This window comes from Talpa occidentalis, unplaced genomic scaffold, assembly GCF_014898055.3.
Source record: "Talpa occidentalis isolate TD23 unplaced genomic scaffold, MPIMG_talOcc4v2.1 talOcc4.5, whole genome shotgun sequence".
Taxonomy (NCBI): Eukaryota; Metazoa; Chordata; class Mammalia; order Eulipotyphla; family Talpidae; genus Talpa; species Talpa occidentalis.
In genome coordinates this window covers 75630964-75752646 of record NW_023604861.1, presented here as the reverse complement: position 1 = coordinate 75752646, position 121683 = coordinate 75630964, and the positions used below count along the sequence as shown (strand labels likewise).

The 121683-nt window shown below is 38.2% G+C and overlaps 1 protein-coding gene across 4 annotated transcripts; it reads right to left on the bottom strand.

Moving 5' to 3' along the window:
• Positions 1-19046: 19046 nt before the first annotated feature.
• Positions 19047-110562, bottom strand: LOC119258990 (EH domain-binding protein 1). Of its 4 annotated transcripts, XM_054701613.1 has the most exons (6): positions 78824-78980; positions 39821-39878; positions 28891-28986; positions 25409-25462; positions 24804-24857; positions 19047-19117 (listed from the first exon to the last, which is right to left on the bottom strand). In XM_054701613.1, the coding sequence occupies exons 1-5, from the start codon at positions 78853-78855 to the stop codon at positions 24834-24836; spliced, it is 264 nt and encodes an 87-aa protein (XP_054557588.1). In that variant the 5' UTR covers positions 78856-78980; the 3' UTR covers positions 19047-19117; positions 24804-24833. The 4 variants fall into 4 exon arrangements, 1 of the variants encoding a protein (XP_054557588.1); XR_008554306.1 differs by lacking the exons at positions 19047-19117; positions 24804-24857; positions 25409-25462; positions 28891-28986; positions 78824-78980 and adding exons at positions 76058-76116; positions 78987-79390; positions 110318-110562 and having other exon boundaries at positions 39849-39878; XR_008554304.1 differs by lacking the exons at positions 19047-19117; positions 24804-24857; positions 25409-25462; ... (1 more) ...; positions 39821-39878; positions 78824-78980 and adding exons at positions 72907-74686; positions 76058-76116; positions 78987-79390; positions 110318-110562.
• Positions 110563-121683: the final 11121 nt, after the last annotated feature.

Sequence of the window (121683 nt, the reverse complement as noted above, 5' to 3'; positions counted from 1 at the left end):
CCCAAAACCTGCCCTCATCAATCCGTCTCCTGTGTTCTCCATATTACTTAAGAGCAACACAAGTATCCAATAATCAAAGTAAAAAGCTGGAAATCAGATTCCCTTACCTCCCTCAACCTTTAGAAAGAACCAGTCACTGAGAACTGATTCCACATCTTGAATTTTTCTCCCATCTTTTCTGCACCTGCTAATGCCACTGTCCTAGTTCAAGTCTACATAATCCAGCACCAGGGTAAAGGAATTTATTGTCCATCAGAGCTTCAGCCTTTCAGTTTTACACAACTCGATTCACTCACCACACCACAGCAATATTTTTTCAAACTGCAGGTTATGACTCATCAGCAGATCATGAAACCAATTTAATGAGTTGAAAAATCAATTCAGTGGCTTAGAACCAGCATTCTAAAATATCTAGCTGGAACAATAAATACCAGTCAGATGTTTCATGTTACTCGATTCATGTTTCATGAATCTTTCATAGGTGTCTAGTAAGTGCACTGAATCGTAATGTAAGATGTATTAATGACAAGCACAATGTCAAAAGTTTGAAAGTTAAAAATTGACCTTTCAAAATGTAAATCTGATCATTTTACTTCTCTGCTTAAAACTTTCCCAGGGTTGGGCCTCCCCGGTGGCGCAGCGGTTGAGCGCCGGGTTGCGGAGCTGCCTGCGGCCTCTGCAGCGCCGGTTCAATCCCAGGCTGCTCCCCGGCACCAGAGGAGGGTCCCGCATGGCGCACAGACCTCTCCTGCCGCCCGCTGCTCCCCTCAGCAGTGTACTTCGGTCCTTCTGCCTGCTCTGCTCCCCGCTCTGGCTCTGGTGAGTTTTCTCACCCTCCTGCGCTTCTGACTGCACCCAGTGCTTGTATAAATAAATAAATAAATCTTAAAAAAAAAAAAAAAACAACTTTCCCAGGGTTCCCGGGTTCCCGATGTTTTATAAGATTATCAATCAGAATTATAGAAGGTCTAGACAAATCTGTGTTTTACTAGACCATAGATGGTTTTAAGCGGCAGTCAGGATTTGGACTCACTGACCTCTAGGATAAAGTTTAAATTCTCTCATATATATTATGCAAGAACAGTCACAGTGTAACACTTGCTCAATTCACTATTTTAACCTCTTCTGACTTCTGTACTTTGGGTATGCAACTATAATAATTTTATATCTGAGTTTTTACCAAAGCTGTTCCCTCTTTCATTAACCCATCCCCATCCTTCTCACATAATTCCATGTGGTGGGTAAATTTTTGAAAGTTTTCAAGTCTTAATCCATACGTCAACTGCTCTCTAAAGTCTGCTCCATGCTTCTGATACTGCAACCATACCTTGACAACCTCAATAGAATTTCTACCTACCTCTTTTCTAGCATCATAACTGTATTTCCATCCCTTGTTCACAGATCTTCCTTCCTGAAACTGAGAACTACTTGAGGGACAAAACTGTCTTATTTATATCCCCCCAATCTAAGAATTAAATGCATAATCAATTTTAGAGTACTCAGTATGATAAAGTCCAAAAAAACATTCTATGACCAATTAAGTAGTATAATAATGATCTCTCTTACAAAGAGTTTAATCCTGCTCTTCATTTTTGTAATAATTGAGATACAGTTCACATATAGCATTAATATTAAATTTACATATACAATATGATGATTTATGTATTATGAAATGCTTTAGTTAACATCCATCATCACACATAGCTACATTTTCTTTCTTTTTTTTTTAAAGATTTATTTATTTATACAAGAACCGGGGTACAGGCCAGATGCGTGGGAGGGTGAGAGGACTCACCAGAGCCAGAGCGGGGAACAGAACAGGCAGACTGACAAAATACACTGCTGAGGGGAGCAATGGGTGAGACAGGAGAGATCTGCCACGCCATGTGAGATTCTCGCCGGCCGGCCGGGATTGAGGCTGCGGACAGCTTCACAGTGCGGCACTCAACCATCTGCGCCACCCTACATTTTTTTTTTTCTTCTTGTGATGAGAACTTTTAAGATCTACTCTCTAAGCAACTTTCAAATTTACAGTATAGTAGTGTTCACTATTGTCACCAAGTTGTGTATGGTGTGAAAAGGTCAAAAATCAATAGAAGAGTAAAAAATATCTAAAGTAAAAGAGGAAGGAAAGCATGTAATTTTGATTGTGTTGGCTGAAAGGCTTAACAAGCACAAATATACTATAAATAAAACCTATCAATTCTACTGATTTAATTATTTTATAGCCATTTCATGTCATGGCTTCCAAATTTTCCCTTAAGTTGAATGAGAAAGAAAATTTTTTCAAATTTATTTTACTGCTTATTTCCAAGTCAATATTATTTTCAAAAGAATGTAATAATTTAATCATTATAAAATGAAAGCCATTAGGGCCTCCCCGGTGGCGCAGCGGTTGAGCGCTGGGTTGCGAAGCTGCCCGTGGTCTCTGTGGTGCTGGTTCGATCCCCGGCTGCTCCCCGGCCACCGGAGGAGGGTCCCACATGGCGTGCAGACCTCTCCTGCCGCCCGCTGCTCCCCTCAGCAGTGTACTTCGGTCCTTCTGCCTGCTCTGCTCCCCGCTCTGGCTCTGGTGAATTCTCTTACCCTCCTGTGCTTCTGACTGTACCCAGTGCTTGTATGTATAAATCAATCAATCAATCAATCAATCAATCACTAAATCTTTAAAAAAATAAAATAAAATGAAAGCCATTAATATAGGACAATAACAGAAGATTAAAGGAGAATCAAGAAGAAAGTTAAAACAACAAAAAAAAACAATGGGTCCAACCACTATGGAAAGCTGTCTGTAGGTCCCACAGTCTACCAAAAATGGAGCTACCATAAGACCCGGCAATTCCACTACTGGGGATCTAACCAAAGGACACAAAAACATTGATTCGAAAGAATATCTGTACACCTGTGTTTACTGCAGCACTATTTACAATAGGCAAAACCTGGAAACAACCCAAATGCCCAAAAATAGATGACTGGATCAAGAAGATGTGGTATAGGGCCTCCCCGGTGGCGCAGCGGTTGAGCGCTGGGTTGCGAAGCTGCCCGCGGCCTCTGCGGCGCCGGTTCGATCCCCGGCTGCTCCCCGGCCACCGGAGGAGGGTCCCACATGGCGTGCAGACCTCTCCTGCCGCCCGCTGCTCCCCTCAGCAGTGTACTTCGGTCCTTCTGCCTGCTCTGCTCCCCGCTCTGGCTCTGGTGAATTCTCTCACCCTCCCGCGCTTCTGACTGTACCCAGTGCATGTATAAACAAAACAAACAAACCAGCAAACAAATAAATAAAGCATGCCTCTATAAAAAAAAAAAAAAGATGTGGTATATATACACAATGGGCTATAATTCAGCAATCAAAAAAGATAAACTCATGCCATTCGCAGCAACATGGATGGAGCTAGAAGGAATATGCTCAATGAAATAAACCAAAAGGAAAAAGAAAAATATCAGATGGTTTCACTTATAACAGGAATATAGGGGAACCAAACAAGATATCAGTGTAAAAAAAAATAATAACAGTACAAAACACAACAAAGCAAAAACAGACAACTATAAATCAGAGACATACTGCAGGGGAGGATGAGGGAGAGTAATCAGAGGGAGGGAGGGAACAGGAGACTGTGGTGATGTTGCATGGGTGCCTTGGGGAAGGAAATTCTATGGGGACTCAACCTGAGGGGGTGTGGGGAAGCAAACATTGTTTAAAATAAATAAATAATTTAAAAAAATGCAACAGGGTATTCTCTCTCTCACACCCTTCTGCCTCTCCAAAGTACAGTTCCATACTTCTTAGCTGGCAGGACTTATAGTTAAGTTACATATTGACAGAGAGGACTAAAAAGAGAGAACTGTTTTACTATTAAGTCATTCAATAAACATATTTAACATATTCAACCCATGCTTTTCCTTTCAGCATTTTCTTAAATGTTCTAGTCTAGTTTGAGCTAATGATTTGCTTGAATTAACAACTACCACAAGATAAAGACCCCCAGAATCTGAAAGGCAAATAATTATAGGAAAAGGGTTATTCAGAGAAATATAAGAAACTGCTCCTTTGATATGGCTACAAACTACAAATTGTCTGAGAATATACTATTCATAATAGCTTTTTTGTTTAAAGTACATAAGAAGCAACCTGGGGAGATAATAAAATACAAATATCGTCATTATAGTTGTCTATAGTGCTTATGATCTGAAAAGTATGTAATATAGTCAGATCCCATAAGATTTAGAAGACAAGGAATTTCTACCCTTGGTCCTGTTATTATTATACAACTTAAGAAATACCTTGCTTTTACCTCTGCTTCCTACTAATGAAATATTAACTATTTATCAGAACATTTGTTTTATCAAGTTACTGAGCAAAAGATTATTATAAGACACTGTATTCTATCAGTTTCAAGTTGTCATAATGCTGATAAAAATCAACTGTTACACCCAATATATGTAAGAGCACAGAGACTAGGAAAAGAGAAAGAAATCAGTTATTAAAATAGAAAAAAAAAACCAGGTAGGATAACAAATTATTCAAAAGAGTTGTGAAAATTCTTATTTATAATCTGGAGTGGTAAGGCATTGGGTATAAGACAATTTGCTAACTTCAGGATGGTAACTTTTTGTGATGGCTCTAAAGTATAAATGCAAATTTAGTTTTTCTAACTAAATTAGACATCTCTTACAAAGTCAATTTTAATAGGATATAATTCATGAAAATATTCCATTTGCTTTTCAGTTAGTACAGTACAGTCCACCCGTATTCAATTATAAAATGCAAAGTTCAAATGCCGTATAAAAAAATAATTTAATTCAGATTTTTAAGAATTTTGTTTGCATAACTCAACTCATGGTAGCCTTTGAGCAAAGAATTATGAAGGAGCTTCACATTAACTGGTTTTTCAAGATGGCTAGTGTCACAGAGAACCATAATACCAAACAAAATCCTTTCCATTTTAAAACTAAAGGTTTTATTTACATATTGCTGAGAGACAAGTGACAGTAGCAAATTGAAAAAATTTTAAACTAATACTTTTCTATTAAAAGTCTGGAGTGTCATTAGAACCCTACTGTAAAAACAATACCAAGTATCTGTTGTAATGCTTTCTGTCAGGGGTGAAAAAGGCCTCACGTAGCTTCGTACCATTTTTATATGCACTAGTATCATTCACTGATGAATTTCTATGAATAAACATATAAAAATTGCCCAAATGCACTGCTGGCTTTAAATATTTCTAATATAGAATTAGAGCTTTGTTTGGATACCTGTCTTGTTTATCAGCTTCTTCCCTCCAGATGGCAAAAATAAAATGGAAAGTAACTTTGGTTGCCTTTCTCGTTCACTCATCTATATGGAAGAGATTTGGAGGTAGCTAGCAGGAAGTAGAATAAACTAAATGGCTCTAGCAACTTAGTAGAAAGACCGCAGTATACTACTGTTACTCAATAATAACTACACAAGTTAAGTGACATCAAGTTCATTCAATATAAAGTTCAGAGTATCTTTTAGTTGACAGAAACTAGAATGTACAAGGTTCTGGTATTTTCTTTGACATAATGTTAAAGGAAACTGAAGTCTCCTTTTAGTAAACTTATGTTCATTTCCAAAGATATAGTTGTTGGAAACCCAAATGTCCAAAAATAGATGACTGGATCAGGAAGATGTGGTATATATACACAATGGAATATTATTCAGCAATCAAAAAGATAAACTCATGCCATTCGTAGCAACATGGATGGAGCTAGAAGGAATTACACTCAGTGAAATAAGCCAGAAGGAAAAAGTAAAATGTCGGATGGTCACTTATAGCAAGAATATAGGGGACCCAAATAAGACATCAGTGTGAAAAAAAAATAGTAACAGTACAAAACACAACAAAGCAAAAACAGACAATTATAAATCAGAGACATACTGCAGGGTAGGAAAGAGAGGGATCAGAGGGTGGGAGGGAGGAGCACAGGGGACTGTGGTGATGGTACACAGGTACCATCGGGGGAAGCAAATAGTTTAAAAATGAACAATGATGTAAAAAATAAAAATAAATAAATAAATAACCAAAGATATAGTCGTTGAAGATATAGTAATCATCCACTAAAATTAATTCTACTACCAATTTTAAACATAAATGTTTACTACAAAGCAAAAATATTATACTTCTACTTTCTTTAGTTTCAAGGTGTTTTTGAAATGTATAGATTAACTAGTAACACATTTCAACTTTTAAATATCACTAAAAAATGTTACTCGGAGCTGTATACTAGAGCCTTCCATTTTCTGTTACAAAGAACAAGGTAGATTAAAGAAAGATAAAAGGGTGACTGTGACCTAAAGTCACAAAGTAACAAAATAGGTTATCTACATGAGAAATGGTTTTCCTGACACTGACCTGTTTTTCAAAAATTGTAGCAATATCCAATGATTCTTAAAGGCTTGTGTGCAAAGATTTCACTGAAAATACCATTTTTTATAAAAGGGACCTTTGCCTTCAGACACAAACTTTTGCCTACATATTAAAGAAATCCTGGTCCTCTGGAGTCCATCCATTCAAAAACCTCTAAGGATGCCAAGATTCAAAGTTAAGAATCCTTAAGAGATGTCATAGAGAGCTGACTGAATTATCAGTCATCAGTGCAGGTATTGCCTGCTTATTGAGGTATAGAGAGAATTCTCTCCCTCCCATCCCCTACCCACTATATCTTTTGATTGGCCCAAAAATCTACTGAGAGAGACTCAAGAGAAAAGTCAAATTTAATCAGGCATACAGAGGTCTATAAGATATGGACCAAAATAGCCAGTTTATATAGTTTGGAGACAGAGATGCAATAAATCTTTGAAACATAGACAGGACCAAGAAATTCTTCAGTTTTTGTTTGGGTTAAAGTTCACTGTGCTAAGCATAGCTTCCTGTCCCTGTCTCTGCCATAATTAAGTCTTTCTATCTCTGTTTAGGGAGGGTACCTTTTACACTGATTTATTTCCTGCTTTTAGGGAGAATACAGAAGAGGAAAATTAGAGAAAACGTCTGCTCTTAGGAGAAAGGGAGATGTCATTTATTATTTCTTTAATTCAAAATAATCAATTTTCTACTTTGGCACAACTCGGGGCAGCCTGGAACACAACAGAGGGAAGGATAATTTCAAAGATCCAAATGTTTGGGGAGGTGATTCCATACTCTAAAATGCATTCTTTTTAAGACCTTATGTTTCACCTATTCTTTGGTCAAGCATATTCAAATGCAAATGTGGAATTCAAGAATTTCTGTGACCTGGTCCTTTTTAAAAATATACAACTGATTTCCTAATTTCCTCAAGTTTTTGCTCCAAGTTTATCATTTTCCCCTCACTTGTAAGGTCTCTGCCAGCCATTTATTATTAGTATGTACTAAATTCTTACCATATAGCAAGCACTATGCTAGATGCTTTTTGTGCCTTTAATCTCTAATCTCAGCAACATTTTGTAGGACATCTGTTTTATAGATAAGAAAGTTCTAAAAGGATAAAGAAGGATAAAGTTCAAATTTATACTGCTAATAAGTCTAATTCAACTCCAGATCTAACTGAGCCCAGAACCTTGCTTTGCCGACTACCTGATGCTTCTCCAACTTTTCCTCTCTATTAAAAATATTATCTTTCAGGTTTCATTTTATATACCACTTCTTTTTTTTTAAGATATTTATTTATTTATGCATACAAGAACTGGGGTACTGGCCAGAGGTGTGAGGTGTGAGAGAATTCACCAGAGACAGAGTGGGAAACAGAACAGGTGGATTGACCGAAATACACTGCTGAGGAGAACAGCAGGTGAGACAGAAGAGGTCTGCTGCACCATGTGGGTCACCTCCCTAGCCAGGGATCAAACTCGTGCTGCAGTGGCTTTGGATAACTTCACAGTGTTGGTCTTAAACCCTTGCACCACCAGGGAGGCCCCTTATATATCACTTCTATCAGAAAGTCTCCCCTAATCCATCAAGACTGGGTTAGGTGCTCTTTATAATATGCACATTTAATGCCCTGTACTTACTCCTATCTTAGTGATTTATTTTCTATTTTCTCCCAGACTGTAAGATACCTGGAATTAGAGCCAACATATGCTCTACCTTTGCACTTGCAGTAACTAGCAAATATTTACCATGTGGCATTTAATAAATATTTAGTAAATGACTGTTGGTGGGAATGTAGACTGGTGTAGTCTCTATGGAAAGCAACATGGAGGTTTCTCAGAAGACTAAAAATGGATGTAACATATAACCCAGCAATTCCACTCCTAGGTATCTACCTGAAGAACACAAAAACACTAATTCAAGGGGAGACTTGCACTCCCATGTTCACTGTAGCACTGTTAATAATAGCCAAACAATGGAAATAATCTAAGTGGCCCAAAACAGGTGATGGATCTGGAAGCTGTGGTATATATACACAATATATACACTGACATATTACTCAGTGTTCAAAAAGATCACTCATGCCATTAGCAGAAACTTGGATGGAGCTGGAAGGTGAAATAAGTCAGAAGGAGAAAGAAAAATACTGGATGGTGTTACTTACATGTGCAATACAGAAAAACTAAAGGGCCAGGTAAAGTCAACTCAAAACTGTACTCTTGCAAGTTTACTATAGAGGCATGGGGTGGGGGTGGGAGGGTAAGGAGTGGGGGGGGAGGGGGAAGAGTAAGAACAAAGTGGGGAGGGAGTACACTAGACTCTGGGGATGGACCTGAAGGGGGAAGCCCATGCTAACAAAATACAAACAATGATGTGAGCCAATAAAAGTTTAAAAAATATTTAGTGAATGAACAAGCTTTTATGAATAATAAGACTTTAATCTGTTGAAGTTTTATATTATTGCTCTCCTTGCTTGATCTACAGGGCATGATTAACATTGATAAAGATAAATCTCCACATAATGAACTGGAACAAAAATCAGAAGATCCAACCAAAAAGACTACCAATAACACACACACTGTTTTTGTATAAAAATAGTGCTTTGATACTGCAAAATCAAACCCTTCCTTACATTTGCTAGCAAGGACATCTCACAAAGCAAACTACTATATGAAATAAATTATCTAATATATGCAGTAATTTTCTATTTAAACACAGGGTTTCTTACATTACACATAAATACAGCTCAGTTGACTTTAGATGTTAATCCATGTAAGATCCCTTCCTGTGGCATGAATTTTAGAATGTAGAGTCTGAAAATGGAAAGTTGCTTTTTTTCCAATTAATGTGCTCTAATAAAACTGACAAATGAATAAAAAAATGACAGACATTAGGCAAGATAAAAATGGAAAGCTAAAGTATTAAAGCAAATATGCAAAGTTACCTATCTTAGGATTTTGAGGATTCTGATGGGCTCAAAGCAAGTATGATCATTCTGGGCAAGGTTTTCTTTTCCTTTTTTAGTGCAATAAAAGATTTTCCATTACTTTCCTTAAAGTCAAGGGTCACTTAAGAATAAAGGGGATGAAATTTTCCTACACAAGTATAACCTGAAAGAGTTTTGACCTAGAACAACACACTAAATATCTACATAAGAAAACTGGGGGCGGGGGGGGGGGTGGAATGTACATATACTTTCTGAAATTTAACCCAAATCAGAGTGAGCTAGTTGATAAAGCTTCATTAAATTACTGCCATATTTAGAACACCCAACCCTAACACATAGCCAGTCATCATTTAAACAATCATATGCAACAAAAAGTTGACAGGATAATTGAAAAAATGAGAAAAGCATGTCTGAACCAAGAGCTTCCTATTCTATTTTTTTTTCCAACGTGTACCTTGATTTTTCTTTTTTTTATAATATTTTATTTTACATAATTCTTACATCGTTTTTCATTTTTGCACAATGTATGCATTATCATTTTGGTTATATTCCCCATACAATTGCACCCCCCCATTATTTTGCCCCTAGTCCTTCTTTTCCCCTTCCCTCCCCCCCCATAGTGTGTCTCTGGATTATAGTTGCTTGTTGATTTTTACTTTGCATTAATTAGTCTTTTTCCTGGCCCCTTATTTAGGTTTTCTAAATTCCTGCTATGAGTGAGACCATCCTGTATTTTTCTTTTTCTTTCTCACTTATTTCGCTGAGCACGATCCCTTCTAGCTCCATCCATGTTGCTGCTACTGCATGTGTTTATCTTTTTTGATTGCTGAGTAATATTCCATTGTGTATATGTACCACATCTTGATCCAGTCATCTATTTTTGGGCATTTGGGTTGTTCCCATAGCTTAGCTATTGTAAATAGTGCTGCTATAAACATAGGAATGCAGGTGCCCTTTGGAATTAATGTTTCTGTGTCATTTGGGTAAATATCTATGAGTGAAGAGCTTCCTATTCTAAATGCAGGAATTTCTGATAGAGGCAGTGGGGGGTAGAAGGAGGTATCTTTTTCACTTCTAATATTAAAAGTTTTCTTTGGGAAAATAAGAACAAATAATACCACTTTTCAAGAAATAAAAAGTTAATTTTGAACTTCTGGCCTACCAGGTCAGAAACCATTTAAAAGGAAGTTTAAGGGAAAATTTATTTGTAGGAAGAATACCTTTTCTGAAATGTATCTTTTAGCAAATCCCTAAGTTATTGGTGTTTAAGAGTGGCCTACATTAATTACAGAAAAAATGATACCATATCTGAGATGCAATTTAAATAATACAATTTTAAAGGGGAGAGGGTGATGAAACAAGTATGGGAAATATCGGGGACTGTTGAAGCTGGGAGATGGGTACACAGAAATGTATTATATCATTCCTTCTTTTATTTCCTTCTTTCCTGTATTTGAAATAAGTTTTAAATTTAGGTTGAGTTTTTTTTTTTTTAATTTTGTCTTGATTATATTTACCCAAATTGCCAAATTTGTATGAAGGAAAAAAAACTAGATGAGGTCCTCTATATACTGCTTTCAATTTTATGAATTATTTACAAAACCAAAAGGATCTAAGAGATGTTGGGGCTGTAAGAACATGTTTGATAAATTTTATCAAGAATGGCCTAAAAGAGAATACAGATGTTTTCAATTTATCATCCTCCTTCATGTATAAACTGATCAGTGGTGGGTAGGAAAATACTCAACTACTCAACTCTCTCAGCTAGTAATCATTATGGTTAAGAATATTAATTTTTCTTGGGCCTCCCTGGTGGCGCAAGGGGTCGAGAACAGCGCTGTAAAGCTGTCCGCAGACTCTGCAGCGCAGAGTTCGATCCCCGGCCAGCCAGGGAGTTGCGGAGATGGCGCAGCAGACCTCTCCCGTCTCACCTGCTGCTCCCCTCAGCAGTGTATTTCAGTCATTCTGCCTGTTCTTTCCCCATTCTGTCTCTGGTGAATCTTCTCACCGCCACCCCCCCCCAAAGCCTCTGGCCTGTGCCCCAGTTCTTGCATGCATGCATAAATAAATCTTTAAAAAAAAGAACATTAATTTCCTCGCCATCTAGCAGGAGTGAGAGAATTCCACAATGTCACTTCCTCCTTGATCAACTGCAGGGAACAGAATAGGGAATGGACAAGCTTCCTAAAAACAAAGTTGAATGAACAACAGGGAAAAAGATTAGTATATATTACATAATACTAACAAACACAGATATATGGGTCTCATTGACTAAACCACTCTTTAGTTACTGGTTTAACAGAAGAACAAAAAGTAAAGTGACTCCTAGTAGAAGTCTGAACCTCCCCTCCATCAAATATGCCTTTGACATAGAAGGAATACCAACAAGGATTGATCAAATTCAAGAAAGTTAACTGACTCACATTTTCTAAGGTATGGAACATTAATAGATAGACTATTAACAGGATTATATTAGGTCAAATGCTGTCCTATACTAAAAGAGCTGGGGCCATCCCTGTTTAGTAGATTATAAACTGTTGTTTGATAACATGGGGGAAAGGATACTTCTAATTTTTTGCAATGTGGGTTGTGGTATTATTCTACGTAGTATTTACCTTTGGAACTTTAAAAAAGTGTTATTATGAGTGTTTCGGAATTGAAAAGGTAATCCCGGTTTGGATCTACTGCAGAAGCTGCATCAGTTTAAATGGCAGAAATTGTAAGTTCTAGTTTCCTGAAAAAGATATCCAGGCTTTACCTTTTCATCAAAGTGAGATCTCTTGATTGAGATGAAACAGAAGAAAAATAGAAAAAAGAAGCAATTACACACACACACACTTTTCATAGAAAAATCAGAGGTACGTGCACACCTCAGAGATATTATGTGTTTGGTTCCTGACTACTACAATAAAAAGGGTATCACAATAAAGCTAACAACACAAATTTTGGGTTTTCCAGTGAAAAGTTATGTTTACATTTTACTGAAGTCTGTTAAGTGTGCAACAGTATCATGCCTATAAATTTGCACATCTTAATTTTAAAATACTGATTAAAAAATACTAGCCCTTGGGGCGTCCCCGGTGGCACAGCAGTTGAGCGCTGGGTTGCGAAGCTGCCCGCATCCTCTGCAGCGCCGGATCGATCCCCGGCTGCCCCCCGGCCACTGGAGGAGGGTCCCACATGGCGCGCAGACCTCTCCTGCCGCCCGCTGCTCCCCTCAGCAGTGTACTTTGGTCCTTCTGCCTGCTCTGCTCCCCGCTCTGGCTCTGGTGAATTCTCTCACCCTCCCGCACTTCTGACTGTACCCAGTGCTTGTATGTATAAATAAATAAATAAAATCTTTAAAAAAAAAAATAAAAATAGAGACCAGCACCAGCACACAGCCCCGGCCGCCCGGTAAGCTTGCGCGAAAGCGGCGCTCGGATTGCAGCTGCCCAGGGCCCTGCGCCTGCGACCTAGGCTTGCGGGGAGACGGCGGAGGCCCTCCCTGAGTGAGCAGGAACAAGGTGCCCAGGCAGGGGAGCGGGATTCAAAAGGCGCCATTCCCACGCCACTGATCTGGGCTATAGCCCGCTTCCTGGAACTGAGGGCTTTGGAACTGAGACCCAGGCGGAGGCCCTCCCTTAGTGAGCAGGAACAAGGCGCCCAGGCAGGGGAGCGGGATTCAAAAGGCGCCATTCCCGCGCCACTGATCTGGGCTACAGCCCGCGTCCTGGAACTGAGGGCTTTGGAACTGAGACCCGGGCGGAGGCCCTCCCTGAGTGAGCAGGAACAAGGCGCCCAGGCAGGGGAGCGGGATTCAAAAGGCGCCATTCCCACGCCACTGATCTGGGCTACAGCCCGCGTCCTGGAACTGAGGGCTTTGGAACTGAGACCCGGGGCACGAAATTAGGGGCGTGGGTTCCCCACGACGGTGGGGCACAAGGCAGACACAGCACCCCAAAGCCGTTGAGGTGTACCCTACCATCCCCGCTCTGCTCCCTGTCCCACGGGGTGGAAAATCAGCTCCCCAAGGGCTCTAGGAGAGATCTCTGGTGCCACCTAGCGACTTGACCCCAGCACAGGCTACTGAAGGAGCTAGTGGCCAGCTGGGGAGTTAGCCCACACCGGGCCCCTTCTGAACAAGTAGTCTGAGCCCACAGGGAGAGCGAGCACCCACAGCCGGGGCAGACCAGGCGCGCAGAATAGTGTGCCTGAGACCAGAAGCGCAGGGAGTGTGTCCCACATCACCATTTTAGAACAGGGACATTTCTTCAGTAAAGACTACCTGCAGAAGGCTTCCTCAGGAGCCAGAGGTGAGCGGGGGAAGTTCGCCCACGCCAGACCCCCTCTGGCCTGCAGTCCAAGCCCAGAGGGGAGCAGGAACCCACCGCCGGGGCAGACCAGGCGCACAGGGGAGTGTGTCCCCACATCGGCATTTTAGAACAGGGACCTTTCTCCAGTAAAGGCTGCTTGAAACTGACAGATGACTCCTGGAAGAACCAGAGGGGAACAGAGAAGCCCACCCAAGATGCCGGCAAGTCCCAACAACACAGTGTCCCAACGCATACGGCAAATTAGAAAACAGACAGTAGGGAGGAGAAGAACCACACGCAACCTAGCAACTCTCCAGAGAAAAAGCACACCACAAAAAGAAAGCCAGCCCCCAGATTGCAACGACAATAACTTGGAAGAATTTCTGAGCCTTCCAGAAAGAGAATTTAAAATTGCCGTGATTAAAAAACTGACAGAAGTCATAAAGGAAAACAATGATAAGGGAAAAATAATCAACGATCAGAAGAATGCAATTGAGTCCCTAGAGAGGGAAAACAATGGTCAGAAGAAAGAAATTGAGTCCCTAAAGAGGGAAGTAAAAGAAATGCAGGAGATCAAAGAATTAATGGAAGAACTAAAGAATTCTGGGAAAAGCAATGAAAGCAGAATAGATGAAATGGAAGAACGAATAAGTAATCTTGAAGACACAGAAATAAAAAGAACCAAAACAGAGAAGGAAAGAGAAGTACGAAGGAAAAAGAACGAAGAAAGACTTCGGGAACTATCGGACTCCATGAGGAAAGGAAATATAAGAGTTATAGGAATACCAGAAGGAGAGGAGAGAGATGTAGGAACAGAGAAAATATTCAAAGAGATAATTGAAGAGAACTTCCCAAATGTGAAGAAGGAGCTGAAAATTGATATACAAGAAGCAAGAAGAACACCAAACTTCCACGACGAAAGGAAAAATACAGCAAGACACATAATAGTAAAGCTCCCAAGAATCCAGGACAAGGAAAAAATAATGAAGCTGGCAAGAGGGAAGAAACAGATAACATTCAAAGGAAAACCAATCAGGCTGACATCAGACTTCTCCGAAGAAACACTACGGGCAAGGAGAGAGTGGAGGGACATAGTCAACAGACTCCAAGAAAACAGATGCCAACCAAGAATACTCTATCCCGCAAAGCTCTCCTTCCTCTTTGAAGAAAGAATATGGACCTTCCCAGACAAACAGAAACTCCGGAATTTCATTGCAACTAAACCCCCACTCCAAAAAATACTACAAGGAGTTCTAAAGCCAGAACCTCAGAGCGATGAATAACAATGAAAGAAGGCCAAAAAAAAAAAAAAAGTTATTAAAAGAATAAATAAATAAAATCAAAGGAAAGACAAACACAATGGCAAATACAGATGTTAACATATCAATATTAACTCTAAATGTAAATGGACTAAACTCTTCAATAAAAAGACACAGAGTTGCAGCCTGGATTAAGAAACAAAACCCAACCTTTTGCTGTCTCCAGGAAACACATTTAGCTACAAAAGATAAAAATAGGCTCAAAGTTAAAGGATGGAAAACAATCCTACAAGCAAATGGACCAAAAAAGAAAGCAGGAACAGCTATACTTATATCAGATAAAACAGATTTCAAACTCAAAAAGATAAAAAGAGACCCCAATGGTCACTACATTATGATCAAGGGGACAATACTTCAAGAAGAAATAACACTCATTAACATATAGTCACCAAACGAAGGAGCACCAAAATATATCAGACAACTGTTGTCCTCTCTGAAAACAGACATCAGAGAAAACACATACGTAGTGGGAGACTTCAACACACCACTATCAACAATGGATAGATCAACAAGACAAAAAATAAGTAAAGAAACCAAAGCTCTAAATAAAGACCTAGAGCAATTGGGCTTAACAGACATCTATAGAACACTAAACCCCAAAAAAACGGAGTACACATTTTTCTCAAGCGCACACGGATCATTCTCCAGGATCGATCACATACTGGGGCACAAGACAAACATCAACAGATACACCAAGATTGAAATCATATCAACCATCTTTTCTGACCATGAAGGCATCAAACTAGAAATAAACCATAAAAAGAAGGCAAGGAACTTTCCTACCTCATGGAGATTAAAAACCACACTACTGGAAGACCATTGGACTAATGAGGAGATCAAAGAAGAAATTAAAAAATTTTTTGAATTGAACGACAAGGAGGACACCAATATCCTAAATGTATGGGATGCAGCAAAAGCAGTAATAAGAGGAAAATATATAGCAATAGAAGCTCACATCAAGAAACAAGAAAGAACGCAAAGAAACAACCTAATCTCGAAGCTCAAAGATCTAGAAAAAGAACAACAAGAAAACCCCAAAACCAGTAGAAGAAAAGAAATAATAAAAACCAAAGCAGAAATAAATGAAATTGAAACTAAAAAAACAATCCAAAAGATCAATGAAACCAAGAGCTGGTTCTTTGAAAAAATCAATAAAATAGACAAACCCTAGCCAGGCTCACAAAGGAAAAAAGGGAGAAAGCACAAATAAACAGGATCATCAATGAAAGAGGAGAAATCACAACGGACACAGCAGAAATCAAAAGAATAATCAGTAACTACTATGAACAGTTATATGGAAACAAGTTTAACAATCTAGAGGAGATGGACAAATTCCTACAACTCTACAATCACCCAAAGCTAGATAAAGAAGAAATAGAACACCTAAACAGACCAATTACAATTAGCGAAATTGAAATGGTAATCAAAAACCTCCCCAAAAACAAAAGCCCAGGACCTGATGGATTTACAAATGAATTCTACCAAACATTCAGAGATGAATTAGTGCCTATCCTTCACAAACTCTTCCAAAAAATTGAGAAGGAAGGGACAATACCAAACACGTTCTATGAAGCCAACATTACACTAATACCAAAACCGAACAAGGACAACACAAAAAAGGAAAACTACAGGCCAATCTCCCTAATGAACACTGATGCAAAAATCCTCAATAAAATTTTAGCTATCAGAATCCAACAATGTATCCATAAGATAATTCACCACGACCAAGTTGGATTCATTCCAGGGGCACAAGGATGGTTTAACATCCGAAAATCAATCAACGTTATCCAACACATCAACAAAAAGAAATATAAAAACCATATGATAATATCAATAGATGCTGAGAAAGCTTTCGACAAAGTGCAACACCCATTCATGATAAAAGCCCTTGAAGTTCTTGGGATACAAGGAACATACCTCAACATCATAAAGGCCATCTATGACAAGCCAACAGCCAGTATCATTCTCAATGGTGAAAAGCTGAAAGCAATTCCATTAAGATCTGGAACAAGACAAGGATGTCCACTCTCACCATTGCTTTTCAATATAATACTGGAAGTCCTAGCCAGGGCAATAAGACAAGAGAAAGACATCCAAGGAATCCAAATAGGAAAAGAAGAAGTCAAACTATCACTATTTGCAGACGATATGATATTATACATAGAGAACCCCAAAAACTCCACAGAAAAGCTAATTCAACTCATCAATCAGTTCAGTAAAGTGGCAGGATACAAAATCAACACGCAAAAGTCAGTAGCCTTCCTATACACAAACAATAAATCTGAAGAAGAAGAAATCAAAAAGACCATCCCTTTTGTTATTGAAACAAAAAAAATCAAATATTTGGGAATAAATCTAACAAAAGAGGTAAAGGACCTATACAAAGAAAACTATAAAACACTGTTAAAAGAAATAGAAGAAGACACAAAGAAATGGAGAGACATCCCCTGCTCATGGATTGGAAGAATAAACATTATTAAAATGGCCATCCTTCCAAAAGCAATATACAGATTCAATGCTATTCCAATCAAAATTTCAATGTCATTCTTCAAAGAAATAGAAAAATTATTGATGAAATTCATATGGAATCACAAAAAACCCCGAATAGCCAAAGCTCTCCTGAAAAAAAAAGAAGGGAATGGAGGCATCAGACTCCCAGACTTCAAACTATACTACAAAGCCATAATCATCAAAACTGCATGGTATTGGAACAAGAACAGACATACAGACCAATGGAATCGAATAGAAAATCCAGAAATAAACCCACAGATTTATGGTCAACTAATCTTTGACAAAGGAGCAAAGACTATGCATTGGAGCAAAGAAAGTTTGTTCAATAAATGGTGCTGGGAAAACTGGGTCGCTACATGCAAAAGAATGAAGCTTGACCACCACCTCACACCATACACAAAAATCAACTCAAAATGGATTAAAGAACTAGACATAAGACCTGAAACCATAAAATATATAGAAGGAAATATAGGCGAAACACTACGTGATTTGCACATCAAAGACATCTTTACAGACACATCACCCAAAGCAGTGAGTGAAGGCAAAGATAAACAGCTGGGACTATATCAAATTAAAGAGCTTTTGCACAGCAAAAGAGACAATAACAAAAACAAAGAGAAACCCCACCAACTGGGAGAACATTTTTGCACCCAACACTAATGATAAAGGACTGATCACAAAAATCTGCAAAGAGCTGATGAGACTCAACAACAACAAAGAAAATAATCCAGTCAAAAAATGGGCAGAAGAGCTTAAAAGAAACTTCTCTGAAGAGGAAATGCAAATGGCCAACAGGCATATGAAAAAATGTTCAACATCACTTGTCATCAGGGAAATGCAAATCAAAACTACCATGAGATACCATCTTACACCAGTGAGAATGGCACATATTAAAAAAACTAGCAACAACAAATGTTGGCGAGGGTGTGGAGAAAAAGGAACTCTTCTGCACTGTTGGTGGGAGTGCAAACTGGTCCAACCACTGTGGAAAGCTGTGTGGAGATTTCTGGACCTACTAAACATAGAGCTTCCATATGACCCAGCAATTCCACTCCTAGGTATTTACCCAAAGGACACAGAAACATCAATTCCAAAGAACACCTGCACCCCTATGTTTATAGCAGCACTGTTTACAATAGCTAAGCTTTGGAAACAACCCAAATGCCCAAAAATAGATGACTGGATCAAGAAGATGTGGTACATATATACCATGGAATATTACTCAGCATTCAAAAAAGATAAACACATGCAATTTGCTGCAACATGGATGGCGCTGGAAGGGATCATGCTCAGCGAAATAAGCCAAAAAGAAAAAGAAAAATACCGGATGGTCTCACTCATAGCAGGAATCTAGAAAACTTAAATAAGGGACCAGGAAAATGAAAAACTATAAGAAAGTGAAAATCAAAATCAACAAAAAACTATGAACCAGAGACACTTTTAGGGGGGCGGGGGCGGGAGGGGAGGGATTGGGGTCAGAATGGGGGGCTGCAATTGTATGGGGAATATAACAATAAAATTTATAAAAAAAAAATAAAAAATAAAAAAAAATAAAAATACTAGCCTTCATCTGGATCCTTCAGCATTTTTTTTTTTTTTTTTTTTTTGATGGGGGAGGTCTTGTGTTAACTGCTGACTGATCAGGGTGGTGCTTGTTAAAGGTTGTAGTGTTCAGGCCAATTTCTTAAAATAAAAAAAGAAGCTTGCCACATTGATTCACTCTTTCATAAAGTTACTTTTTATAGCATATGACACTGTTAGTGTTTTGCCTACAGTAGAACAAATTTCAAAATTGGAGTAAAAAACTACATCCCTGAAACTCCATGGTAAAGATCAGAGTGAACAGTTTTGGTTGGATTGGGTGTCTAGTCACCAGGACTGCTTTCAATTCTGGTAAAATGGGTATTGTCATCAATGATCCCTTCACTGGCCTCAACTACATAGCTGACATGTTCCAGTATGACTGCATCTATGGCAAATTCATTGGCAGAGTCAGGCAGAGAATGGGAAGCTTGTCATCAATAGAAAGTCCATCTCCATCTCCCATGAGCAATATTCTGCCAACATCAAATAGGGCAATACTGGTGCCCTAGGGCAATACTGGCAATATGTTGTGGAGTCCACTGGTGCCTTCACTCCATTGGAGAAGGCTGGCTCACTTGAAGGGTGGAGCCAAAAGGGTCATCATCTCTGCCCCTTCTGCTAATGCCCTCATATTTGTGATGGGCATGAGTCATGAAAAGTATGACAACTCTCTGTCCCTTGAATAAACTTATTCCTAGGCATTTTATTCTTTTTTTATGTAATCATACCAGTATTGTTTTCATTATTTTTTAACTGCTAGTTCATTGTTTGCATTGAGTAACACAACCAACTTTTGAATATTGATTTCATAACCTACAAATTTACTATATTTATTATTTCTAACTTTTTTTGGTGGTGACTTTAGGGTTTTCATGTCACATGGCATAAAGTGACATTCTTTCTTATTTCAATCACAATATGTTTTACTTCCTTTTCTTAGCTAATTATTCTGACCAAAACTTCTATACTAAGTTAAATAATAACAGCAGTAAGAGTAGACATCCAAGTCTTGTTCTGCATTTACTGAAATGATTATGATTTTTATCTCTCATTTGGCTGATTTCACAAATCACAACTCTGCCCTCCTTTAATGGTCTTCTAGTACCAGTATCCTAGGGATTTTTTTTTTCTTATAGTTCTTTCTTTACTTACATGACACTCTTACTAGTTTATAAGTACCAGAAGGATAGGCTACTTGATGACATCAAATTTAAGTCTCCATTGGTTTTTTTAATGATGCACCATTATTTTATGTAGCATTAAGAAAGAAAAAAAAACCACCACCTATAATTGTCAGACACAATAGATGTCAGATGATTCCAATGATAGAGAACTTAAAATATTGGAAGAAAGCATGCATGCATGAAATTCTTCATGTCTTAACTGACTTTATAACTTCAATACTAACAAAATGTCTGGGCATAAAGAAAATGCACATTAAATGTTTGAAGAAAGAGTGAATGAATGAAATCAGCTTAGGTTGGTGCTTTTCATCAATATGCATTTTTTTTTGATTCATCTAAAAAGCAAAAGAATCTAAAGGACGGAAGCTTTAAGATATCTAAAAGATAAGATATATGGATATAAATTCACAAACATACTGGTTATAATTTTAGCTGGATTACGGAAAACAAATTTATTTTCTAAATATAACTGTCATGACTTCACATTAAAAAAGAACCCAAAATGTCAATTGCCTGGGTAAACAAATGTTACATTATTGCAGATAAAAAAAGAAATATACTACTTGTAGTATCCATTCTTGATGATCTACACTAATAACAGGGAACAGATTGCAAGTAATTCTAAATGACAGATAATCTAACAATTATATTTGTTCACTAAGTATATTCATTTATTCATATTGTGAATAAACAAAGACTGTCAGGCCCAGAGATAAGCATTAATAAATTATACCATTTCTTCAACAGGGGAAAAAAATGCTTCTTAATCTTGGAGTAAATCAAAATGTGAAAACTTCAGAAAGATAAAAATATTGTTACAAGTTATTTACAAGTTGCCTTATCATTTGAGATAATTGTGAGGTTCAGATACTACAGAGAACCGTAAGTGGTATAAGGAGTGGAAAAATTAAAATTCTCCAACACTGAATTTATAAATCTGGCTTCCTTTCCTCTATATTTTTGTATGTCCTCTAGAAGGGAACATTATAAAAATAGCTACCCCTCACTGAGCTAGATGCTTTACATGCATTATTTCTAATCTTCAATAACAAATGGAGTAGATATTAATATACCATTATTTTATACCTAAGTACACTGAAGTACCCTCAAGTAATTTGTCCAAGGTCACTAAGCTAGCAGTGGTAAAATCACCTTTAAAATTGTGACTTATGTATAAGTAGCTTTCTGGTCCAAAGAGAAAGTTCAGAAAAAAATGGAAAATCATCTCTGTGACCAGAAACAAAAGAAACAATAAAATGAAGATAACATTATCTCAATTTTCACAAAGAGTCAGGAAGGTTGCTTCGTGAAAAAAAGTATTCAGAATCCTGGTGACTGATAAATTCTGGAATTCCATTTTGTAATGTCTAGCTGCAATCAAGTTATTAATCCCAGTAACTTTTAGACTGAGTATGTCCAATACTTAAGACTATCTTTACTAACTAATACATATAAACCTCATAGTTTTATCACTAAAGAAGGCAGATTAAAATGCTTCTCTATGATTCTACAATTTTAAATTATTTCTTTTCATCTTTGTCACTAAAGGAGGTTAATTGCAAAGGGGTAAAGGGCAAAGGCCATGAAGAAAAACAAGCCTGGATAAAATCCTCACTTCTTAACTATATAACCATGGGCAACTTATTTAACCTCTTTAAGGCTCAGTTTCTTCATCTGTAAAATAAGGTTACTAATATCTGACTCACAACATTAATATAATAAGTGAGATAATGTGTACAAAGCATTCCACAAAGAACCCGGTACACAATAAGTACCCAATAAATTTGTGTGGGTAATATATTATGCAGATTTCCTTGTTTATTGAATTGTATTTAGCGAAATCTTCAAACTATTGACCATGGGGTTGTGACAGAAAATACAAAGGTAAGTATTAAAATTATATTCAAAGAGCATGCCTTTTCAGTGTCACAAGTATTTACCAACAAGTTTTCAATCCAGATCTTACATGGAAAAGAGACACACTTTAGTCCCTTGAAATACACTGGCTCTTTTGTATATAATGTTAAAATAGAACTCTTTCTCTAGACAAGAGTCAATTTCATCATTCACCACTGAGTGGCACTGTAGCCTAGGAAAAAGTTTATCTAGAACCCCAAGGTTACTTTTAAACATTTTTCATAACTCACAATATTCATCTAATAAACTCTTGTATTAAAAATCTTTTAAATTAATTTGACAAGCATACACAAATTCTCTTTTGAAATCTCTCATTCTATTCATGTAATCATAAAGATGAGGGATCCCTATTCTCCTTAGCACTTCCCCTACATTCTATGTATTATACATATAACATAGTACATTATATATATAAAATGCACTTAAAATACATTATAAATTTATATCATCTAACATAGCATATACGCCACACATCAATTTTACCACCTGTCACATACATACACAAACAAGTTCTGTGAGGAAGCGATTTTCTGGGGTGTTTTATACACCATTCTGTTTCTAGTTCCTAGAACAGTGCTGAACATAAAATACATGGTTAGTGAAATGCTACTGAATGAATGAATGAATGAATGCTGGTTCATTTATTTGAAAAGTTAAAAGTACATTATTAGATAATGTCTGGAAAGAGCTACTATCTGGAAAATGTAATGGCTACTTATATTGAGGTTTGGTTTAGTATACAGACTGATCTCATAAGAAAAACTTGTTTAGTACCATTATAGTAGAATCACTTTTTAACAATCTGAATGGAACAGGGAATCAGTTAATTAAAAGAAGAATTATAAATACTGATCCATAAATATTATAATTCCATTTAACACATTTTAATGTATTTCATTCACCAGTCTTTATGGCCTCTTTGAGTATAACTTTGTTTATTGTTGATTTTCTCATATCATAGTCAATACCTAAAATGTATCACTAGGTTCATTTCAGTGTCTTTTAAATGAAATTAATATTTAAGGATTGTAGAGACACCATCTGAATGCAAAATTCTTTGCCATTTTCATACATATTTCTCAATTTTTATAGTTATATTTCCATACCAGATTTGACAGCAGTTTTTAACAACTTTCTTTTATCGACTATTTCTAAGCATTTATGTTTACATGAATTAATTTTTCAAATTGGTATTCCATTGACCTAAGGAATAATTAATTGAATTGAATGATTACAATGATAGATCAAGAGCACTACAAGAGGTCTTATATGGGCCAAAGCAAATTTAGAACTCACAGTGAAAGAAGAAGTGTATAGGAGTGTGTGAGAAAATAGCCTACCAACCATACTAACACATAAGGGCTTAAAGCCAAGGTTTTTACAGAGAGAATAGAAAGCATGAGGTAATCCATGTAAGTTGAGGTTGATCAGAAGAATTTCTGTGATGGCATAGAAATCCTTTACATACTATTTTCCTGCTATTAGCATCTATTTCTTGAATTTTTCTTCAAAATAGTTGATAGATGCTTATGTAACTCCGCTCTTAAAAAGAGTAATTCTTACAGGATTTCTAACAGTTACTCAGAGTTTAACTATCTATAATCATTTATTTACTCATTCCTTCAACAAATACTATTGAGTGCCTACTACACATAAAGGCACTATGTAAAAAAAAAATGTGTGGAAGACACATAGACAAGTGGGAACAGATCTTTTATCCTGTTAAATTTAATTATCCAAGTAGGGGTTCTATTAGCATCTCAGAAAATTGACTATTTTCCAGAGCAGGTAAAAAGAGTTAATATACCTGGATTAAAAAAAAAAATTCAAAATTTATCTATTCCTCATACTATACAGGAGTTGATTCATTGATTCCAACAGAAAGAAATTAATATCCCCCTGAAAACAAAAGTGGGAGACCTGCCCAATTCTAGTCTATCTCAGGTAAGAAAATGTGACTTTTTTCTTTTGTTTTATGTTTAATTAAACATTCTTTAACATTAGATAGTTCACAATTATGATAGTTTCCAATTTAAAGTATGTAAATAAGCCTATTCTCTTTTAGGTTAATATATTTTATATGCCTTACAACATATGCATTCATACTCAATTTCAAATACTTCTGAAATCCATTAACTTTATAAACAAGGTAAATAAATATGAATAGATTGCTGGATTTAATACTTGCCTTTTTCTCTTTAACCTCTTTTTAAAAATAAACAGATTAAATTCCATACTTGCCACTGAAAAGTAAAATCCTGCTATAAAAATAGGCATAAGTCAACAATGATAAAATCGTAAGAAATTAACCTGTTTTTTTTAATTGAGTTCCCAACAAGCATTACGGATTGATCATTAATAACAAATTGAATGCTCCTTCCCTTTTCTGATGAACCATACTTTTCTTCAAATTAGCTTTTCAATACCTAGATTCCCCAAGTTTTCACCATCTCTTAAAAGATAGGTATATCTTTTGATAGCTATGGCTAATCATTAGGTTTCTGCTGTAAGATATAGAAAGGAAGAAAAAGCGGCAAAGCATGTATAAATCTGCTATAACTGTATTTGAGAACTTTAATGATGGCTGTAATAATGATGATGACAATGGTAAATTTAACATTCACTAAAATCATGTAATCCTAACAACTCTACAGATTTATGACTGAGAAGTTAAAAAAACTTACTGTGATCACAGAACTTGTAACGTGAAAGAGCTAAGGGCTTGAAATCAGGTTTATCTGACAACAAAAACAACACTTGTAACCTCTATATTTTCACTGCCTATCTTTCCTAAACACTGTTTGATAGACATTTATTGAAGACCTACTATGTGCACACTAGCCATTTGGAAATCTACAATATATTAATTGAAAATAATTATTAAAGCACAAATCTAGAATCTCTCAACACAAAGAAAGTGTATGCTTTCAAATATTTCAAAGGTTATTCCTGGTTTCCATCAACAAATGTTTAAATGAGCACTTGCTATGTGAGAAGCATCAAACTAGATGCTAAACAGATAAAAAGATCAATAAGACATTATCTTTTTCTCAAGCCCCAAAAAGAATACACGAAGTATATAATCTCACATTGAAGAGCATTTTTAATTTCAGTTTTACAAAGCACTTCTTACAAGTAATTCTGCTATTGGTTATCACTTCAACAATTCTAAAAGCTACAAACCACTAATTTTCATAAGGCTACATTACTCCTACCAACAAAATGGTAATGTAGTTCAGTAATGTATACAGACAAAAAATGTAAAAAGTGATGAAAATGGTTATCTTACATTTTCGATGACAAATGTCCACTCTTTATCTTCAAATTCCTCTGCATGAGGATCCTGTAACAAAAGAAAAATTGAAAGTTGAAATATCTTTTTTTAGTTTAACTAATCCAATAAAGAAATACAAACAACCTTCCTTTTAGCCTTTACCAATTTTTTAAAAGGGAGAATGACCTACTCTTATGAAATTTCCATAATTTCTCTAAATTTATTTGAAAGAAATTACTTATGTTGGAGTATATCACTATCTTCCATCACTGCATCTATGACAAGATAGAAAGAAAATCAATTAGAAACATATAACCTAGGGCCTCCCCAGTGGCGCAGCAGTTGAGCGCTGGGTTGCTAAGCGGCCCGCAGCCTCTGCAGCACCAGTTCGATCCCCAGCCGCCGGACGAGGGTCCCACATGGCACGCAGATCTCTCCTGCCGCCCACTGCTCCCCTCAGCAGTGTATCATCAGTCTGTCTGCCTGTTCTGTTTCCCGCTCTGGTGAATTCTCTCACCTTCCTGTGCTTCTGACTGTACCCAGTGCTTGTATAAATAAATAAATAAATCTTAGAGCACTCATCCTTTAAAAAAAAAAAAAAAAAATATATATATATATATATATATATATATATATATATATATGACCTAGTGAGTAAACTATTAAGATATTGAATGCTCACACAAAGTCCTGCCCTTACTTTTATACGTGTATTTTAAACTTGATGCAAGATTTTCTTTGATGCAGGGGTTATGTAAATATCTGGACTCTGCAAAGGATTTCATAGTGTACACGAAATGGCAAATTAGCATAGCTGTTGACACCTTCATCCCTTTCCAAGCCTATTAGCCCTAGAAATGCATTTGAAATCTGAGAAGAGTAATGGACACTACAACCAAATGCAACACGTTTTTTAAATGAGGCACACTTTTGAAAGTATTTATTTGGTAAATATTTATTGGGTACTTATTATACAAGGGGTAGGGGAAGTGTTATATGGATTCAAACAGTGGTCCTTACCTTCAAAGACAAACACAACTAATCTAAATAAATTTGAATGAAAATAAATAATTTTATCAGAGATTAGAAAACAACACATCACTTACTGAAGAAATGAACAGGAAAATCTTTATGAGAGAAAAAGTATTTGGGTTAAGGTGGAACTGTATAGGATTTCCCAAGATTCTGAATAAGTGAAGGCAAAGGCAAGTAGAGTTTAGGATGTAAAAAGGGAAAGATTCCATCATGTGTGCATTTAACTTACTCAAATTCAGTTCTTTGTGTAACAGAAGTAAGAGGAATGGAGATATGTTTCTCATGGGGAATCATCTTATTAATAACTGATTCTACTTTAGTCTACTATTAACCTTCTATTTAGACTGTCACAGCTGAGTTTCAAAATAAAAGGTTATAGCATTCTCTCAGTCTCTTTGCCCTCCAATCAATCTTGTACACAGATTAGTTCTCCCAAACTATACTTCAACCATATAAGTGCTCGCTCAGGTTTCTTTAATGACCCCTACAATCTATGGAATAAATTCCAAACTCCTTAGTTTTTATTTTTGTTTACTTATTTTTCACCTAATAAAAGAAATAGCTATTTTCAATGGAAGTCAAATCTCGAAATCAAGCATACAGGCAAAAGAAATTAAGTTCTGTCTAAATCACAGAAAAATGAAACATTGATATCTTTTTCAAAGAGCACTTTGTCTATAAGTAAACCTCTGTAATACTACAGCTTGATCATTCTCTGTGTGTATGTAAATATATGCATGTATATGCGATCTTTCCCTACTTGGAAATTTCAAGATTAAGTAAATTGTAAGAATCTGCCTCTATCACCTTCTGGAGCAGGTATAGAGTTAGGAAAGTGAATATGCTAGTGTATAATTACCATATGTGTGAGGACTACTTTACAATGTTTTAAGAAATAGGAAAAACTTTCAAGAAAAAAATACACATGTAAAACAGGCAGAAGCCTCCCTGGTGGCATAGGTGTTAAAAACTAAGCACTGTCACCGCTAAGGCCTGAGTTTGATATCCCAGACAGGGAGCTAACCCACAAATGTTGCAGCAGACTTCTCCTATCTTGCCTGCTGCTCTCCTTAGCATTTCAGTAAATCCGCGTGTTCTACTCCCGATTCTGTTTCTGTCTTCTCATCCCCCCACACCTCTGGCCGACACCCCAGTTCTTACACACACACACACACACACACACACACACACACACTTGTTAAAAATAAATAAACCTGACAAGAACATTATTAATATTGCCAAGAGCTAGAAACAACTTAAGTGCCCCTTAATAGACAAAAGGGTAAAGAATTGGGTACATTTACACAATGGAATACTATTTAGCTATTCATCCTGCCATTTGCAATAATATGGATGAACCTAGAGGGTATTATGCTTGGTGAAATAAATCATTCAGGGAAAGAAAGATACCATATGATTTTACTCTTATGTGGTTATATAGGTAAAAGAAATAAATGAACTAAGTAAAACAAAAGTAAACTTTTGGACTGTAAGATCAAATAATGATCACCAAAAGGGAAGGGTGTAAGAGAGGCAGCTCAATAAGGACAATGGTATAGAGGACTAATGCACACCTGAATCTTATATAATGCTATAATTCAATGTTACTATAGTAAAATAAATACATAAACCAAAAACAAACCAAAAAAGACCCAGGAAGGTAGGTCTACAAACAGTTGTGTTTCTGGATCTGTACTTGAAGTTACAATTATAGTTTTGCATTTAGGTTACTGTATTTATAAAACATTAAAATCAATAAAATATCAAATGTCAATGTAAAACTTATCTTCTTAAACAAAATATTTATCAAATACTTATTTTAAAATACTTTGTCAGTATTTAAATAAGACTAACAAAATGAGACTCAGAATCGAGACATAAACAAAAATAAACTTCAACAGTAAAAGTACTTTAAAATTTTCTGTGGGTAAAATGTAGGACATAGATTTAAAAAGCATCCCCCCCTCATTTTTTTTTTAAGATTTATTTATTTATTTATACAAGAACCAGGGCTTAGGCCAGATGCGCAGGAGGGCGAGAGAACTCACCAGAGCCAGAGCAGGGAACAGAACAGGCAGACTGATGAAACATACTGCTGAGGGGAGCAGTGAGCGCTGCAGGAGAGGTCTGAGCGCCACGTGGGACCCTCGCTGGAGGCCAGGGATCGAACCAGAGCTGCAGAGGCCGCAGGCAGCCCTGTAGCCCAGCGCTCAACCACTGCGCCACCAGGGGAGGCCCTCCCCCCTCATCTTAATTATATCAAGTTCAAAGGATTCCCAAATTACTTGGACTTTATAGACAATGAACTATCCTTGCTAATATTATTATAAATTGCTATTTCCCCTAAAAATAAAGCACATTAAAATACCAGGTTGGACCCAAATGTACAGAACAACAAATACCACAATATTCTGTGATTGAGAAGCATGATTATGTCCATAATTTACAAAATTGAAACCTACCTTAAAAAGTGTCACAGTGATTTCAATGTTTTCAGGAACAGGCCACACTACAACACCACGGTATGGGTTTTTTATTCCAGGTTGCCAGCTATGAGCCTACCAGAATAAAAGTAATGGTTTCAATATGAAGTACAGGAAATGCAATGTTATTACAAAAATATATTAATCCTATTTAACTCTACATTCAGTCTCTCTGAAACAAAAATGATTAGTCAAATGAAACTTTTCAAGTATTTAACTTGGGTATGACAATTACAGCACATGAAAGGCCATATTACCATCTGTAAATAACCGTTCACCATCACTACCACTCCAACACATACACACACAAAAGAAAATGCAAAAATAAGGTGTCTCATATTTTTAAATGCTATTTTTGATTGGATAAAATTTTAATTGGGAGAAATACTTTTAAATAATATTTGTGATCTAGGAGCTTAAAGGCAAATTGTTTCCTTAAAAAAGAAAATTAGGGGCCTGGTGGTGCAAGGGGTTAAGTCTCAGCACTATGAAGCAATCTGCAGCCCCTAAAGCATGAGTTCAATCCCTGGCCAGGGAGCTGACCCACATTGAGCAGCAGACCTCCCCTGTCTCACCCGCTGCTCCCCTCAGCAGTGTATTTCAGTCAGTCTGCCTGTTCTGTTCCCCACTCTGTCTCTGGTGAATCCTCACACCTCTCCATAAGTCCTGCCCACACCCTTACTCTTGTATGCATAAATAAATACATCCTTAAAAAAAAGGGAGAGAAAACTGTATACTTTTCACTTAAGTTCATTTCCCACTAAATTGTAATGTAATCCCACTCTAATGCAACTCCACTTTACGTATTTAAAGACATTACAAATCTCAACTTTCATGTACTCTGATGGCAGATCAAGCTTTTCTCTGGTCTCTTCAAACTTCCCATTATTATATTTTCATAGCCTATCCATGCAATAGAAACATGGGGACTGAACTTTTCTTACTAGCCACAGCAGAAAAAAACAGAATATTTGTAAAATTCTTAATGAAAAATTGACTATTAAAAAAGAAATGCCATTTAAAGTGGTTTGAAGATATCCTCAGGAGATCTAATCTAGTCCCACATAAGGAAACTGAAGCAAACAAAGAGTATGGCCTGCCTGAACCCATTCAAGTAGGAAAACCAGCTCCATGATTTCCAAGTTCAGAGTTCTTTACCCAACCAACATAATTCCCTGATTGACACAATAGTGAAGAAAATAGTCTTTTATGCCTAACGTCTTAACATTGATGTGTGTAACACAGAGATCAAAAGTGGAATAAGCACAGAATTTGGAGACTACCTAACAAACTGAGCAGTTAGGAGATGATGCTTTCAGGTAATAACCTCAAGTCTTAGTGCTGGTCTTTTAAATCCTCTCTTTCATTCCTTAGTCTTGGATGAGGGAGTGGTAATTAGATTCCCGAATGAACAAAAATACAATCTGCTTCACAAACTAAAAATTGAAAAGAAAAAAAAAAAAAAGAGCAATGGAAGGGTGCTAATTCCCAAGCTGCTATTTTCTTAAAATTTTATCCACTATCTTTCCCTAGCAGGTAGAAAAAGAAATGGGCAGGGGATTGCAACTAAGTTAAAGCCCTACTTTTCTGTTACCCTTATAGGGACTGAACAACCTAGCTAAGTTAGGATACTCATTACTCAGTAACAATATCAATAGTTTGTTTGAGCCTCATCAAAATGTCAGCAAAATGTTATATACTAAGCAAAGAACAGGACCAGTAAATTTTAGTGAAGAGCAAACGGAATTTACAATGTGGCAAACATGAAAAAAAAAAAAAAAAGTATTTCTATTTTTAAAAAGCCCGCTGCCTGCTACAACTTTTACCTCAAACAGAATTCAAGAATATGAAGCTGAAAAAAGAATGGAAAGTCTAATATAGGTACCTTAAAAAAGAGCCTTGAGATTAAACATCTAATTATACACATTCAGGGAGATAGTATTTTAGGTTCTTAAAAACGTCACTCTGATCAGTTTTCTTTCAGCCTAATGGGAAGGATTTCCCTAGAAAATATTAACCCCAGAAACACAGGTACAGCTACAGCTATATAGTAAGCAGATTATTTAATCATTTGCTAGCAATCTAGTATAGATAAAGGTATAAAGAATTAGGTTGCATTATCCGGTCTCCTTACATATTATTTTCAACTTTTCAGTCACTTCACAGATCCTCTGCATGGGCCAAAGGCAGACATAGTTAAAAGGCAACATTTCTCAATTTGGGGTATTAGTGGTATAAAATGCCTATTTTCTAATTATGTCACATTATACTTACCTAAAAGTCTTGTAACTAGGATGGGACTAAACATAGAATTAGTGTTCACTTGACCTTTCTGATCATACAAAATGAAAATATTTCACTGAAAATTTATAATTGTCATGTAATTGTTAAGTTGATCATTTGCAGTTCATAAAACTGTACATACTCATATGTTTAAGATGTTACACAAAAAGTTATTTTAGAGTTGTCAACATAAATGCCGTAAGGCAAAGCACTCAACTATATTCTCTCTTGATATGGCAGTACAATGCAAAGGCATTTTCATAACCACAGAAGAATGAAGTAAATGTAACAATCCATCAAAAAGTTGTCAAGGGCCTTCAAATTTTCATTTCCCATAGGAAATCTCCCTTCTGTCAGCAAGCTTAAATTTCTAGTCCAAAAACATGATCTAGCACAACAGACTACTCTGCCACAATTTTTCCAGTCTATCATAATTGCCTCTTTCCATATCATCACACACAGAAGTAAAAAATAATTTAAGTGTGTGCAAACCAAATACAGTCTGACAAAATCTTTATCATCTCATGACTTGAGAAGGAATATATACAATATATAAGGAAGTTACATATTGAGTTAATTATCCAGACCAATTATTTCCTCAATAAAAAAATATTTCAGGGCCTCCCTGGTGACACAGTGGTTGAGCGCTGGGTTGCAAAGCTGCCCGCAGCCTGTGCAGCGCCGGTTCGATCCCGGCCACAGGGCGAGGGTCCCACATGGCGTGACACACCTCTCCTGCAGCCCACTGCTCCCCTCAGCAGTGTACTTCATCAGTCTGCCTGTTCTGCTCTCCGCTCTGGCTCTGGTGAATTCTCTCACCCTCCCACGCTTCTGACTGTACCCCAGTGCTTGTATAAATAAATAAATCTTTAAAAAAAAAAGTTTCAGCAATGAGTTTTTTGTATATATAAATATAAAAATAGACATGTACGCAAAGAAAGGGAACAATGAACTGCAAATCAAACCTTAAATATGACAACGTGCCTTATTTTACTACCAAACCTAACACTGATCAGTGCCACTTACAAATTTTAATCTGCCAAAAAAAGTAGATATATTCAGAATCAGAAAGATAAATAGTAATACAGAGTTTTAAAAAAGAAAGAAAACTGCATGGCACAAATTCCAAATGGTTAAAAGTAAAAACTAGACTATTTTCTGGTCAAAATTTACCAAGATTTTGTTTTCCTAAATGATTTTAGTTGAATTTAACAGCAAATAATAAATATTTTAAAGGAAAAATGTCAGCAAACAGGTAAGTCCTTCAGAAGAGAAAATGGTTCTTTTCTAATTAAATGATGGTTAATTTTAAAAAACTAATAGGAAAAAACAAGCACTTCTAAGTTCATAGTAGCATTAGTCACAATAGTCAAGACATGAAATCAACCTAAATATCTGGCAGACAAATAGAGAAATTGTGGAACAGATGCTCAACTATTAAAAATACTACTCCACTATTAAAAAAAGATGAAATGGTGAGTTTGGGGATAAAATGGTTAGATCTTGAGGTGATTATGCTAAGTGAAGTAAGTCAAAAAGTAAAAGACAATTATCAGATGGTTTCACTCATCTTTGGAATACAAGTAACCAAAGAAAACAAACTGGCAAAACACAACAAAAATAAGTCCAAGATTCTGAAAAATATTATGGTTACCAGAGGGGAAAGGAGGAGGGAAGAAAGTATGGGGGAATAAATGAAAGTATACAGGCACTAGGAATTTGATGGAAGGTAAGTGAAGCATGTTGCACATGTTGAAATGTGAAGTTGTACCCCTAAAATTATATAATTATATAAACAAAAGGCAAATTTACAAAATTTGAGTTTAAAATTACAATTAAATAAAATATAATGAAAAGTAACATTAAAAAATAGCTGGAAACTAAGCTTTCGTTTTTAAGATACAATCTCAACCAAAATTTCAATGGTATTCTTTAAAGAAATAGAGCAAACAATACAGAAGATCCTGAACAAAAAGGGCAATCTTCACAAAAAGAGAACAATGGAATTATCAACTTTTAGGCCTCTAAACATACTATAAAGTTATAGTATCAAAGTAGTATGATATTGGAATAAAAATAGACACAAAGATCAATGAAGTAGAATCAAGAGCTCAAAAATAGATCCAAACTTACATAGACAGTTAATTTATGACAGAGGAGTCAAGAGTATACAATGGAGAAAGGAAAGTTTCTTTTTTTTTTTTTTTTTTAAAATAGAGGCATGTTTTATTTATTTATTTATTTATTTATTCATTTGTTTGTTTTGTTTATACATGCACTGGGTACAGTCAGAAGCGCGGGAGGGTGAGAGAATTCACCAGAGCCAGAGCGGGGAGCAGAGCAGGCAGAAGGACCGAAGTACACTGCTGAGGGGAGCAGCGGGCGGCAGGAGAGGTTTGCGCACCATGTGGGACCCTCCTCCGGTGGCTGGGGAGCAGCCGGGGATCGAACCGGCGCTGCAGAGGCTGCTGGCAGCTTCGCAACCCAGCGCTCAACCGCTGCGCCACCGGGGAGGCCCAGGAAAGTTTCTTAAACAAATAATAATGGGAAACTGGCTAGTCAGTAAAGGAATTAAACTAGATTACTACCTCATAACAAACACAAAAATCAAAATGGATTAAAAACTTGGATATAAGACTTGAAACCATAAAATAAACTGAAGAAAATTTAGGCAAAACAATGACTTCCAGTGATATCTTTAGAGACTCAACTACAATGGCAAGGAAACAAAAGCAAAAATAAATAAATGGGACTGTATCATTTAAAAAGCTGAAGGGAAGGGAAGGGGAGGGGAGGGGAGGGGAGGGGAGGGGAGGGGAGGGGAGGGGAGGGGAGGGGAGGGGAGGGGAGGGGAGAGAAGGGAAGCCTATCATTAAATGACAAGATACCCCACTGAGAGAAAATATTTGTCCATCATTCATTTGACAAGGGACTGGTTACCAACACCTACAAAAAAAATTATACAATTCAAGGAAAAAACCCAATCAAAAAAAAGGGGGGGGGCAGAAAAAATAAATAGGCACGTAGGCACTTCTCCAGAGAAGACAAACAGATGGCCAATAAGCACATAAAAAAATGCTCATCACTTATCATCAAGGAAATGCAAATCAAAAACCAAAATGAGATACCACCTCACATCTGTGAGAATGGACCATATGAAAAGATTAGAAACAAAAGTGTTGGTGAAGGCATGAAGAAAAAGGAACCCTAAAATTCCTTCGATGGGGATGTATACTGGTCCATCCCCTATAGAAAACAGTATGGAGGTTTCTTAAAAGATTAAAAATAGATGATATAAACCAATAATTCCACTCCTAGATATCTATACAAAAACACTAATTTGAGGGGATAAATGCACTCCTATGTCCACTGTAGCACTACTTACGATAGCCAAGTTATTGAAACAATCAAATAGATGCAGCAATAAACACAATGGAATACTACTCAGCTATTTAAAAAACAAGAAATCTTGTCATTTGCCATAATATGGATGGAACTGGAGGGAATTATGCTAAGTGAATTAAGTCAAAAATTGAAAGACCAGATGATTTCACTTATATGTGAATATAAAGAAACACAACAGGGAGCAATGGTGGGTGGAGGCCCAATGAACTATTATGGAAAATTATCAATGCTTTGGTGGTGGGTGTGTATGGTAACAGATTTTTGAAGAGATGTGAACCTATAACTTTAATCATATACAGAGCTGTAAACCAACATTACCTCAATGAAAAGTCCCCCCTCACACACAAAATAAATTTAGAAAGCTAAAATATTAAAATTTAAAAAAAAAAAAACCAAAGGAATAGACAAAACTAAACCAAAATCCTTGAAATCTGACTGCAGAATTGAGGCTAATAAAGGGGAGGAGGAAACCAATGGACTATGGTAGAAGATTATGGGTGTTTTGATGGTGGATGTGGTGTGGTTAACATGCATCTGCAGAGGTGTGAACCTATACAAAGCATTGTAAACCAATGTAACCTCTTCGAAAAATGACACAAATCAAAAAAGAATTCCAAAATGAACAAAGTTCCTCAAGATTCTTTTAAAAAAAATTTGTTTACCTTTTACAATAATATTACAATCATTAAAATCTCATAGGGTCTGGAGCTGGTTTTTACATCCTTATTGGCTGTTACATACTATTTTATAAAATAGCATTTCATATATACATGAACACACTATGAATATGCTGTAATTAGCTTAACACATTTAGATTCTTATGAACTTTTCAAAAGAAGTACATCTATATTTCAAGAAAAAACACAATGATTTGAAAGTAGCCAGAAGGGATCTGAAATATTAAGAGCATCACACTGGAAAATTAGCAATAAGAATGCCTTTTTAGATTAAGATTTAGTAGTTATTTGACTGACTTTAAAAATGTAATTAAATAATTGTATTTAACTTCAAATATGGACGTTCTGCATACCTAAGGGGAGAAATCCTTAAATTATTTTTAAAATTAAAAACAATCTAAGGAAAAGATATTTCATTTAAAAATTAATTTAAAAAATATGGGTAGTCTGAATAGGCTTATAATCTAAAATATTTCATTATATTTTATCTTTTTTGGGAAAAATTGGTTTCTAATTAAGAGGGGGAAATCACTTTCTGTTGATAGTATAGAACATTTAGGATCTACTTCAATGGTTATAGTTATGGTTATATTCATCTACTACAGTGGGTGGGCCTACATTGCTCCTTTCCACAACAGTTTAAAAACCAATCAGGAAAATGACAGAAGTCCCTAAATCTATACAGAAGTCCCTAAATCTATTATATTTTCACAACTCTCTCTCATATGTAAATGGATAAGAAAATGTTCTGGGTCCAAAATATAATGTCAAAAAATGGGCAGAAGAGCTAAAAAGACACTTCTCCAAAGGAGAAATGCAAATGGCCAACAGGTATGTGAAAAAAAGGTTCAAAATCACTTATATTCAGGGAAATGCAAATCAAAACCACAATGAGATACCACCTTACACCAGTGAGAATGGCACATACTAAAAAAACTACAAACAACAAATATTGGTGAAGATGTGGAGAAAAAGGAACCAACTAGTCCAACAACTATGGAAAACTGTATGGAAGTTCCTCAAACTACTAAAAATGGAGCTTCCATATGACCGAGCAATTCCACTCCAGCAATCTACCCAAAGGACATAGAAACAGTAATTCAAAAGGATACCTGCACCTCTATGTTTACTGCAGCACTAATCACAACAGGTAAGATACGGAAACAACCCAAATACCCAAAAATAGATGATGGGATCCAGAGGTGGTATATATATATATATATATATATATATATATATATATATATACACACAATGAAATAGTACTCAGCTATCAAAAAAGATAAAGTCATGCCATTTGCAGCAACATGGATGGAGCTGGAAGGGATTATGCTCAGTGAAATAAGCCAGAAGGAAAAAGAAAAATATCAGATGGTTTCACTTATAGGAGGAATATAGGGGAACCAAATAAGGGATTGGGGAAAAAAAACAATTATAATAAATAAAAAAAAATAACAGGCAACTATAAATCAGAGACACACTGCAGCGGAGGGGGAGGGAGAGGGATCAAAACAGGGAGGGAAGCACACAAGGGACTTTTATGGAGGCTTCACCTGAGAGGAGAAAGCATACACTACACAAAAATGAAGAATGGTGTAAAATATACATACAATTTTTTTTAAATTTGAGTTTCAGATGAACAAGTTTTTTTGTATGGAACATATATTAAAACATTTATATTTATTTTTCCCCCCTGAAATTCAGGGGGGAAAAAAGAGTTAAAGGAATTTCAGGGTTGTCAGATTCTAACTTCCTAGGCATGTAGGCAGGGGGTGGGGGTGGGGGTATATTGGAATTCAGTGAGAATCCAAAAGGATGTGCTTAAAGGGAAACCCAGGAAGAAGCACCTCTTTACTTGAAAAATGCTCACTTATCCTACATTGTAAATTCTTTCATAGAGAATCGCCATTATGTCACCACATTAATGAAAGGTGAGATGGGCATGACTCATGACTCAGAACCCAAAATGGAGCTACTGATAAAAAAGAAAGTTAGGAATGAGTTCCTTAGGAAGAATTTCTTACACTGAAACAGCCTGAGCAGTAAGTTGTTTAAAGGAACAAGGCTATGATCTATTTAAAGAAGATTTGAATCACCTGGGAGAATACAAAGGAATCATCTGTAGGTGAAAAAAAAAAGACAAAATAAAATCTAGTTAGAGAATGAAAACCACCTTCTTTCAAAACAACTCCATTTCATCTAAAAAGTTGAATATGAGTGCCAATTTATTTGCAATCTCCTAGTATAACCACTACCACTATTTAGTCAGAACTTGTGAAAAGTTTTCTGGAATTATGTCATGAATTGTATTTTAGACACAAAGAATGTGATAAATGGTGGTACAGTGATTAATCTTTGTTCTACATTTCTCCATGGTATTTATTGCACAGTGTAATTACCAGATTTCATGGAGTAGAGGGAGCAGAATTTGCCTTAGTAGAGACCCTAATTCAAATGCTAATATAGTAGGCCTGTTGTAGAATTTATCACGTTTACTGATTTTCTTTTTTTAGTTTATCTAAAGCAAATTATTTTATATAAAGCAAATTATTTAATCTAAAGCAATTTTTTTTAGTAATCTACTGTGACAGTCCTTACAATTAGAGGAAACAAGACCAGTCATTAGGGCTTATTTCCCAGGTTTCTGATTAAGAATTTTAAACCAAGAGAAATAAAACAAACCATCTAGGATCTATATCCTAACATTAATAGCCCATATAATTTTGGATTTCTCACTTAATCTCTGTGAGACACAGAGCCCTTTGATGTAAAATAAGGAAATTAGACTAGGGCAGTGATTCTCAAAGTTTGGTCTGGGGGTTCCTTGAGATCCTTTCTAGGGCACTCAAGGTCAAAACTGTTTTTGTAATAGTAAGATAATACTTGCCCTTTTCACTTTCATGAGTCTAGTTTTTCAGAAACTGACAGTGTTACAAACTGAAAACAGAGTTACAAGCTAGTGTGATTTTAGCTCTCTTCTATTAAGCCAGACATGAAAGAAATTTGCAAAAATATGAAACAATGCTACTCTTTTCACTTTTTGTTTTAGAAAAAGTTATTTTTCATAGAAGTGATTTATGCTAACATGTAATAGTTTTGTTATTTGTAAATGAGTTTTCAAATTTTTAAATTAAAAAAAATTAGCAAGTTAAAAATGTACACAATCCTATTATCCAGTGATTCCTACATATTTTCCCAAGGTAAATGAGAATATTTGTTCCACAAAATACTTACAAAGTTTAGAGCAGATTTAATTATAGTTATGAATAAAAAACAATATTCATTGAAAATAAGCTAAATGTTCATCAACAGGGTTATACTCAAACTGCAATATAGCAACATGATAGAATACTACTCTAAAAAAACACTATCAATCTACACAATAGCATAAATAAATCTCAAAAACATTGCACTGAGCAAAAGAAACCAGACATGAAAAGCTCCATTTACATAATTCAAGACAGGTTAAAACAGTTTATGATAATAAAAAATCAGAATAGTGATTAGCTCTAAAAGTATATACTAATCAAAACTCATGAGATTATATCATTAAGATATGTTACATAGTACAAACTGTAGTTCAATAAAAATTTGGAGAAAAGCCCTTAATACAAAAATATTAATTTCTGAAATTAAACCAAATTTCATTTAATTTTAATTAAAATGAATAAATTTTCTTCACATAAGTCTATCTCTGGGAAAAAATCAACATCCAATAATCGTTTTTGCAATTATCATGTGCTTATAAAAATATACTTGTACTTACATAGAATGGAATTTTGAAAATGTCTGAGGAATTGTTATCAATTTTTTAAATTCTGTTCTACTCACAAATAAAGCTACAAAAATTATGAAAATTGCAATTCCTCTCTTTTGTAATTCAGCACTGCAAAATAATGGACATAGATAATTCATTGTTCCTTAGGTTAGTCCTAACTTCACCTTCTTGGAACCTGAATAAAGTAATCTTAGGTGCAATTTTATAAGTGGTATTTATTTAATCATTACTTTATAATACCTTAGTACAGAGAAGTTAAAATTCTATTATTCAAGGCTACCACATTCAAAAACAAAACTCAAGTATATGGTTCCCATTGTAAGAGCTTCAGCAACAAGATTATAGTGACTGATCATATTTTTTTTTAAAGATTTATTTATTTATGCATACAAGAGCTGGGGTACAGGGCAGAGGTGCAGGGGGGTGAGAGGATTCACCAGAGACAAAGTGGGGAACAGAACAGGCAGATTGACTGAAGTACACTGCTGAAGCGAGTCAGGAGAGGTCTGCTGCACCATGTGGGTTGCTCCCTGGTTGGCCGGGGATCAAACTCATGCTGCAGAGGATGCAGATTGCTTCATAGTGCTGTGCTTAACGCCTTGCGCCACCAGGCAGGCCCTGACTGATCATTTTAGATCAGATAATCAGAAATAACCCAAAACATCAAATATTACTTTCAAACTATAATAGGAACATATCTGTTTAAAAATGTGACTAAAAATTAAACTTAACATTTAGGTAAAAAGACATTGTAAGATATACTAACCTTAGAAGACTTTCTTCGGCTTCTTCTTGTCCAAACTACCACCAGTTTATCTGGTTGCCTGCCAAAGAGGAAAAGATTAAATACAATTTATCTTAAATCAAATTCATAAAATTTAGTTCCAGTACTTTTAAAAAGGACAAAAATATCATCTGCTTTACATTACGGAGAACAGTTACTCTTACAATAAAGCTCTGTAAATTAACCAATATAGTAGATGTGATCTAAGTTAAATTATTAATATTCCATCCATGTTTTCCTAAAAATACTTTATAAGTCAATCACTAGGAAAGTGGTATGTTTTTTTAAAAAAAATCACACATTTATCTTCTCCAAAAAATCAGTACTATGCTTCTAACATATTATCCACTTTAATTCAGAGAAAAGAAGCATTAGGATGACACTTCTGAAATAATTTAAATCTAGGAGTTAAACTACTTCTACATCTCTATATATTATGAACAGTGTTTATAGTTTTCAAAACACAATCAATAATTTCAATGATCTTTATAAAAACAATACAACACTGAAAAACAGGCCAGATACATACTTATTCCTTCTAAGATGTGATAAAAACCTGGCAAAATTAAGTAATTAATGAAAAGTTATGGCAGAACCAAGGTGACATATAGGTCTTCTAAAACTCAGACTTCTTTAGACTCCAGGCGCGTTCAGGGTGGTATGGCCATAGACAAACTCAGACTTCTTTATCTTCTCTTAATTGAGATTAAAAACAAACAGAAACCAATACAAACAAAATAAACCAACCTTACATTTTCAGCTAATAAAGCTAAGATCTCTTTAACGCTTAGGGAAAACATTATGACTATAATTATCAGTTACTTTACTTAAAGTTTCATCTTTAAAAATTGTTGATACAAATATTTTAACCAAGAAATGAAATATATAGTTATCTCAGTGCTCTTCACTACTTTGTATGTCACCATTTTAATCTGGAATCCCTCACCATCAACAAATGACCTGTCCTCCTGTTTATTTCAACATATAAACATATATATACATATACATATATACACATACATATACATATATACACATACATACACATGTTGTAGAGCAACCCCGATACAAAACGGGGTGCCTGACTGTGGGTCCTCACCCGCGTGCTTAAAAGGACTTATCAATGCTCTACTGCAGGCATACGTGAAAGGTTAATAAAAGGTTTATTTACAAGGGAAGGGGAAATGAGGAAATGTACAGCTCTGAGAGAAAAGTGGGAGACAAAGTTTTAAATGAGTCCTACCCGATCCACCGATCAGGAATCCCAAAATGGCGCTCTCAGAGTTGGCTGCCAGCCAGGAGCGGTGAAGCCAGGAGGCGAGCGATCGCGAGCCAGAGAGAGCCCAAGGCCCACGTGTTTGGTTTTTTATATCCAACCTGGCTGCCCAACTCCACCCTCAGGTCCCAGCCACCCTCCCTTGGTGGTAATGGAATTTGTCTTTCCCAAAGTCTTGATGGCTTTAGTCTGGAGTGGGGGTGGGGTCCAAAAAGCCTGTATGGGATTAACTCAGGACATCATTTCCCCCTAACACACACATAATTTTCATTTCCTGCATGCAGTTTGTTCATTTATTGAACAAACTGTCCATGTTCCATTGTATATTCTTTGCTCCTTTGTCAAAGATTAGTTGTTCATGTAAGTGTGGCTTTATTTCTGGGCTCTCTATTAGGTTCCATTGGTCTGTATCTGTTTATGTTCCAATACCAAATTGTTTTAATTATTATGGCTTTGTAGTATAGCTTGAAGTGTGGAAGTGTGATACCTCCTTTCTCCTTTGTTTTCATCAGTAGGGCTTTGGCTATTGGTGTTTTTTTATGGTTCCATATGCATTTCATCAGTATTTGTTCTATTTCTTTGAAGAATGTCATTGAGATATTTACTGGAATAGCATTGAATCTGTATATTGCTTTTGGGAGGATGGCCATTTAAATAATGTTAATTCTTCCAATCCATGAGCAGGGGATGTCGTTCCATTTCTTTGTTTGACAAGGATTTGGTGAAAAAGGAACTCTCCTACAGTGCAAACTGGTCCAACCACTATGGAGAGCTGTCTGGAGGTTCCTCAGTCTACTAAAAATGGAGCTACCATACAACCTGGCAATTCCACTCCTAGGGATCTACCCAAAGGGCACAAAAACATTGATTCAAAAGAACACCTATACACCTATGTTTATTGCAGCACTATTTACAATATGTAAAACCTGGAAACACCCCAAATGCCCAAAAATAGATGACTGGATCAAGAAGATGTGGTATATATACACAATGGAATATTATTTAGCAATCAAAAAAAGAGAAACTCATGCCATTTGTAGCAGTATGGATGGATCTAGAAGGAATTATGCTCAGTGAAATAAGCCAGAAGGAGAGAGAAAAATATCAGATGGTTTCACTTATAACAGGAATATAGGGGAACAAAATAAGACATCAGTGTAAAAAAAATAATAACAGTACAAAACACAACAAAGCAAAAACAGACAACTATAAATCAGAGACATACTGCAGGGGGGGAGGAGGGAGAGGAATCAGAGAGAGGGAGGGAGGGAGAACAGGAGACTGGTGACGGTGCACGGGTGCCTTGGGGAAGGAAATTCTATGGGGACTCAACCTGAGGGGGTGGGAGGAAGCAAATATTGTTTAAATATATATATATAAAATTAAAAATAAATAAAACCAAAAAAATAAACTGATGAAAAACAGACTGAGAAAGAAACATTCAATTTCATGCAGATGGAGCTCCCATTGAATATGGGATGCACCAAAGAACAAAGCAGTACATACAAATATCTTTTGGACAATGAAACAATAAATGTGAAGAACTGATAAGACCAAACAAAAACAAAAACAAAACTTTAAGCTTCTTTACTAACTGCAAAAAAAATAAGAAAAGTTTGTTTACACAACTTTCTAGGTCCTGAATTTCCTATTTCTAGTGATAAGGATGTCTTTACCACTAGCTACAGGGAGGGTACCTTTCATAATGGAGATATATTTCCTGCTTTCAGGACAAAAAGAAGGGTCATAATGTTCCACTTACATCAGTGATTTTTTTTTTTTTTTGATTATTACCTGCTTAATTCATTTCCCTTCTATTTTTGTATGTCTTTTTTTTAAAAAAAAAAAAGATTTATTTATTTATTAATACAACCACTGGGTACGGTCAGAAGCGCAGGAAGGTGAGAGAATTCACCAGAGCCAGAGCGGGGAACAGAACAGGCAGAGGGACCGAAGTACACTGCTGAGGGGAGCAGCGGGCAGCAGGAGAGGTCTGCGCACCATGTGGGACCCTTGCCCAGCGGCCGGGGATGGAACCGGTGCTGCAGAGGCTGTGGGCAGCTTCGCAAACCAGCACTCAACCACTGCGCCAACGGGGAGGCCCACATCAGTGATTTTTTAAGTCACTTAATTCAAAAAAATCATCGTGCTATTTTCGCAGATTTTGGAGATTTTATTCTCCATCCCAGAATAAACTTGGTTCCCAAGTGTCAGACTTTAAAGACAATTATAATCTACACTAAATAAATGCTCTGGTGAGTCTTCCCAAAGTGAGGTGTGAGGAGCAGTAGCCAGATGCAGGCATGAAAAATTACATATGAAATAGAAGAAAATTTCTATGACTCATCAGTGTTAGCTAAAGCATATGTGCAAATGGAGAAACAAACAAATAAACCCTTGTTCCACATACAGAGAATAGAACAAATGACAGTGAAGATGGGAAGTATTATGACAATGGGATGGACGGGGCTGGGAAGAAGGTATGATCAAATGATGGCAGCCTAACAGTAGAAAAAGTGAGCAGTCTATAAATGTAGGCCACATTGTTTGAAAGCACTGGTGACTTGCTGGAACCTTTAACCTAAACTACTGCACTAAACTTCTCACTATGTTCTCATCGTCACATCTCCAGCCGAATTTCAATGTTAACTGTATTTCTGCCAGACTTCTTTAAAAACACTGTAAAATCTTACCCCTTTTCCATGTTATGTCCCATACTGGGCTTTTACTACAGTAAGAGCCACACTCACAGTACTACGAACTGGCACTGCAATTAAACTTGATAGACGCACCAATGAACAGTGTTCATTTTATTCCTAAACAGCATTCCATTTTATTTTAGCTCTAATTTAAACTTTATAAAACATTTCTTTCTTAACTGCCTTTAAACAATATCCACACTGTACAAATTACTAGAGTCTAACACTACCAACTATTTCACATCTGACCAGCTTCACTATTTAAGATGAATTATCTAGAACTTGTATGCATTTGACCCTATGATATCTGGGCATGCAAGATAACTTCCATATTCGTGAATGTGGTTTATAAAGGCATTTCAACACCTAATTTTGATCTACCTTTCCAGCTGTATAATCTGCAAATATCTCATAGGCATCTTGCTTTCCAACTAATCCCTAAACACTTATTCCTTCAATTTCTTCATATCTTTACATGTTATAACCTATTTGTTAAGACTTCCTCTGTCCTCTCCTTTTTTCTACCAGAAAACTCTTAACTCATCACTTTTGCTATGAAAACTTGACCACTTCAAATTTCCTTCCTACAACATCCCTTATCCCAAACTTCAGGCAGAATTAACTGTTCCTTCTATTATGTTTCCAGTTATATACTTGACATGCCTCTATTTTAATATTCCATACGCCCATATTATATTATTTGTTATCATTTCTGTTGCCTCCACTAGACCACATTCCTTACTAGCCATAGCTAGCCTTTGCATTTCTAACAACTAATTAAGAATCTTGTACAAGGATGAGGCCCAATAAACATTTGCTACTGAATGAACCATAAATTTCACCCAGGAATACCCAATTGATTAATTATAATTGATGAGGTCTAACTAAATCTAACAGTTCTAATAAATATATTCTCTCGGCAGCTTGAGTTTTGCAGGAATCCTCACCTTGGCTACACATTGAAACCTCCTGGTTTCCGTCCACTAAAAAATATTGATGCCTAGGTTCTAACCCCAGAGACTGTGATTCTCTGGTGGACACTTATTTTTTAATCCAAAGGTGAGTCTAATGTCAGCCAAGGTTGAAAATCAATGTTTTACAGGGACAGCAGTATTAACATTCCCTCGTAATCCCTACGAGGCATTAGTTTTGATGGTAGCACGAATATCTCCCCTCTTCAACATCATCCTTTACCATCTGCACTGTTGTCTCCTTCTAACTCAGCCTCTCAGCACCTCCCTCCCCCAAACCCATACTGATCTCAGCACTTTAGAATTGGGAAGCATTTTACTACAAAAAAATCAGAAAGGATGGTCTACTAACCTATCTGGCTGAAGTTCCAAGAAAATTTCAAGAACATAAATGACTAGAGAATGATCCCAGACAAGGTAAAACTTTTTCTGGTTGTAAATCATATCCCATTTTTTAAACATCTTCACTAGAAATCAGTACACCTTTACATTATAAGGGTCAAAATGTGGAAAAGTTGTAAAATAAAGAACTGTGGTGAGGTATTGTTCTCAATAGACGAGTACCAGTAATCATGCAATTAGTTGACCACAATTAATATTTTAAGTATCCATGCTGAACTAGAAAAGAAACATTAAATATTTACTTATGTGCTCCCAAGAGGCCAGGGACAGAACAACTGTGAGAGTTCTATCAAACTACTAAAGTACCTATACTAACACAACTTTATGTCTGTCAAAAATGTCCAAGCAACCTGATCTATCAAGTTTTAGAGGGAATTTAATACTCATATATTTAATATTTCTGTCCTATTATCTAAGTTAGTAACCAGGTAGCCCTAAACATAAAACATACACAGAAATATAAGCATACACACATACACACTTATAGATATGCACATTTATAAACATGTCATACACACCCACAAAGATGTACATACAGACACGCTTCCTGTGAAATCTAAGATTTCACTAGAAAATCTGTAGCCTTTTAGTTGAGCTAATTCAACCAATTCATTTATTTAATTCATTTAAAACTAAAAATTCAATACTTTCTATCCTACCTTCAAGATTCCTTAAAATAGGAGTAAGTTGAATCTAAAGTAACAAGAAGTAACAAGATATGTCTCTAACTATAGTCCTGACCTTAAAATCTGGAGATTAGGAAGAAGGGGAGGAAAAAGGAAAAGATAACAGAGCTACAATGAACCAGATTATAAAGCACTAAGTTTTTATATTTCTTTGATCTGCTGCTAAATTTTGTGCTTTCCTCTTTGCCACTAGTAAGTGCTGTATATCAACTTAAGTTTCTTTTTTTAATTATTTTTTAAAGATTGATTTATTTATGCATACAAGAGCAGGGGTGTAGGCCAGAGGTGCAGGGGATGAGAGAATTCACCAGAGACAGAGTGGGGAGTGGAACAGGCAGATCCACTGAAATACACTGCTGAGGGGAGCAGCGGGTAAAACAGCAGAGGTCTGCTGCGCCATGTGGGTCACCTCCCTGGCTGGGGATTGAACTCATACTGCAGTAGCTGCAGATTGCTTCACAGTACTGATGCTTAACCCCTTGTACCACCAGTGAGGCCCTTCAACTTAGGTTTAAAGAAAAACATTTCTGGTTTAAATCTGACTCTTTTCCATTCACATGTTATGCCACATGTGACATGAGACTAAAATGTCATGAGAAAAAAATTCAAAACTGTCACATGAAAACTGGTCTCATTACTTGCCAGAGTCAAAAGATAAGAGTTCAACAAACATTTTACTGAATGCCCATTATGTTCCTGGCAATGTACTGCACAGTGGTGATACAAAGATGAAAGAAGGCAAGTCTTAATTCTTTGGACATTTACAATCTAGTGGGGAAATAACCAAACCAATTACCCCCAGGCCAGGTATAACATGCGGGGGGGTTGGAGAACCACAGAGAAGATGAAAGACCTCATTCAGAGAAGGATATACTTCTACATATCTCTGGAAACATGCACACTGACAAAAAAAAAAAAAAAATACAGTCAACCACTGAGATTACCTACTCCAGTATTTATAAAAAAAACTGTAAGTTAGTGCACTTTACACATGCAGTCCAAAAAAAAAATAAAATAATTATAGTACATCTGTCTATAAGAAAATTACACAGCCTTTAAAAATATCTTCTTACAACATTTATTTATAAGCATGGGGGCAATGCTTGGGATATCATGGTGAGTTTATTTAACAGATTTCAATTTTTTCTGTATTATGCAATAAAAGAAGACACCAAGAGGGAAATACCTCAAAGTACTAGCTGTGATTACTATTAGGAAATAAAATTACATGTCATTTTAAATATGTACCTTTCTGAATATTCTGCAAATGAATTTACATTTCTTTATGATGGACAACTATTTAAAAGTGGGGGAGAGTATAAACTAAAATAACACTCAAGTTTGTAATTAAGTAAAACAGAGTTAAACAATCCATTTTTTTTAATTTTCTTAAATTTAAAGAGCTCTTAGAGAGCTCAATTGTTTTCTAAGTCAGTGGAAGTGGAGTGGGTGTGCTCTTTGTTTTAAGTTAACAGAAATGTTCCCCAAGAGCTGAGTTGGCCCTAGGCAAAATTCTGAAATAGAGCCCACTTGATTCTCTCATACCCCTCTACTTTATTTGTACCCCTCCAATTCCTGGGCCATTCTCCTTTAGGCATGCAAAGTTAATATGGCATTCCATTATAGCCCAAACAGTAGCGATATGATAAATCTATCTCAAATCACTCATTCTCTTTTTCGTTAATTAAAATTTCCCTTTTTCTGGGATAAGCATCTTCAGAAGGTATTAAAGGGCAATTAATCTGGAGAAACAATCTATATCAATTTAAAAGATATGAATTTGGAAAAGAAGACTTTTCAAAGACATTGGAGTACACAGGAGAGAATACTAGACTGGAGGTTAGGAAAAAGGTTTTTCCTAGTTCTAGCACTAAGTGGCCCTAGGAAAGTCTCTCTGAGCCTACTGTCTAACTTATCAAATGCACTTAGACCTTAGCTAATTTCTCAAGCACTGTGACTATGGTTCAGTGATTAGAAGATTAAAGGATTCTAGTTGGTTAAATATTTGTTGATTTAAAATGAAATGAAAATTCAGGATTAAGATTAAAAAAAAATTGTGGCAGGGAGTCACTTGAGTTCTGTCTAATTTGAACAATATAATGAAAATGGAAGTATTTTTTAGCAGAGCAGTACACTGACCACCAAAGATAAATGCTCCTTGTCTAAAGCGCAGTGTTAGCCTAGGAGATGTTGCAAGAAGCCCCTCATTCCTACCCTGCCCAACCACCACTACCCACAATGGCATTAAGATGGAGCCAATGATACTTAACCACTGGAATGTGAGAAGTGACTGGTATCACTTCTGGAATAAAATGGGTAATGACCAAGTATGCCTTCTCTACATCAGCTGAAAAAAAGGATTCTAGAACCAGAGGGAGAACAGAATCATAAAATAAAAGATATCTGGGTTCCTAAATGACCACACAAAAGGTCAGTCAACCTGAAATACCATCTCCAGACTTAGATGTGAAGAAGAAATAAACTTTTATTTGGTTAAGCCACTTAGATTTCTTGGTGTGTCTGCTATAGAAACTCCTCAGTGTTCTGGAAAATACAATAAATTAAACACACAAATACATAACAATAAAAAGTTTCTGTCTTGTAGAAGTTTACAGTACAAAGTGCTAAGAGCAAATTTAAACTTTTAGGTCCTAATGGCTTTCATTTATATGAAATCAATGATTCCAAATATAAAAGATCATTATATTTCAAAACTTAGTAAGCCAGTGAGCTTTTCCTAAACTGAAAATAAGGAACCATACGTAAGTCTTCAGAACACAAAATATACAACATAATTCTCTAACCACAGAATCTAAGACAGGAGAAAAACAGAACTCAAAATATTGTATAGTAACAATACCTAGATGGGAGGTTAAAACACAATCAACACTGTGAACTAATGTTACTTCAGTAAAAAAAAAAAAAATTGAAATAGGGCTTCCCCTGGTGGCGCAGCCGTTGAGTGCTGGGCTACGAAGCTGCCAGCAGCCTCTAAAGCGCCTGTTCGATTCCCGGACGCCTGCGAGGGTCCCACATGGTGTGCAGACCTCTCCTGCAGCCCACTGCTCCCCTCAGCAGTGTGGTTTGTCAGTCTGCCTGTTCTGTTCCCCACTCTGGCTCTGGTGAATTCTCTCACCCTCCTGCGCTTCTGACTTACCCAGTGCTTGTACAAATAAATAAATCTTTTAAAAAAAATTTGAAATATATGCATATTTCAAATAACGTGAATAAGCACTTTCCTATATAACACGGTTATTCCTTTTAGGGGAATGGGCTGCTAGCCAAAACTAAACATTTCATGGTAGGATGCTATGAATATTGAAACAAAAGGGGGAAAATTGTCTTATCACAGAAATACTCTAAATTTACTATTTCTCAAGTAATTATTCTTATCCTTCAGTAGGTACATCTGCCTCCTATTGTGTTATCACTACTGTAGCTCCAGTTAATTATACTCCTTTATGCTTACTTCACAAGAGTTATTTAGCAAGCTGTAATAATTCAGCAGGAAAAAAATTATGCAGAACAAAATACACATAAATAGGAGACAGTTTTCTATAAAAATGAACAGACAGTTCTAATAATGAGATGTAAATCTGTCACTTAAAAATACTTTGCTTTTTTGCTAAAATTATATTTTGCATCTTCTTGCCATCTTTAAAATATTTTCACAAAGAGATTGTTTTTGATAAAAATATTTAACTGATAAGAACTTCCGCTGACAGGTACAGAAATACCTATATACTATTATTCATGGACAACATCATTCAAACTGAGTAATTGCTACCTGAACAGAGGGTGTTTGATAGGTTTAACAAAAAATACCTATAACATATGCATAAACTTACATATACACATGTATTTGCTGTCCCATTCAACAGTATAGTTTGCCATACTTTGATAAAAATATTTCTGAGAAAATAGCATTTTAATCAATTACTGCTGCATCATATATGCACTACTGGTCTTTCCAAATAATACTATATTCTTCATTGCTTTATGGACTTACCCATAATGCATCCTTCTATTTTGTATATTATTTACTTCTTTTTTCTAGTAATGTTGACAGAACTCTCACACATCATTCATAAATATTAGTATACCCAAATATCTGGACTCCTTGGGAGCTGAGATTAGTAGAAAAAAAGATTATTATCACTATGACCATTCCTAAGCCCTTCTAAACAATCACGTTCACCATTTTCTCTCAACATACTTCTGCAATTACTGCAACTGTGCTTGTCTTGTTTCTAGAACAGCCAACTTTAAAGTTTTTTAAAGCAATTTTCTGGATATTCTCAAAGCATTTACTGGGAGGGAGGCATGAAAACAGAATTTGATGGATAAAAGAATCATATGAAGACAGAAAGATAAAGGTTTAAATTCAGGCTCCCCTTCTGATTGTATCATCTAAGCCTCAAGAGTTTCCATACGAAGATCAGTTAAGATAATGCAAGTAAGTTATTTACTCAGGGCCTGTCTTTCAGCAAACTCTCAAATAATGTTAGCAAACACTCCACATACATGCACAGAAACCCAAAGAGCTTTGTTCAATCTTCTTAAAATGTGAGCAGACAACTAAGGATCATCTGAAGAAAACCTCTAAAAGGTAAATTACTGAAGAAAAAAAAAAGAAAGGAGCTTAAAGGAAACCAAGAATAATCACTAATACCCTTAGAAATATAAAAAATACTATAACCATGAAAAATACAAAAAGAGGGCCTCCCGGTGGCGCAGCGGGTTGAGTGCCATGCTGTGAAGCTGTCCGCAGCCTCTGCAGTGTGGTTTCGATCCAGGCCAGCAGGCGAGAATCCACATGGCACAGCAGACCTCTGCTGTCTCCCCTGCTGCTTCCCTCGGCAGTGTGTTTCTGTCGTCTGCCTGTCTGCTCCCTGCTCTGTGTCTGGTGAATGCTCTCACCCTCCCGCGCCTCTGGCCTGAACCCCAGCTCTTGTATAAAAATAAGTAAAAAAGAAAAATACAAAAGGAATATTCTAAAAATAAAAAAACATTCTGGAAAGTACGTTAGATTTCATTTAGGAAAGCAAAAATGAAGACTTGAAAGATAAAGTTGAGGCAGTCTTCTAGAACTAGAATAAAGTTAACAAAAATATTAAAGGAAAGATAAGGAATTTATTAATTAGATAGCATTACATTTGCAACGTTCATAACTTTCATATGTCTAAAATTATAAAACCCAATTTTAAAAAATCAACAAAAAATAGTATCTTAAGAAAACTGTCGTAAGAAATTTGGTGTATTATATATGTATATATAATTTTAGTTTCTGCACTGTATTTTTTTTTTACTGAGGTAACATTGGTTTGCAACATTGTATATAATGTAGAGGTATAGGATCATACCCTCAGATGTATGTTACCACACCCACCACCAAGGCACCGGTAATCCTCCACTATAGTCCCTCTTAACTTCTGTCTCCTTCATTCCCCCTCGAGGGCCCTAAAATCTACAGTTAGATTTCTGGGGTTTGTTATTGGTTTGGTTTTATCAAACCCTTTGTTTCCCTGTATTCCACAAATAGGTAATACCATCCATTATTTGTCTTCTCTCTTCTGATTCATGTAGCTTAATATGATCCTTTCTAGTTCTATCTATCACAAAATGTATGAGTTCATCTTTTTTTCAGCTGAGTAATATTCCCTTGTGTATCTATACCACATCTTCCTGATTCACTCATCTATCTTTGGGCACTAGGCTGTTTACACAGTTTGGCTACTGTAAAGAATGCTGTGATGAACACAGGAGTGCATATATCCCTTCATATTATTGTTTTTGCATTCTTTGGGTAGGTAACTATGAATGGAATTACTGAACCAAATGGTAAACCTATTTTTAAGATTTTGAGAAAACTCCATACTGTCTTCCATAAGGACTAAGTCAGTCTACATTTCCACCAACAGTGCATGAGGGTTCCTTCCTTCTTCTCCACATCCTCACCAATATTTCTTGCTCCTAGTCTTTTTGATATGAGTCATTCTCACAGTTGTGAGAAGGTATCTCATTATGGTTTTGATATGCATTTCACTGTTAAGTGGTAAAGAATATTTTTTCCCATGCCTGTTGGACAAAACATCCTCATGTCCTCTGGAAGTGCCTATTTAGCTCTTGTGCCCATTTATTGATTGGGTTGCTTGTATTCTTCTTATACAAGTTCTGTATAGATCTCAGAATATTAGCCCTCATCTGATGTATGGTATGAAAATATTTTCTCCCATTCAGTAGGGTGTCTTTTTGTTTTAGTGATAGCTTCTGTTCCTGTGCAGTAACTCTATAGTTTGATGAGTCCCAATTGTTTATATTTCCTTTTTTTCTCTTGCTATTGGTGATGAGTCCATAAAGTCATCAGTGAATTCTATGCTACAGGGTTTTGCAATGTTTTCTTCAATCTATATATGGTTTCAGGTCTTACATCCAAGTCTTTCATACATTCTAATTTCTGTGTATGATATGAGACAGTGGTCTGTTTCACTCTTTTGCATGTGGCGATCCAGTTTTCCCAACACCATTTATTGAAGAGAGTTTCCTTTCTCCAGTATATATTCTTGGCTCGTTTGTCATAAAATAACTGCCCATATTAATGTGGGTTTAGTTCTGGGTTCTCAGTTCGAGTCCACTGGACGGTGTGTTTTTGTCCCAGTACCATACTGCTTCGACTACTATAGCTTGGTGGTATGGTCTGAAATCTGGGAGAATGTCACCAGCATTTTTTCTCTTTTTTTTGTCAGAATTGCTTTGGCTATTCAGGATCTTTTGTGGTTCCACATGAATTTCAGTAATGTCTGCTCTATTTTCTTGAAAAATGCCTTTGAAATTTTGATACATTGAATCTGGATACTGCTTTGGGTAAGATGGCCATTTTAAATGTTAATTCTTCCAATTCATGAACAGGGAATATTTACATTTCTTTGTGTCTTCTATTTCATTTAATAATGTCTTATAGTTTTCACTGTACAGGTCCTTCATCTCCTTGTTAAGTTTACTCCAAGATATTTAATTATCTTGGTGCAATTGTAAATGGTATTGTTTTCTTGATTACTTCTTCTTCTAGCTCAATTAGTTTTTAGAGCTTTCTGTGACCTTAAATACGTTTGGCTAAATTACATTAAGCTAAAAACAAGCACACATTTGACTATTGCACCTCTATCTATATAGGTAAGCAAAAAAATTTTTTTATTTGGATTGCCTAATTGAGAAATTCTGGGGATGGAGGATAGGGAAAGGAGAAAGCTTAATCTTATTTTCAGAATCCCCTTATACTTAGACATACAAAGTAACCAAGATTCCAGATAAACAACCCAAGGCTGAAGAAAACAAGTAGAACTAATTTCTGCACAATAAAATATACAATAATAGCACTTCAGGATTTTCAGGGACACATGTAACATCTATCAATCAGTAGTCTGGCCCACAGTTTAAAATAACCCAGTTCAATACGACCTAGTCATGGCCAAGAAAAAGAGGGATGAGCTATTTTCAGCTATAACCCCAGCAAGAATGAGTACTTTATATACATATATACACACACACACACACACACACACCAGTTAAGAGAAGTGTTTCTACTTCTAAGGCTTAAAATTAGTACCAAACAGGAAGCACTATTTCCCCTAGCACTGACCTACCTTTTAAATTCACTTACCAGGAAGGACACTCCATTTTTCAAACACAAAGGTAATATCAGACTCTGGTACATAATACTCTCCCCATGAAAAAAATTACTTCATAAACTTTTTATGCCTATTACTGCCTAGAGAATAAAATTCCAAATCAAAGTCCTTCTCAATTTGACCTTTACCTATCTGCTAACCTAATTTTATACATTGTATGGTACATACAAAATAGACCAGTCATTGACCTCTGATTTTCCTTCTGCATCCCCCAAGCTGTTAAATAGAAAGAAAAGCCATTTTGGGGGGTCCTCTTCTTTCTTCATTTCTTATCAACATCGACACTTATTCATTTCTTCCTCTTTGTAGGTTCATTTCTCTCTCTTCTTGGACAGGCACTACAGCAAAGTGCTCAGAAATGAGTCCTGGTACCTTATACCATATATGGATCCCTCAAAATGGATCAAAGACTTACATATAAAAGCTAACTATGAGCCTCAGAAGAGAAAATTGGGCAAAAGTCACTGGATGTGGCAGTGATTTCTTATGACAAAAACAGAGGGAACCAAAGAAAAACAGATAAATTGAACTTCATTAAAACTTTTTGTGTATCAAAGGACACTATAAATAAAGTGAAAAAGCAAACCAAAAATGAGAAAAATATTTGTAAATCATATACCTGATAAGGGATTGATACCCAGAATATATAAACTCAAGAACAATAAAAAAAAAGTTAATGGACGAAGGACATGAATAGACAGATATTTTTCCAAAAGATATATAGAATGTCAATGAGCTCAGGGAGACTTTCATTGTAACTAATAATTAAAGAAATAAAAGTCAAAACCAAAATGAGATACCACTTTAACCCACAAAGATGGCTATTATGAAAAAGAGAAAAAAAATTAGTGTTAGCATGGATATGGAGAAATTGAAACCTTTGCGTATTGGTGATGTGAATGTAAAATGGTATAGCTACTGTGGAATAATTTGGTGGCTCCTCAAAAAAGTTATACACCAATTTTACAGCAGCATTGATGGATAGCCAAAAGGTGTCCATCAATGAATAAATGAATAAACTAAGTAGTATATACACACTGCCTTTAAAAGGAAGGACATTCTGTTGCATGTTACAACATGATGAATGCTGAAAACACTATGTTAAGTAAAAGAACTCAGACACAAACGAATGAGCCCACTCATATATAATATAGTTATAATGGACAAATTCATAAAGACAGAAAGAAGCATGGTGCCTCACAGGGGCTGGGAAAAGAAGAAAATAGACATTCATTACTTAATATATACAAAGTTTCAGTCTGGGAAGAGAAAAAGTGCTAAAGATGGATAATGCTCAACAACTTTGAATATATTTAATGTCAGTGAACTATACACTTAAAAATGGTTACAATAATAAATTTTATATTATGTATATTTACCACCACTAAAAACTAGGTCCAGGTCCTTGTGTCTCCTCCTCCTATCCTGTTTTTTGTTGACAACCTAATCTGTGACCACAGGAACAATTATTAAATCTAACTTTTATTTCTTGCCCAAGTTTATCCCTCTAATATATCAGACTGACTTTAACTTCCACATTAAAGTACAAGAAAAAGAGCAATGTAGTAAATTGGGGGCACTGACATAGCTACAGGGCCCCATAGGTCACATGTGGTAGCAGATCTGATTTGATTAGTTACAACTGTGTACACTGATACCACAAAACAGGATGCTGGGTTGGGGTGTGCAATTTCTATGATGAAATAAGATTCATAAGCTTTCCTCTTGGCTTTGCATCATAGCTAACTGGTTACTATACTGGTTACTATGCTTCAGAAGAGAAAGGGATGGACAAATGCTGGCCAACTGCTTGGGGAATGGGGAAGAGAAGATTCTGCTCTAAAATGCTGTTATTCTATGTTTATCCCAAACCAGTCTTGGGCTTCTTCACTCTCTGGCTTTGTTTGATACTCATATCTTCCCTTGAATGTTTAATTAAGTCCAAGCATTTTCTGTCAAATGTTCCAGTTTCAATGGAATCTCATATTTGTGGTTCATTGTTCTCTCAGATCAAAAAGAAAAATTGAAAATATCAATGAAACAAAAAGCTGCTTCTTTGAGAAGATAAAACTGATAAGCCATTAGAATGATCAGGAAAAAATGACACAAATTACCAATATCAGAAATGAGAGAAATGGCATCATTATAGATTCTACAGTAAATATTAAAATATAATAAAGAAATGTTATTATCAACTTTATGTCAATAAAGCTGACAACACAGATGAACTAGAGAAAGTCCCTGAAATACATACACTTGCTGAAAAAAAAAAAGAGATAACCTGATAGACCTATATTAAAGAAAGCCTTCTCACAAAGAAATCTCTAGGATATATGGCCTCACTTGTGAGTCCTACCAAAGATCTAAGAGGAAATAATACCAATTACACATAAAATCTTCCAGAAAACTGAACAAAAGGAACTACTGTCCAATTCATTCAATGAGAACACTATTATTTAAAAAAACAAAACACAGGCTTCATATGAAAACATTATGGAACACTAGCCCTCCTGAATGTAGCTGCAAAAATACCAGATAAAATTTTTACAAATTAAATCCAACAAAATATAAGACAGATAGGGGCCTCCCCTGGTGGTGCAGCAGTTGCGCACTGGGCTGCAAAGCTGACCGCAGCCTCTGCAGCGCCGGTTCAATCCCTGGCTGCCAGTGAGGGTCCCACATGGCGCACGGACCACTCCTGCTGCACCCGCTGCTCCCCTCAGCAGTGTACTCCCTCAGTCTGCCTGTTCTGTTCCCTGCTCTGGCTCTAGTGAATTCTCTCACCCTCCCGTGCTTCTGACTATACCCAGTGCTTGTATAATAAATAAATCTTTTAAAAAATATATATAAGACAGATAACATCAAAATCAAATAGCATTTGAACACAGACATATTACTGAGTAAGATGAGTGAGACAGAAGGGAAACATTCTTTTTATTGAATATTATGTTTTTATCTTTTCTCTAAGATTGTTTAGCTTCTTTACTATAGGGAACAAAGTTATTCTTACTTGAACCTCAGATCTCCTATTCTAATTTGGAACATTTGCTTTCTAACAATATATGCTCTACAGGTTATCAACCTAGATTATTATTTTGTTTGGGTTTCTTTGTTTTGTTGTTTTGTTTTTGTTTTGGGAAGCAGGTCATTCCTAGGTTTTATAAACTGTTTTCTTGGAATTCAGAACTTTCTATTTCTTGAGCTGCTTTTCTGAGGGGAGAAGAGGATGGTGATTTTTTTTAATTGGATCCATTGCAATCTAGTCAAGAAAAATAAGTTATATTAATAGTGATTATTAGGGTCTCCCAGGTGGCTCAAGGGGTTAAAACGCAACCTATGAAGCTATTCGCAGCTACTGCAGCACAAGTTCGATCCCCGGCCAGGGACCAACCCACATGGCACAGCAGACCTCTCCTGACTCGCCCGCTGCTCCCCTCAGCAGTGTATTTCTGTTGATCTGTCTGTTCTGTTCCCCACTCTGTCTCTGGTGAATCCTCTCACCCCCCACACCTCTGACCTCTACCCCAATTCCTGTATGCATAAATAAATAAATCTTTTAAAAAAATAGTGATGATTTAAAATACAAATTTGCTCGCATATGTGATAAAGGACTGCAAGCACAAAAAAGTAACCCAGAGAAAATTACTACAGTAAGTAGCTACCACTCCTAGAGCTACATGAAAAAAATGGTAAGAAAAAAATGGTAATTTTAAAACCTAACAGCCTAGTGGAAAAGTCAGTGGGTATAGGGTTTAGCAGAGTGGGACACTGTTTAGTCGCTACTGATAACTCAAACTTGTCAAAATGAGAATGGTTCTGGCAATATCAAAAGAAGTTGAAGGGTGGAACCCATTTATACTGCTGGGATGAAATGCCATGGCTGGGATAACACTGACCAGAGTACCAAGAAAACATGTAAGAACTCCCTTTTCCTCTTGTCTTTCTCCTAAGGGTAGAAACCAGCAAACAATATCACTTGAGGAATTAGTTGGAATATCAGACAAGACTAGAGAAAGGTGTATTTGGGGCAGAAAGAACTTTAAAGAATCAGCATAGTACTTAATTTAAAAGCTTGCATGGGTAGAGAATTATAGATTCAAAATAATTTTCCTTATAACTTTGAAGTCATTTGCACCTTTATCTGTTAGCTAGTGTTGCTCATCAGAAGTCTAGCTCTTGCTATAGTGATTGTTACACAGTCCATTAGATGATTCTGCTTCCTAGCAACACAAACCAATTTAAAAGCCAACAACTTTCTTTTTCTTATTACTAAAATAGTAAATGATTTAGTAATTAATATAAAAATGTACTGTGTATATATATTTAGGTGGACATATCTAGTTTAAACTTTATTTTGGAAAAGTCACTTGTATTGGTTTTTACTTGGGAGCATGGGCAAAATAGGGTACCCCAGGCTGTAAACTTCCCAAGGGTGGGCCAAGCCTCAGGTGGCTCTCCTATTTCCCAAGAACCCTGCATAAGCTCCTTCCCCCTCAGCTCTAGGGAAGCCATGGGGAGAAGTGAGCCTGGAGGTGTTACAATGGTCATTCACTTGAGCAGGCCATCAGATGGCTCAGATACTAGATTATGGTCTCAATCTTTTTCACCTCCATAGCCTTGGAGAAACTGACACAGCTAAAGGAACTGGAGCACCTATCACAGTCAAAGGTAGAAGGGCAGGACTTACGAGAATCCCACTGGCTGAGCTCAGCTAGCCTAAGTAGCTGTTGGCAGTCTTGGTATGGATACACATGTTCTGCATCCCAGACTCCAGCCAGCTCTCCTCCCACTCTGGCAGTGTGTAGTAGGCAGCAATCTCAATGACCTGGGCCAGCTTCATGCTCATGAGCTACTGGTACTCAACAAATGCCAAGTGCCACATCCTGCTTGGCCCATGCAGGGCAGCCTCCAGCTCTGCCAAATTGAAGCTGGCATCCTGAATGACCAGCTCTCCACAATGCTCAGCATTAGTGGTGGTGTCCTTTGAGACCCTCAATCTCAGCCTGGTGTTGACTCATGTTCTGGTTCATCTCAGAAATCTCCATCTTGGTGCAACAGAAGTGACCACCATGCTTCCCAGTCAGTGGCTGCAGTTCCTCATGCTTGATTTGGTACATGTACTCAGCCTTGGTTCAGCTACAATTGGCAGTTGGCAATCTACTGATACTGGTCCTTGACCTCAGGGATGATGCCATCCAGGTCCAGGGAGTGACTGTTGTCCACAGACATGGCCACAGATGTCTCTGAGATCTAGGATTGCAATTCACTGATATCTTCTTCATTCAGCTGCCTGAAAAAATTGATCTCATTGTTGAGCCCTTCCAGGCAGGACTCCACAAAGCATTCTTTCATGTGGAGGGCAGTATAATTTACCCAATCCTTCAGTTGTAAACATTAATATTATTCAATCTTTCTATACTTATAAATATCACAAAATAAATTTCCTTATAGATGAATAATTGCACAAACCCATGAGTCTACCCATAACAAATTTTTAGAAATAGAATTATAAGGTTCAAGCACATTTTTAAAGGTTTTTGATAACATTCTTAAAACCTCCATTCAGAAAGGTCATACTAATTTATATTCCTTTGAGCAGGAAGAATCACAATTATCCTATACTCAGTCAACAGTATTTCATCTTTCAATAAGTATGCAGGAAACTATAAAAATCTTATTTAAGCACAAAAAACAAACTTAAATAAAAGGAAAGGCACAACATACTCTTGAACCTGCCTCTTTGACATTATTTCAGACTACATAACCTAAAGGAATCTTTCACTGCAAAACAAGCGGATTCGAGGAAAATAGCATGCTTAAAATATAGTACTGGGCTCCCTGAAAGTAGGGCAATTTTCAAGGACCAACCACTAACATTCACCCAACCACTTTTTTTTTTTTTTTTTTTTTTAAAGAGTAACGAATGAACATTTATTTATTTATTTATTTTGTGGGACCCTCGCAGGTGGCCGGGGATCGAACTGGTGCTGCGGAGGCTGCAGACAGCCTCGCAACCCAGCGCTCAACTGCTGCGCCACCAGGGGAGGCCCCCAACCACTTTTTTAAAAAGGGTGAGATAAAAACCATGAGTCTAGAAATATTTTTGTAAATACTAAGAAATCATAGATATGAGAAAAATAAAGATGTTATTTAAAAAGGGTATATAAATAAAATGTTCATAAATTTTTATCATATAACTTTGTAATTCTAATTGTTCTTACCTATCATATATGTTCTGAAACAACTCAATAAACATGATATAAGAAAAATTGTTTTAAAATAATTCTAAATTAATGAAATAATAAACTTCTCTGATTTAAAGAAATGAATACTTTTCAGGCAACCTACTGAGATTCATCTGTATGCCAAAATTTAGTAGAATTAATAATTTGAGAGACATACATGGGGATTCCTAGTACTACTTTTACTGTCTTTCTGTAAGTCTGAAATTAGCTCAAAATAAAGGTTCTTTTTCTAAAAGGAAACAATGTTGCAATAATGTAATTCCTGTTAGAACCTCAGTACCAAAGGTGATAATAAAATCAAGATTATTTTACAAATATTTGTAAGTCCAAACTGATATAAATAACTGAACAAATGAGAAAAGTCCAATCTTCCTTACACAAAACTTCCAAATAATAAATGTAAAAGGAATATGGAAAATGGAAAACCATCATTAGAACACAGTAAAAATTACTCAGGCAAAATCTACTAACGAATTTAAAACTGGTGGCTGAAACTTTAAAGAGAAACAGGATTACCTACACAACCTCAAAATGCTCCCTTCTAAACTATATTAATTCTGAAGTGAGTTTTAACAAGTGTCCACAACTTTTCTGATACCCCTCCTTCCAGGAAATTTAATTCCCCTCCCATTAGTGTATATTGAACTTAGTAAGTGGCTTTCCAAACACAGTATGGAAAGGGGAAAATAGTAACTTAAATGGAGAAATCTGGCAGACTCCACCTTAACCAAGTGATTGAGGTGATCATCACCATCAGTAATTCACGTCAATATCATGTGCCCTCTGATATCTTCCTAAAATTGATTCACTTCTGTGGTATCTTCCTAAAATCCATTAACCCCAGCTTAATCGTCATAAACACACCAAACCCAATTTGAGAGAGATTCTCCAAAATACATAATCAGTATTCTTCCAAACCATCAAGGTCATTTGAGGGGGAAAAAAAATAATAAAAGAGGGGGTTTGGGGAGAAAGACTGACAATCTGTCATAGGTTAGAAAAGATTTGAGATGTGACAACTAAATGCAATGTGGTATCCTGGATTGTCTCTTCAAAATGAAAGGTTGGTATTCGTGGAAAAACTGGCATATCAGAGTAAGCCTAATATTATTATAAGACAATTAATCTTAGTTTTGTAAATGGCAATGGTAAATTTATTTACCCTAATTTTACCCAAAGGAAGTAAACAGAGTATACAGGAACTCTCTATACTATCTTTGCAACTCTTCTATAAACCTAAAATAATTTCAGTGAAAAGTTTTTAATAAGTGAATTAATTTTTAAAAGATTTTATAAATTAGGGTATACTTCAATTTAAAGCTGAACCATTAAATTGAATTTCTAAACCCACTTACTGCATGAATAAACCTAGTTTCAATTAAGTTACTTTGAGGTAAAGTATTACAATATGCTCTCTGCACTGAATGATATTTGGAGGGGTATAGAGGAGAATAAAAGATATTTGGGGGAAACTATCTGCTTGTGGTAAACAAAATTTGAGGAAGCTTGGAAGCTTATGGGGAACAGCTGGAAGAACATTTGTAAAACAGAATAAAGATAGATTTGAAAGATTTAAATTATTATGCTAATGGAATCCTATAAACAAAGAGGAATATGGAAGGTTCGTTTTAGAAGAATAATATGGCAATAATATAGTCAAAGAACCCGATGAGCTGGGGAACTGTTAAGACCCATCACAAAAGCCTGTATCTGATGTTCTCAAACTTTCTGGTTTGACAAGGCCCTTGATGTGTCAGTAATTTTTTTCAAAGACCAAAACCCCAAAAACATTAACAATTCTGTTTACTATGTGCTCAGGTCCAAACAACTTAGCACCTGAGATGGGTACTGCACAACTTCTCAAAATTTAAACTCAGATTGGACATAACTGTCCTCTTTTCCTATTCCATATAGACTTTCACAAATTACTTGCTTTTTTTGTCATAGCAACTTCAAAGACCTCAGGATTTGTAAAAACTATGGTAACACTGAAAAGAATGTAGCAATCTAATTCTGAAAATGAACTACCTCAAACTAGTAGTTTGTGTGATTTCCAGCAGATAATGCTGTTTCCCTGACAATTTTTAAGCATCTCCTGACATTATGAAATCTCTACACTGCCTTTCAGTTAGAGCCCTGGCAAAAGATGACAAAGGATGACACCGAGGCAGTGACAACAAAAAACTAAGAGTGAGAATTAAGGCATAGTTCAGAGAAAAAAATCTAGAGATTCAAGGATGCTGCCTGGAAGTACAGTAACTGTGCAAGTACTTGAGAAGCTTCAAAACTTTTCTTTAAAAAAAAGATCTATTTTTATATATCCTCCAATAGTCTTAGAAGAGACTTAGTCTTTTGTTTAAATGAATTAGTGAACCTATTTAAAAGTTTATATTAACACCTGAGAGGAGAAAGCATACATTGTACAAAAAGGAAGAATGATGCAAAATATACACAAATTAAATTTTTAGAAGTTTATATTAATTTGATGACTTTACACAGGACATAAAGTATATTGCTCTCTTACAACACACATGCACACAAATTACAAAACAGTTCAGCCATAGGAAGAAAACTCAATTCAAATTTTCAACTCAATAAACATTTCTGGAATACTAACAGGAACTGTCATCCAGCATCTGCCAAAGCTTTGCTTCAGGCAGGTATCTGAGAAAGAATCAAATACGGTAGTTCTAAAACCTGGCTTCATGACAAGTAAGCAAACGGGGAACTCCTAAAATGACAGATTTACTGGTACCATTCCAGACCTAAAGAATCAGGACTTGGAAATGTTCATATTTGTAAAGTTCCCCAGCTGGTTCTGAAATCAGTCAGTTTGAGAGGAAATGTCTAAAAGTACTGTCCAATAAAACTTTCTGTAACCATGAAAAAGTTCTTTTTTGTTGTTTGTTTGTACTCTCCAAAATGGTAGCCCCCAGACATATATGCTAGTGAACACTGAAATGTGCTTACTATAACTGAAGAACTGAATTTTTAATTATAATCTACTTTAAATTTAGATGTAAATAGTTGCATATGGTTAGTTGCTTCTGTACTGGATCGCACAGAACTTGATGATAAATATCCATTTCTTCTAAATTTTTCAAGTTGTGCCCTTGATTTAAATAAGATGATTAGAAAACTGGCCTACTCAGCCATATTCTCTGACAAAAGATCTTTATGAAGGGCTGACATAAACATTATCTAACTGTCTTAGTCTTTTGTCATATTTTTTTCCATAGTAAAAATCCTCTTTGAATTAAGTCCAAAAAGTCTCTGCAAAAAAATTTAGATATTTCCTTTAGTGAAATGGAATGTTATGAAAGTCAATGTGCTTCCCTTTTTTGCTTAAGCTGTCAGTAAACTCAGAACTAAGTCCAGTATCCAATGCTAGCAACTATCTCCTCTTAAATGCCTGAACAGTACACTCTGCTCCTCTAAAACTATCTCTGTTCTATTTAGATGCCTAAATTAGTCAACATAGTGTTATATTAAATTCCTAAGCTGACAAATTCTTTTGGATACAGGCAGAGTATCAACCTTAAAGGACAACTTTTTGCATTAAAGTCAATTTTTAAAGTGTTTTCTTATTTAAAAGGCATTTTTTAAAAAGCACTGGAATTAACAATATTAGGAAAAAAATTTTTTAAAGATTTATTTATTTATACAAGCACTGGGTACAGTCAGAAGCGCAGGAGGGTGAGAGAATTCACCAGAGCCAGAGCGGGGAATAGAACAGGCCGACTGACAAAACACACTGCTGAGGGGAGCAGCGGACATGGCAGGAGAGGTCTGAGCGCCATGTGGGACTCTCGCCGTCAGCCAGGGATCGAACCAGCGCTGCAGAGGCTGCGGGCAGCTTCACAGCCCAGTGTTCAACTGCTACACCATCAGGGGAGGCCCAACAATATTAGGAAAATTTTTAATAGATCAAACTTACCAAATGAAATTGTTAGGTGCCTACTAGCAAAAAATATAATTATAATAAAGATAAATAAGATAAACATTACATGTCCTGCAGTAATTTTATCACACCATTTCACAGCTCAGTTCCACTCCTTTTTAAAAACATGCAAAAGCCCTGACGCAAAATATGAACATCCCTATTGAGCATTCAGTTCAAAATGTTTGTGCAATTTTTCCTTCAGCACTGGACTACTTTTATATCATGCACTGAACTACTTCGGTGGCTCTTTTGTTGAAATTTTCCACAAAATTAGAACAAACACATTTGATGCATCAACAGCACATTTCTAGAAATGCCTAATTTTAAGTTCCCTGAGCATCTAATGGCAAACTAATGTGAAACTAAACTAAATCATAAAAGCAGAGCTTCTTCAAATAATTCCTTAAAACTTCATTTAACAAATGAACTTTTAAAATACATAAAACAAGATCTGATGCCAAAATAAGGAAAAAAGATAAAAGATACAACTCATCCCATGGGTGCATTTTTTAAAAACATGACAGGGAAAAATATTTTACAGAAAACCTTAACAAGAAATATATAATAAGTATCATAAATAGTTACCATAAATAGTTGCCAGAAAACTGGCAAATTAATTCTGCTTTGGAGTAACTAAGTTAGTTTCCTTAGCCACCTATCATTATTTATCTGAAAATGATTACTGAAAACAGTTATAAAATCATATGAACGGATTTGGTCCAATAGCAAAACCATGTAGTTCTTCTCCCAAAAGCCAAAGTACTGTTGAAACTTGATTCACTTCAGCACAGTGCATCTCCTAGCATGCTCCCTTAGGTCACTCTAATCTTCTATGCTACTTTACCTTTCGGTAACATTCTTAAATGCTAGGGTTATATTCTCAATCTTCTTCTAGTTTACCCCTTTTCTCCAGATATTTTCATCACCTATTACTTAATCAGATAAGGTTAATAAAAAACAATGGGCAACATTTATTGAGACACTGCAGATAGACTATATTGCAGACACTGTTCTAATCATTTCGCAGGTATTATCTCATTTAATTGTCAAAACAATTCTAAACTGAAATCAACTGTTATACTAACAGATAAGGTAATGTGTCCAAGGTCTCACAATCAGAAAAGACTTATTATTGTGCATACACAGACCTGAATGTTTCTCAAAACTATTCTGAAGTTTCTAGATACCTAAAAAGCAGTTATAATGGGCTCCCCTCTATTGCTTAAACAGACCACAGTAAGACTAAACTAATAAGTTAGAAGGTGGACAGAGAGAAGAAAGGTAATAGATTTTAGAGTCCATGAAAAGTTGCTGCAAGTTACTACAATGATTTAGAACAGAGATCAGTACACTTTTCTTAAAGGCCCAGATAGTAAATATGTTAAACTGTAGCAATATACTATGTAGCACCTACTCAATTCACCGTTTTAGTGTAACAGCAACCATAGACAATAGTGAAAAACGGACAAAGCTGTATTACAATAAAACTTTATTTACAAAAGAGGTAGCTTGGATCAGGTAAAAGTCTGTCAACAAATTAGAGGCATACTGTGTCAGGTGCTAGGCAATCATGATATAAGCACTGCAATATTCAATTATGGCATGATTCGGCATTATTTTCCCTAACCCACCACAACTGAATTTTAAATAGCTGAACTTCATATGGAATAAACATAAAACCTGGATGAAATACTACATGTGATAATTCCAGTTTTTCTTTAAAAATCAGCCCATTAAACACTGACATAAAATAACAAAGTAACATACCAATTTCATTATCTACTAAAATCATACCCACCGTTCACAAATCTCCACCTGGAGGAAACCATTGGTGCTATTTTGCTTCAAGGAAAATAAGGTGTTCAAGATCCACATAATTTGTAACATGGAAAGCTTTGAAAAGTAAAATTTTCTGCCCCACTTCTACCCTCATTCATTGATGTTTTAGTACCTGACTCCCTGTCTCAGCCATTTCTCCTCCCATTTTTGGCAACTTTAAGAGCCACTTAATCTGTCCTATACCTCAGCCTTTAAATTTTTTGACCACCCTCTTCACTTCCAAAATTTTTTCCTCAATTTCATGTCAACCACCAATTGCCACAGTCATACCCTAACAACTATAGTCTCTACAGAGGAATGGAAGCATCCAGAAACACGTAAGATGACCCATTCAAATACAGGAAGAGGCCTCCCTCATGGCGCAAAGGGTTAAGCACAGCACTGTGACGCTATCTGCAGCCACTGCAGCACTCAATCCCCGGGCAGCCAAGGAGCTACCCACATGGCACAGCAGACCTCTCCTGTCTTGCCTGCTATTCCCCTCAGCAGTGTATTTCGTCAGTCTGCCTCTTCTGTTCCCCACTCTGTCTCTGGTGAATCCTCTTACCCCCCACACCTCTGGCATGTACCCTAGTTCTTGAATGCATAAGTAAATCTTTCAAATACAGGAAGAAATTCTTAATTTTATCTATTTTTTTTAAAAAGAAATGAAATTAAGGTATGCTCATATTTAATGCAGATTGCATATTAGTTAAAAATATACTGGGATGTGTGCTTATTTTTTTAACTGACAAACAAATGTGAGCCAAAGGAGACCACTACCTATTTTATGTCATTACCATTATCCACATCCTTTAAAATCATGCATCTTCACACTGACTCCCACCTCTACCCCCAACCTTTCCAGTTCATTCACTCTGGCATCCCAAACCCAACAACTATTTGACTTCTTTATGATCTCTAAACCATTGTCCTCTTCCCTTTTGCACTCACTGCCTATACTACCTGTAGGGTAAGGAAAAATGTCAGGCTTTTCTGCCCTCCTGCCATCAGGATAGATGATGGATCCTTGCGGTCCTGAATGCATGCCTGATGGCGGGCACCTGGAATAGGGTGTGGGCCTAGGTAGATGGGATAAACCTGGGCTAAGACTGTGCTTTTAAAGGCGGCGTCACGGGGACGCCAGCAGAAGCCGAAAGAGAAGCCAAGAAAGAACGAACGGAAGCCGAGAGAGAGAGAACGCCGGACAGCCCAGACAGAGTGAAGACCTGCTGGGGGCTGGGAGGCCTGCCATCCTCCCGGCCCCCCAGCACCCCTGCCTGCCATATGCCTGGTGAATCCCAATAAAAACCTGCAAAACCCCTGATGGCTCCAGAACTCCTCCTTTACCCGGTCTGCATGGGATCCTAGAAAACCTGCTCAGTGGCCATTCCTGCTCCCTACACTACCCCATGTCCTTATTCATCTCTTTTCCATCTTACACTCCTGCAGGTTCACTGTCAATATCTTTGCCCTTCTTTCCCTCTGCTATACATTCCTGACAAAACCCATCCCTGGTTAAATCTATCTCTGTCTATCCATGCCTCTATCCCAAAAATATGCCAACTTGTTCATTACATTCACCTTAAATATATGACTATAAAATTAAGAAGCTCCTCAGCACTAGCCAGCAACCCCTCCACAGAATAAATTTCCCAAGCAATTTATTCTCCTTTTGACACTTTCATATCTGCCCTCTCCTCCATCCTCCAACAACTCTTTCTGTCACTTTCCTCACAGTTGATGACCTCTAATAGTACTTCCCTCAGAAAACGTAAACCAACAGGAGAAAACATCCACATCCTCCTCACAAATCTACCAACCTATCTGATTTTTACTGCTGTACTCTGCATTCCCTTATTAAAACTATGAATTATCCCTACTCCTACTCAAGTTGAACCTTACCATTTGTGTACTGGATCTTACCTACTTCCTCTTCCTCACTCAGTGACTATTCTCCTCCCCCTCATCATCAGATTTTCCTTCTTTACCAACTGTTTTCATCAGCATTTAAACATGCTGTATGATCTTCCACACAAAAGATATACCTTAACCCCGTGTCCTACTCCTGCGACTTCCTAGTTCTCCGCTATAGAGCAAAATTCTCCAAGTGTCTATAAATCACCGTATCCACTTCCTTTCCTCCAAGCCAGTTGTAGGGTAAGGTAAAAGGTATCAGGCTTTTCTGCCCTCCCACCATTAGGATGGATGACGGAACCCTGCGGTCCTGAGTGCATGCCTGATGGCGGGCACCTGGAGTAGGGTGTGGGCATGCGTAGGTGTGAGCTAAGAGACTGATTTATAAGGGTGGTGCAGCAGAGTGCGGGGTGGTGGTGGTGCGGTGTCCAGGGTGGAGGAGTGGAGTGTACGGAGGAGAACGGGGACTACAAACCACGGCGAAGAGCATGTGGCTGCTAGAACCGTTCATACACCTGCCCGGAATGGGTTGGTTGCTTTACAACTGGCGTAGATGGCAGGACGGTTCGAGGCAGGACGGCTCTACGCAGACGAAACCCTCTGAAACCTGGGGAGGGATTGCCGGGTGGCCGGCCACGAGCAGATGGTACCCGGTGGCCGACCTCCTCGCCCAGCGGGCACCTCCCCAGGAATGGCCAGAGGTAGATGGATCCCCGGGGCAGCTGCAACAGGTCCTGTATGAAATAGAAGAAACCCTGAGTGGATGCAGTGCCCGCGAGGCAGCAGGAGCCGTGGGATGGGTGTTTCTCACAGCTCTGCGAGAGTCCACGCAGAAAGAGCAATCCAGGATCCAGCAAGCACGGGATGAGATGTGAAAAGAGATACGAGAAGAGATGCGGCTACAGCAACAACATTTGAGGATTCTGGAGGAAGAAGTTCGGAGAAACCGACCCACCCTTCCGGAGATGCCAGACTCCGTCTCAGGAAGGAAGGAGAGGGAGGCTGGCCCTTTGCCCGAATCTCAGTCGGTGGTAGCAAACCAACCCGTGACCCCAGAGATGCCGGACTCCTCTGGAGAGGAGGAGGAGGCTGGTCCCATGCTCCGGGCCCACCGGGTGGTGACTCAGAAAATGAAGCAGCAGCGACCCATGGCCCCAGGGGGTCAGGCTGCGGGACCACCACAAATGATGGAATTTACTACCTACCCACCTTACACCCAGGCGGAAATGGTGGACTTAGTCAAACAGTTCCGCCAGAAACCAGGGGAGCCCTTGGCAGCCTGGCTGCTACGTTTATGGGACCTGGGGGTGGATGGGATTATTTGCACGGCTCAAGAGATGGAGAGACTGGCCTCCATGACTTCACACCCATCCTTGCGACAGAGGCTGCAGAACAGCCGGCGGTATGGCCAGGGCGACCACACCCTCCTGGAGTGGATAATGGCTGCCATACGGACAGTATGGGCTGATGCAGGAGACGTGCCGGAGACAGTAAGCGGATGGCAGACGTACGCCGAGCTGGTGCAGGTACTTCGGGAATTGGGCATGCGGCAGGCCATGTTTAATGTGAATACCCATGGTCCTGACGACGAGCATTTCACAGCAGGGATGAGAGACTTGGTATTAAATGCCCCCTCATCTACATTTGGATCCCTCATGGCAGTTCTAGCACCCTATGTGGGACGTCAGATACATGACGTCACAACAATGATAGCCAGCTTGGGCGAAGTTGAGAGCCAGCGCTCTCCGAAAGGAATACGGGTAGTTTCTGAAAGGTCAAAAGGAATGCCAAGGAGGGCAAGGAAGTCTCTTGGCATCACAGAACCTATGAAAGTCACCTGTAACCAAATGTGGATGGATTTAATAAGAGCAGGTGTAGATGGCACTAAAATACACACGCAGCCCAATGCATATTTATTGGAATTATGGCAGCAGCTGCGAGAAGACCAGAGGTTCACACCCATGAGAAGGACTGCTGCTCAGGGGGATCCTGGAAGCTCCAGGCCTCAGGCGCACGCCCTGCGCATGGAAGACCACTTGCTGCCAACCCCGTCCTCGGGTGATGGCCTGATATCTTTTGAATAGGGTGAAGGCCAAGGAACCCGTCCACAGGGGACGGGCAGAGACCGGAGGCCACATGTGGAGCTTGCCATCCACTGGTCCCCGACTAACGTACAAAGGGTTTTAGCTCTAGTACACACAGGAGCAGAATGTACTCTGCTCTATGGAAATCCAGAAAGATTTCATGGGTCTACTTGTTATATTGATGGCTATGGAGGCCAGAGTGTCAAGGTGACAGCAGTAAGACTATCTCAGGGAATTGGGCGATTACCCCCGAAAGAGTATAAAGTGTATGTATCGCCCATCCTGGAGTACATCCTGGGGGTGGATGTACTACGTGGCTTATGGCTAGAAACCACAGTCGGAGAGTTTCGCCTTAGAGTGCGTGTGGTAAAGGCAGTGGTGAGAGGACATGCTAAGCATCCGCCCCTACAACTGCCAGTCCCTAGGCGAGTGACTAATACCAAGCAATATCAAAGGCTACAAAGAAATTACAGGCACAATATCAGAGCTGGAGAAAGTGGGCATTGTGCGTACTGCCCACAGCCCCTACAATTCGCCGGTATGGCTGGTGAAGAAGCCCGATGGTTCTTGGCAAATGACAGTAGATTACCGTGAGTTGAATAAGGTAGTTCCCCCCTTGCATGCTGCAGTGCCTTCAGTGGCAGATTTGATGGATCGTCTGAGACACGAGCTGGGAATGTATCCTTTTCTGGCCGATCTGGCAAACGCTTTTTTTCCCATAGATATAGCCCCAGGAAGTCAAGACCAGTTCACCTTCACCTGGGAAGGCTGGCAGTGGACATTTACTGTGCTGCCACAGGGATACCTGCACAGCCCTACTCTGTGTCATGGGCTGGTGGCAGCAAATTTGGCCCGGTGGGAAAAGCCATCTTCAGTGCGTTTATACCATTATATTGATGACATTTTATTGACAAGTGACTCTTACAGATCTGGAAAAGGCAGTACCTTTCTTATTAACACACCTGAAAACATGCACCTGGGCAATCAACGAAAGCAAACTGCAGGGGCCTGGACTGTCAGTTAAGTTCCTGGGAGTTGTTTGGTCAGGTAAGACAAAGGTTATCCCTGAAGGCAGCTGCAAGCCTTTCTGGGTCTGCTGGGTTACTGGAGGGCATTTATACCTCACATGGCCCAGCTCCTACGACCCTTCTATATGTTAATACGTAAGGGAGCCAAGTGGGATTGGTCAGCTGAGGCAGACACAGCACTTGCCATGGCCAAACAAACTATAAAGACTGCTCAGGCCCCTTGCAGGTTTTTGACCCAGCCCGACCCTGTGAGCTCGATGTGCATGTTACTCAGAAAGGGTTTGGGTGGGGACTCTGGCAGAAATCAGAGAGGCTACGACAGCCTATTGGGTTCTGGTCCCAACTCTGGAAGGGGGCTGAGGTTAGGTATTCGTTAATTGAGAAACAGTTAGCTGCAGTATATGCAGCCTTACTAGCCACAGAAAGTATAACTGCCACAGCCCCTGCCTCAGTGAGAACCACTTACCCAATAGCTGGATGGGTACGGGACTGGACAACAAAGCCCCATAGTGGTACTGCTCAAAAACCCACTTTGGTGATGTGGGGGGCATACTTAGAACAGCGCTGCACCCTGTCAACTAGCCCCTTAAGGGCGGAGTTGCAGGAGGTTCTTGGTCCTGTGACATATGTTAGTATGGAACCAACTTCAGAAGCCTGTATAGAAGCCGAACCTGAAGCTAGTCCCTACAAGGAGGGTCGAGCACCGATTCCAGCAGAGGCCTGGTATACGGACGGCTCCAGCCGGGGCCAGCCAGCCTCTTGGACAGCGGTGGCTGTCCACCCAGAAACAGACACTATTTGGTTTGAAACTGGGACAGGACAGAGCAGCCAATGGGTTGAACTGTGAGCAGTATGGATGGTGGTGGCCCATGAGCCTTCCCCTCCAGTAATCTATACTGACAGTTGGGCTGTGTATAGGGGTCTGACACTGTGGATTTCCACATGGAATCTAAATGACTGGACAGTTATGCATCGGCCATTGTGGGGCCAGGCCCTATGGAAAGATCTATGGGATCTGGGGCATCAGAAGCAGGTGACTGTTTATCACGTCACAGGACATGCCCCATTAGCCTCACCAGGCAACGATGAGGCAACCTAGCCCGGGTTTGATGGCTTGAAACTGCTCCAGGGCGGGATGTTGTGCAGTGGCTACACAGACGCTTGCTCCACGCAGGGCAGAAGACAATGTGGGCCACTGTGCGCGCCTGGGGTCTACCTGTAACTTTAAAAGAAATTCAGACTGTATGTGAAACATGTGTAGTATGTTCCAGGACTTACCCCCCGAGACCTTTTGCATCTACAGGCCAGGTGTTGCGGGGGCAGGTACCCCTGACACGCTGGCAGATTGACATCATTGGACCACTACCTCGCTCCGATGGACAACAATATGCAGTCACCTGTGTAGACACTGCTACCAGGTTATTGGAAGCTTATCCTGCTCCACATGCAGACCAAAAGGCAGTTTTGGCAGCACTGGCGCGTCTATGTGCTGCATATGGACATCTGCTGGTAGTGGAGAGCGATCAAGAGACTCATTTTACAGGAACCCGGGTGCAGCAGTGGGCCAAGAACATGGGTGTTGAATGGAAGTTTCACACTCCCTATAATCCCAAAGCTGCAGGGATTATAGAGAGGTATAATGGCCTACTGAAGCAAGGACTAAGAGCCACTGGCCCCTCTCAGATGCTGGCCGGGTGGAGCCGACGTCTATGGGAGGTGATGCAGACATTGAATGAGAGGAGCAGGAAAGGCGGCCTGGCTCCAGTGGAGGCATTGCTGCATCATGCCGCTACTCCCATCCAATTACAAATAAAGACTTCAGACGTCTTATTAAAACCAGGACTTGGACAGCAGAGCAACATCCTATTGCCAGCCCCAACTGGAGTGGACCCAGGGCAGACTGTGGACTGGGAATGGCCCTGGACAGTGAAGGCTCCCCACATGCGGTGGGTGGCTCTGAGAGCCCCTTGGGGTCATGGCCTGGAGGCCGATTTACAGATAATACCATGGGTAACTGCGCAGTGGCCGCCATGGGTGCGTGTTACCCACCCTGGGGTGGCAGATCAGCGGGCAATCCTCAAGGGGACATTTGTAATAACTGTGGCCCATTATGAGCTCTCCACTCCTGCTGCATGTAGAACCCACTGATGCCTCTTCACTGGCAAAGCGAGTGTGGTACTCACGACCTGGAAGGCCACTGATGCCAGCGACAATATTGTCCTCAGATGCCAAATTAGCATGTATATTGCCCGATGGGAGGGATCTCCCATTGCTGGTACCGGTAACTTCTCTGTCTTTCTGCCCCTAGGAAAATTGAGTTTAGTCATTTTGTGATGTATTTCATTTGCTTTTGTGGGCCATGGCTGCATTGTTTATGTTTGCTAAGAAAATTGTACATATATGTGGACTGTATGGCAGAAAACCCTGAGGGGGTGGACTGTAGGGTAAGGTAAGAGGTATCAGGTTCTTCTGCCCTCCCGCCATTAGGATGGATGACGGAACCCTGCGGTCCTGAGTGCATGCCTGATGGCGGGCACCTGGAGTAGGGTGTGGGCATGCGTAGGTGGGGTGAGCTGAGAGACTGATTTATAAGGGTGGTGCAGCAGAGTGCGGGGTGGTGGGAGTGCGGTGTTAAGGGTGGAGGAGTGGAGTGTACGGAGGAGAACGGCGACCACAAACCACGGCGAAGAGCATGTGGCTGCTAGAACCGTTCATAAACCTGCCCGGAATGGGTTGGTTGCTTTACACCAGTTTAATCACACTTTTACTCCTCTCCACTGAAATCATTCCTTAGTAATTTATACTTTGCCAAATCCAATCTTGCTCAACAGCTCACTATTTGACATAGCTGCATACTTCCTTCCTGATGTATTTTGCATTTGATTTCTTAGAAAGCACACTCTCCTAATTTTCCTCCTACCTACTACTGCTTGCTTTCAGTAGTCACCTTTGCTTGCCTTTCTTTTTCTTCTCTCCCTCTATGTGTTGAACTGTCCTAAGGCTCATTCTTCAGTCCTCTTAATCTATATGAACACCATAGAAAATCTTTGGCCCCACAACTTTAAATACTATCTATATACTACAAGACTCCAGTCTTTTCTCTCCCCTGAACTCAAAATTCATAATTAACTGCTTAATTAAGATCTCCATCTGGATGTTCTAAACTTTAGGGAAAGCACAATTCTCGATTTCTCCTTCTCACTAAACATTTTCCTCCTCAAGTGTGTTCCCCATCTCTGTAATTAATATTATATTCACCTGGTTACTCGGGCCAAAAGCCTATATAGTCTTTATTGCTATATCTCTCACTTTACATCCTACTATAATTCATCATTAAGTACCATCAACCACACCTTCAAAAAAGTTCCAGTTACATTAATAAATACAATGTCAAACTTACTGAACTGTATGTGTAAAATGAATGCATTTCATTGTATTAATGCATTTCATTGAATTATACCTCCATAAAGTGTGAAGGCAGCATGTGTGTTACTCACATACATCTGACCATTTGTCACCACCTCCACCACTACCATTTTGCTGCTCGGACTACCACAAAGCCTCCTAACTGATATACCTGCTTCTGTTTTTATCTACAACAGCTCATATTCCACAAAGTATACAAAAGAATCTTTCTAAAATGTGAATCATGTTATATTACTTCCGGGCTCAAATCTCTCTACTGGTTTCCCACCATACTTAAAATCTAAAAACCCCTTCCCCCGTGGCGCAGAACTGTGGAGCTGTCCTCAGCCTCTGCAGTGTGGGTTCGATTTCCAGCTGGCCAGGGGGATACCCACATGGCAAAGTAGACCTCTCCTGTCTCACCCGCTGCTCCTCTCAGCAATGCTTTCGGTCTGTCTGCCTGTTCTGCTACCCGCTCTGTTTCTGGTGAATCTTCTCACCCTCCCGCGCCTCTGGCCTGTACCCCAGCTCTTGTATAAATAGGTAAATCTTAAAAAAAAAATCTAAAGGCCCTTAACATGACCTCAAAACCATATATCATCTAATACCCACCTACCTCTCAGACCTATCCTCTTACCATTTTCCCCCATTTACTGTGTTCCAAACACACAGGCATCCAGAAACTCCTAAAACACATCAAGTTTCTAATTAGTTTTTTCTTTTTTAAAATGTATTTCAAAAGCAAATTCTTTAAAACTCATATACCTCTACTTCACTCCATTAAATGGACAATAGAGAAATACTTCCTTGAATCATCCAAAGAAGTGGATCTGAATTAATACTTAACATAATTTGCCCCATAAACTCAAGTTAATACTTAAAATGTCAAACTATAAATTGGAGACATTCATCAGGGGACGGGGAGGGAAAGGGATCAAAACAGGAGGGAAGAGCACAAGAATCTATGATGATGGTTCACCGGGTCTTTTTGGTGGTAATTTTATGGGGACAAAACCTGAGAGGCGAAATCAAACACTGTACAAAAATGAACGACAATGTAAAAATATCTAATAAAATAAAAATGTTAAAAAAAATACTTAAGGTGCATCTACCATTCTAACAGACCATTGAAAATGAAATTGGGATCAGCTACAGAAAGCCTGGAACATCAAATTAAGGAATTTATATTTTAACAGGCCAGAATCACAAACTAAAGCACTGGGAAGAGCTCCCCTTCTTACTTTTCAAATCCTGAGATCACAAGGTTTGCAAAAACGTGTGGAACAATGCAAGAAAGTAGTTACTTTCAGGGATATACACACATACACCTTTTTGCACCTCTAGAATTTTAGTTGTCCTCTTTGGAGAAAGTCTAGAGCATCTGAATACTTTGAGTGCCATAAGTAGAATTAAATAGAGGAAATATAAACACAGATAAAATATGTTGATATAGATGATACAGACATATATATGGAAAACATAACACAGGCTCGTACATGATTCTTATATACCTGGGAGCTCCTACCAGAATTTAATTCTGCAAACCTTCCAACTTTCAAGTAGTTGCCTTTAGTACCTAAATAGCCATTGAGAGCTCATATAGTGAATACTTAAGACATCTAAAGGTCTGCAGGTTATAAGAACAGAATAGACAGTAAGAGAGAAAGGACAGCACAGCCCCTCTCTCTCAAACTCATCTCTAATGGCTAGTCTTACCTCTCACCAACATATCATTTACACAAGGTTAACAATTAAATGTTAACAGATATAAACCTCTATCATTTCCAAATTTTCTAGAGCCCCTTTACATGGCAATCAAGGGATTAGGAAGAATAGGATCTCATATTATAGATTCCTCTCAGATGACTAAAAGTCAGTGTAGGTTTTGTTCCTGACTGAAGTTCTAGAACCACTACATCATGCAAGAGTTAGAAGAGGGTTCTGCTGAACTAATGAAACCCAAGCAGCATCAGCCAGGGCAAAGGCAAAATACTAAAAAAAAAAAAAAAAGTCAACAAAGAGAAGTTTAAGAAAACAGAAGTCACAAATCCTCTAACCTGTAGCATCCTTCCTTTGATCAAGGGTAAAGGACTTTGAATTTGCTCATAGACTACATCTAAAAAAAAAAAAAAGATTGCTCAGGTTCATACCCTGCAGACATAACAAAAAAAATATGAAAAATGTTTTTCTTCTTAATCACAGATATTACACATTCTGTCTTGAAAAACATATCCTGATTCCCATTAACCTCTTCCAACAACATTCTATGCCTTTCCTGAATCCCATTTTTATTTGCTTGAATTTCAAATTCATATGGAAGCCATTGCATTTTGAATATATTTTATCCTACAGTTATGAGTGGGCACTTGGTACCACTGAAAATAGTATTTTAAAATACTGCTACTTAAATGTTAATATATATACCGTGCATCAGATTAAAATACAGATTGTGATTCAGTAGGTTTAGGGCAGGGTCTGAGAGTCCACAGTTCTAATAGGTTCCCAGGTGTTGCAAATGTTCTTCTCTGAAAACACGGAGTAACAAAGCTCTAAAAGGCAATGACAACTATATGCACAAGTTACTTCCAGAGGATCCCAATGGAATGTTGTTTGTTTTTATAGTTTATTCTTTATTCTTTAATTTTCACCAGATACATTTTTTTCTCTGTACACTTGCAATTAAACTTAAATGCTATGATTGATAACTTTTCCCTTTATTCAATTGGCATCCCTAAATTTTCTTCCCTCCTCTTATTCTTCCATACCCAAGTATCTAAAATGCAAAAGTACTGATAAAAAAAAGTTCTGACTATGTACCCATGTTTACTCTTTAGTCTTTCTTCAATTAGGTTCTAATTCAGCACACACACACATCTAATAATTAAAGATTTCATACAAGGATCAAAATGAGGAACAAGAAAAAAGAAAAACCCTATAGGACATAAGGAAAAATTGGGCCTAATCTGAATTTATCACCAGGACCCTAAGCAATAGGCCCGGTCTTCCACACTAAAAACTTGCATGTCAACGTAGATCTTTCCATCTCCATCATTCCTATCCTTTCCAGACCCTCAACTGAAATGACCAGCAAGTCCTATCTATTTTGTGTACTAAGCATACCTCCAGTCTTTTCTCTCCATTCCCTTGCCAGTGACTGCCTCAGGCCAAGTTTTTTCCCTTACCTTGTCTATTGCACAACTACCCTAACTAACTTCTACCTCCAAGCACCTTCTCCGCCATGATTCTTACTCCAGTTATCCAAATGCAAACTGAATGTCTCTTCCATTTAAAACCTTTCACCATGTCCCCATCACCCACAGAATAAAGTCCAAGTAAAAAAGACACACAACTTTCCATGTTTGAATCCTGCTGCCTCTCAAACATCATATCCTGTTGTACTCTCTCCCATCGTGCCCTTTGAGTCCCTTCAATATCAAACTACACATAATGCTTCAATTTCCAGCAGACCCCATGGTACTTAACGCTGCCATGCTTTTACATGGACTATTGCTTCAGTATGACATGTGTCCTTCACTTCCTTCCCCTTGGCTTCCCAGATGACTACTATGACTCTTTTGACACCTAGCTCAGATCCCAGGAAGCCATCCTAAGATACCATTCTCTACCCTTAGAGAGTTGATTATTTTCTTCTCTGCCGATTTGTAAGTAATAATGGCACTAATTGTGCATTTACTATGTGCCCGACACTGTTCCCAGCATGTATCAATACATTTAATCTTCACAATAATCCTTCTTATGAAGGAGTACCATTATTGCCTTGTAGATATGGAAACGAAATCACTGAGAAGTTAAATAACCTGTCCCCTAGGATAGCCAACTGTTAAATGAAATTAAAACCCTTGCTTCATACACATTTATATTATGGCACCTATCACAGTGAATTCATTACTGTAATCACCCTGGACTGTGAGCTCCTTGAGGGTAGAGAATTATGTCATATTCAACTCTAGAGCCACAGTGCAGCGTTTCTTGAACTGCCCATAAAAATAACATTCCTAACAAGTTCAAATGAAAAGTATTCAGAAATTATTTCCAAATAAGTATTCCAACTAGTTTTTTTCACATTAAAATATGCTATAAGAGTGCTAGAGCAAGCTATTTTTTTCTCCCATCTACTAAAGAGGATGTTAAAGAGAGAGGTTAATACAACATGAGATTATAGTCCTTGTGGACAATGAAATGGACTTATTTTTGCAGCAGTACTGCTTAATCGCTGCAATAAATCAAAACCCAAAAGACCATTTGCTTAAGATTAACTTTTTTTCTCTCACTAAATAAGAATTCCTCTTATCATTCAGAACAGTGAAAAGAAAGTCCTAAATTTACTTTGCTCAAGTGGAAAAGAAGGAAATCAAAGACCAGCACTACTAATTGCTTCCTTAAGTCCGCCAAGAAATGTATCCCATTAGGCAATTAAAATAAAACACAGTTGCCTGACTAAGCATATAACAAAAGAATTTCTAACATTGTGTGGACTGGCATTCCAGTATTCAAATAATAAAAAATTCTTTATCCTAAGCTAAGAAAAATGAAAACTCAAGAACAAAATAAAACTACCACCACCCCACAAGTACATAGATTTCTATATTAACACTCACACATGACTGTTACATTAAACACATACATATATGCTTATATTTATTTCAATAGCCATTATTCCCTTAAACTGATTTAAAAAACCACAAACTTATTCTAACACCAAAGATGAACATCCTAGAGACCAACTTTACTGAACTTAGTATGCTCTTACAGGTCTCTGAGCGGCACTGAAGTTCTGTAATTAAAACCCACAGGGTCAGTACCTGCAGCACACCACAGTACTTGTTAGCGTCATCTGCACCTCGCCCAGTTTCTGCACACTTGTGCACGAGAGAAAGGTAAATCCGTCCTCAGAAGAAGCAGAGTTTAGGCCACTGTAAGCTTAGGCCACAGCACAGCAAACTCTACCCCCCAGGCATGTCTTACCATTTCTTGGTACACTCCACCATCAGTTCTTGGTAGGAAGCCACAAACTGGAACTTAGATGCATGTTTTCCTACACGCTGCAGTCTCTTCCAAACTGAAGCCATGATGACCAGTCAGTACACTGGAGCAATTCTGGGTTTGCAACACAGCAGCCTTAACAAAGCAGAGGGTCCAAAGCAAAGGAGTTTTGCATCTATGTCTATACTTTAAAAAACGCAACTACAACTTGAAATGCTGTTTGGGGTCCACAAGTCTTCTCCCTGATTCACAGGGTAAATCCCATTTTAGATGAATGGCCCAGTGAAGAACAGTATGATACGCATGACACGATGAGTGAGAGGAGGTTCCCTCATGGAGACATCACCATTCCAACTCGGGAGCTATATGGTGTGTATTCTGAAGGGCTGAAAAGAAAAACAAAGAGAAAAAATGTGAGAGAAGCAGAAGTGACTAACCACCCCTATTAGATAACACCGCAAAAGACAACCCCAGTACCCTGCATGTTTTTCAAACAATGAAACAAAACAGCAACCTCAAGAGCCAGTAACATCAGGGATGCACGACACTAAGAAGAAATTAAAATTCACACCGAAAACGTGGCGCAACACAGCAGGTAACCAGCAGCAACCACCACCAAGAGGTGCGAGCCGGGCCCTGCTCCCGTCCTAAGCATCGCAGAAGGGCGAGCAGAGCGGGAAAGTCTAGGGATGCTGTTTAATGTCCATTGCCAGTCAGAGGGAGGGGCGGAGGATTTTAAATAAACTTTGGTGTTTTTCAGCCGATAATTAATAGTCTCCAGTCCCAGACTATGTGCTCGGAACAAGTCAGGAAGCCGGGAGGAACGCTGTCGTTCGGCCCGCGGTGGAGGGCTGGGACGGGGCGGCGGAGCGCGTCCCGCGGCGGAGGGCGGGCGGGCGGCACCCCGGCGCCAGGCCCCTCGGGCCCCCTTCACCGAGGCTGCCAGCCCGGGGGAAAGGCAACTCCCGCCCGACGCGCAGCGGTGGCCGAGCGGGCAAGTGCACGCGCGGGGTGGGGGGCTCCCCTCCCCTCCCGTCCCCTCCTCAGGGAGCGGTCGCCGGCCTCCAGCCTCCCGCCGCGAGCCCAGCCGGGTCCCCCGGAGGCGGCGGGGGTGGCTCCCGCGGCCGCTGTCACCCGGGCGACGCCGCCAGCCCCCAGGCTGGTCCCCGAGCCCCGGCCCCGGCGCGTCCGCTCCGCCCCTCCTCACACCTCTAATCCCGCTGTCGGGCTGGGTCTGGCCCGGTTCCCTCCTCAGCGCCGCTCCTCCGTCGCCGCCGCAGCAGCAGTCGCCGCCGCCGCCACCGAGTCCTCCATCCCCGCCGGAGCCACATGGAACGGCCGGGCCAGCCGCGACGCCCGCGGGGGCCGGGTCTGCAGCCCCTCGGGCGGACGGCGGCCTCACGCCCGCCCCCGCCCGGGTGGAGTCGCCCCGTGACCGTCCCCCACCCGACCAGACCCGGCCAGCGCCGCGCTCAGCGCCCAGCTCCCCCTCCCCCGCCGGCCTGCGCGGCCGCCACCGTCATTACCTCCCCCGCCGCGCCGCTCACACGAACCCTGCCCGCGGCGGCGCCGCCTCCGCCCGCCCCGCCGCCATTGGCCGGGGCCCGCGCACGTCCCGCCCACGTCGGCGCCGGGCCGCGGGGAGGCGGGGCGCGTCACTGGCCCGTCCGGGTGCCCGTCACCGGGGCCCCACCCCCGAGGCCCGCGGTGTTTTTCCCCCAGTCGGAACGCGGCACCGGGACTAGCCTTCTTTTGAAAAAAATGTGGAACCCTCGAAGGACGGTCCCGCCCACCCTTCTGATTGGCCCGGAGGGAGAAGCGATAGGCGGGAAAAGCGAGGAGTGTTTATAGTGAACTGGCCCCTGGTTACAGAAGGTGGGTGTCCGTCAGCGACGCTGCCCGGCGCCGGGCGGGGCTTCTGGCTCCAGTCGTGGAGAGCAGGGCCAGAAGCTGGCTTCGCTGCGACCGTGGGCTGTGCGGCTGCTGGGGTGTTCCCTCCTGCGCTCCCGCTGGTCACACCCTGGGCACCAGGTGCCCAGGCCTCCGCCCCTAGCAGCGAGGGTGTTGGCGCACACAGCCTGTTTCCACCCTATTCCCCCAGGTTTCCCCCCTCCTGACCCCCACCGCCCCGCCCGACACACTGGGAAGAAATGATCCTGCCTTGCTCTCCAACCTAGCAGTCAGCCCGCTAGTCCTCAGCGGGATTCAGTAAGCTGGCCTAGACGTAAAATATTTACGGAACACGGGTGAATTGGTGGAGGAAATTCTATGGGGACTACACCTGGGGGGGAGGGGGGAGCAAACATTGTTTAAAAATGAGCAAAGATGTAAAATATATATAAATAAATTTTAAAAATATTTACGGTACAGTTTCTTCTATTTCTATGAGTGTGATTTTCTCTTTATCGTTGTCTCATTCTCCACCGGTAGGAACTGCAGATGGGTTGAGGAGTGGCTGGCATATGAAAATGTGGCTATAGGCAAAGGAGAGGATGAGTAACCTAAGGGAAGGAATGAGGGCTGGGCCGCTTAACCTTGCTAACAGGCCAAGCCTTTTGAGCATATAATGGAAGCTACGGGCGCTTGCCTAAAGAAGAAAAATGTCCCATCACAAGACAAAATTTTGCTTTGAATTTTAGGCGGTTCAACAGACCTCTGGTGCAGAAAGAGGGCAACTAATGCAATTTGGAGGGAATCCCAATACCGAAGTAGTAAGAGTAAAGTAAGAAAGAGACTGAAGAGGAATCATCTGAAAAACAGGAGCACCCTACAAGCAATCAGCAAAATGGTTTGAAAAAAATAGAGGGAAACTAACACACGAAAGGAAATAAATACACAACATGGGTCCTGAAAACAAGGGTCATTTTTCATCTTATTAAGGATGGAGCACTTGAAAGCTGCTAGAGAAGGAATTTTTGAGAGGCTGAGGGATACTACAGGAGGGCAGTGATGGGTGAGAATTAAGCACATCTGTAACCTAGCAGGGGATGGAAGAGAAAGACAGATATTGAATCAAGAAAATGGGAAAACAGGGCCTCCCTGGTGGTGCCGGCGGTTGAGCGCAGCACTGAGAAGCTGTCCGCAGCCTCTGCAGTGCCGGTTAGATCCCCGCCAGCCACGGAGGAACCCACATGGCGCGGCGGACCTCTCCTGTCTCACCCGATGCTCCCCTCAGCAGTGTACTTCAGTCGTCTGCCTGTTCCCCGCTCTGTCTCTGGTGAATCCTCTCACCCTCCCACACATCTGGCCTGTACCCGGATTCTTGTATAAATAAATAAATCTTTAAAAAAAGAAAATGGGAAAACAGACATAAGACTTGAAAGCCTTATGCTAATTCCCTTTTCAATAATAAAGAAAATGTACTAATATGAGAACACAATGTGCATTTTATAGAAAAGGTCATAGACATGACTTTTTGGCTATAGCCTTCATTCTAAAATACTAAGATTGTGGGTTCTTATTAGCTGGCTACTAGCTGGCCACTCATGGGCAACTGTGACCTATTTTCTATCTACAAATCACAGCAGAGCATTCCTTGACTACCTACAAAGCATAGTTCGTATCATGAGGCAGGCCCAAGGATGGCTAGGCCGCTGTTGACCTGATTACGTGAGTATCTCCATGGTGGTCTCGGGATAACTCTGCCTGTGATAACATCAAATACTTTGCTGACGCAAATGTCTTCTGACTTTAGTCACAATGTCCTCTTCCCTGCCCCTCATAAAACTTTGTCCCCCATTCCTATCCCACCCTCCGGACTTTATTACTCATACCACTGTCAAATGATCAGCTTTTACTAGCCTGTATGCTTTCAGTAAATGGCACTAGAACTTCTGCTCAAGTAGCAGAGTCCTGCCTTGCAAACTTGCCCCACCACCGCTGTGTCCCTCATGAAGTTCCTGCCACAAAGTGGCAACAAAATTCCTGTCGCAACATAAGGTAACCTTCATAATTATATGATTGCTATTTAGAGTACATCTTAGAGTTTTCCAGTGTCCTTTCTGAATGGCTTACTGAGTCACTATAACCGACAGCCATTATGATCTCATACAGTGATAGATCTTGCATCATGAACAGACTTTAAGTGTATGGGGGGAGGGGAGCTACTGACTAATTTATAGAAATGGTCAAATTTTTAATCTAAGTTGCCCTTCAGGAACTACCCACATGGTTGTTCTTCAGAAGTCCTTCAACAACTTTCTCATGTGGTCATCCTGCTTTCCCTCCCTGCAAAAAAAAAAAAAAAAAAAAAAAAGAGAGAGAGAGCGAGCGAGAGAGAGAAAAAGACTTTATTGGAAAGAAATTACTTACTAAAAGCAATCAGTTTTAAATAAATGTATACTCTCCTTTTTCATTCTAGCACCAAAGGTAGCTAAGAAGAAATCAAGATTAGAAATAAAGGAATTAAAAGCAAACCTTGACACTGTTTTGCTGCTGACCTCAAGTTCATAGACTGGCTCCTGGAAGTCCAGAGAGCAGCTGCTTCCCTCACAACATTTCCCCTTAAAAATCGTCTTAATGTCAGATTATCAAGCCTTCAATATAGACTATTTTAAGATCTTTTTATCCTTTTAACTGATAATTATTGAATACCAACTGAGTATTGATCATATTAAATACTATTAAAAGTACATAAAAGATAAAGTCCCTGTTTCCAAGAGTTTTCAGAAAAAGATGCTCAGGATGTATGCAAGAACGTAATACAAATTACTTAACCTGAGTTCCATCTTCCCATTCTGTCAAAAGAATAATCTTGCCAACATTCTGGGATATTAAGAAGATGGAAGATATGAATGTAAAGTACCATGCACACAATAAATAGTCAATAAATGATAAGGCACACCATTGTGTTTGGGGAGCAAACAGAAACATGAAAAAAAAAAATAAAAGGCCATCAAGACTAATTGGACAGCCACATACAAAAGAATGAAACTAGACCACTATCTCATACCATACACAAAAATTAACTCAAAATGGATAAAACACTTGGATACAAGACCTGAAATCATAAAATACCTAGAAGATAAGCAAAACATTCCATGACATAAGCTTCAGAGATATCTTTGTGGATTTGTCAACAACAGCAAGGAAAACAAAATAGAATATAGAATAGAATATAGATAATATAGATAATAGAATATAGATAAACAAAATAGAATATAGATAAATAGAATATAGTACTACATCAAACTAAAAAACTTCTACCCAGAGAAACTGTCACTTAAACAAAAAGACACTTACTGATGGTAGAAAATATCATACCGCCAACAAGGGGTTGATAGCCAAGATCTACCAAGAACTCATACAACTCAACAATAAGAAAACAACCCAATCAAAAAATGGGCAGGACCTCCCTGGTGGCGCAGCGGTTGAGCGCTGGGTTGCAAAGCTGCCCGCTGCCTCTGCAGTGCCAGTTTGATCTCCCGCCGGCAGCGAGGGTCCCACATGGCGCGCAGACCTCTCCTGCCGCCCGCTGCTCCCCTCAGCAGTGTACTTCGTTAGTCTGCCTGTTCTGCTCTCCGCTCTGGCTCTGGTGAATTCTATCACCCTCCAGCGCTTCTGACTGTACCCAGTGCTTGTATAAATAAATAAATAAATCTTTAAAAAAAAATGGGCAGAAAAGCTAAATAGGCACATCTCCAAAGAAGACATACAGATGGTCAACAAGCACATGAATAAATGCCCATTATTACTTATTATCATAGAAATGCAAATCAAAACCCATATGAAACACCATCTCACACCTGGAAGAATGGCACATATCAAAAAGACTAGAAATAACAAATGTTGGTGAGGATGTGGAGGAAAACGAACCATCATACACTGTTGGTAGAATTGTAAACTGATCTATCCCTTATGGAAAACAGTAAGGGAGTTTCTCAAGATATTAAAATTAGAAATGCCATATGACCCAGCAATTCCACTTCTATGTATCTACCCAAAGAATACAAAAACACTAATTTAAAATATGTACTCCTATGTTTATCACAGTACTATTTACAATAGCTGAGCTACGGAAACAACCTAATTGCCCAAAAACAGTGGAGTGAATCTATAATACTCAACTATTAAAAAATATAAACTTGCCATTTACAATAACATGAATGGAACTGGAGAGATTATGCTAAGCAAAATAAGTCAGGGAAAGACAAATACTGGCTCATGTCACTCATATATGGAGTACAGAGAAACAAAACAAAGGGTCTGATAAAGCCAAAACAATAACAAACCCTAAAAATCTGACTGTAGAATTGAGGTTTCCAAAGGAGGAGGGGAAGGCAAGAGAATAAGGTGGGGAGGAAGTACAATGGACTATGGTGAGGACTATGGGTGCTGTGGTGATATGTGTGGTGGTAACAATATCTGTAGGGAGAGAGTCTATACTCCAAAATACAATGTTGTAAACCAATGTTACCTCAATAAAAAATAGAATAAAATTTGAATGATTTATTATGGAAAAAAATATTTGGTCAATACTTAGCTGCTACTAAACATTAATACCTCTAGGACTAAAGAATCTCAAAAGAAATAGTGTATTTAACATTATTCCTCTCCCATTAATTCAATGATTACCAAGAGTGGAACAACAATAACTTTTCTAGATTCATAGCTTTATAATAATTGCTAAGACTTCACCTACCCTCAATCTTCACAATTACCTTTCATGCCATATAATTGCTGAGGTCTTTTAGCATGCTAGAACTTATCTTTTTCCTAAGATCCCCCATTCCTCTTCCTACCAAGATGTATTTCCTATTGACCCTCTCCCTTACAAAAAGAATTGTCCTCTGACTTCTTGCAACTTTCTACTCCCCAGTACGCTGAGGTCTTGATTTATCATCTCCATCTATCTCAGGTTTAATCTGCATATAATAGACCTGCGGATGCAAATTACTTTGATTGTCCTGTTCATTTTTGATCCAAATGTTGACCACAAAATTTTATAGATGTTTTATGTAACAGAAGATTCAACATTAAAAATCATTCAATTTTGGGGACCTCCCCTAGTGGCACAGTGGTTGAGCACTGGGCTGCAAAGCTGCCCACGGCCCCTGTAGAGCCAATTTGATCCCCGGCCGCCAGGGAGGGTCCCACATGGTGCACAGACCTTTCCTGCCACGCAAGCTGCTCCCCTCAGCAGTGTATTTCATCAGTCTGCCTGTTCTGTTCCCCGCTCTGGCTCTGGTAAATTCTCTCACCCTCCCGCACTTCTGACTGTACCTAGTGCTTGTATAAATAAATAAATAAATAAATCTTTAAAAAAAAAATCATTCAATTTTTGCCTTTAAATATCATCAAGCTTGCAATGAAGATAGAATACTATTAAATGGAAAATACCATCCAAAAATTTTGAATCTCATGCCATGACACTTTTGAAATGTTATAAATTATTTTCAGCGAAGCAGCTTTTCTAGTCACTTTTGCAGAAATCCCAAAGTTAGAGATTCCAGTCTATGAAATGCAACCATAGGCTTGAATTATTATTCTTGGTGATAAAATTCTTATCTTTGGGTTTTACAGTTTTTGCAGTAAAAATTGTCAGAGGTATTATTGCAGGACTTAACTACTAATAGAATTTATCTATGCCCTAGTCATTGTAATAAGATTTACTCCCAATAATAAAACTTCAGGCTTTTGCATTGTGCTTTCCAATTACTATAGCAGTTATACTATAGACAACAATATTACCACAATTTTTAACTGCTAATGAAATTATTTCTTTTCAACCTATAGTAAACAAACTTACTCCTGACAATCTTACAACAATTTTTATGTCCTTAAAAAAACTCACTGTGGCAGGCTAATATTTTTGAAATATTAAGGAGTGGTTTTTATAGTAGTCTTGAGTTTCAAAAGCCTAGCCCTTTCGGGAGGAGTGAAATGGATCCAGTTAGAGACCTGCACTATTCAGTTCAACAACCTCTACCTAGTTCCAATAAATAGTTGAAATATGGCTAGTACAAGTTGACCTAAAATGACTTACTAATGGACCAAGTTCAACCCAGTAGCTCTCTTGAACTTAAATTATTTTAAGATTGAGATCAGTTCCTGCTATTTAATTTTAAATATAACTACACAAAATACCTAGAAATCTATGTTTATTCTTTTAAAAGTTGGCTTCCCTGTCCCATCACTATAGGACTAAATTCTTTGGTTGACATGAAAGCTTAGAAAGGCTGAATTAGACAATCATCTTTCAACTAAGAACAGTATCCGATTGTGAAATTGTTTCCATTCCAGTCAAATATTTGAACTTAGTGATAATTAACCTTTGCACATTTAACCTGAGATAGCACTAATCTGGATCTCAGTTACATGCTAAAAACCCAATTTTTTCCAGCTCATAGCATCTAGGAAAGGGTAACCTGGACCTGGCTGGTGAAAGGAGGAGGCAGAATTGCATACTTATTAGCCCTAAAATTCAGACAGACACCAAAAGTCTATGGATACCATTAATGGGTCATTCAGTAGGTCTGATTACTGTTGATCATCATAGCAACATATTGAATGATTAAATACCTCAGAATCCTCTTCAGGAGGTATTATAGGTGATGATGATATTCAAAATATGGATATTCAAAATGTTAACACAGCACAGGCATCGATCAGAGTGAAGGACGGCCATAATCCATTAGCACAGATGAACCATTTTGGACCAGATAAAGATGAGCTGACTCTAGAATACCTTTCTGGTGTGTACCAGTCTCTCATCTATCTTTCAAATTACCTGGGGTAATTTCATGGTAAAGTTGAAGTCCACAAATGCTATGTATGCCAAGGTAAATGCAGATATCAAACATCATTTACACATTTCAATTAAATGGGCCATAACTGGAGTTATTGCAGAAAAGTTTGAGTCAAAGTTAGGAGCCATTTCTGAGTCTCTTTGCTAAATTAAATAAATACATCACCTATAAAAATCAGTGGATTCTTGACCAAGGTTTATTGGTCATTTCCCATGAAATGTAATGAGCCTTTGATGAATTATAAAGAACAAACTGACCCCCACTTCTTTTCGTCTATATTTTCAATAACTGTAACAAATTTCAGGTAACTAGATATAGCATCCAATCAGTGTTTTCCTCTAAATTCCAAGATATTAGTATGCAGAAGATAATAAAATTAATATCTTTTAAAATAGTAATGGGGGCCTCCCTGGTGGCACAAGGGGTTAAGATGCAACCTATGAAGCTAACTGCAGCCACTGCAGCATGAGTTCAATCTCCGGACAGCCAGAAAATGTATTTCAGTCAATTTGTCTGTTCTGCTCCCCTCTCTGTCTCTGGTGAATCCTCTCACCCCCCACACCTCTGGCCTGTACCCCAGTTCTTGTGTGCATAAATAAATAAATCTTTAAAAAAATAAAATAACAATGGTAGATAAGGAAAGAGGGAAAAAAAAAAACAAGAGGAATTCACAATCTTGGAGGACATTGAATATTATTATGTGGTATTAAACCAAGTACTTCAATCTCAAACTATGCCAAAAACATTAGCAAGCTGAAATCATGCAGAACCCCACTTACCAGATCACTGGGCATGGGCCAAGGGAAAGTAACCCTGTTACAGAAGTTAGCTCTGTAAATGAATAGAGCTGGAAAATAAACCCAACTTTCAGAGGGCAGCACTAACTCATGCGCAGTTTGGGCAATCGCTGGGGAGGGCAAAGTGGAGAAAAATTCCAGGGCAAGGGCAATAACATGGGAGCAGAGAAGCGCAATATCACTCCAGATCTGTCTTTACAGCAAATTGCCCATTAGTCACTTACAAGGAGCAGAACACACAGCCCAGTAAGAAAAGAGGACCACCTCATGAGAACTGCTGGATATTCATATTTTGTCACAAGTTTTGCTACTTATACATATTCCCAATAATGTGTCACTGATCTTTCTCCAAAAAAAGAAATTCAAGTATTGAGCAAGAGTTAAGTTTCAGTTCCATAAAAAAAATGGTCAGTGGATTCATTGACCAAGGTTTATTGGTCATTTCCCATGACCAATAAAAAAAAAAATAAATAAAAAAAATCATTTAGCTAAAAAAAAAAATCTTAATATTAAAACCATGATATTTTATTCCTCAAATGATGTTTACTCTTTTTAAGCTATTGAATTTAATACTAAACGACATTTGTTAAGAAATAATTATCTGGAATTCAGTATCCCATTTCTCATTTCAAAACTTGTGTGAGCACCTTACCCCTGATAACTAGGATACTTCAGTGTAGGAAAAAACCCATACTGAAAAGATTTATATTTAGAGGTCATCACCTGATCATATTTAAATATTCATTGTTTCCTTGAACAACCAAAGCAAGAACAGGCAGCCTAGTGTTGAGTGTCCCACTTCTTTCACACACTAATCACTCAGAAAGCTACTTTGGTACATACCTCTTCTTTAACTTACACCACAGCTTACAAATGATAATTATCAAAATCCTGCAGTTGGTTGTCAGTGATAAACAGCATTCATACATGTAGGTCAGGAAAGTGAATGTGCTCCACTGCCCACGTGAGTGTTATATAATCTAGATAGCTCCTTCCTCAATTATGTGATTTGCAAATACGTATGGATATTTGCAATGAGCAGAAATGTTATTTGATCAGTTTTGTCAATGGTTCACTCTCTTTCACTTATTAATTTCTCTTAATAAAATCTTATTAATAGTCAGTTTATTCTGCAAATTTTAAGGCAACAATGTAACTTATACTTAGTTTTACCACAAAGAGTACAACTCTGAATGATAGTTTTAGGATTTTTATTTTCTTTTATGATGTTTTAGTGAAACCCCATTCATTTATTAATTAATATCTAGGGAAATTATTAACAGATATCTAGATTACTAAGCCCAAGGTATTGTGCTGAGCATTAGGAAAGCAGCATTCTAAAAAGACAAAAAACCTCTGTCCTCATGGAGCTCACATTCCTTATCAATTAGGAAGCATTATTTAGTGTTTGCTTTAGGAAATCCTAACTGATAAAAGGTGACTGTATTTTGCTTAACAATGACACAACAGCTAATTGAGAAAAGTGTTATAAAAGATAATGTACTAGGGACTAAATTAGTTAAATTCAATTTTCAGATATTTATTGTCATATTTCCAATTTACACCTTTATTCTTTGTGGTTGCTTGTACAGTCACATATAGGCTTGTCACAGCTCATACAGATTTATAATCTGTACTTTCACTGGAGTCCCATTTATAATTTATATTTATTTCTTTATTTGGATTGTAGTATTTGCATTAATATTTTATCATTATTTTTAAACTTCATTACATCACTTAGGAGATATTGATCCATTTTTTTAAATTATGAATGTAAAGCAACACAATTATAACTACAGAAATGGAAAATTAGCACATGCCAAAACTGAAATTACATTGTCTGAGAGAAGTGATCTACAATATGTTACATTAGACAAAATAATCTGACCAATGCATTCCTTGGAGCTCACATACAATATCTAAGAATAAAATAGTTATTAAGAATGTGGGGGCCTCCCTTGTGGCTAAAGGGGTTAAGATGCAACACTATGAAGCTATCCACAGCCACTATTGCATGAGTTCAATCCCTGGTTACCCACATGGCGCAGCAGAACTCTCCTGTCTTGTCCGCTGGTCCCCTCAGCAGTGTATTTCAGTTAATCTGCCTGTTCTTTTTTTTTTTTTTTTTAAGATTTATTTATTTGTTTGTTTATTTATTTATTTATACAAGCACTGGGTACAGTCAGAAGCACGGGAGGGTGAGAGAATTCACCAGAGCCAGAGTGGGGAGCAGAACAGGCAGAAGGACTAGGGTACACTGCTGAGGGGAGCAGCGGGCGGCAGGAGAGGTCTGCGCGCCATGTGGGACACTCCTCCAGTGGCCGGGGAGCAGCCGGGGATCGAACCGGCGCTGCAGAGGCTGCGGGCAGTTTAGCAACCCAGCGCTCAACCGCAGCGCCACCGGGGAGGCCCCTAATCTGCCTGTTCTGTCCCCACTCTGTCTCTGGTGAATCCTCTCACCACCCTCCCCTACCTCTGGCCTGGACCCCAGTTCTTGTATGCATAAATTAAATAAATCTTAAAAAAAAAAAAAGAATGCGATGGGACTTTAAAAAACACACACCCACTCTATGTGATTTCCCTTTTGACTCCTTTAAGTAATTTTCAAAATATCAAAAAATAAAAGCTTACTTTCACTCAAAAAAGATTTTAGCTCTCTTCTTAGAGGTCCTCAGAGGAGAAATAATTAAAAGCTTGTTTTTATCTCTTATGTGTTCTGTGAGTTTTAAAAATGGAAAAATACATATATAAGAGAATAAAGACTCAAAAAGAAAACACAAATAATTTCTTGCTAGAGTGTGAAGATACAATTTTCTTTTTTAAATGCTCATTTAATGTTTTTATAATAAAAAATCATTAAAATTGCATAACTATTCTTAGAGGAAGATACTGTATGTCATTACATACTCTTCAAAACATTCTCTGTATAAAAGCTTTCCAACTATATCTTTTGTTTATAAATCATATCTAAACAATAAAAATAGAAACTGCCCCTCCCCCCAAATGAATACATTCCTAGTACCTCTATCGCATTCTGATTCTGGATCTATTTTGCCCAATGACACTTCATTTTGGGGAGTAAATTAAGACTTTTCTTTCACAAAATGGTCTATTCCTAGGAATGTCTTCTCTATTTAAATGATAAAAAGGATGAGTTTTCATTGGCATTTTTTATGTGCTTTAATTGTTTTACTCAGGCTTAAGACCATGGATCTCATGATCCTCCTGGTTATTTTCCCCACCATCCTCTAATTTCTGGCTCATGTTTGACTCATCTCTTATTTCTTATTCTATATGAAAGATCCTGTTCTCTGCTTCAGTGTCAGATGACTCAAATAAGCAAGTATTTTTCAACTGCCTACTATGTATAAAAGTGTTGAACTTTTAAAAAACGTATGTCACAATTGACAACCTCAAGGAATTTAAACTTAATTCATAAAAGTGTGTACAAATAATAAAATGTAAAGTATACCAAATGTAATCTTATAAAATATTCACATAACAGTCTAAGACAAAAGAGATATATGAAATAGATCTTATATAAAATGAAATTGTCTTATAGTCTGAAGACATGCAAGTGGGTTATGGAAAAACACATAGAGCGCAGGATGAGGCTGAAATTCAGAGAACTGGGTTACTGTTATGTTTATATCTCCAAGTCAAGCCAAGCACACACAATTCTTGAATGACTGGTGGAAACAGAATGATTAGGAAAGATAAACAGCTTCTTTTTTGGATTGGGAGGTATAAAGATGAGAATGCTCTGACAACCACCTCTACTAGAGCAAGTCCACCTGAGAACCCCAAACTGAAAAGCCAAGAAATGAAGCAGAGAAGAATTGCTTCATTTGTTTCAGCTGTGAAGTGGGAACTGGGAAAATGATACTTTGCTCCCTGGAGGTGAAGGCTGGAAGAGATCAACCTGTAGGACCCCTTTCAGGTCTAATGCTATTATTTTAAAATTGTTGCCTTTAATAATTGGACATATTTGTATAAAATCAAACAGAGGCACTTCGAATTTCTTGACAGTTGTTTTCATTATAATAACCTAGCTTTTGTTGTCTTAAGAAGGTTGGGGTTATGGGCCTCCCTGGTGGTGCAGGGGTTTAAGCACTGCACTATGAAGCAATCCGCTGCCTCTGCAGCAAGAGTTCGATCCCCAGCTGCCCAGAAGCAACCCACATGATGTAGCAGATCTCTCCTGTTGCGCCTGCTGTTCCCCTAGGCAGTGTATTTCAGTCAATCTGCCTGTTCTGTTCCCCACTCTGTCTCTGGTGAATCCTCTACACCCTACCCCACCCCCACCCCACACCTCTGGCCTGTAACCCAGCTCTTGTATGCATGAATAAATAAATCTTTAAAAAAAAAAAAAAAGATGGTTGGGGTTATTTTCCCATTTAGGGCTATTTTAATGCAATTTTAACTTTCTGATTGACCAAAAATTGAAAGTTTATATCCACCATTCCCATAACGAATCATGAAAGCAGGATAATATCCATTGGAAACATGGAAAATATTGTTCCTAAATATGTCAATTTCTAATTCAATTATTTATACCCAACTATGAAGAGGAGAGTAATCATAAGTCAATTTTAGTTATTTTATAGATTATCTATGATCAATTATAAACAAAAAAACATATTGCTTTTTCTAGAATATATTGTTTGTAACTCCAATGGCAGTTCAGCCAAAAGAATCAATTTATTCCAGTATGACTTGCTGAGGCTATTTGAACACTTTTCAGAAAGAAACAATGATTTCTTTAATGTGCTGTGAATATCAAGAGTAAAAACAGAACCATGTACAAAAATAAGCAAAAATGAGTCATTGATCTAAAGTGAGAAGCTGAAACTATAGAACTCTTAGCAGAAAACAGGAGTAAATCCTTGTGACTGTGGTCCTGGCAGTAGTTTTTTTAGACGAGATAATAAAAAGCAAGAACAACAAAAGAAAAATAGATAAATTAGACCTTATCAAAATTAAAAAAATGTTTACTTCAAAGGTAACATCAAGAAAGTGATAGATAGGGCCTCCCCGGTGGTGCAGCGGTTGAGCGCTGGATTGCAAAGCTGCCTGCAACCTCTGCAGCGCTGGTTCAATCCCTGGCCACCGAGTGAGGGTCCCACATGATGCACAGACCTCTCCTGCTGCCCGCTGCTCCCCTCAGCAGTGTGTTTCGTCAGTCTGCCTGTTCTGCTCTCCGCTCTGACTCTGGTGAATTCTCTCACCTTCCTGCGCTTCTGACTGTACCCAGTGCTTGTATAAATAAATAAATAAATCTTAAAAAAAAAAAGTGATAGATAGCCAACACATGAGAGGAAATATTTGCAAATCATATAACTGAAGAATGAGATATCTAGACTACATAAAGAACTATTACAACTCAACAATAGACAAATAATCCAATTTGGAAATTGGTACAGAATTAAATATTAGATATTTCTCCAAAGAAGATAATCCAAAACAAGATACTGCTTACACTCACTAAGATAGATAAAAATCAAAGGCAAACAAGTCTTTGTGAGGTTGCAGCAAACATGTCCTTGTTTATGGACATGTAAAAAAGAACATCTATGTTAGAAAACAATTCAGCAATTCCTTAAAATGTTAAACAGAGTTAGGGTATGATTCCACAATTCTTCTCCTAGGGACATAACCAACAGCAATGAAAACATATAAACACACATACACAGGAACTGAGTGCTCACAACTGCATTCATAATAGGCAAAAAGTAAATTCATAATAGGCAAAAAGTAATCCCCAAATTCCATCTGCTGATGAATAAACAAAATGTGGCTATCCATACAATAGAATATTATTCAACTATAAAAGAATGACATACTAACTGATACGTGCTATCCCATGGATGAAACGTTGAAAATATACTAATTGAAAGAACTTGGTCACGAAAGACCATAATATTACATGATTTCACTACATAACTGCCCATAATATGTAAATTCAAAGAGATAAAAAGTAGATTAGTGGTTGTCAGAGTCTTGGGGAAGATGGAAATGTGGGAGTGACTACCAATGGGTATGAGGTGCCTTTTTGGGGTGATGAAAATATTCTAAACATTAGACAATGGTGATGGGTACACAACTCTGTAGACATACTAAAAAAATCACTGAACTGTATACTTCAAAAAGGACACACGAAGGATAATGATTACATATGTGATTTATATCACATAAGCAGATACTAAATATAAAAAATACAAAAACAGATGGCTGACCAAAGGCACTTAGCAGTTACATTGTTCTGCAGCCAAATCTAACCAAAAGTCACAAGAAGATGAAATATGCTGGAGAACTCAGCAAAATATAATATTCTATTGCAGAGACCTTAACTTGAAAGTGACTTACACCTGGAGTAAGCAGATATGGGTTCTAGCTTTCCCTGACCCCCACCTAAGTCTGAAGGCAAAGATTACTAGTTACCACTCCATTCTCATTCTCCTTTTCTTCTCTAACATTAAGAACCCCATATTTTAGCAGAACCATTTGCATTCAACTAAAGACCTGGAGCTTTCCTTTACAGTTAGATGTGGCTATTTGCCTCAGTTTGGCTATCTTGTGTGTTACATCTAGAAAGTTTCCTGAAAGGGAGAAAACCCACCTACTTGCCAGAATATAGATTAACTAGAGCTCTCTTGGACTATGAGGAAGGAGGAGGGCAAAATGGCAAGCTGGAAGGAACCTGGGTCTCTCACAAATTTACAGAACAATGTTTGCCAAGAACTGCTTACCACCAGACTTCTGTTACGTGAAACAGAAATAATATAAGGGTCTCCCTGGTGGCCTAGGAGTTAAGTTTCAGTGCTACCACCGCCACGACCTGAATTCCATCCCTGACTATGGCGTTAAACCATCTGGCGCAACAGACACATCCTGTAGTGCCTATTGCTCCCCTTAACAGCATATTTCAATAGATCTGCCTGTTCTGCTCCCCACTCTGTCTCTGGTGAATCCTATCACCATCCACACCTCTCGCCTATACCCCAGTTCTATGTAAAATCAAGTAAACAGAAATCACATAAGCAATAGTCATTTTGGCTTTTTTCCTTGTCACATGTAAACTAACCCAGTTACTACACTGGGCTCATGAAGAGTAAAGATGATAGGAGAAGAACAGTTTACTCTTTTTTAAAAAGTTAAAGCCCTCTTTTTGGAAGGAATTTTTTTTTAATTAATCTAATAGCTTGTAAGTTCCTTGATTTGATCTTTCAAAAGTTTGCAGACAGTGGTAAAAATAACTTAGAACTGCACAAATCTGTTTGTCATCACTGCACCTGCCTCCTCTCCCTAGCATTTTCACATCAGCTGAGATCAGCCTGAAAATTCCAAATACTGTGATTTTGAAATTGATTCCTCATAGGGAGAGGGTAGGATCTTTCCTTAGTTTCCAGAGGCATTCTAGTTTCCTTTTTAAGTCTACTCCAGTTTCCTAATTTTGACTAGATCTATATGGTTAGTTAAGCATTTGCTTGGGAGGCATACGAACAATAGCTGGTGGGCAACAAAGTCTAAAAATCATGAATTCTTGGCCACTAGAACCTCCCATGGCTTGATAACTGGCTGGGTTTTACTCACAATTTTATTCAATAATTATTTTTGAATTGTTTGATTCAAAAACTCTATTTTTAAAAACACATTCACCTTGTCTTTCCTGGGTGGGCTTTTAAAACTAGTCCAAAGGAGGCACCCAGAAGTTCCATTCAGTGAGTGCTGTGCTGTAGGTGACTGATTTAACCAGATTGCCCTCACAGTTTCCTAGATTACTACAAGATGTCATAGTCAATCTACTACTGGGCAGTTCTTCCTAAAATTTCAATTATCATAGTATGATTAATAAACTGATTTACCACAGTTTGCTGTAAGTCCAGAAACATTTTTTTAAAACAACATCCATGTGTAATCTGCCATATGAGGAAATACTAAATACTAGAGAATCTTGGTAAGAAATCATTTTCCACTTCTTGAAATTACAAAAATGACAAAGCTACAAATGTTTTCCATGCATATTTTATTATTCATGCATGAAGGAGTAAAACTCACTTTAAAGACAAGGATAGACAAATATGCAGCAAAGTGGGATTTGATGTTAATGTAATCATAACATAGATATTTTTAGCTCTAGTTAATAAACACATAATTTTTAAAAACTATCCCAATATTAGCAGAGATCTTGTTTCTGAAAGGTATGCCACAGCAGATTCTGAACTAGCCTGTTTTTGTCTTTTCCTACTACTATACTTGATTTTCTCTATTTTGGTTACAGTTACTACTGCTATTTCTTATGTCCATCATTCACTGATAAGGCATTAAGTCTGTATTATAATCAATAAGACTAACTGAGTTTTATTACATTTAATGATCCTTCTTGATAAAAATGATTACAAACCTGGAAAGATCATTTTAAATTTTTAAATATTTGTGCTAGCTTAGTGACCGTTAAAAGCAGGTTCCAAGTGATTCATACACATGCACTTCTGGAACTGCTGAGTATGTAATGGGATGTACACATCATTTTGTGGGGTTGTGTGCAGATGGCCTTCTTAATATACATACCAGTGCCCTCCAAGAATCAAAGCCAGAATAGTCATCTGAAACATGTATCCTGCACCAAAAAAAAAGGACTAATCACAACTTCCAAGTTGTTGAAAAGATGGAAAAAATGATCTTATTTTGAGTTGTCCATTTCAAAAGTGATTTCTTTTGCTTACTTTATGATTAAAGCTAAGTGGGAGGAAAGGCAAAGTGATAAAGCAAATTTAGTAATGTATCTCTCACACAGAAAGTACTCAGAAATGCAGATTTCCTTCCTTTTGTCCATTCTGAGGGGAGCACATAGCATAGTCTTTTTTGGTTAATTGCTACCATATAAGGGAGGGGTTGATGTTGATCATTCATGCTATCTGAAATATCCAACATGTATGTACATGCAATAATAAATTACTTTCATTAATAATTCTCTCTCAAACTAAAAATCAGAGTCTGAAAGAGATAATTCATTTTTTTTTTAAAATCTGCTACACAATATAATCACTTCATTGCTTTTGTGAGGGCCAAGTTCCATTGAAAAAGAAAGCAGAAAATTTTTTCCTGGAGTCTACTTTTCTATGAAGTTCCGCTATTCTTTCAAAAGTAGTCTCATCTAATATTCTGTGTACTTATTAACTATGGTAAACAAAAAAAATAAATTTCTTGGTTAATTTAATTTGAAATCTTCATCAGTAACTAATGTGGGACTGGTTCATTCTTGCTATCTTTCCTTAAATCTTTTCAACTCCAAACTTAAAACGACACACAACATCTTGTCTCCTTAATCTTTCCACAACTGGTCTGGGCAAAATTTGGAGCCTAATAAAAGTATCTTTAAGGGAATATCTTTTTTCTTTGTATTAGAACACTTAGAGTTTCACAGAACATAGCTGGTTTCATGTATTTACATTGGTACATCAATCTATTTTTTTTTTTAAATGGGGAGGAATTCAATGAGGAATTGACAGGCTTTGTCACAAATGTATTTTTATTGAATCTAGGTAGGAATACCCAGAAACTTAGCAAAGTAATGATGGGCTATTTGAAATTCCTAAATAGCTTGTATTTCTACAAAGAGGGGAAACCCAACAGCACAGCCCACACATACATAATCTGAGAACTTCAGCACCTCTGCGAATACAGCTGGGATTGCCTATGTCCCTTTTGCACTACTCTAAAACAATATTATAGATCAACAGGGAGATGGGCCCAAGGTGAAACTGTTCTGAACTCTATTGTTTTGAATCTCTGAAACAAAAAATGATCCCCCCACTTCCTCATCAAGTAGGGTTTGCTTAAGAGTTTAAAGAAGCCAGTATTTATTTTTTTTTTTATTTTTTATTTATTTATTTATTTTTTGATAGAGGCATGCTTTATTTATTTGTTTGCTGGTTTGTTTGTTTGTTTTGTTTATACATGCACTGGGTACAGTCAGAAGCGCGGGAGGGTGAGAGAATTCACCAGAGCCAGAGTGGGGAGCAGAGCAGACAGAAGGACCGAAGTACACTGCTGAGGGGAGCAGCGGGCGGCAGGAGAGGTCTGCGCGCCATGTGGGACCCTCCTCCAGTGGCCGGGGAGCAGCCGGGGATCGAACCGGCACCGCAGAGGCCGCGGGCAGCTTCGCAACCCAGCGCTCAACCGCTGCGCCACCGGGGAGGCCCAAGAAGCCAGTATTTAAATAAAAGACTTATTGACATTTTTTTTTTTTTGAAAAATAAAGAGAGAATGATCATAGACAGTGTTTAGAACTGGAAAGGATCTTAGAGCATATTTAATTCAAGCCCTCTTTAAAAAGAGACCTAGAAAGGATTTCTATCTACTTCAGATCAAAACATCTAGCAGGCAAGAGGTTACATAGGGTATGGGAAAGAATATGGCTTTGTGGCTGATAGTGTGGATTTGAATTCAGATCTTCCAGTAACTATTTGAATGTTTTCTTCATATATGAAGTAAAATAACAGGACTTGCCTTCTAGAATCATTGTGAAGAGTAAATGATAGAACTTACATCAGGTGCCTGGAACAGTTGCTGGTAATCTGCAAGCGCTTGGTTGGCAAAATGTTATTGTCAGTGCAGGAACCCAAACAGGGTCTTGACTCCATTTCTTACACACTGCACTGCAATATTAATACAGCTGACCAAAAGATTCAAATGTCTGCTTAAAATACAATATTTCAAATGAAATAAACTGTGTATAATATCAAACAATGTTTTTAAAACATTCACTAATCATTAATGCAAGCAATACCCCGTACTTTTTAGATGAAACTAAGTGTTCCACTTTTCTCAGTGATTTTAGCTGTTCGCAGATACACTCAGCTCAGTACAAAGAGATGACACAAGGGACTTTTTATCTGCAATGCAGAGAGCAATACAGAGATAATTTACATCCGAACTTGCCGTTAGCTCCATATGGCATGTATTCATCGTTTAGTGGGTTCAGCGCCCTATCTTTAGAGCTTCAGTGATCAGGGTAGAAATTGCCCACTTAGTTATGCTTGACTGCTCTGAAAATACAGGGAGAGGAAGAGGTAAAGGGAAATGTCACTCCCTGTAACAGTTGGCCTTGGAGTTAGGAGTCCAGGATTAACACTGGCTTGTCTAGGAATAGCACCTTCTGTCCTAAAGAGTAGGTAAAATGCAGATGACATGAGGTGTATTATTTATGGGTTGCAATCATGCATGTTATTCCTGTCTGTCCCACAAAGGACTTCACTGCAGTTAAATGCAGGGCTGTCTGCCTTTTGTTCAGAACAAAGCTTCACTCACACTGGGCAAGTGGGCATTTGCTGTGACGTGTGATCACTTGGTTTATAACGAGAAGTTATTCTCAGAAGTCAAATTAGGAACTCACCAATTCCCCTTTCACGCTTCTCTTTCAAAGAGGGGGTGTGAAGAGAGAAGTATTGTATCTTCCTGTGTCTATTTAGAATAAAGTAACAAAGGGTTCCCTTCTCCCACTGGGAAAATTAAAGAATCAGTTCCTTTATACAGAAATAAAATTTGATTTTCCTCCAATTTTTGCTTTAAAAGAAATATAAATCTTTCAAGCTAGAAGAATCCTATCTTCTATCCTTCTGACATCATGATGATCTCGGTGATGAGAAAGAGGGAACTCTAAAGCCTATACCACCACCCCAAGCATAGTATTAAACATAGTTCTAGAATTCAAACACTGGAGCAAAACATAGAGCCAGATTATGAACTATTGTGTCGTGTTCCCCCTGCCAATTCTTATGGTAAAGTCTTAATCTTCAGTATCTCAGATTTTGACCTTATTTAGAGTTAGGGTCATTGCAAAGGTAGCTAAGATAAGGTCATGGGGTGTAGGGGGACTAATCTGACTTGTGTCTTATAAAAAAGGGGAAATTTAGACACAGACACCCACACAAGAGAACACCACGTGAAGATGAAGGCACAGATCGGGGTGATGCATCTACAAGTCAAGGAATATCAAAGACTGCCAGCAGTCACCAGAAGCTAAAGGAGGGACACAGACGGGACACATCTGAGACTTCCTCACGTGCTCAGATGGAACTGACACCATTTATGTCACAATCTTGGCCTTCTAGCCTTCAGAACTGTCAGATGACATATTTCCATTGTTTAAGTCACTTAGTTTGTGGTACCTTGTCATGGTAGCCTTAGAAAACGAATTCATTCTTCTCCCCTTCATCCCTCCTTCTCTTTCCTTTTCACTTTCCCTGTTTCCTTTTCTCCTTTTCCCTCCATTTCCTCCCTCCTTTTCTGTCTTACTCCCTCCCTCTCTCCCTTCCTTCCTTCCACTCTTTCTTTCATTCTTTTTCTGGTGGACTTCATGAAAAGGAAGCTGGAAGAAAATGATTTTCCTTTTAAATCACTGATGACCTTTACTGCTTTCTATAGCACTTAGAAATACAAATACATGTAAAAAACATATCCAGACTTGACAGTGACTTAAGTTTGGTAATTGTGGGCAAAAGAGACTGTCCCAAGGACCAAATATACCAGTGCCTTCTCGGTGTGTTCAAAAACCAGATCAATGGCTCCTAAAACTCAATGGCTCAATTCATGCCCTCAGAGAATACCAGTCCTTCCCTCATTTCTCTGGTGTGACTTTTCCCTTCTTTGAATAAGAGCCCAATTTTCAACTTGCTGAAAAGCTTTTCTTTGTCCAGACCTATCCACCTACCTCCAAAATGGAGCAGAAGCAATGTTCTACTAGCTTTCCTCCTCTTCAAGGAGTAATACCACCCCACTAACCCATCTAAAACAGAGTCTAGCCCAGATCTGAACTTATTGTCTCTTCCTTTCTTTACCGATTGCTACATGGAAGATGAGCTTCCAGGACCATCACTAGGCAGTCACATTCTTCTGAGGCCTTCTTTATCAATGATACACCAGCAAGGCCACTGACACTTGCATTTGACATCTATGCACACCTACATACTCTTACAGAATTGTTCTTTGTTTCCTGCTAGGCACTACTAGATTGTAAGTTTCAATGTATGTACACTTGTGCCTGATAAGACCACTCTGAGAACATTATGCCAAGTGTGCCCAACTCCTACTCATTGAATAAAAGCCACACGGACCCCAGAACTGCTTGGTATTCAGCTTAATAATCAGCTGCTGCATCCCAATCTGCAATGACACTGAAATTCCTGTTCATAAAGTGGCAAACTCTGGACCTCCAGCTGCCTGAGTCTATTGCCTGTTGTAGTTTCCAACCACGCATAATGGTATCACCTTTCTTGAAGCTATTCTAGAAAAGTGTCTATCTGTAGTTTTCCCTGCCTTTCATTCCTCCTCCTCTAGTTTCCCAGCTTTCTATTCTTGTGGTTTATGTGCTAACCTCAATTATCCATCCTAAGTCTCTACCATTAGTGAAAAACTAGGGCAAACAACCCAAGTCAAGTCAATAAAACTCAATTTTGAGCTTTCCGCTGAAACTGCTGGGAAAGAGGTACGGTCTCTATTTGACTTGGAGTGAAAAGAATGTAAGCCTGGAGTTTCTGGTGGTCACCAGGTAAAGGGAAACTCCTGAGAATGAGCCAAGATGAGAGACATAGAGATCAAGGGTAAAGGGTGTGTGGGAATGCTATCTTGACGTCAGCTGCATCCCTGGGGGTCAGCCAAGTTGAACTTTTCAGTTTATCTAAGCCAGTAAATTTCCTTTGTGTGGGGCATTTTGAAATGGGTTTTCTGGCATTTGTGACTGAAAGCATCCTAACTTATCCATTGTTTCTTTTGGCCTTTCTTCTGTCTTCTACTTCTTGCTTAGTGCACAAGCATTCTTACGCATTTAATTTATATATTTAGTTGCTTCATAGCTGTGTTGGAATGAGATTCACTTCAATTTTAATAGAATATTCAGTGAATTTGCTGTTGCTGCCCTTATTATTTCCTTTAGAGAGTGTATAGTTCAGTTGATAATGAAACTGTTTCCCCAAATCCAGCAATGTTTTCTCATAGATTCATGCTGTAATAGCTGCCTAGAAGGTAAGGAAATAGTCTAACTTATTAAAGGCCTATGACCTAGTTAAGAGCTGCTACCATCTGTCAGATTTCTAAATGTCAGGATGATCTTGATTTATTTCTAGACTTTGTCAATCAGTTTATCACATACTATCTGCAAAATAGAATCCATGGCATCCTTATTCCAAGCTGATTATAGGATTTTCTTGGTGAAATCTAGTATGTGACTCTGGTTCTGTAGCTCCTATAAAAGCAACTGTTTGCAGATGGTTACAATGAACAACAAGACGACCTAAATAAAGTGGAAAAAAGACTATTAATCCAAAGGTACTGGAAAAGCTGCTTCTTAGCAATTTCCAAGCAAGGCAGAAGAAAATGACCATCACCACCACCTAGACTGTATATACCCCATCTGACAGTGAAGGACACATCGACTCTTATTTACCACTTTCAATGGGCACATTCTACTAAAAAATCAAAATATCTTACAAATGGGGAAGGTTCGCTGTTAAGTTTGATTACACTCAAAATGTAGGTATTTGCTCCCTAAATCCATGCTCCTCCTAAATGTCAGAATATTTCTAGGATTGGGTGTCTGCCATTGAAAGAAAACTCTTATTTATTAAAAGTATTGTTTTGTCCTGAGCCATGACATCTCTCCCTGTAACTTTGGAACATTAAAATTTTATTGAAGGGAACTTAGAGATCATTCAATACAACTTCATCTTATGCCCTGTGATCTGCCTTTTGGAACCAAGTATCTAATCATTTCCTCTGAAATGGCCCTTTAATATTTCATGACAGTAATTGTGTTCTTCCCATCACATTTTGCCCTCAGGGAAAAATATGCTCAGGTGCTTTACCTCTCCTGACCAAAGTTCTCTTAGATACTATCCTAACTTCCTGCCCTGTAATTCACCTCTGATAGGATACAGTCTCCCAAATATCCCACTAGTATTCATCCAGAGACTAGATATTTCCTTCCAGGTGCCAAACTAATGGGACATTTTTTTTTCTCCGTATTTTGTGTAGTTCTAATTATTGTTACATATTTATGTATTATGTAGAACTATTTTATGTTATTCTCCACAATAGTTCTACCCTCTGAAGCACAATGGTTTTGGTCATAAATGGCCTGCCAACTTTTCTGGCAAGGTCAGATTTCCTACAAATAATCTGTTAGACTTCAGATTAAGACAGAAAATAGCATAGAATTGTGCTGTTATAAGTCTCCTTAGTGGTTACTTAGAACACTGCCACATTTCAGTCATTATTTAGGTTTTTAAATACTTCATATTTTCATGCACATTTTCTTATTTGATATTCACTACTACCTGGGAAGAAAACAGGGCAATGTGTCATTCTCCCCAGTGAGCAAATGAGGCACTACAACTCCCCAAGGTTAGGTTATAACTAGTTAGTGGTAGAGAAAGGACTAAAGTGCTGTGACTCTTTATTTTCAGACTACTGTTTTGTTTTCTCTACAGTCACTGTCTTTTGTCACCAAATATCCCCCACATTACCCCTAAAAAACGCTACTGCATGAATCTCTGAAAGTGTGTGGGTTCGGCTGTCCCACCTGTCAACTTCTATCCAGTGGTCTATACCTGGAAGAACCAGATCTTTTTTCTACTAAGAGTCCAATGACCTCTCATTAAACTCGAAGGTTTCCCTCCCTGCCCCCTGTTTTATGCAAAAACAGTTCTTAAAATCAGCAAACACAATGGCAATGTTGGAAACAATAATAATTTTTAAGTGCCCGCCTCTCTCCTTTTCTCCAAATCTGCTGATGGGAATCAAAAGTTAATTTGCCAAATGTTGCAAGAAATGGCAAGGTTAGTTTTTAGTCACAACTAAAGGTGAGTAATGATGGGGAAGGAAAATGAAACTCTTGGGCCTCCCTGGTGGTGCAAGGGGTTAAGCACAGTACTATGAGGCTGTCCGCAGTCTCTGCAGTACAAGTTCTATCCCCAGCCATGGAGTTACCCACATGGAGCATCAGACTTCTCCTATCTCGGCCATTGCTCCCCTCAGCAGTGTACTTGAGTAAATCTGCCTGTTCTGTTCCTCACTCTAGTCTTTGGTGAATCCTCTCACCTCCAACCCCCTGCACCTCTGGCCTGTACTCCAGTTCTTGTGTGCATAAATAAATAAATCTTAAAAAAAAAAAGAAAATGAAACTCTTACTCTATAGGCCTCTCCCTATAGAACCTGAAGATTACCCCCTTTCTACCTCCTTATCCCTTTCTCCTTTGCCTTCAGTACCCTCATTTCAGAATTATTAAGGAGAAAAGAGGGAATGTGGCACAGTGTATGTGGTGGAAGCCAGGGACACTAACAATGGAAAGGGAGAAACCCTGTATCCTGATGGGCAGCTCATTGTGCAGGGCAGGATTTTTTGTGTGGTGTCTTTGTGTTTTGCTTTTAGTTTTTTGTATAAAAGTAAGTCTTTAGCTAGGAACTGAACTTTCTTTTCCCATCTGGTGATTTCTCTGTAACCCAGTTGAAAGAGTTAATAAAGAAGTTATCACAAGGATTTTCTTCAAGATTCATGTTTCTTGGTTGATAGAAAATATGCAAAAATATAGAAGGACAAATCCCTCAACATTTGAAAAGTAAATGTTCTGGTAAGAATTCTTGTACTAGAATTTGGATGGGGACAGTGGAAGAGGGTAATTGGGGTGGAAGGTGGAGGGGGGCGGTTTATATGTTCCCTGTACTCTGAACTAATGCTCAGATGAAGCACGCTTCTCCTTTTGCTTCTTGGGTCTGCAAGACTAAAGTACAGGCCAGTTTTCAGCTTAGTTGTGGGGTTAGTTTCAAATCTCTGAATATTCGGCACAGCATACTCTATTGGTGATGGTTTCAGATTTAATCTTGAAAACAAGTTGTTATATAATTTAATCATTTGAAACCCTCAAGTACCAGTTGCTAAGTCCATTTTTAAAAATGTTTTTGTCACTAGAACTTTTAGTCTTTGTAAAAATAGTCTCTGCCTTAAAGAGACAGTAACCAAAATAAAGAGAGACCCCACTGATTGGGAGGAAATTTTTGCACACAACACTAATGATAAAGGACTGATCACAAAAATCTACAAAGAGCTGACAAGACTCAACAAAAACAAAGTAAATAATCCCAATCAAAAAATGGGCAGCGGAGTTAAAAAGAAACTTCTCTGAAAAGGAAATGCAGGGCCTCCCCGGTGGCGCAGTGGTTGAGCGCTGGGTTGCGAAGCTGCCCGCAGCCTCTGCAACGCCGGTTCAATCCCCGGCTGCTCCCCGGGCACCGGGGGAGGGTCCCGCATGGCGCGCAGACCTCTCTTGCCACCCGATGCTCCCCTCAGCAGTGTACTTCGGTCCTTCTGCCTGCTCTGCTCCCCGCTCTGGCTCTGGTGAATTCTCTCACCCTCCCGCGCTTCTGACTGTACCCAGTGCTTGTATAAATAAATAAATAAATAAATAAATCTTTAAAAAAAAAAAAAAGAAAAGAAAAGGAAATGCAAATAGCCAACAGGCATATGAAAAAAATGTTCAACATCACTTGTAATCAGGGAAATGCAAACAAAACTAAAATGAGATACCATCTAAAACCAGTGAGAATGGCATGTATTAAAAAAAAAAAACTAGCAACAACAAATGTTGATGAAGATATGGAGAAAAAGGAACTCTCCTGCAACTGCTGGTAGGAGTGCAAACTGGTCCAACCACTGTGCAAAGCTGTGTGGAGGTTCCTTAATCTGCTAAAAAATGGAGCTTCCATATGATCCAGCAATCCCACTCCTAGGTATTTACTCAAAGGACACAGAAACATAAATTCAAAAGGGCACCTGCACCCCTATCTTTATTGCAGCACTATTTACAAGAGGTAAGCTATGGAAACAAAACACATGCCCCAAAATAGATGACTGGATCAAGAAGATGCATTACATATACACGATGGAATATTACTCAGCAATTAAAAAAGATAAACTCATGCCATTTGCAGTAACATGGATGGAGCTGGAAGGGATCATGCTCAGTGAAATAAGCCAGAAAGAAAAAGAAAAATACTGGATGGTCTCACTCATAATAGGAATTTAGAAAACCTAAATAAGGGACCAGGAAAAAGACTTATTATAATAAAATCAAAATCAAAATCAACAGGCAACTATAAACCAGAGACACACTACAGGGAGGGAGAAGAGAGTAGGATCAAAATAAGGGGATGGGTGGGAATTTTACAGGGGCGATAACCATGATGAAAATGCATACATTATATAAAAATGAAAAATGATGTGAAAAATATATAAAATAAAAAAGTATGCAAAAAAAAAAAGATTCTCTACCTTAAGTGTTTTTATTATTGTTGAGAAATTTATATGTATAATTAAAAAAATTTTCAATAGTAAACAGGCATAAGGTTTTCTAAGATTCTTGTTTCAGATGCTGAATGCCCTACTAGGACTTTGCACAAGAAACTGGAATATTAAAAAAGTAGATTGTGGAGAGGTAGAGGAAAACATACAATAGATGGGAAACAATTATCCAAAGGAAAAATGTGAATGCTAGAATAATTAAACTGATTATTAAAAGAATGACAAAGGCTTAAAATTAGGTAAAGTATCTGTAATGTACAATTTGCAGAGATTACAGAAAAACCTCCAGACCGGATATTAAGTTAATGTCACCTTGGCTCTCTGGGGGAGGTTATGGTATTGTCAGGCTTTTCATATTTAATGGTTATAAAAACAGCAGCCAAGAGTTTTCTGAATTAACTGATAGATGTGGTACTGACAGTATAGATAAGTAAATTTTCCATTATTTGGGGATCGATTAAAGCAGTTTGAATTGTTGGAGGTTAAATAAAAAAGGGACACCATTTGCTTTTAGATTATGCTGATAAAACACAAAACATAGACTTTGGAGTCAGGAGACAGGGTTTGGAGTCAGGCTGTACCTCACTAGAAGAGCTGCCTTGGATGAGTCGATGAGTCTGTCTAAGCTCTGTGTTCTCTCTGTATTAAAAATAAGTTCAATAGTAATGGCTATTACAGAACTCAGGTAAGTTAATGTATATGAATGCTAGCTACTCTTTTTATTACTGACTAATGCTGACCCCAGGCTAGGAATCAAAAGATAGTGAGGGGCCTCCCTGGTGGCATAAGAGGTTAAGTTTCAGCACTATCAAGCTATCGCTGGCCACTGCAGCCCAAGTTCAATCCCCAGCCAGGGAGCTACCCACATAGCTCAGCAGACCTCTCCTGTCTCACACCGTCTGCTCCCCTCAGCAGTGCATTTCAGTAGATCTGCCTATTCTTCTCCCCACTTTGTCTCTGTTGAATCCTCTCACCCCCTGCACCTCTGGCCCACATGCCAGTTCCTGTATGCATAAGTAAATAAAATTAAATTTAAAAAAAATAAAGGTAATGAAACAACACACCCTACTCTGTCTTGAGGAAGAAAAATGGGAGAAAATATTGCCTTTACTGTAATTCCCTTTTCGTCCTTCTTCTGGATCTTTGAAAAACTGCGTTTACCTCCTATTATGGTTTTTCCTCCAAGGTTTCTGTATTTAGGTACTTATACCCATGTTAAGAACTAAGAAAAACAATGCTTGCCATCCATAACTTTAGGGAGCAAGTTCTGGAACATGACCATTACTGTCAGGAATTTAAATTCCACTGACTACAGGTAAGGGGATTTTTTGTTTGTTTGTTTTATTTTTCTTTTTAAAAAAGCAATACAATAGTTTGGACTTTTGTGAGCTGATAAACCACCTGAAAACAAAATAATGGACATGTCAAATTGTACAATTTGAACAATAAGACCTGGGAATTTCTCCACATGGGAATTTCCCAAACACATATCCCTGTAGGATCATGACCAATGTGCCAGAGACACATTAATCCAGAACTTTACTCATACTAAATGAACAGTTACCCACTCACCCAGGGTAAATCAAATAAAAGTAACCATTGATACTACCATTGCCACTTTTGAAATGTGAATTCTGAAAGGAATATGGCAACTAAGTAAAATGTGTTTGTGAAATAGCGCAATGTTAACTCATCGCTCTCAATAACTACTAGGCAAGACACCATAAATAGCTTTTAGGATCCATACTAAATATTATTTTACATCTGTATCTTTAATGATAGCTTGCTATTCACTCGGGTTTACTTGAAGACAATTACACTTGTTGAAATGAGACAGATACAAGGATAAATGATTATGTAAAATTTAGAAGTAAATGTTCAGAAAATTACATATTTTTGAAGAGGGTAACTCTGTTTTCACCTGCTTAATTTAAGGAGCTTTCAATTCTTAATAATAAACAGATGATATCTTCTTGCCTGAATTCAACCCAAATAGTCTTAGGATAAAAGGATATCTCACCACAGATTTGGGTTCTTCTGTCTATTATGTAGTATTAGAGAGTTTTTCCCTGTTGGCGTTTCAGGGAACAGAAGAAAGACATTATTTTGTACATTGGCTCTGTTCTTTTCATGTTCTAACTTTGCCAAAAGTATAAGCACATTATTAGACTCTTCTCTAAGTTTCAAAATGATGACAATGCCAACCAGAGAAGGTTGGTAGCAGGAGGTGGCCAACTGCAAGTATATCAATGAAAAAGCAGGATTGCAGGACTTTTTAGAGTATTTCAAAGGCCATAACTTGCATATATAGGCCTTTTAAATTATTCACTAAAAGGCATACTGTAGAGGCAGATAAATTGCAGAAAGGTTTCTCTTCCCTGGGACTGGGGTTTATGGTCAGTGAAAGCAAGAGTTCAGCCCTCATCTGTCTTGGCGGTGCACTTTTGCACAGTGCACAAACCAGACTACACTGTGGGGTACCTGGGACATGTTTACTTTTAACTGCTCCTTCACTATCTGTGCCTGAGATCACAGACATCTGAAAGGACATGGCAAGCATCATTTCTTCAGTACCAGAAATTTCACCAGTTTCTGCCACCCAGGCTTCCTTCAAATGTCCACTCCCTTCTGGTCTCTGTGGTTCTTTCCATTCACTATAATGAACCCCATTTCTCCCTCTCTACCCAATAAAATTGTCAGATTTTTTTTTTTTTGGTAAGTGCCCCCTAAGTGGGACACAAAGCTCTAAGGCTCATATACTTCAAGCTTTCCTGATTTTCAAAGAATTTACTGATTGCAATAAACAGTTATTGTATAAGCACATTTTGTGCAGATGATGTGAATACCTTTAACAATATCGGTATAAATGGTTTCTATGTGTACTAAGATTCATATTTGTCTCAACATTTTATTATAGAAAACTTACAGATCATAAATTGTGTTGACCTTTATAGACATTGCTATCACAATGTAAGGTTAATTAAACAATCCACCTCAAACTAGTAGATGACAAAAGCGGTCAATGAAGGGTAATTTACAACTAAAAAGTAGGAATAGTAACCACTGAAAAGAATAACTAACTTACTACACCACTGATAATAATACAGAAAGCAATCTTCCCCAAAACTGAGGGTAGTTCAACAACCTGCCTATGCATGTTCATAGTGGGAACCTTGTAGACAAGGCCAAGTATGGTCTGGCAGCCAGTTAAGCCTTCAGTAAATTTAGTTATGTGCCAAATATTTTACCAAGTACTACTAACTCTTAAAAACTCAGTAGTTATTAGTAAATAACTTATGTGTGTGTACATGCGCACACACACACACACATAAACACACATGCATGCATGCACACAGTGAAAACCTAGGGCATCAAGGGCCATTTGCTAGTGAGTTCCAAAGAAAAGACTGGTACCTTGGATGAGTATGTGGAACATCAGAGGATGCTTGTGGCCCTACCAGTTGGCTGTATTCCATACCTTGAGAATCACTGGTTTGGTGGTTGGCATGGCTCCTCAAGATGCTAGATCACTTTTCCTGTTTCACACTTTCCTGCTCCATGGACATCTGGATTTGTGCTTTAGCCAGCTTCCCAGTGCTACCCTAGTCTGGACCTGCCAAACTCACAGTCTCTCACTAGAGTGTCTCTCTGGGAGGGAGAATCAGATGTTACCCATTAACTGGGCAGATTCCCAGTCACCACCTTGTAGCATCTGTGATGCCATAATGGGGGACCCTGAGCGAAAAATAGAGGGAAGTCAGAAGACCTCTGCCTTGCCAGCTGTTTGACAGCAGGCAAATTACCCCAGTCTGCTGTTCATATTTCTCCTCTATGGACTAGAAATAATAGTACCAACCGTAGAGATTTTTTGTGGTGATAAAGTGAGATAATGTATGTGATAAACGTGATAAAATTCACTTATAAAAGTAATGTGTGCTATTGTTGCAGAGAGGTAATGTTCATAGAAATATGTAGATTGCTCTATTTACAAAGCTTAACTGATATACTAGGATGCAATGATATGTAAGAATGGCAAACAATACAGACTGTCAGCCAAGGATCTCACAGATCTTACAGACTATTGAGAAAAAGTTGTGAGTTCCTGATTCCATAGGACTGAAACATGGTATGAGGAGAAGTACATATCTCAAAGGTCCTGAATTCCTGCCCTCCTCCATTTTATCACCCCTTCTCAAGACTTGGAGAATAGGATTTAATTTAGATTACTTCCAAATATTAGACAAATTAAGGGCTTTTTTCCTCCATCCCACTGGAGATTAGAAGCTCCTGGAAAGACAGAGGCTGAAGAATGCTAGGAATTCTTCCCTCCACCCAGTCAGGAATGTGTCCTGCTTGAGGCACTAAGCAGGAATGTGAGGGTTGTCAGATAAGGCCCAGCACTTGAAGGAAGGAGGTGGTTGGGGGCTTATTGCTTGGTAGGGAGCCCTCCTCTAGAATCAGGCTCCTCAAGATACCCCAGAGGCAGTCTTTGACTGACAGGAAAGACCAGAGCTGGTGATGCAGGACTAACCTCTGCAGACAATGAATGAAGAAATAACTCAACTCAGACAATGCAAACAAAGACACAGCAGTGTTTTCAGTCTTTGGGGGAAGCATGTCTTTAGAATAAAGATGGAAACAGATGTGGACTTGACCACAAGTTCTGTCTCGTAGTAGTTTGCTGTGAGGCGTTGGTTAGATTTCGTGGGCATGGTTTTCGCTTTTATAGAATGCAAATAATAATAGTACCTATCTCTTACTGTTGTGGGAAGGATTAAATAAGATAATGTATACAAAATACTGTAGCACCTCTTCATAAAATGGAGCTATAAAGCCTATTTTTATGAGTAGTTTTTAAATAGTCTCAATACCCTGTATTTATTATTATACTATATGTTTTCATAATTGTTACCCCTTTTTAATTGCATTAAGAAATAATGTGAACTTGAGCACCGTAGGTGTGATTTGTAGATATGTTCCTCTTTTAGAACAAGTAACACAATCAGCTTTGGCAGTTATCATGCGGACTCATATTAGCCCTTCTCCTTACTGTTTCCTATCCCAGTGAGCTTCTAGTCATGGGCAAGCTGCCTCTCCCAAACACACTGACTATATTGCACCAGTCTAGTTGCTCTCACCTACATTCCAACAAAAGCTTGGAAGAAGCTATTGTGAGGGTCAAAGAGAGATTCAAAGATATAAGGAATTTTGTCAGGTAGGGTTGCCTTTAAGGGCCCCTGTGGCAACCAGACTGCCTACTACAACTGATCCTCTTATGCCAGGTCTCTACGTTTAACCTGTGCTGGAGAAGGCCTGCCCTGCCCTAGGATGCTAGCAGCGTTGCCTCCTGCTTTGTCTTTGCCAACCTTCCTAGGGAAAAGCAGGAGAGGGAGGTGCGAGCAGTGAAGCAAATCTCTCCATCGCATCCCTGGCCTCCCTCACACCAGAACTCCTGGAACAATGTTATTCTGCAGCCTAACCCTGACTCTTGGTGGTGTTCCTGAAGTCATGGCACTGCTCCACCTTCTGAGACCCCAAATCTTGATTCCCACAATTATAGTGTATCTGTTGTGTCCTTCCACAGACTCGATCTTGCATTTTTAGTGTCCTCCTGGCACAGTGGGGATAAGGATGGCAGGTCTGACCTATTTTCTAAAGATCCTGTGAGCTTCTTGATAATTCTTTCTTCCAAGGCCTAGTCCCTTGTAATATCAGCCATGGATTCTGGGTGCAGATTTATCTTCTATTATTACCTTAATGCTTCCAGAATGGTTTCTACATAAAGCCATCTACCTCACATTCCATGAATCTCAGAGAAATTTCATTCTTTATTGGTAGTAAATATTTTCCGGGAAGAAAAAAACATGCAATACCATTGCTTTTATTGACCTTGAATTCCTAAGAGCCTGGGCAGGCTCAAGCCTGAGACATGATGGGACTACGGCTGTCTGAGTTGGCAGGGAGGCTAGTGAGTGAGGGTTAGGCAATAACCTGTGTGAAGGAGTCAGGATGGGGTTTGGAGGAACTGTCCTGGACTGGGAGTTTGGACCTGAGGCAAGAGTCTCAGAGGCAGAATCTAAATGATGTAACCAGCTCTGTTATGGTATGGCCTTTTTGCAAATGCCAGGAAGAGATAGTCCAAGATTCCAGAAAACTCATTTATGGGTGGAGGAGCCAGGTCCAGGGAAGGTGGGATTACTAGAGATGGAAAATCATGGCCCCAGTCATTAGCACCGTGACTTAAGCCTGAACGAAGCTTCCCTAACACACAGTTCGTCTATATGGTGCTTCTTGTATGCACTTAGAAAGACTGGAAAGCACTTTATCACTTTATTAGGGAGCCATTTTAAACAGAAAATACCTAACAAAAAGCACAACATGTCACACCAAATTGACCAAGAACTCTTCTTTACAGTATGACAGCTGAACAAGACAGCAGAACATCACTTTGTTTGACTTCAGCTGCCAATGTGTATGTCAGGGGAATTTTCATTGTTCTGCCCATGTCTACAAATGATCATGAAAGTGCCAAGAATATTGATTTGGGGATTACAAATGAATTTAGGAGAATTTGCAAATATGGAATTACAAATAATGAGAGTCAACAGTGACTATGATTAATTGAATATCTACCACATGGCATTAAACTAGGTATTTTACATATATACATATTGTCAAGGTTATCAACTTTTTACTGTTCAGATGAGAAGACTCAGTTAACACCAATGAACATATCTTAGATCCGTAGGTTATCACCAATGGCAATAAATAGGACTTAATAATGAAATTAGTGCCATACAATTTTTATACCAACCAAAAGGTTGCATTAATGGGACTGGGACCTTGTAGTAGGATAGGCTTCTGCTCCTCTTGGAAACTTTTAACTCAATTGTTAAATTGTCTGGGCTCTTATAGAAAACTCAGAATGCACTGCACACTCAGCCACAGGGTCATTGACTGATTATGCTTAAAGATCCATGAGATTGTGGACTAAGGTGTGAAAGGGATCTTTCTTATAAGAAAATATTTCTAGCAGTTGAGAGTACCATCATCTAGCTTCTGGAACCTTCCCAATCAACATCAGATGGAGCTGAAAAGAGTCAAATAAACAAATTCAAAGGGACAAATATGTCTGTCAGGGTATAGACTACTTACATGGGAAGCTGAGAAGTTAGCATGCCTCAGAACATACCAAAGACCTGCAAAATGATAGTTTTGTTCAATCATCATTACAATTTTCCTATCTGCTGCTCATTTTCCATTCACGTCAGCTTGGACTCTGTTCCAAACTACATGCTTTCATTCCTCCTCATCTTCACTCTTACCATGAGGTCATTCTCTTTCCAGAAAAATCACCCTTGGCCAGCAAGTTTCAGCTCCATCCTATGTCTTCCATCAACCTCTCCTGAACCTCTTCAGCCATCTAGATCTACACTGTCTGTGGGAGAATCAGACTGTCCCAAATGCAGCTCATGTGTTACCTCATCTATAAAAGGGAAAATAAGGCCTCCCTGGTGGCGCAGGCAGTTGAGCGCTGCACTGTGAAGCTGTCCACAGCCTCTGCAGTGTGGATTTGATCCCAGCTGGCTGGTGAGAATCCCATACCCGCACGGCAGACCTCTCCTGTCTCACCTGCTGCTCCCCTCAGCAGTGTATTTCTTCAGTCTGCCTGTTCTGTTCCCCACTCTGTCTCTGGTGAATCCTCTCACCCTTCCACACATCTGGCCTGTTCCCTGGTTCTTGTATAAATAAGTAAATCTTTTTTTTTTTTTAAAAAGGGAAATAACACAAGCCTTTCAGGACCTTCATAGAACTGCATGTGAATGTGCAGCACCCAGGGCCTGGCACCAGGTGGCTGTTCAACAGCACTGATGATTCTGAATCTGAATTATGTTTTCCACTTTGGTTTATATGAACTAACCTCTTATTACCTTCCAAGGCAAATTTTATGAAGAAAAAGGTTAACATTACAAGAGACAAGGCAATATCAATAAAGAACATACTTTGGGGCAGTGATTTCAAGATTTTAACTTTAAGAACCAGTGCAAGAATTTTGGGAATTGACATCAGGTTGTTTAATATTTCCCGTTTTCCAAAAATCTCCCTAATAATTTTTGTTTTATATATCTTAGAAAATAAACACATCATAAAGGCAAAAATGTAGGAAGGACAAAAGAGGACAAGTTTTTGTTCTGAAAATGAACATATTCAACTTTAGGAAAACTTACTCACATATCCATGTATTCTTTTGTTCATTCACTGACAAAATATTTGCTAAGCGCACCAGGAATATTTCTATGTGATGAGGTACAGTGGCAAACAAGATAGAGAAAGTTCCTGTACTCACAGCACTTTTTTGGTATCAAAAAACAGGTCTTGGAAAACTCATGACCAGTCAGTACCAATCCAGTCACTGGGATTATGCTCTGGCCTTTGGAGTTAGGGCATGAGAGTACTGAGTCACTGATGTAAGGACAAGTCGCTGACTTTAAGCCTGAGGGAGGAAATAGGAAGGTGTCATAGACTGGGAGAACCTGGGAGTGTTGAGGCAGATGAGCAAAAACAACTCCCCTGACCAAGTATCTCCTGGCCCTGCTGCTGTCAGTGACTATGCCAGCCTGAAAATCGGACCTCAGGCTGGGTACTCTTTGGGAGTGCAACACCTATTTAAACAGAAATCCTTCAGAAGTTAGCATTTTTGACTATGAAGGACAGCAATATATATTTAGTTCAAAGAAAACTGAAATAAGAGAACAAATGATTTGAAAACAGTGTCAAAGTGTGGAGGTAAGCCCTGAGACAAAAAAGAGGTGGGTAAAAGCCTGACTATATTTGGGGAGTTGCTCAGTTTGTTTCATACCAGGATTCAAATGAAAATCGCTGGATGTTGTAAAATATGAGCTTTCAAAAGTGCTATAGTAAACTTTTAGCACTGTTAGACACTTGGAGCACTCGGCCAACAAAAATAAAATACTTGCTCTTATTCTGAAATCCTGAATTAAACAACTAAGGTCAGAGCAACAGTTGTCTTTCATTCTAGCATGCCACAGAGAAACTGGAGAAGACTCTCCAGGGACTGATAAAACCCCTAGAACAAGCTGAATTGTTAGATAAGATGGAGACATAATCCCTTGTGCATGTGTGTGTATGCACACACGTACATACAATACTTTCTTTCTACAGTCACCATTAAGGGAATGTAGCACCTCACATAAACCATCAGAACTCATCCCAATACTTTCTCTACATAATAGATTGAGAGTCTCATATAATAATCTTCAGTGTCCTGATAAAAAGTTTGTAAAATGGAACAAAAATACATTCTGTACTTTCACTTTTCAGGGCTCAAATATGTGTTTACTGAAAATGATATGTAAAAGCCCTACTACATTTTCCAGGGCCCCATTTTTGAGAGCTCTTTGCCTCTCCAGCATTACTCTGCAAGGGAGGAGGGAGCAGAGGGTTGTGAGCGCCAGCTTCCTGAGCACAGTGGGCATATGCCCAAGAAGAAAATGATCAAGAAATAAGAAGAAGGTTCTTCCTTGTCACAGCATTTTAGGATTAAAAATTTTTTAATTTAGCAAAATCAGGTACTATGTTAAACCCTGAAGCTGAAAGCCTTAAGTAAGGCAAAAGCCTCATTGAAGAAATTCAGACAATTTTATCAACTTCATGCTATAAACCATAGCAAGCAATTAATTATTCCCAGATGCTGGGAATGAAGAATGCTTGCTGAATTGTTTTTGCGTCTTCAACTCTTCAGTATAAACACACATGCACAGGATTGTATTCCCTTTTTTGGCTCCCAACATGCAAGTAATTATACACTACGCAGGATAATGTTGGATGAGCTCTCCTTTGAATACCAAGCAAGTTCTGGGTTCTGTCAGCCTTTTGGATACCATGTCCACAAACATTTTTCTCTGACAATCTTTAGCAACAACTTGTAAATAAATTGTTTCAAGTCTATATTAAAAAAATTCAGCTGCAGTAAAAAGCTCATTTCCAAATTATTCCAAACTCCTAAAGAGTTGGAGGGAGGCATCGCAAATATAAAACAGCTATTGTATCAGAAGGATTTTTGAAATTTTTCTGCAAACCCTCTAAGAGGAGGGTCAGAACTTATATTAGTAGTTTTCATATTAGCACATTCATATTAGTAATAACAGTAGAAACTAATTCACTTTCATTAGTATTTTTATATTCCTTGCATTTTGCCAACATTTTGCCAAAGAAAGAAGTAACAGGTTGTGAGTCAACTGTGAATTAAGACTGACTTTAGAATTAAATAAAGAATCTCTAATTATGGCCAAAAAATGTGAATAAAGGATTATTTTTCTATTCCAGCTCCAACTTTTCACAGAGAAAATGAAATGTGCCTGGTGCTGGGTGATTTGAGTGTTTTGCTGCTGTTGTTGTCTGGCTCTCTAGATCTTCACATTTCTTGGAGTAAATAAACTCAGTGGATTTGCTTTGGGTCTTTAATGAAGTAATAAAAGGGTGTGTGTGTGTGTGTGTTTCTCTAAGGAGGGCATCAGAAAAACTTCTGAAGCTATTAAAGAAAAAACACATTTTCTACAGAAGGAAAGAGAAGTTCTGTAGTCCTGCCAATTGCAACATGAATAAGAGGGAAAGTTCAAGGAAAGTTGATATCTAAAAATAAATAAATAAAAGGAAATTCAATGAGAAAACAATATTCAGGTCAGGTTGAAGCCCAGAGAAAAATGCTCATTCAGAACTGGGCTGTCATCCTGCTTTTTCTGAAATGAGCAGCTGCTGGTTACTGAAACCAGCCCACACAGTTGGGTCCCTGCCGCCATGGCAACACTCCTGCATCTGTGCTGGAGTGTCCGTGGCACAATGGGCCTGTCCCAGAGCCCAGAAGCTCTATGCAGATGGAGTGACTGTGGGTTTGTTTTAGTGTGTCAATTTTAGGAGATTCCCATTCCTAGGTTTGTGGTCGGCTGTTGGAAAATTTTCTGACTTGTAATAAACCCTGACCTAAAGGGCAGATTTTCATGCAAATAGCAGCATGAAAGAAAAATATCAAGGTATTCAACAGGCAAATAAGTTATTTCCAGTCCCTCTTTAATTTTCTTTTACAAATCTCTAGCAAATTCTGGGCATTTGTACCTGATCCTCTGTATTGTCACCTTAGGGTGTTTTTGAAATAGTGCTTAGATTACTTTTTATGTTTGTAGTTTGGAATAACACATGACCCTAAAAGGAAAAACTATCATAGCTTCATGTATTTAATAAGTTAGCTAATAATTAGTTGAAGAATTTGAAATGAAAATACGGCATACACACATACATGCAAATCCTCAAAACTTGGTATAATCAAATACTGAACTCACCATCATCACTTTGGTTTCAACAGTACTACAAGCTAGTAAATTTAAATTTATCCACCAGAAAAATATGAAGAAAATTATAACATAAGACCCTCACAATATAAAAAAGTAACAGCAGAGACTTTAGAGTCATACTGCCTGATTTCTGATCCTATCATTTATTCAATGTGTGATCTTAGGCAAATTATTTAAACTCTCCTCTATTTCCTCATCTTTAAAATGAGGACAAGTGTAGTACCTACCTAAGACAGTTATAGACATTAAGTAAGGTGCATACATCTGTGTTTGGTTTGTGTATAAGTGCTTTGAAATAAACACATATTGTAGAGGATCTCTCTTTTTAAGACTCTGGTAAACACCACCTTGGGAATTTAGGACAGCAGAGTGTGTTTCTGCCTATATCACTCAGGAAATGTTGGTTTCTTACTTACATCTTTGGCCTTAACTCACTTAGAGCCAAGCTTAAGGCATCTTGAATCTGGTAAAGCAGCTTCATTACGAATTTAGGCCATGTTTGTGTGTGTGTGTGTGTGTGTGTGTGTGTGTGTGTGTGAACACTTAAAATTTATTCTCTTAGCAATTTTTAAGTATACAATATATTGACTACAGTTACCATGCAGTATATCTTATTACTAAAAGTTTCTATCTTTGATCAACATCTCCCTCTCCTGCTCCTAGTTTCCTAGTAACCATCATTCTACTCCCTGCTACCATGAGTTAGATTTTTATTTTTTAGATTTCATATAATTAAAATCATGTGATATTTTTCTTTCTGTGTTTAGCTTATTTCACTTATCATAATGTCCTCCAGCTTCATCCATCCTGTCACAAATGACAGACTTCCTTTTTTTAAAGACTGGCCTTGCTGTGTAATCCTGTTCTTCTGTTTACATTTCCTTAGTTAAGCAAGAGAGGAATACCTGTTAGGTATCAATTGCTGCAAAGTACTTTTACATATCTTGTTGGGATATTTGGATGCTTTTTACATAAATATGCTAGTCTATACCCCAAAATATTTATAAGCCTTTGGGATCTAGCCTATCTGAAGCCAGAAAGTTAGCATTTTCCACGCTATCAAATTAAGTCAACATCACTTATTTCTAAGAGCAGGAAGACTTTCTGGGACCTCAAAGAAAGAAATCAATACTTATTTTTAGTTTGCAAAATGGCAAAATCCTGTTTTTATACAATAAGGGTATTTTTCTCCCTTTATAACAATTCAAAATGGATACATGTGAGGGTAGAACTGAGTGCTCAAAGGTCCAAGACTGAGCTACACAGAAAAAATTCATTTTGTAAAGATCAAGGTTACCCATAGTTTAACACATAGCCTATTTTCGAAGAAAACAAGTGTACTATTACAGCCAATAGTTTTTTTGTGGAAAGTTTTTGGAGGCCAGAAGAAAACTTTGAGAAAGGCAGTATTCCATTGTTGAAGAAAACAGAGGCTGCCACATAGACGAAACTCAGACTAACCTGAAGTTATGCCAGTCCGAGAAGACACAGAATTGAGCGAATTTACTTTATTAAATGGAAATCTTAAAAAAAGTGGTCTTGTTTTCCTACATCCTAGTCCAAAAATTGAAGTGATCTTATATAAAAATATTGGTTCCAGCATTTAGCTGCACTTAAAAAAGAAGGGAAATTATGAGGCACAGCTTTACTGGAAAAACAGTCAGCAGACCTGGGCTCCAGTTTCACTTTGGTCACTTGTCAATATATGACAAGTTACTTTCCCTCTCTGAGATATTAATAACCACACTGGTGTGGAAACAACAGAAGTGGTGGAGGTTATAGCATTTAGTAGCAAGAGCAGTAATAATAGCAACCAGAACAGCAGCAGTAGTATCAGTAGTAATAGCAAAGGTAGTAGCAGAAGCAGCAGCAATAGTAGTATTAATAGTGGCAGCAGCAGTGGTAGCATTAAAAGCAGCAGCAACAGCAGCAGTTGTATAAGTTGCAATAGTAGTGCATAGCAACTGTATTAGCAAGAGGAAGAATAGCAGTTTCCATTTAATTGAGGGTCTACTATCAGACCTCTTACTAGGAACTATACAAACATTATTTCATTTAAACTCCATGGTGACCTTTAAGTATAGGTATTATTATGCCCATTAACTACTGAGGAAACTGAGGACTGAAAAGGTCATGTAATTTGCTTGTTGGTTAGCAGGAAATCTGGAATGGTCTGATTACAAAGTCTTGCATTTCTCTTGGGGAACAATGTGATATGGACTAATGCTTTTCAAACTTTAATGCTATTAGGAATCATTTGGAGATCTTGTAAAAACTGAGACTCTGATACAGTGGGCCTTGTGCGATGCCTGAAATTCTGCATTTCTAACAAAACTCCCAGATGATGCTGCTACTTTGACTAGCAAGAGGATATCGAAAAGAAAGTATGCTTTCCAATCAGAATGTGTGTCCTCAGTTTACTCATCTGCAGCACAAAGGGTTTTGACAAAATTATTGAGAACATCCCAGCTCTGAATTTCCTGTATTCAGGTTGTAATGTGGTATTAAGAAAACCAGATCACACAGGAATGACTCTTAGCCACATGAATTTTTAAACTGGTTTTTCAGATGAGATTGTGGCTGTGATTTATGTATCTTTCTGCAGCATCTCTGACAGGTAGGATCAGACACCTTCACTCAAATTACATTATTGTTAAGCTTTAGGCTGAGCTAAATCTTACTGAAAGAGTTCAAAGCACTTCTTTCCATAAGCATCTTTAAAGATTATAAATGTAAAAATAGTTTCTTATGAGAAGCTTAGATGGCAGGGTTTTTCTTTTTAATAACAGAAATGAGATGTCTCCAAAACCATAATGGTAGCACAATCCATAAAAATATGTTAATGCCTCATCTTAAAGTCTTACAGAAATTGAGGTTTTCTGAGTTAACAAAATAGACTTCATCACAGATGGTCTGTATGATAAAAGGAACCAGCACAAGTGTAGCAAGACTAAAACACTTTTCTTAGCTGAGAATGCTGAAAGTCTTTAAGGAAATCTTTCTACATATAGCTCTGCTAAGTGTTGAAGGAAAAATGGTTTTGATTGGCAAGGGTACTTCAAATGCTTTAGGCAAAGTTCAGGGCCATAGGATGTGCAAGCTTTATGAAGAAGCCACTTCTAATAAAAATGAATGCCCTTCTTAAGAAGCATTTTCTTATCATCCTTTGCCTAACACAGGACAATCACAACCAACTATAGCTCTTCCAAGAGCTATAGTTCAGATGACCAAAAGAGGTGTCACGAGTTCCTTTTCCTAAATTTAAACAAGGGCAGTTGGAGGCATAGTGAATACTCTATAGTCTATGAGTCTATGAGTTAAAAAGAATCTTCCAAAGCAAGGAATGTTAGAAACTAGAAAATGAACCCTTTATCAAGGACTTCAGAAATCAGACATAATCCATCTGGCATG

Excerpts from the sequence above, each read along its gene's own strand:
- LOC119258990 (XM_054701613.1), bottom strand. The coding sequence starts at position 78,855 with ATGACGCTAACAAGTACTGTGGTGTGCTGCAG. Across the intron at positions 25,463-28,890 it reads TCACTGTGACACTTTTTAAG|GATCCTCATGCAGAGGAATT; the intron begins GTAGGTTTCAAT and ends CTTTTGTTACAG. Across the intron at positions 24,858-25,408 it reads GGACATTTGTCATCGAAAAT|ATAAACCTGATTTCAAGCCC; the intron begins GTAAGATAACCA and ends TTTTGTTGTCAG.